The sequence below is a fragment of the Cetorhinus maximus genome, chromosome 3, assembly GCF_964194155.1.
Source record: "Cetorhinus maximus chromosome 3, sCetMax3.hap1.1, whole genome shotgun sequence".
NCBI classification, from domain to species: Eukaryota; Metazoa; Chordata; class Chondrichthyes; order Lamniformes; family Cetorhinidae; genus Cetorhinus; species Cetorhinus maximus.
In genome coordinates this window covers 145527548-145671726 of record NC_135881.1, presented here as the reverse complement: position 1 = coordinate 145671726, position 144179 = coordinate 145527548, and the positions used below count along the sequence as shown (strand labels likewise).

The 144179-nt window shown below is 46.2% G+C and overlaps 3 protein-coding genes across 4 annotated transcripts; all 3 read left to right on the top strand.

The window, feature by feature from the left end:
* Positions 1-68362: 68362 nt before the first annotated feature.
* On the top strand, positions 68363-114917 carry LOC144678955 (uncharacterized). Of its 2 annotated transcripts, none has more exons than XM_078539089.1 (2): positions 68363-68380; positions 111906-114917. In XM_078539089.1, exon 2 carries the CDS (start codon positions 113360-113362, stop codon positions 113891-113893), a length of 534 nt encoding a protein of 177 aa, XP_078395215.1. In that variant the 5' UTR covers positions 68363-68380; positions 111906-113359; the 3' UTR covers positions 113894-114917. The 2 variants fall into 2 exon arrangements, with proteins under 2 accessions (XP_078395215.1, XP_078395216.1); XM_078539090.1 differs by lacking the exon at positions 68363-68380 and adding an exon at positions 68913-69186 and having other exon boundaries at positions 112695-114917.
* LOC144673389 (ATP synthase F(0) complex subunit e, mitochondrial-like) lies at positions 85347-93821 on the top strand. Its single transcript, XM_078535257.1, has 2 exons — positions 85347-85392; positions 93348-93821. The coding sequence occupies exons 1-2, from the start codon at positions 85383-85385 to the stop codon at positions 93575-93577; spliced, it is 240 nt and encodes a 79-aa protein (XP_078391383.1). The 5' UTR covers positions 85347-85382; the 3' UTR covers positions 93578-93821.
* A 7814-nt stretch (positions 114918-122731) lies between the features above and the next one.
* On the top strand, positions 122732-132475 carry LOC144678956 (ATP synthase F(0) complex subunit e, mitochondrial-like). Its single transcript, XM_078539091.1, has 3 exons — positions 122732-122877; positions 125012-125073; positions 131648-132475. Exons 2-3 carry the CDS (start codon positions 125064-125066, stop codon positions 131875-131877), a joined length of 240 nt encoding a protein of 79 aa, XP_078395217.1. The 5' UTR covers positions 122732-122877; positions 125012-125063; the 3' UTR covers positions 131878-132475.
* The last annotated feature ends 11704 nt before the right edge of the window (positions 132476-144179 follow it).

Here is a 144179-nt window from a genome sequence, read left to right as displayed (position 1 = left end):
GTGTCAAATTTTGTTTTATAAATCACTTTGGGGTGTTTTATTACATTTAAGGTGCTATATAAATACAAATGTTCTAAGCAATGATGAAACAGTTGAATTCTTTCCAGTAAATGATCCAAAAACTGAACCTCATTACATGCAACTGAACAGTATCAATTTCATGGACTCCTGGCAGCTGGATAAACAGTTGAAAATCAGTTAAATTGCCTCCTTACCAACATCAACTTAATAACTCGTATTTCTTTCCCTGAATGCAGTCCTGAATGAGGAAGGGTTATCAACAACAGCTTGCATTTACACAGTACCTTTAAAAGAAAGAACTGTAATTTCTCGTCAACGATGAGCATTGATGTTCATTAAAGATCATCCCAAAGCACTTCACAGGAGCATTATCAAACAAAATTTGACAGAGCCACATGAGATGTTAAGGCAGGGGATCAAAAGCTTGGTCAAATAGGTAGGTTTTATGAAGTGTCTTAAAGGAAGAGAAAGAGGCAGAAATATTTAGGGAAGAAATCTCAGAGCATTGAGCCTCGGCAACTAATGACATGGCTGTCAATGGTGGAGCAATTAAAATCAGGTATGCACAAGAGTACAGAATTGGACACATCTTTTGTTTCTTGTCCCATAACCACACTCTATCCAATACCACCAACTCTTTTGACATTTAATCTCTCCTGTCTTGCACCCTATCACAGACCTTACCTTTTGTTATTTTTCCACCCTCCCTTTTCCTTGTTTAAAACCTATAACATCTCGAACTGTTACGGATAGGAGAGAGAGGCAAATCTCAACTTCTTTATTTTCTCACCATCTGTCCATAAGCAGAGGTGTCTTAATTTTTGATATAGGCAGTGACGCGTTTCCCCAAACCCTCTGTGGGGTCAATTTTTAAAGTAACTCACAGCAAACTCTCTTTAGAGTTAAATCGGAAGTATTGTTTATTCATACATTCAAACCCGGAGAATGCTCGCAACTTCATACACACACAAGCACACAATAAGTTGATAGGGGAGTTTTTGCAACTATGAATAACTTAGAGGAAAAAGCACCACAAATATAGATATCAGCTCACATCTTTGCCAGAGTCCAGAAAGTCAGAGTCTGGTGAGGATTCCTTCACACAGGACTTATAGTTCAGGTGGGTGAAGCAGGATTTGAAGAAGCCCTTTAAAGTTGATGGTGATTCAGTGAGATGCAGTTGGTATACAGAGACTTAATCTGCTCAGCAGGCAATGGCAGGAATCTTCCAGAGAAACTGGCTCCAAGGAAGCTTAGACTTGATGCAGGCTGATGGTCAGCCTGGAGTCCTGCTTTGATGTTTGCAAGCTGGAGTTTAAACAGCAGACGGAGTTGTGAGTCTAGAAATGTAACATTAAAACTTTCCAAAGGCCATAAGCTTAGGTCATGTGATGTTGCCCATTAATGTGTGAGTTGCAGGCTAACAGCAGTTTCTATGCCTATTGTCAAAATCCATTGATCACCCTAGGAGATAGATGATGGCTTCTAGCACTTCTGCAGGTATAATGAGTTCCAATGGCTCTCCCTTTGTTATAGGACCAGGCTGGTCCCTGGTAAAAACAAAAAACTACTGCGGATGCTGGAAATCCAAAACAAAAACAGAATTACCTAGAAAAATTCAGCAGGTCTGGCAGCATCGGCGGAGAAGAAAAGAGTTGACGTTTCGAGTCCTCATGACCCTTCAGCAGAACTGAGTGAAGTTAGGAGAGGGGTGAAATATAAGCTGGTTTAAGGTTGCGGTGGGGGGGAGGGGGGGGTGGAGAGAAGTTGTGGGGTGGGTGGTTGTAGGGACAAGCAAGCAGTGATAGGAGCAGATAATCAAAAGATGTTACAGACAAAGGAACAGGGAGGTGTTAAAGGTGGTGATATTATCTAAGAGAATGTGCTAATTAAGAATGGATGGCAGGACACTCAAAGTACAGCTCTAGTGGGGGTGGGGTGGAAAGACTGACAGGGTATTATAGTTATAGATTTAAAAATAATGGACATAGGTGGGAAAAGAAAAATCTATATAAATTATTGGAAAAAACAAAAGGGAGGGGGAAGAAAAGGAAATGGGGGTGGGGATGGGGGAGGGTGTTTAAGATCTAAAGTTGTTGAATTCAATATTCAGCCCCAGAAGGCTGTAAAGTGCCTAGTCGGAAGATGAGGTGCTGTTCCTCCAGTTTGCGTTGGGCTTCACTGGAACAATGCAGCAAGCCAAGGACAGACATGTGGGCAAGAGAGCAGGGTGGAGTGTTAAAATGGCAAACGACAGGGAGGTTTGGGTCTTGCAGACAGACCGCAGGTGTTCTGCAAAGCGGTCGCCCAGTTTGCGTTTGGTCTCTCCAATGTAGAGGAGACTGCATTGGGAGCAACGAATGCAGTAGACCTGTGGAAACCAATGTCTCCCAATCATGTATGCAGTAGTTTGTATTCTCCTTGGCTTAAAGCAAGAGAATGAACAGAGGCAATACAGATGAGGGCAAGCCGCTGGAATCAGCCAAAGCAGCCAAGTGAATGATCCATCTCGGCCTCCTCCTGAGGTCCTCATCGCAGATGCCAGTCTTCAGTCAATTCGATTCATGCCACATAAGTGCCAGGCAAAGACCATCTCCAACAAGAGAGAATCTAACCATCTCCCCTTGACATTCAATGCCATTACCATCACTGAAACCCCCACTATCAACATCCTGGGGTTACTCTTGAGCAGAAACTGAACTGGACCAGCGATATAAATGCTGTGGCTACAAGAACAGGCTAGAAGCTGGGAATTCTGCAATTAGTAACTCACCTCCTGTCTCCCCAAATCCTGTTCACCATCTATAGGGGACAAGTCAGGAGTGTGATGGAATATTCCCCACTTGGCTGGATAAGTGCAGCTTCAACAACACTCAAGAAGCTCGACACGATCCAGGACAAAGCAGCCCACTTGAATGATACCCCATCCACCACCTTAAACATTCACCCCCTCTACCACCGCCACACAGTGGCAGCAGTGTGTACCATCTACAAGATGCACTGCAGCAGCTCACCAAAGCTCCTCCGACAGCACCTTCCAAACCCGTGACCTCTACTGCCTAGAAGGACAAAGGCAGCAGATGCATTGGAACACTGCCAACTGCAAGTTCCCCTCCAAGGACACACATCGTCCTTACTTGGAACTATTTCACAATATCAGTGTCACTGGGTGAAAATCCTGGAACTCACTTCCTAATAGTACTATACTCCACATGGACTGAAAAGGTTCAAGGAGGTGGCTCAGTACCACCTTCTCAAGGGCAATTAGGGTTAGGAAATAAATGCTGGCCTAGCCAGCTATGTCCACATCCCGGGAAAGAATATAAAAACTAGAAGGGAGGAAGAGGGTGGCGGGGGAGAGAAGAGCTCTCAGCAGGAGGCCATGTCCTCTCAAGAGTCTTCAGGGAGCATTTCTCCTACCTGCACATTAGCGAAGGACAACATGTCAAATGCCTCTGCTTCACTAAGGAGGCCCTCACTGAAATTTGCCACCTGTTACAACCACATCTGCAACATCAGAGCAGGGCGAGGATGGCTTTGCCAATAGTTGTGCAGGTGAAAGTGATCATGAACATTTATGGTTCTTGCCCCTTCCAGGCTGTAGTAGGTATTATTTGAAACATCTCCCTGTTAAACACCCACTGCTGCACAAGGGCTGTCATTGAGACTTTCTATTCAATGAGAGTTAACTATATTTCATTCTTTCTTAGCAGAAAGAAACAGGCAAAGCGAACATAAGGCTTCACGAAGACCTTGGTTCAAGGTGCTGTTAACTGCACACACGCCGCTCTCTGGACACTGCATGTCAATTCTGAGATGTATTGCAGGGATACTACTCCCTTAACATCCAGCTGATGTGTGACCATACACTGTACCATGCAGCTCAAAGCTTGATATCTTGGCAGCAGTCATAATGTCTTCATTCTGTAGCAGGCCCCTGTGCCACCTGCACTTTGTTACATTCATTCATGGGGTGTGAACGTTGCCTTTTTGAACCACTGCAATATGTATGCTAAAGGTACTCACAGAGTGTTGCTGAGCAGGGAGTTGCAGGATCATGGACCAGCAACAGTGAAGGAACAGTTTTATTTCCAAGTCAGGATGGTGGGGACCTTGCAGGTCATGGTGTTCCCATGTACCTGCTGCCTTGGTGTTCCAGGTGATTGTGGTTGTGGGGTTTGGTAGGTGCTGTCAAAGGAGCCTTGACAAGTTGTTGCAATGCTTTTTGTGGATGGCACACACTGGAGCCATGGTGTGCCAGTGATGAAGTGAGTGAATGTTTAAGATAGTGGGTGGGCTGCCAATCAAGCCAGCTGGGCAGCTTTGTTCTGGATGGTGTTGGGCTTCTTGAGCGTTGTTGAAACTGCACTCATCCAGGCAAGTGCTTTGTAGACAGGCTTTGGGGAGTCAGGAGATGAATTACTTGCTGCAGAATTCCCAGCCTCTGACCTGCTCCAGCCACCATAACAAACCAAAGGGTGGATATTAGGTGACAAGGGCTATCTACTGACCACATGGCTCATTCAACGAAAGCCATGCTGCCCTATGAAATGTGATCAAGCAGATCATTGGGGTGCTTAAACCCTTTCATTGCCTGGATCATTTAGCAGTGCCCGACAGAATGCGTGTCACAATTTGTAGCGGTCTACTATGCTGCTCAACCTCGACATCATGAGGCCTCAGTCCTTGATACAACTATACAGTGACCAGCTGAGGAGGAGGAGGAGGAAGAAGGGAAGAGGTAACCAGCACAAACCCTTTCCTGCCAGACTGTGTGTGATCAACTCATCCAACTGCAGCACTGGTGAATGCTCAATTGCCCATTTATCAATAGTTTCTCAGTGTCCACTTATCACAATCGTTACATAAGAGCCACCACAAAACAAACATTCCAACACAAATTTATAAATCAAACAAGTGCAACCTTGACCTGCAGCAAACTGGCACCTGTTTTACCCTTGTCCCGTACCCTATCTGCAACCCATTCATGCCCACCATATAGAGATCCTGCCTCTAATCTAACCTCAAAGTACACTCTGTGTCAGCAGCTATCCTGGTGGCTGCAAGTGTGAGAGCGAGTGATGATGTTTCTTCATATTACTGTCTTCCGGCTCTTCCACCTCTTTCCCTTCCGCCACAGCCTGGCCAGGTTGCAGTTCTCGAGTATCTGAAAGGTGAAATGTGACAGAGGAAACCGAGGACAGAACAGTTAGCATAACATCTGTTGTGAAATTGTTAGAATCTATAATTGAGGATAGGGTGACTGAACATCTTAAAACATTCAGCTGATCAGAGAAAGCGAGCATGGATTTGTAAATGGGAAGTCATGCCTGGTGAAAACGATTGAATTTTTTGAAGAGGTGACTGAAGTAGTAGATGAGGAAATCTCTATGGATGTTATTTATGTGGACTTCTGAAAGAGCTGAGAGACTGTTATTTAAAATTGAAACTCAGGGAATTGAAAGCAAATTATTGACCTGCTTATGTAATTGGTTGAGCAAAAGGAGACAAAGAGCAAGTTTAATGGACATGTAGATGTGACTCATGGGCCTGAACCTTCTGATCAGCATGCGGGGGTGGGCCCCGCTCGCCGACACATAAAATGACGCGCGGTGATGTCGGGCGTGCGTCCCAACGTTACTGTGCGTCATTCAGATCTTCAGTTCGATGAGCACGCACAGGAGTCGGCTGCGCAGCCACCGATCTGTCAAAGGCCTATTGAGGCCATTTAAGTACCAATTAAAAGGATTAACAGAGCTGCCCATCCAACCTTAAGGTTGGTGGGCAGGCAAAGAGGCCAGGCAGCTTTCGCATTTCTCATGAAACCTCATCCACGGGCGAGATGAAGTTTCATGAAGGCTTTATAAATCAAATAAAAAATTTTCTTAAAATTCATTGGCATGTCCCAGCTCATGTGACAATGTCACATGAGGGGACATGTCTGAATATGTTTTTATTTTTATTTCAAATAATAATAATCAAAGTAATCTCCCTGAGGCACGGAGCTGCCTCAGGGAGATTTTTGCGTGCATGTGCAGGCCCCGAATCTCCCTCCCCCCCCGCCCGCACAGGGAGCGCTCAACGCTTCCAGGTGCACGTCACGCTGGACAGGCTTTAATTGGCCCGCCCACGTAAAATGGCGGCACGCAGCTGATCACAGGCAGCAGTCAGCTGCGCACCCGCCCATACCCACACCCGCTCAGCCCCTCCGAAGGAGAGAAAATTCTCCCGTGGTGTCCCATAAGGATCTGTGTTGGGGCCTCAGCTACTCACCCTATTTATTAATGACTTAGATGATGGGATTGAAACACTTATACCCAAAAAACAGCATTGTAAGTAGTATAGACTGAAGTATACAATTACATAGACATGATAGATGAAGTGAATGGACAAAACTGTAGCAAATGGATTTCAATGCAGGCAAATGTGAGATCATCCAATTTGGACCTAAAAAGATAGAACTGAGTACTTTCTAAATAGTGAAAAGCTAGAAACAGTGGAGCTCCAAAATGACCTCGGAGTTCAGGTGCACAAATTATTATGAACTGTCACAGAAATTAATCCAAATGATTAATGGGTACTGGCCTCTATATCTCAAGGACTAGAATACAAGGGGTTAGAAGTTATGCCTCAGTTAGCCCTCATTAGACTATACCTGGCGTATTGTAAGCTGTTCTGGGCACCAAACCTTAGGGAGGATACATTGGCATTGGAGGAGGCGCAGCGTAAATTTAATAAAATGACACCTGATTCTAAGGGCTGCGCTACAAGGAAAAATTATACAAATTAAGATTATCTTCCCTGGAATTTAGAAGGTTAAGGGATGATTTAATTGAAATTTTCCAGATATTAAGGGAAGTAGATATGTTAGATTGGCTGTGGTTATCTAGAATGATACAGGATTAAAATATGTGTCAAGAAACAAATTATAAAATTGCTGAAAAAAAGAGACATTTTGAGCTCATCAGGACACTAGCAAGAATACCAATATAGGGGGAAAACAACAATTGATACCGTATGTGGAGAACATGCTGATTGGTTGGCAAGTGGCATTGCCATGGTTTCAATTTTGGTGTGCCTTCATCACAAATCAAACGGGAAGAGGTATTAGTTGAGTTTGAACTCCTCTACTCCCAACTATCCTGCCACAGACCAGCGTCCACTGAAGATGCTGAATCCTTGAAAGTGTGCTTAGCTGATCTAGTGCAGTCATATTGCGGGATTCCAAACGACTTGTTGGGCTTTCACATGCAACACGAATGTCTTACAGCATTGCGAGGCATTAAGACCAACCCGGACATACACATCAGTAAACCTAGCAAAGGGATGGGAATAGTCATCATTAACTAGCATGGCTATATTAACAAAATGCATGGCATTCTTAATGGCAGGTCCAAATTCGTATCCATTAGACCTGCCGTTCAACATGAGCGGAGAGCCTTGCTCGAAAATAAGCTAAAAAAACACCTGCTGGACCTGTGCAAGAACAATGAGCTACCGGGTGATATATAAGACAGGATTCGTCCTCACGGTTCATTACATCCGCATATATATGGGCAGCCCAAGACACACAAAAGTGATGTCCCTCTACGTCCCATCTTAACTATGACTGGTTCTGCACAACATGAATTGGTCAAGTGGTTGGGCGAATTGTTACAAGCAGTTTTGATCAAGTTTTCCACATACACAGTGAAGGATTCCTTCACATTTGTGACGGCCATACAAGATTCGTATTTCAATAGCAATGCTGTGTCCATGTGCTCATTTGACAATGCTAGCCTATTTACCAATGTTCCACTTAAGGAAGCCATGGATATTTGCACTGCAGCATGGTGATCTCGACCCGCCACCATTGCATGAATCAGTATTCATTGAACTTTTGAACTCAACAACTCGCGCAGTTGAGTTCAGTTTTAATGACACCACATATGCCCAAATAGATGGTGGTACCATGGGATCCCCTCTAGGCCCAGTTCTCGCAAACATCTTTGTTGGGTTCCATGAGAAATGTATCTTCGATGGAATGATACCCAGCCTCCTACCCCTCGCTTATTTCCGATATCACAGTACTACAGTGTCTTTACAGTGCAGAAGGAGGCTATTCGGCCCACTGGGTCTACACTGGCTCTCCAAAAGAGCATTCCACCTAGTCCTACTCCTCTGCCTTATCCACATAACCTTGCACATTCTTTCTTTTCAGGTAGCAATCCAATTCCCTTTTGAATACCTTGATTGAAGCTGCCTCCACCACTCTTTCAGAAAGTTTGTTCCAGACTCCAACCGCCCTCTCGGTGAAAAAGATTTTCCTCACATCACATTTACTCCTTTGCCAATTATTTTGAATCGGTATCCTTTAGTTCTTGAGTGGGAATAGTTTCTCACTATTTACCCTGTTCCTACCCCTCAAAATCTTGAATATCTCTATCAAGTCTCCTCCCAGCCTTCTTTTCTCCAAGGAAAACAGTCCCAACCTCTCCAATCTATAAAAACAAAAAGCTAAAAGCTACTGCAGATGCTGGAAATCCAAAACAAAATAAAAACAGAATTACCTGGAAAAACTCAGCAAGTCTGGCAGCATCGGCGGAGAAGAAATCAGTCAACGTTTCGAGCCCTCAGGGCCCTTCAGCAGAACTGAAGCATAGTTTCAACAAGGGAGAAATATAAATTGGTTTAAGGTGGGTGGGGGGGAAGAGACACATTGAGGGTGTGGTGTGAGCAGATAATCAAAAGATGTCAGAGACAAAAGGGTCAAAGAGGTGTTGAAGGTGGTGGTCTTTGTCTGAGAAAAGTGCTAATTAAGAATGCAAGACAGGATATTCAAAGTACAGCTCTAGTGGGGGTGGGTTGGAAAGACTAAAGGTTTTAGTTTTAGATTTAAAAATAATGGAAATAGGTGGGGAAAGAAGAATCTATATAAATTATTGAAAAAAAGGCGGGTGGGGGGGGAAAAGAAACGGGGTGGGGATGGGGGGAGGGGAGTTTAAGATCTAAAGTTGTTGAATTCAATATTCAGCCCAGAAGGCTGTAAAGTGCCTAGTCGGAAGATGAGGTGCTGTTCCTCCAGTTTGCGTTGGGCTTCACTGGAACAATGCAGCAAGCCAAGGACAGACATGTGGGCAAGAGAACAGGGTGGAGTGTTAAAATGGCAAGCGACAGGGAGGTTTGGGTCTTTCTTGCGGACAGACCGCAGGTGTTCCTTTTTGAAAACCTTTTTGAACAAGGGTGTAACATTCGCTGTTCTCCAGTCCTCTAGCACCTCCCTTGTGTCTAAGGAAGGCTGAAAGATTATCACTAGTGCCTCTGCAATTTCCACTCTCACTTCCCTCAGTACCCTTGTATAGTAATTATAGTTTAGATAAACGTAGAACTGTAGCGTTAAGAATAATCCTGTGTTGTAAGATCACATGATCTGTGTAAACTAGTCAGTTTGCAGTGCGGGGAACCTCGAGGGAAGAGTTCTTCTTTAGTTATAGAGTTAGGCGCACACATGTAGTTGCTGCTGTTGTCTTGTAAATAAAGGTCAATGTTTCCACCAAGAAAAGTTTCCTAGAAAATTGACTCTATAACGCCTTGGATGCATTTCATCCGGTCCTCGTACCTTATCTATTTTAAGTAAAGAGAGCCTTTCCAACACCTCCTTCCTCTTGAATGTAAGTTCTTCTCGTGTACGCGTAACCTCCTCTCTCACCTCGGCCTGGGTAGCAGGTTTTTCCTTTGTAAAGACAGATGCAAAGTACTCATTCAACACCTTTGCTGTTTCCCCAGCCTCCACTTGCACGTCCCCTTTTTTTCATTCATTCATGGGATGTGGGCTGGGCCAGTATTTATTGCCCATCCCTGATTGCCCCTGAGAAGGTGGTGGTGAGCTGCCTTCTTGAACCGCTGCAGTCCATGTGGTGTAGGTACACCCACAGAGCTGTTAGGAAGGGATTTCCAGGATTTTGACCCAGCGACAGTGAAAGAACGGTGATATATTTCCAAGTCAGGATGGTGAATGACATGGAGAGGAATTTCCAGGTGGTGGTGTTCCCATCTATCTGCTGCCCTTGTCTTTCTAGAAGGTAGTGTTCGTGGGTTTGTAAGGTGCTGTCAAAGGAGCCCTGGTGAATTCCTGCAGTGCATTTTGTAGATGGTACACACTGCTGCTACTGTGTGTCGGTGGTGGAGGGAGTGAACGTTTGTGGATGCAGTGCCAATCAAGAGGGCTGTTTTCTCCTGGACGGTGTCTAGCTTCTTGAGTGTGGTGGGAGCTGCACTCATCCAGGAAAGTGGAGAGTGTTCCATCATGCTCCTGACTTGTGCCTTGTAGACAGGCTTGGGGAGTCAGGAGATGGGTTACTCATTACACAATTCCTAGTCTCTGACCTGCAGTTGTAGCCACAGTATTCATATGGCTAGTCCAGTTCAGTTTCTGGTCAATGGTAACCCCCAGGAAATACTCGATTTGTCCCGAATCAGTCCTACTCTTTCTTTTACCACCCTTTTATTATTTACATGCCTATAGAAGACCTTGGGATTCCCTTTTATGTTAGCTGCCAGCCTCTTTTCATGCTCTGTCCTTGCTTTTCTTATTAGTTTCTTCATTTCCCTCTGGTCCTTCTATATTCAGCCTGATTCTCCAATGTATTTTCTACCCAACATTGCACACGCACTTCTTCCTTTTCATCTTCACCTCTATCTCTCTCCTCATCCAGGGCACTCTGGATTTATTTGTCCTACCTTTCCCCTTCAAGGGAATATACCTTGACATTGCCTGCAATACTTTTTCTTTGAAGGTGGCCCATTGTTCAGCCACTGTCTTTTCTGCCAACATTTCATTCCATCTCACTTGACTCAGATACATTTGCTGTATTTAAATCCGCAGCTACATGTAACAATTTCCTTACGTGTCTATATGGGCTCCATCTTACGCTCAAATTCACCTATGAGATGGAGCAGTTAAATGAACTCCTCTTCCTTGACTTACTAGTTGATAAATCTGCCAGGGGATTCTCTACCATGGTCTACCACAAGCCTACCTTCACTGGTCAATATACGCATTGGGATTCTTACAGTTTCACATGCTATAAGATTGGTCTTATCAGCAACCTTGTAAATAGGGCCTGAGCCATTTGCTTGCCATGCAAGCTTGATGCTGAAATAGGGCCCATCAAAGGCATCCTGTAGGATAATGGCTACCCTGATCAGATCATTTCGCACTGTGTATCACGCAAACTCATGAACAGGCCTAAGGCCATCACTTTCAGCTCTGAAAAGTGCCCAGTCTAGCTCAGATTACCCTGGAAGGGTAAGGTATCTTAAAAATTTGAGCAACCGGTGAAGCTAGCTGTTTCACGCTGCTACTATGCAGTAGCAACACGAGTGGTATTCACCACTAACAGGATACTGTTGTCAAGTCAAAAAGACACTCTGCCTATCACACAAATGAGTAATGTGGTATATGAATTTCAGTGCCAATGTGATGCTAGGTATGTAGGACATACATCCCAAAGACTGGCAGATCATATTAAACAGCATATCCCAGTGGTTGTTTGCAATGGGCAGGGTACAGACCGTACCCAACCAGCCCGTGCTAGCAAAACTCAAAACACACTGTACAATATTAGATGTGATTCCGCAATTGGACAACATTTGCTAAGTAATCCTCAATGTGATAAGAATTACGCTCACAACCAATTTAAGATTGTCAGTCGGGCTCGCAATATGGTATATTTGCATGTCCTGGAAGCTACATATATTAATACACAGGGCCCTGTTCTTTGCAGATAGAAAGAACATGTACACACATTGCGCCTGTTTCAGCTGAACAAAATAAGTGATAGCCATTCACTGACTCATTCCTCAGGGCAATGTCTTAACAAATCAGGGTCAAATTGCCTGGTTTAAATTTCAAAAAAAAGTGCTTGGCAGTTAACTGTCAGTCACCATCAGTGGTGCATTCTCCATGGTAACAACACTTGCCAACCAATCAGCATTCTCTTCACATACAGTATAAATTGTTGCTTTCCCCCTTAAAATGGCATTCTTGTGCGTGTCCTGATGAACGCAATATGAAAAGCTTAGACATGTCTCTTTTTTCAGCAATATTCAAGTTCTGTACTACCAAATGACTATTTAAATTATAAAACAAGGGGCTACAAGTAAGTTTCGATAAATTTATCTAATATGAACTCCAAATATATTTTTCTCAAAAGTAAAGTTTTACAGCTGAAAATATTGGTTTTAAGGGTCCTTAGAGTATATAAGTAGCAGAGAGGTAATTCGTAGATGGGGGTAAGGAAGTTATCTCAGTCCTGAAGCATGTTTCAAAACAGCTCAGCTGCCCACAAGGCAGCAGAGGTACAGATTGAAAGTGTTCTCCTGGAACAGAGTGTATTACTTCAGTCTAGTGACTCATGCAGAGCAAACATTCAAACCGAGAAAATAGCCAGAGGAAAGGATGCAATAAAAGGTTGCCTTCATGCACAGAATTACACAACATGATCTGAGAATAAATGGCCCATAAATTCAATGGCGTTACACCCATTTTTCAGACTTGCACTTGTGTTATCCTTGTCCCATACCCTAAGTGCCTAAGCATCCAATATTTAATAATATCCAATAAACATGTTATTAGAAGTTTGCCACCCGACATATAGGACCGGGCTTCTCCATAGACGTCCAGGGTGCATTTCAAAACTATTAAATTAACAAATCAAATTATTTAAAGAAGGGTGGCAAGCTTTGACAGACCCCTTTTTGATAGTGCCCTACACCAGCACGTTTGCCAAATGATCAACGTGGCCAGCTACCCGTGGTGCTAACAGGCATAAAGGACCCTTCAATAATGCTATTTAAAGGGGTTATCCATTACTTGCATATAAACATATAAATAGTAAGACGGTAATCAAATGAAGGATGCAGCTGATTAGGGACCAAAAAGGAAATCTTGTGGAGGCAGAGGGCAAATAAAGATGTGATTACTTTGCATCTGTCCTCACTAATGTGGCAACGTGGCAGGAAAGGAGGCGGTAACAGAGAATTTGGATAGGATAAATATAAAGGGGAAGTACTTAATAGGCTGGCATTACTCAAAGTAAAAATGTCTCTGCGCCCAGATGAGATGAATCCTAGATTACTGAGGGAAGCAAGGGTGGAAGTTGCTGAGGCTCTGGACATAATCTTGCAAACCTCCTTGGCTATGGGAGTGGTGCCAGAGGACTGGAGAATTGCAAATGTAACATTCCCGTTCCAAAATTGGGAGGTGGATAACCCGGACAACAACAGCTTGGCAACAGTGGTGGGAAAACCTCTTGAGGTAATGGGCTGGAAATTCATTCACACCACTGTTTGGATGGGGGTTGTGGGGAGGTGGGTTACCATTTGCTCTCTGCTCGTGCAGGTTGGAAACAGGTCAGGCAGCATGTAAAATTTGTATACCCACTTCATCTCCATGATTGTAGGGTGTCCACCAGTGGGTTCTGTGCTGAACTGATCTCTGTAGAGCCACCAGTGACAACTGTGCACCACTGGGGACAGTGTAGCTTTCTGAAGAAACCATGTGCTTCAGGTAGCTTTCCTCTTTCAAAGGTACAGTCCCCATAAAAGAGGAGTTGGAGCAATGCATTGCAGGCTGTCGGATCATCACGTTAGAGCACTGAGGAACAAAGAGAATGTCACATCATACCAGGGAAAGAGCTCCCCACATCACTGACACCCCCATGGATGCACTGATTGGATCACTGGAGACCAGGAAGGAGCTCATGTTCCTGCCAAGGGCAGGAATCCTTCACAAATGAGCTACAGGAGAGAATGGGAACAGGTGGCAAGGGCAGTTACTGCCCAATGCCAAAAAAGGTTTGTTGATCTCACTTGGTTAGTCAAGGTGAGTGAATGCATCTGTACATCATAATTCAGACCCACCAGACCACCTACCTTTCACACTGTTCAATGAAGCGCAACTCCCATCACTCACCCAGTAGCACACCTTGGCACTCAGGACTCGCCCTTAACATCCTTATACTGCACCTCACCCCCATACACACACACACAAACGTTCCAGTAATGCCAGTCACGCACACAACTCTCCATACCTCCGCAAACTCATTCAGCTACGGCAGACACATCATCCAACCACACTGACACACAGTCACTGACATTCTGCCTTCTTTCCTGTAGGAGATGGCCCACAATAGGAGGGAGACTCAGAGGCCAGTGGATGGGCACACCTGCATCCCCTTAGTGCCCTCAAGGTGATAGTCCAAAGAATCTGTGGGACAAATGGCACAGAACCAGTGGCACCCAATACTGCTGACCTTCATGGATGTCAGTAAGTTGTTGCCTAATCACCTTCTCCATTCACTCCTCACCCTTACCCTGATAGATGATATAAAATGGAAGCTGCAGATGGAGTGATCTGCTGCTTTCCTCCCCACCTGCCCTTCCCTCAATCTTCCCCTCTCCTAATGTTTTTGTGGTTTCAGATTATCAAGAATTGTTGCCTGGCCAGCCACTGCAGCCTCATGAGGCAGGAGAGAGCAACAGCAGACCTCTGAGGATTTTACACTCACAGCCACCAGCTCAGATATTGGCACTGCGTGTACCTTAGAGGCTAATATAGAGTCCGGAACAACATGTGGTGGCACTAGGCATAAGTGGGCTGTAGCCAGGCCAGGAGGATAGGTCAGCTCATGTGCAAACTGCCAGGAGGACAAGCTCATAGATGAATTCTGCTGCATGGGAATCAGATGAGAACCTCACTCAAGTAGACTACAGGAAAATGCTGTTGACAATGCACACTGAATGCTTGTGCATTGAGAGGCCTGCCAGAAAGTCTCCAGTCACTGGCTAGGAGCATGCAAGAGTCCAGCTCTACTGTGAAACAAGGCTTCGCACAGAGCTTGGAGCTCATTCTTTCCACTGTGATCAATGGCAGCAATGCCAAACTAACCCATAATGGAGTGTCTGCTGGCCACTCACTCTGCTTCCACTGCAGCACAGGCAGAGAGAGGCCTACTGATGCAACTGTGCTGCAGCAGAATCTCAGACAGAGGTCATGAGATTTCTTGCTGCTGCCATCCAGGCACAGACAGCTGCCATTGTGGGTGCACCTCTTAGTGCTCAATCAGGGCATACAGGCTCTCACAGCAATTTTTCCTCCAGCAGACTACTAAGATTGCTGACTGTTGTCCTGTGAGCATGGCAGTGGCTTCAGGAAGCACAAACCTACTGCCGAGGGCATCCTGCAAGGCCATCTGCAGTCTCCCACAGTGAATGTCAGCAGCCTTCCAACAGCCATGTTACAACCACTGAGTGACACTGCATTGGAGCACCAGACCAAGCAAGGGTACCTGCAAGACAGGCACCAAAGGTGATTTAGTTATTTTTTTGCATTACTGGTACATTGCTGGATAAAGTTGTTAAGTGAAGGTGTTTACTCTTGGCCTTTATTGAATGATGTTGGCCAAGAGGACTTTGTGTTGGGGAGTCTGATATGGATGTACTGATGGAGAATAGTTTATTTCAGTTTATTTCAACTGAAGTGAAGCCTCACAATGCGATCCCGCTCACTCCTCCTTGCTTCCTCCTCTTCTTCCTGCTCCTTGTGAAGTGGCCTCCCAGAGGTAGTGGCTGGGCCCTTAGAATTGCCAAGTTTTGGAAAATACAGCACAACACCATGAACATGGAGACTCCCTCAGGCACAAGATCCCCCAACGATATAAGTAGCAACTTCGGCTTCAGAAGACCAACAGCTTGTTCCATGGTGTTGTGGTGTCCTCGGCTCTCATTAAAGGCCCTCTGATCTTGCATGGTGGGATGGTAGAAATGGGTCATGAACTATGTGTGGAGAGGTAGCTAGTGTTGTCCAGCAGCCATCTTCTAATGCCTCTTGCAGCTGAACGTCTTGATGTGCTTGTGCACAAACAACACATTCAGAGAATAGTATTGTGGTTTCAATATCATTCCCCGTTGATGTGGGAGGCACGCAGAGCCACATGCATGCAGTTGATATCGCCCTGCACCATCAGGAAACCTGCTATCGTGGCAGCATCTTTCATCCTGGTGTTCCCCCCACAGAGGGAAAAGGATGAAGCCTCCTCTCCTTCTGTGCACTACCTCTGTGATCTCCCTGATGCTTCTATGCACGGTGAACTGCGACATTTTAACCAAATTGCCTGCTCCTATCTGGAAGGATTCTGTAATGTTCCGTGTAAGGATTCACGGAATGTAAGAGTCCTGGTGATTTTCACGGCCACTGGGAGGGCGATCTTTGCCCTGGTTTGAGGCTCCAACTTGACATGAACAAGATGACACCATGACCATCTTTTTTGTGAATTACAGCTCACTGTTAAGTAGGAGCTGTGCACCCAGAAGATTCTTTCTGATAGGGTGTTCTATGTAAATGCCTCCTTTCCCTCCCCCTTTACAAACATTCCCCTTTCTGCCTCCTGCTATGCAGGTCCTGTTCATGCTGCAGAGCAGGTGACACTTTACTATGTAAATATGATTTCCTGCCTTCCTGTGGTCAGCAAAAACATCCAAGTTACTCCAGCAACTCACCACAGTATTTTCACAAACTTGTCTTCAGCATAAGTAAGTCAAAAACACTTCAGCTGCAACTTGTTGACTGGCTCTTTTAATAGCCCAATAGCAGGGCTCAAATTGCTTCATAATGCTTGTTTTAAGGGTAAATGACAATGATGCTGCTTGCACATGCTTCAACCAATTTTGGTATCCTGGCATTAAATCAACCCATTTAGGTCATCGACATCATGATATTGCACTTTCAGTGCCTTTGCATGCATCGAGGGACACACTCAGCTCCAGGCAGCGGGTGGCTAAAGGGATCGTCCGACCTGACTGTCTGCTCCTCTACCATGACTATGTTCGCAGCTGGGTGGCCCTGGAGAGGGAGTATGTGGTGTCCACTGGTATGCCTTCTGCAATTGGTGGGCACCCTGGGGGGCTGAGGTGCATCATCACCCCCGGAAATGACATTCTGATTAGATTTTGGAAGTTTCCTTTCATGTTTTTGTTTTAGTTACGGTGCCCCACCAGGGGCTGTCACCCCTTCTGAGATATTGATTTTTAGATTAATTTGTTGATTTTGTTCCTTAAAAGAGTCTAGGGACACACTTGAGTGTGCCATTCCACTTCACTAATACTGCAAGGGCCGGGAAGGAAGCAGCCAGCAGCATATTGCAAGCATGAAAACTGAGGGAGGCCTTTGCCGCGTTGCTAGAAGTGACGCTATGCAACTGAATTTTGTGCCCATAATTCCATTAATTGTCATTTGGAAAAGTATGGGCTAATAAATGAAATCCAGCATGGATTTGATAAAAGATATATCCTGTTTGACTAAGGTGATTGAGTTCTTTGAGGAGGTAATGGAGAAGTTTGTGTAAGAGTATAGGTACATATTTACATGATGCAAACCTATCATTTTGGAATTTCATGCTGCAGTCTATGCCCTCTCTTTATCTCACACAGCTGAGCATGGCATTAAACTATGTGAAGGACACCCCCACCACCAACACTATTTAGAGGGATCATCAACTACTTGTGGGTTGATGGTTGGATTATTTCTTCTGGTGGTCGCTGCGATTCTGCAGGTCTCAGGTGCTTTCCCATATGATCTGGCTGGTGCTGAAGTACTTTTTTGGTGGCTTAAAGACTTGTGCACAAAGTAATTGCTTCTAAACATGGGTGGCCTAATAGGGCTTCCTCTTGAAATTGAGCATGGCTCTGGGAATGAGCAGAGGACTAAGAAGAACTGCAATGAGAGGAAGGAAAAGGAGTTCTTAGCAGCAGGCCATATCTGACAAGGGTCTTTAAGATAGAATTATTTTGCCTTAATTTCAATGACAACCAAAGCTTGAGACATCTTCATTTCACTAAATGATTTCTGACTGAAGTCTTCATGGGATGTGGGCGTTACTGGCCAAGCCAGCATTTGTCCTTGAACTGTGTGGTTTGTCAAGCCATTTTAGAGAGCAGTTAAAAGTCAACCAGATTCCTGTGGGAGTCACATAAGGATGGTTGGATTATTTCTCCTGGTGGTTGCTGCGATTCTGCAGGTCTCAGGTGCTTTCCCATATGATCTGGCTGGTGCTGAAGTACTTTTTTGGTGACTTAAAGACTTGTGGACAAAGTAATTGCTTCTAAACATGGGTGGCCTAATAGGGTTTCCTATTAAGGAGACAAGGATGGTAGATTTCCTTCCCTACAGGACAATGGTGAAGTCAATGGGTTTTTAACAACAATTAATGATAGTTTCATTGTCACCATAACTGAGATTGGTTTATAATTTCAGATTTATTGGTTGAATTTTAAACTCCAGCACTGCCATGGTGGGGTTTGAAACCATGTCTCCAGAACATTACTGCTGGATTACTAGCCCAGTGACTTTACCGCTATGCCACTATCTCCCCCTAAAATCTGTTAATTGATGCAGCACAACTGCAACCTCAAAGCAGGGCATGAACTGACTGTGGCTGTGAAGGTGACTGTAGCTCCGAACATTTCTACATCTGGCTCCTTCCAGGCTGTTGCTGGAGATATAAATAACATTTTACAGTTTGAAGTGCACAGCCACAAAGAGAAACAACTTCATCTCATTCCCTCTTGGAGGACAAGCAGGCAGAGCTAGCATAAGGGTTTGCAAAAATTGTAGGCTTTTCCATGGTGTAGGATGCTGCTGACTGCATGTTATTGTGCTCGTGTCATGTGCCCGTGAATGCATGAAAACGATGGATATTCTTACTGTTTAAAGGAACATAGAATATGGACAATTTACCTTGATATAATGGATCCAGGGGTCAGGTAACCTCTTCTGTAGCTTCTGTAGAGACACAGGTCCTGGGTTTTGATGACCACTTCTCGCTATTTCAATTGATGAGATTACAAGTAACAATGCCTGTTCGACTTGCTGGCCCATGAAGATGGGATTACAAAAGAAGGCACTTCAGAGGCTATTCGTGGCTGGTATGTTGATGGGATATCAAGCATCCTCCTTTGTGTGACAGATTGCTAAACCATGAACCCATTTGTGTGGACAATAGAAACATTGATACTGGATCACATGACAGAAACTGGCTGGAGAGAGCAAATAAAAAATTAGCCTGGGATATGAAGACCAGAGGGAAGCCACCCACCATTGTTAAAGAAGTGGGACTAATTTGTCTTACCTGCAAGATTATATTCCTTCGTTATAATGGCTGGCCCACAACTTTGGCTGAAAAGCCAGAAACCCGTTATTGCTTGGAATACCATAGTGGGTTCATATTTCCTCTAGAGAACTGAAAGAGAATTTTCAGGCCTGCAACATTTCTGACAACCTTCTTTGAGAAATAGAGTAATATTGACTCCTGGGATTTTAAGGAAATTTAGGTGTGTGCTACATCTTTAGAACTCATCTTTCCTTCCGTGCGTGTTTCTGTGTGTAAAAGGAGTGAGTGTTTGTTGTGATTACATTCTGGACATTATGAAGATAAACATTTACCCTTTCATTTAATTCAAACTTATAGGAAAACCTGTTTCGTAACTTCTTAAATGTCACGAGCGCTCTAGGAGTTAAAACACTCATTCTCAAAAGAAATCACCTTGTTGCAGTCAGTTCGTGGGGGGAAAAAGGGAGGAATTATCCTACATGTCTCCCATTCTGTAACAATGCACATAACTTTTCATGCACTTAAGGTGAACTTGTTCATTTATCTGAACTGAAAGGGATTCCACTCGTTGAACAGCTGATGCGTAGCCATGGGTAGCAAGCACACTGTGCATGTCCAAGCCCAATATCCTGGCAGCATTTTTTAAATTCTGTGGCAGTCCTGTTTGCCAGCTGTATTTGAATCTCCACGGCACGGCAAAATCTGCTACTGGGTGGCTACAGATGACTACTGGACCACAAGGTCCTCCACTCATGACAGTCTAATGCATGCACCACAGGCATACAATGAGAGCCATGCTGCCATAAAGAGTAATAAAGCCATGCTACCATAAAGAGTAATAAAGCTATGCTGCCATAAAGAATCTTACAGAGTACACCATTGGTTTCCTCAGGCATTGCTTCCACTGTCTTGATCACTCTGGAGGTTCCCTGCAGTGCTCAGGTATGCTGGACTCAAGATTTGTATGGTGTGCTACATGCTACACAACCATGCCATTATGAGAATAACAACCTTTGCCACCACCAAACCAGCAAAAAGCTGAGGAGCAGGAACGCAAAGCAGGAGGAGGAGGCAGTGAATGAGGAGAAGATGGGAGAGAAGGAAGAGTAAGGGATTTTGTAACATAGATACCCCCTTACTTCCCGGGCAGTATGTGAACAAATAATCCATGAGCAAAACCGATGGTCTTAACCCGAATTCCCCAATCACCATCAGTAAAACACTCCTTAGCTTTCCTCTATCATTGACCATCATAATGTCCACTACATAAAACTAAAAGCCATCACAAAATATACTTTCCAATCCAAGTTTATCAATTAAATCATGCCATACTCCATACAAAAATAAGCTAATCATCCTTGTGCATTTTCTCACTGCCTTTTCCGTTTCCCTTTGTCTATCCCAGTGTTGCTGTGAGCTGCTATCCCAGTGGCAACAACATGGCTGTTGGAAAGCTGCTGATATTTCAATGGATAAGACTATGGTTGACCTTGATGGTCGATCTCAAGTAGCTCTGGGCCTAAAAGGCTCAGCTGCAGACTACAACTTCTTAGCATAGGATGCACCAGTTTTGGCTGGCTAGTTAACAGGCAACAGAAAGGACACTGATGGAGTGGCAGGGAAGGGAGAATGAATGTTGTCAGAGAGAGAAATGCAAGTCCATACTCCATGGAGCCATTGCTTTCTTCCTGAGCAATTCTAGCAGTTCCAATACTCTGTTGGTGAACAGACTGTTGGGCCATACTGATGTCCTAGAAACCTCTTTGAATGCTAGTAGCCAGAGCCATGATAGCAGAAATCTGAGATTGCATGGTAACAAGCTGAGATTACATGACAGTAGTCTGAACTTCCATGGGGGAACTCAGACATTGGCTGGCTACTGCCTGTGCTGCAATGGAAGCTGAGACATCAGCCATCAGATGCTGCATCAGGGTTGGCTCAACAGGTGCATTGATGGAAGTGTCCATTGTTTCTTGTTGGAAAGGATAGGCTCCAAGTTTCATGCAAATTTCTGTCCTATGCTGTTGCTTGACTCCTCCATGATTCTCAACTCTGAACATAGGCTTTCCAGCAGTCTACCCATTGCACCAAGCATTTGGGTATATAGACCCATCAGCCTTCCTCTGTGGCCAGGCCATTGAAGTCTTCATCTGAATCCTCTGAAGCTGAATTAATGTGCAACCTTGCCTTCGGGCAAGCTGGCATCTGTGCTATAATTTCTCCTTAGCACAGGCAGATCCCACCTCTCTATATGCTGTGAGATATGTGTCAGAATCTGAGCTAGACGGTGTGGCTGTAACATCGAGTGACATTGTCCCTTCATTTTCACATTCCTCTTGCTCTTCCTCCATTGCCAGGGCAGGTTCCAGTTCTTGGTATCTGCAATAAAAAAGAGATGTTGGGTCATGAGCAGAGAAGAGATTGTATAGAGTGCATGTTTCTACCACCTGCAGCTTGTAAAGCAGAAGAGATTGAGGGATCGGGGCAAAGAAGAGGATTAGGTATATGAATACCCTCGCCTCCAATTTTATTAGTCCAATGGTGGCCACAACTTAAGTAATGGCCAGCACTGTTTCATCCATGAGGGGTTAACACACACAGGCACACCTCTCCCCTATCCTGTTAGTTCCTGCTGTCTCCTGTAGTGCATCACCGTCTCCTGGAAGAAAGAGGGAAATGTGGCAGTAATTGTCGTACAAATGCCTGGGTGATGTGACTGTCATGTTGAATAGTTGCCAGCATGTGCAAGCTATGGGTGAGACTTGCAACAGTATTAAGAGTGTGAGGAGGCAGTACAGTATATGTGTGTCCTGGTTGATAGAGATTATTGGTAGTGAGTTGTGGGGTAAAGTAAATTGAGCAATTGATGGGGCTCTTGGTGCAGTTGGTAGGATACGGCACTTTTTTTATTCGTTTATGAGATGTGGGCCTCGTTGGCTAGGCCAGCATTTATCACCCATCCCTAATTGCCCTTGAGAAGATGGTGGTGTACCTTCTTCCTGAACTACTGCAGCCCATGTGTTGTAGGAACACACACAGTGCTGTTAGGAAGGGAGTTCCAGGATTTTGATCCAGCGACAGTGAAGGAATGGTGATATAGTTCCAGTCAGCTGGTGTATGACTTGGAGGGAAACTTGTAGATGGTGTTGTTCCATGCATCTGCTCCCCTTGTCCTTCTAGGTGGTAGAGGTCACGGATTTGGAAGGGGCTGTCGAAGAAGCCTTGATGAGTTGCTGCAGTACATCTTGTAGCTGGTACACACTGCTGCCACTATCTGTCAGTGTGGAGGGAGTGAATGTTGAAGGTGGTGGTTTGGATGCCAATCAAGCAGGCTGTTTTGTCCTGAGTTGTGTCAAGCTTCTCAAGTGTTGTTGAAGCTGCACTCATCCAGGCAAGCAGAGAGTGTTCCATCACACTCCTGATTTGTGCCTTGTAGATGGTGGACATGCTTTGGGGAGTCAGGTGGTGAGTTACTCTCTGCAGAATTCTCAGCCTCTGATCTGCTCTTCTTGCCACAGGATTTATATAGCTAGTCCAGTTCAGTTTCTGGTCAATGGTAACCACAGCATGTTGATAGAACTATTGAATGCCATGAGGGAAATAGTTAGATTCTCTCTTGTTGGAAATGGTCATTGTCTTACATTTGCATGGCATGAATGTTACTTGCCACTTGTCAGCCCAAGCCTAAATATTGTCCAGGTCTTGCTGCATATGGGCATAAACTGCTTCAGTATCTGAGGAGTTGCATATGGTGCTGAAGATTGTGCAATCATCAGCAAACATCCTTACTTCTGACCTAATGATGGAAGGAAGGTCACTGATGAAACAGCTGAAGATGGTTGGGCCTAGGACACTATCCTGAGGAACTCATGCAGTGATGTTCAGGACTAAGATGATTGACCTCCAACAACCACAACCATTTCTCTTTATGCTAGATATGACTCCAACCAGCAGAGAGCTTTCCCCCTGATTCGCATTGACTCTAGTTTTGCTAGGGCTCCTTGATGCCACACTCAGTCAAATGCTGCCTTGATGTCAAGGGCAGCCACTCTCACTTCACCTCTTGAGTTCAACTCTTTTGTTCATGTTTGGACCAAGCCTGTAATAAGGTCATGAGCTGAATGGCCGTGGCGGAACCCAACCTGATCATCACTGTACAGGCTATGCTGAGCAAGTGCCACTAGATAGCACTGTCGATGAAACTTTCCATCACTTTGCTGATGATCAAGAGTAGATTGATGGAACAGTAACTGGCTGGGTTGGATTTGTCCTGCTTTTTGTGGACAGGTCATACTTGGGCAATTTTCCACATTGCCGGGTAGGTGCCAGTGTTGTAACTGTACCGGAATAGCTTGGTTATGGGTGCAGCTGGTCCTGGAGCACAAGTCTTCAGTACTATTGCTGGAAGGTTGTCAGGGCCCATAGCCTTTGCAGTATTCAGTGCCTCTCAGCCATTCCTTGATATCACATGGAGTGTATCAAATTGGCTGAAGACCGGCACCTGTGTTGTTGGGGACCTCAGGAGCAAGCTGAGATGGATCATCCATTTGAAGAGGGGGCTATATTCCTGGAATTGACTTCTGCCACTATATTTCTTTCCAGTGCCCGCTGATTTTTGAACAGAGTCAATTCTTCTAGTGAAAGTGAGCAATTGGTCAGGAATATCCTTGGTACATCATTAGAAATTATCCCCTCCATATACTGCCATTCATTTAGCATTGACAAAATCAGTCAGGTTCTTCCTCAATGACAATTCATGTTCATAGCTGCCCCATGTATAAATAAGGTACGACGCCACAAATGGAGGAACAATCCATAACACTTGACCCTTAAATCAACTCCATGTATTGGGAATGCCTTTTGAGAACTAATTCGCAAATGCCTTCTGTTCAAAGGGAGAGATGGTGTAGGTGATGTAATTTGATCAAGTTTCCGAAGTGGCAACCCATTTTGTTGCCACTAAATCCAAAGTTCTTGCTGTCTCCTTGGTTCCTTGCACTCTCTTTACCATTGTTGATTCTTCCACCACACAATATTCAGATTGATTTCAACACAACCTGCAGCCATGATGCACCTCCTCTTTAAGAAGTGCAGACTATGTTTAAACAGTAGTTAATTAGCATTAATGATATTGGGCCACCTGCTGATGTATGCAGCCAATGAACAGTTCAGGGGTTGCTGGCTGCCCACAACAGTTGTAGAAAAGAGCAGGCATCCTGCTAGCATTGCAGTCAACGAGCCTGCGTTAATTGCACATTGTGATCCTTGTACCCATTTTCAGGGTTTCTCCAATTTAAACCCCATAGGCTTTTAAAACACAGGCTTTTGATCACAGCAGTGGGTTAGTGTAGGAGAGGAGATTGCTGCAATAAGAAAGACAATAGTTTGTTGTGGAACTATTAAGCCATGATTCAGGAAAAGGAATGATAGAAAGCAACAGTAAGGTGTGAAAAGATATGAGGCCTCTCATTCCTGTCTTGCCATTTGTTTAAAGAACTGAGGGTCAATAAACATTGAATAGTGTTGCAGCCAGCAGGAAGTAGGAAATATTTTAAAAGGAGCACAGTATTTGATGCAATAGAAAGACAATTGCTCTCTTCAAACTAGGTGGCATGAACAGGTTTGGAAAAGCCATTTTCATAGTTCCTGAACAAATCCTATGCACATAAGGCTGATGAGAATTGCTCCATAAGAGGTTTTAAGATTAATGTTTTGGAATAAATAAGTTAATGATCAGACGCATTGCTAAAGAGAGGCAATATAAACAAAATGGTGCAATTTTAAACGGGGTTGCAGGAAAGAGTGACCTAGGGCATATGTATGCAAATCTTTTGAATGTGGCAGAACAACTTAAGAAAGTTGATGAAAAGGCTTAGAGGGGGGAAATTAAAGCCCACATTTCTTAAATGGGAGGTGCATTGTAGCTGCAGGTGGGTTTGAATAATTCTGAATATACCAGCTAAAATACTGAAATTGTGTGTACCTTAGAGCCTGGGATAGAGGAGGGATCTGCACATGGTGATACACCGAGTACAAGTGCGTAGGGGCCAGGATGAGGGGAAACAATAGCCCGGGTGCCAGCTGGCCGAGAGTGAGGTCACACAGTAGCTCTGCTACAGTGGATTCAGGGCTTTGAAGGACCAGGTTACAGAAGAAAACTGATGGGTCTACATAACCAAATTCTTGGTGTACTGTGAAGACTGCCAGAAAGCCTGTGTTCAGTGTTGAGGATGGAGAAGGCCGGCGCCAAGTTGGCACAGGAATTTGTGCAGATCTAAGAGACCAACCTTTCCAATATGGAATAGCTGATCAACCCCATCAACATACCTATGGAACCCATCATAATGGCTGATGTCACGGTTTCCATTGCAGTACAAACAGCTTGCATCAAATGTCTGAGTGCTGCAGAGTAAGCATAGGCTGCAGCCATCATGGTACTTGATACCACTGTTCAGTTGGGCTTTCAGGGCTTTACAGCAATCCATCAATCTCCTCCCAAGCAGAACCATGGGATTGATGAATTGCCACCCCATGAAAGTAGCAGTGGCTCCATAGAGCACAGTCCTGGGCCTGAATTTTATGTACGTCGTGCGTGTGTAATTGGTAGGCCAGGGAGCAGATGCGATACCTGCTCCTGCCCGTGATCGCAACCCGAATGCAATTTTATGCTGACTGGCTAATTAAGGACCAGCCAGCGTGAAATGCATGCTGACAGTGACTCAGTGCTGCTGGCAGGGGTGGGAGTGTGGCGGACACCGGATCCAATGGGGACCCGGAGGGGGATTTAAAAACAGCACAGGCAGCTCCCTGAAGGCTGCCAGGAGTTGGTGAGGAGCCTCAGGGAACTGTTCAATAGAGACTTGAAGTTTTTTTTTAATTGGCAGGAGTTATGGCCTCAGCAGCCACTGGGCACACCAGGTGGGAGGGCAATACCAGTGGGCACTCTGCCCCCCCCCCCCCCCCCCCCCCCCCCCCCCGCCCCACTTCTCTGATAACTGTTTGCTCACTCTTGTGGAAGGAATGAGTGCCCAGCGTGAGATCCTCATGCTGCAGGATGGCAAGATGAGGCCACCCCACCAGACTGGATGGAGGTGGCTGCCCAGATGAGTGGGCATGATGTTGTGCGCTGCACATGGATCCAGTGCCGGAACAGGTTCAATTATCTTCTGCACTCTACAAGGGTGAGTACTGACTTGGCGTGGAACTGTGTTTAGATGTCTTGGAGGGTGGCTGTTCTTCATGGCGTTCAGGGCAGTGAGGTGCAGAGGGCCAAATGGCACATATCCCTGTGCTGACCAAGGCTGGGAGATGTGCCTGCTTGCCTTGGGTGTGTACAATGGTGAGGTGTGCCAATCTGATAGGAACCTCAGCCTGGGTCTCCTGGGGGTGGGGGAGGGGGTGGTGTGGGAGACTGGTATGGTGTGGCAGGTAGAGAGTGGACTAATGAATGCACTTTTATCTGTACAGGAGGAGAGAAGCCATAATGTGCCGGACCTCCTGATCCTTTCAAAGCTTGTGATGGAATGCATGGACATGGAATGCAAGCATGGAGCAAGGTCCACAGGTCAGAGAGAGGCAGGAGTCTCGGAGAAAGGTAACAGCCCAGTGGACAGGTGAGAGACTGGGGGAGTGTATAAGAGATGTAGGGTCATGGCATCCCCAATGAGATGTTCAAATCAAGAGACCCCATTGCTCGTCCAATCTCCGTGCCTCAGTGAGGTAGGTGTCCATTGTGACAAGCAACCGCCATGCATGCACAGTCACTTTACAATGATGTTATCAACTGAAATATTCTCTTCCTCCCTCAGATGCATTGTCCTCATGATGCCAGAGGACCCTCCCTTGACACCCAAGGAGGAGCCACGGACAGAAGCATCCGAGTCACATCCTCTCTCAAAACCAAGCTCCAGTGTAGACACAGGTATGTCAGTGGGAAATAGCATGTCGGTTCAGATGGTATTGCACTGTGGTGAAGGGACATCGCACTCGCAGGTGGAGGCAGAGAGCGCCCAGGGTGCCAGCAGCTGGAGGATTGCTGGAGACCAAGAGCATGCTGAGCTTGAGGTAGAAGATGAACCTCTGGAGTCATCCATCAGGCAGCAGATGCTGGATGTCCAGCTGGGTACACTTGACAATCTGGCAGAGATCCCTGAGGGCCTGCGTGCCATGGTCTCTGTCTTGGAGGGGTCCATGCGGGGCATCAGCATTGCGTTGACCTGGAGCTCCAAGTGCACACCCTCCTCTCATGGAGGGGCAGCTCCAGAAACAGAATCAGGGGTTTCTGGGATTGCGCTCGGACCTGCAAGCTCACACAATGGCAGTGACCTCAGGTGGTCAGTGTCAGTGCGAGGGATGGATGAGGCACCTAGTCACTCTGCTAGGTGCCCACCCATCAATGGTGAGCAGGGAGGTCCAAACCAACCTCGTGCTGGCAGACGAGCTGCATGGGCTGAATGGCCTACTCCTGCTCCTATTTTCTATGTTTCTATGTCGCATTTGTGGGATCCTCTCAGGGTACTCCAGATGAAGGCAGCAGTTCCTCTGCCCCTCTGCCTGTTCCTGTGGCATCTCACGAGGCATCAATGACTGAGGAGTGCCCAGCCATGGCACTGAATGCTCCCTCCCAGGCAGTGCCTGCACAGGCTCTGCTGGCCAAAGGACGGCCACCAAGGTCTTCAAGGCTGTCAGGAACTCACAGTCAGAAAGCTGCCCCTAATGCCGCTGCCAGCGAGGGGTTGGGGTCACCAAGACGCAACACTCGCAAGCGGAAGTTTAAGGCATTGTAAACACAAGAGAGGTTGTCATGGGTAACATAACTTCAGTTAATTTGCTCAAATTGTATTAACGGGGCCACCATATATAGATCTCATTATGTCATGGCCTGAATGTGCTTCATATTTTTTATAGGTGTTGGCCATGGGAGTGGCTTGTGACAAACGGGAAGGACCGCAAACTTTGTTTCAGAGATCTTGACATAAGGGCAACAGGATGGCCTGATCAGGAATGTTCAATAAGGTGGTGCCACCCTTGTCCTCACTTTCAAGCCACGCTTTGGATACCCAGCTGAAACAACGGAGAATCAAGGCCTCTCTGGTCTCCCTGCCTCCGATAAGGCTTCTCACTTCCACATCCATGTCCTCATCCTGGGTCTCCTCCAGTTCGTCCTCAGAACTATCATTTGAATCGTCCTCTACAGCCTGTGGAACTGCCTCACTGTCTTCATCCTTCAATGGGTATCCAGTTGACAAAGCCAGATTTTGCAAAGCACAGCACACAATGACAATAAGCAAGACGTGCTCTGGGGAATATTACAGTGCTCCTCCTGATTGGTCCAGGCAGCGGAACCTCATCTTGAGCAGCTCAATGGTCCTCTCAATGATTACCCTCGTACAGCCATATTGTACTTCTCCTCCGCCTCTGTCATTGGGTGTCGGATTGGTGTCGGTGAGCCACTTTTTCAGGGATATCCTTTGTCACCCAGGAGCCAACCATCCAACCGAGCTGGAGCGATGAAAGGCCTTGGCACCTGGGAGTGCCACAGGATGTACACATCATGGGAGCTGCCTGGGTACCTGGTGCAGACCTGCAATATCTGAGCATTGTGGTCGCAAACAATCTGGAACCCCTTTCTGTAGACGAAGGCACCCAGCTCACCCAGTTGGCCACTTTATGGCCTCATGCGTCCAATCTATGGCTCCCTGGATGTAGGGAACCCAGTAATTACAGCAAAGCCTCTGACTCGCTCAACCTGGCTGGCATCGTCAGTCTGGAAATGAATGAAGTTCATGGCCTGCCTATACAGTGTGTCAGTGACCAGCTTGACGCAGCTGTGGGCAGCAGATTGGGAAACGCCACATAAATCTCCCACACACCTTTGGAAAGAGCTGGAGGTGAAAATCTTCAGGACTGCTGTAACCTTAAGAGCCACTGGCATAGGGTGGCAACCTACACAGTTTGAGGCAATCTCTGGGCAATCATCTGGCATATGGAGGTCACAGTGTCCCTAGAGAGGCAGAGCCTCCTTCGGCCCTGGGCCTCAGACATGTCCAGGTAGCTAGAGCACTGCCTGTAGACTCTGGCAGCAGGATAATGGTGTCTTCTGCGGACTCTCCTGCCTTGCATTTCCTGCTGGCCCTGCAACCCCTCTAGCTGCGCCTCTCTTCCCACAAGTCGCTGCCTGTGGAAACGTGGCCGCCTCTCCCTTCTGGCCTCCTCCTCCTCTTCAGCAGAGGTCACTCCAGAAGAGTAGACAATCCCCATTTTCTGAAATACAGATGGTACAGGATAGTGCACTGAAAGGGGCACATGGCAGAAATCCTCTAAGAAAGCTTGTAAGCCAAAGGGTCCTCCGGCAAACACAGAAAATGCAATGAACTGCCTGAAAACCACCTCCAGCAACTCACACCTAAATTCCAACCTACTCAAATTACCATGGTTCTGGTCAACTTTTATTCCGCCCTGGATCAACTTTCAATTAAAAATGGGATGGCTGCCTGGCAGAGTGGCCTGTGCACTAGCTGTTAAATCACACGGGCCACGTAAAATTGCTGACAATTTAAGCCTTTTCAATGGGCTTAATTGCCCCTTTAATTGTCAATGGGCGTGCTTCCAACTCCCCCATGCGCCCGCTGACTGTAATATCATGCAATGGCACGATGATGTCGGGGCGCCTGCCCAAGCTTGGGTCCCTGGGAGCTGGCACTGCTGTCCTCTCTCAGGACTCAAATTGTTAACTTTATTTCTCGTTCCACAGCTGCTGCTAGACCTGCTCAGTATTCCCAGCATTTTCTGTTTTTCCAATAGCTTCTTTACTGCATTTGGGAAGAGATTGTAAGTAGACTGCAGGAGAAAATATTGGTTAAGCAGCTTCAATATAATAGGAAGCATGCAGGTTGACTTATATCTGCCTTTCTATGTAGTGGAGTTGGTCCTGTTGGACTGTCACAGGAAACTAGACTGAGCTTATGCACTGAAAAAGGAATGTAATTTATTTTTCAAAAACAAAACAGATCCAATTCAGGCAGATAAATATGGCTGATAGGTAAACACAGATCTACAGCCATCTGGTTGGTAGGCAACTGTTTGCATTAAGACTGACTAATGATCCAGTTAGTGCACTGCAAGATGATTCTGCTATTATTAATGTACACATTAAAGCTATTTCACTTCAGATCAGTCACATTTACAATAGTTTGAAATTGAATGAAAACATGAGCTGGGCAACAGAATTTCATGCTGTATGAGTTTCACATTTAACATAGTACTTCTGCAGTTTTGACGAGAAATATTAAAGCAACTACCCTTCACATGAGTCCGTTCAAAAAGAAGAAACTTTTTAAAAGGGTAAAAAAGCTTTGATTTACCCATAAATTCAATTTGGTTTTAGGATAAGATGGCATTACCATCAGCCCCTCTTGTAAAAAATATAGCAAGGCGATCATTAACAGTGAGATCTGTTTTTCTGAATTTCTTCAGTTTTGAATATTTTTATTTGAATAGTGAACGCTGCGAATATTTTCAGAAGCGATGAATCTGAGGTAATGGGACAGATTGACGTTGGGTGGAATTTTCCATTCTGAAGACGAAGTCCGGTGGTGGGCAGGGAAGTCGGTGTGATTCCTGCTAGGCGGCGGGGCAGGTGAACACACACAACCTTCTGCTTTTCAGCTCATTAGTTATGCATCAGCAAGGAGCATGGCGAATCTCGTGGCAGGGCAGGTAGGAAGTTGCCCGCCTGCACTTACCTCATCAGGTCGTAGGTCCTGGTGCCATATTAAAGGGGACTTGGACAGACATTCACACAATGCAGGCCAGGAGCTCCGCATTACTCCTCCAGAGTCCTTGCGGCCACAGCTCATACAGGAGAAACTCACAGATGCGAGCAACCACATCCCAGGACATATGAGGGCACCTCCAGCATTACCTCTCGTTCACCTCTAGATGTGAGAACTGCCGGCGATAAACCCATGATCGGGCCAATTCTCGCCATTGCAGTGGTCAATGTTCACCAGCCTCTTGATGTTATAGAGGCTCCACTGCATCCTGCTGCTCAGGCCCTTGCTCCTCCTGGCCCTGTGCCAACTGGCGACGGGCCCTCCTTCTCCTTATCTGGGTGAGAACCATTACCAAAAGCAGGGTTGCCTGCAGCCTGTATAATCGACACCTCAGTGGAGAATTTAAGAGATACATTAAGTGAGCATGTCCTTTACAAGGTTTCCCTCCATCTCAAAACCAGCAGGCAATTGCTAAGCCCTTCACCTGGCCTCTATCTAGACATGGCATCCCCACCCCACCCCTTCCAGGTAAAGGACACCCTGAAGGACCACAGATGGGTGTTCCTGCCATTCATACATGAATGCACATGGAGACATTGCTCTTTGATCATGGTTATGAGAGCCACGTGCAAGAAGTCTCACACAGAAAGTTTCCCGCTTGTCTCCACTAGCATCGAAACTCTATAGAGAGACCATTACCCTGGCAGCACAGAAAGACTAATCGCATGATCGCTTGTCAGGCATAACCATTCACCTAGAAAGATGGAGGTTTGGAGTTACGAGTTGGCTGCCCCCCACCAGCCCTGCCACTTGGAGGAATTCCACCTCCCTCCCTCCCTTCATCCCTGCGTCTGACTGCAGCCGATGGCAAACGGCACCAAATGAATGGCAGCTCCACACCTTGGTGGGATCTCAATGTTATGAGGCCCATGAGTCGGGAACAAACCTGCTGCAATGTGGGCTTCACCATAGACAGGAGAACACAACTGAACATCTTTGACATCCAGTTGCCTCATAATTTATAGGGTGTCCCTTTAGTAAGCAATTGTGCTGACCTTGAACTCCACCCACCTGAAAAGACCCTCCTCTCACCTCGAGGGATCTCACTGACTGACTACTGTGTGGTCAAGGTCAGTTTGGAAAAATTATGCATGTCACTTTTCAAACTCGTTCCACCATCTTGTACCCTCCCCCTGTGACGCAACAACATCTCCCCACACCAGCTTAAAGGGCCAGGCATACCAAAGATTAGCTTAGGTGCAAAGGCTGCTCCTGAAAATTGTCTTTATTTCTTCAGAATGCCGCAGTACCATCAGATTCTTTGATATAGCAGTAGAATTGCTGCTGGACTAATTAAGGTAGAGGAAGGAGGCTCTTTTTGGGTCAAGGTTTCCCAAAGTGGTGTGCTTACCCTCAGTGGAATAAGGAGACCAGAACGGTAAATCAGCATCAATTCCGTAACCTCAAACACAGCAACTCAACCTCACAACATGCCCCAATTATGCATCTTCTCATCCCATACAAAGGGGACATTTTGGAGCACCTGGGTAGCAGGCAGTATAGAAGTTGAAGAAGGATAATCAAAGAGCATATGTCCGTTTCAGGTTTGCTCTGATATTCTGCTTTTCTTCCTTGTCATCTTATTGTCCCTCACCGTACCTTAGCAATGATCTTACCCAGTTTTGCAAGTTGAAAGAAGTTAAGAAGAATGAGGGGCGATCTCATTAAAACATACTAGGTTCTGAAGGGGCTTGATAGGGTAGACACAGGGATTCTGCTGGCCATGGAGTCTAAAATATAGGGGCACAATCTCAGGATAAGGGGCCGATCATTTAAGACTGAGATGAAGAGAAATTATTTCAGTCAAAGTGTTGTGAATCTTTGAAATTCTCTACCCCAGAGGGTTACGGATGCTCCATTGCTGAATACATTTAAAGCTGGGAAGACAGATTTTTGGTTTCTCAGGAAATCTAGGGATATAGGCGTGAGAGTGGCATTCAAGCCCAAGATCAGCCATAATCATACTGAATGGTGGAGCAGGCTCGACAGGCCATATGATCAACTCCTGCTTCTATTTCTTGTGCTCTTGTGAGAAGCCAACTATCTTTTCGATGAATGCATGTGCCTGCCACCAACAATGGCCTTCCTCACACTTTGTTAAAATGCTAGAAGAGTTTACTGTTAATGACCAGCAGGTAATGCAGGGCCCTTTACAGCTGCACCCTTCCTGGAATTAATGCTTCACTCAAGAGCCCTACAAGCATCACTGTATTGCAAGCAGACATCCAGGTTTGACTATATTCCATGTCACCCAAAGGCCATTCTCACACATTTAATTCTTTCTGAAGGAGAACACTGTCCATAATTAAGAGATAGATTGACAGCAGGTGGTGTACCTGCCATGCCCCAGTTATGCATCTTCTCATCCCATACAAAGGGGACATTTTGGAGCACCTGGGTAGCAGGCAGTATAGAAGTTGAAGAAGGATAATCAAAGAGCATATGTCCGTTTCAGGTTTGCTCTGATATTCTGCTTATCTTCCTTGTCATTTTATTGTCCCTCACCGTACCTTAGCAATGAGATCATGGAACCTTCATATCAGACCTTTCACTCAAAATTACATATGAGCTCTGCTAGCCAGCGATTCATTATGTTTTCTCTTTATCTTGTCCTCTAGCAGTGATGCCAGATAAAATAGAAGAGGAAGATGTTGGTGATGGCTCCCTATAATTGACCTGTCAACTGTTGGCAGCGGGTAGACTTGATCTCTTTTGAACTATCCCAAAACTTGCCTTTCTAGGTCAAAGAACCCTGGCATGATGGATTACCTTAAAATAAACGTGTTTTAATGGCTTCCAAGGAAGTGAACATACATTTTCATGGGGAAGAATTTTGCCCTTGATGGGCAGGCGGGCCCCACCGGCTCGGTGGCGGGCAGGCAGCCGATTGCCGCCGCTGAAACGGGCCCCACTGCCATTTTGAGTGGGCGGGCCAGTTAAGGCCCGCCTAGTGGGCCGCCCGACAGGAAGCACTATGCACTTCCTTTGCAGGGTGGGAGGGATTTCCCCAACTGTCAGAGTACTGCCTCAGGGAGATCACTGACAGCTTTTGTAACTTGAAAAATAGAAAAATAAAAAAATTATTAACATGTCCCCCTCATGTGACAATGTCACACAAGATGGGACATGTTAATAAATATCAAATAAACTTTATTAAAGTTTTTTAAAACAGACATGAAACCTCATCCCGCCAGTGGATGAGGTTTCATGTTTTTTCAGAAGCCCACTGGGGCTCCTGGCCTGCGCGCCAGCCTTAAGGTTGGACGGGCAGGGCCTTTAATTGGCTTAATTATCCTGTCAATGGCCTCAATTGGCCACTGACAGGTCGGTGGGCAGACAGCTGATCGTGCCGTCCCCCCGCCTTCCTGAATATTTAAATGGGGCGGGATGACGTCGGGGGTTCCTCCCGACATCATCCCGCGTCATTTTCGCATCAGCGTGCGGTCCCCGCCCCCAACTCGCCAACGGAAAATTTCTGGCCATGATATGTCATTGCTATTTCCCCAATTATGCATCATGTTGGTGAATGCCACTAACCTGGCAACACCCACAATGCCTTCATCCTGCACCAGTCAGCCCTTCTCACCATCTTCGGGCCACCACGATGAACAAGGGTTACACCTTGTTATACCCGCTATACACCTGTTAATGGCTTCCCTCCACCACCTGACGATGCATGGACAGTGGGTTCCTGCTCTGCTGACTGCTCCTGCTTTGTTCCTGTTCTGCTGGCTGCCTGCCTCAAGCCTTTTTCTTCATCTTCATCCTCCATTGCTGGGGACCTGGAGCTTGTAAGGCCTGCGAGGCATGCAGAGGGAGAGAGAAGGACAGAGGGAGAGAAAAAGAGAGAGAGAGGAAGAGCTGCTGCTGCTGCTGTTGTTGCTGCTACTGGACAGGGAGGCCAGGAGGCCAGTACTGTGTTTAAACATCCTAGGTGTGTGTCTGGACTTTTATTTGTTCAGGTGGGGGTTGAACAAGAACTGTGTTTTGTAGGGGGAGGGCAGAAGACTTCTCTAGAGACCTGGGGGAGAAAGGGTGTGTGTGTGTGTAAAATCTTGCCACCACCCCTCCCCCCATTCCATCACTGCTTTTCGCTTCAGGCTAGGCCTAAGCCCAGGTAGCCAGTGCTGCCAGGAGAAGAGGAACAGGCCTCAATCCTGTGTGCCAGGCAGTACCGGCTGCCTGGTGAAAACGTCGCCCTCCCCCTACCGGATGATCATCTAGGACCCCACCCATACTCTATTTCCATCAAGAGACACCCACCTACACCTTACCCTTTCCCTCCTGTGCCTTCCTGTCCTTTATCCCTCTCCCTCCTCTCCTCTCTCTGCTGTTAACATCTCACAGTGGGAGGTTAATCCACCTTTCTTCCCGTCTCCCTCAGGGAGGGAGATTAACACCAATAATTCTCGGGGTGGGTGTAGCTCAGCCCCTATGGCTATGACGGGGTCACCTGTAGCCAGGCCTTCCCGGGCGAATGTGGAAGCGGTGCTGTCACCCTCAGAAAACCTCTGCGGGAGCAGCTGCTTCTGTGGCCCCTGCTGCTCCCACCGCCCTGTCAACTTTCCGCCTCCTTACTCAGGCCTTGGGGGTGAAGAGCAACACCCATCCCGAAATGACCATCAAAGTGTGTGTCAGGGATATGGCTGGGGTCGTCGGCCCCTCAGCCATAGTCGCCGCCTGAAAAATGTACGGCAAAGCCGTCTTTTTTCTGAGGTCCGAGCGGGCGGTGCACCTGGCCCTTGAAAAGGGGTTCACTGTGGGCGGGACCTTTCTGGCGGTGGACCCCCTTGAGGCCACCGCCCAGAAGCTCATTATTTCCGATCTTTGTCTCCAGTGAGCTCCTCCTCCCCCACTTCTATCAACTGGGGGAGGTCAGGTCAGGGGCTGCGCCGATCCCGCTCGGCCTCAAGGATGCGGCCCTCCGGCACGTCTACTCCTTCCGGCGCCAGGTTTTCGTCTGCCTGGCCGGGAGAGTGCGTGGAGGGGGCCTTTAATACTGAATTTGAGGGGGCTGCCTACCGGGTCTTTTGGACCGCGGATGGCATGCAGTGCCATGCCTGTAAGGAGGTGGGACACGTGAGGAAGAACTGCCCCACCTCCAAGGCCGCCAGCACTATCCAACCGGCCGCGGCTGGCACCACCGCTGCTCCTCCCGCCAACACTCCATCTCCCTCCCTGCAAGGGGAGGTGTCGCCGGCAGCCACCGCCATCTCGGCTGCCGGTGAGGCGGGGGGGAAGAGCCCCCGCACCGTAAGAAGGCGCGGAGGAAGACTCGCAACCCGGGGGCGGCCCCCGAGATTCCCCAGACCCCCCAGACCACCCAAGACCACCAGACCCCTGAAGACACCGGCTCGGGGGAAACAAAAACATCCGGCCCCGGCGTCGTGTCTGCGCGTGCTCCCGGGCCCATGTGCGCCTCAACGCCATGTGCTGGGCCTGGCGTCGTCCCTGCGCGGGTTCGCAGTTCCGGTGGAGGCACACGACCCTGAGCCGGTAAAAACAGCCAAGGGGGTAGATTTAGCCAAAACCCCAGGTGGTGGAGCGCCCAGGAGGGCTGGACGAGGCGGCAGAGGCCTCACTGATGGAGATCTCCCCAGCCCCCAGCTTACCCCGAAAGAGACGTCACCCCTCGGATGATGAGGAGGGGGACATTCCGGCTGAAGAGGTTGAATGTGTCCCCTCCCCCGGTGAAGAGGTGGTGGCGTCTCCACCCTGCAAGTCCTCGATCTGACCTCTGGGGGGACCCCAAACCCCCATTACCTCTGTCACCCCTATTCCCCCCATTACCTTGCTGCAGTCCCCTGAGCAGGGGCCCTCGGGGGTCCCTGAGGGTACCTCCCTTGAGGAGGTGCCCCACCCAAACCCATCTTATACCCCCGAGACATCATCTGGCCCGTCAGGGGACTGCAGCACCGCCTTTTTAAACCCCATAACTGGGTCACTGGGTGGCGGTGGCGAGGAAGGCCTCCCTGCTCCCTCCCAACCTTCAGCACCGGGCATCACTGCTTTGGGTCCGGTGCTTTTTCCGGACTCACCGGATGACCCGGTGTCTGGGGGGGAGCGGGGCTCTGCGCCGCCCTCTGACCCCAATCCCCAAGAGGAGATCAGTCAGGACCCCTCTGGCCTTGATCCTGGGGGTGGGATCGAGGTGGAGGTGGAGCCGACTGGCAGCTCCGAACCAGCCCCCGTACTCAATATGGGGGAGGGGCTGGAAGCTGGAGGCGATGACCTGGAGCAGGGTGCTGTTTCAGTGGTGAGCACCGGGGACGACGTAGAGTTGTTGTCAGGTGAGGTGCTGGATCCCCTGGTGCCCCCAGCTGACTCTCCCCTCATCCCTGTCCAGGAGCTCCAGGATTTTTTAGTAATCACGGTCGCCGAGACAGAGTCCAGTTGGCCATGGACCAGTGGTATTCTTTTCCGCTGGTGTTCTGGTCCACTCACGAGGCCCTAAAGTCCCTTGAGTTGGACAGGAACGCCCGGCGGAGGGTCCATACATTTCTCGCTGGGTTCCTGAAGGAGAGGAAGGATTAAGATAAAAAATCCTCTCCTTCTTTTATTTCAGGTGTTGGTCGCACATACTTCTGACAATGAAGACTACCATAGCCAGCCTCAACATCTGCGGCAGCAGGGACGCACAGCGCAGGTTCCAGAACTCCTCAGTCCTCCGGAACGGGAAGTATGCGGTGTGCTTCCTGCAGGAAACCCATACCGTTACGGGAGACAAAGCTACGTGGCTCCTGGAGTGGTGAGGGGGGATCTACATGAATCACCTAGCCTCCAATTCTGGCAGGGTGGCTATCTTGTTGGCCCTACATTTTCAGCCGGAGATCTTGGGGGTCAAGGAGTTGGTGCCAGGCCGGTTACTGTGCGCCTGGGGGGCGCGGCGCTTCACTTTGTGAATGTGTGCACTCCCCTGGGCGTGTAGCAGCAAGCAAGCTTCTGTGAGGAAGTGTCCATTCATCTCGGCTCCATCGACGTGGGCGAGTGCATCATCCTCAGGGGGGTTTTCAACTGTACCCTCAAGGCCTAGGACTGTCAAGGTGCCCAGCACCGCTCGCTCGGCATGAGTGAGTTGCGGGACCTGGTCGGGTCCTTCGACTTGGTGGACGTCTGGCGAAATCTCCATCCCGACTCCAGTATTTTTACTTTCGTGTCACCTGGAGTCGGACCATCCAGACTCGACCGCCTCTACATTTCCAAAGTGTTCGTGTCCTGCGTTCCATCGGCTTCTGTGCGATGGGTGCTGTGCACGGACCACCATCTGGTGTGGGTGGAGCTCACTCCATTCTGCGGGGTCCGCGTACTGGCACTTTAACAACCTGCTGCTGGAGGACGAGCGGTTCCTGGACTCGTTTCATCGTTTCTGGGCCAGCTGGAGAAGGAAGCGGGGAGGCTTCCCCTCCTTGAGGCTATGGTGGGACGTGGGCAAGACTCACGTTCGCGTTTTCTGTCAGGAGTACGCGAGGGGGTCGACAAAGAGGCTGAAATCCAGGGTCGAGGAGTTGGAGAAGTAGGTGCTCGACCTGGAGGCGCGTCTCTGTCAGCCCGAGGCGGACCCGGCCCTGCGGCTGGTGTACGAGGAGAAGAAGGGTGCGCTGCGGGACCTGCAACTCGTCGGGTCCCGGGTCGCGTTCGTGAGGTCGCAGATCCGGTTCCTCCGGGACCTGGACTACGGCTCCCCCTTCTTCTACTCACTGGAAAAAAAGGCACGGGGTCCGTCAGCAGCTCCTTACGCTGCTGGCCGACAACGGATCCCTTGCCTCAGATCCAGAGGGCATCAGGGTCATTTTTGCCAGAACTTACTATACTGCCCTGTTCGCTCCGGATCCGTCCAGCGAGGATGCTCGCAGAGTTTTGTGGGAGGACCTGCCACAGGTCGGCCTGGAGGACGCCAGAAAGCTTGACTCCCCTATAAGTCTGGGGGAGCTGACAGGCGCTCTCAACGGTCTCTCCAGGGGCAAATCCCCAGGACTAGACGGGCTGACCGTGGAGTTCTTCAGAGCATCCTGGGACGTCCTGGGGAATGACTACACAGGGGTCCTGGGGGAGAGTATCGCAACCGGGGAGATGCCCCTTTCATGGCACAGGGCGGTCATTGCCCTGCTGCCTAAGAAGGGGGATCTCTGCCTCCTTAAAAACTGGCGCCCGGTCTCCCTCCTCAGCACGGATTATAAAATTTTTGCCAGGGCCATGTCTTCTCATCTTGGCACCGTGCTGGACCACATGATCCAACCTGACCAGTTCTACACTGTCCTGGGCCGCACCATATTTGATAACATCCACCTGATCCGGGACATCATCCCCTTTTCCTAGAGGACTGGTCTGTCGAGCACCTTCCTGTCTCTTGACCAGGAGAAGGCGTTTGACAGGGTGGATCACGAATACTTGTTCCAGACTCTGTGAGCATTTGGGTTCAGGACGTATTTTGTCACACGGATCCGACTTCTGTTCGCTGCCACAGAGTGTCTAGTTAAGGTTAACGGGTCCCTGACGGCGCCCCTTCGCTTTGGGAGAGGAGTGCATCAGGGCTGCCCCCTGTCTGGCCAATTGTATTCTATCTGCGTGAAGCCTTTCCTGCACTTCTTGCAGAGGAGGTTGTTGGGGTTGGTTCTGCACGGGCCGGGCATCGGGGTGGTCCTCTTGGCTTACGAATTGGCAGGAGCTGGAGGCCAAAGTCACCACTCGCCTGCGGCGCTGGATAGGACTGCTCCAAGTGCTGTCTTATGGGGGTCGAGTTCTGGTCATAAACCAGCTGATTGTCACCATGTTGTGGTACCGGCCGGTCACTTTGACCCCTCCCCCAGACTTTGTCACGAAAATCCAGAGAATGCTTATCGACTTCTTCTGGGACAAAAGACTGCACTGGGTCGATGCTGAGGTTCTGAGTCTCCCGCGTAGGGAGAGTTGTCAGGCGCTGGTGTGCCTGTGCACCCAGGTGGTGACCTTCCGCCTTCAGGCCCTGCAGCGATACCTTTACATAGACCCTCCTCCGAGATGGTGTGCCCTAGCGACGTATTTCTTCCGCCAGGTGCACAGCCTGAATTATGATGTGCAGCTCCTGTTTATAGACCTGAGGGGCCTTCGTGGCTCCTTGCAGGTGTTGCCTGTCTTTTACCAGGACCTGATCAAAGTCTGGAACATGGTCGCCTCGCGACACAGCTCTCCTCCATCAGGAGTAGCAGCTATCGTCAGAGAGCCGCTGTTCAGGAATCTGCCCCTCTGTCCTTTTGAGTGGCTGGTGGAGAGGAGAGCTCTGGCTGCCGGGGTGACCAGGATCAGGGTCGTGCTGGGTGGCGGAGGAGTGGGCTAGATGCTTCCACAGGAGTTGGCGCATCGCACATCCGTGGACGTCCAACTTGTGGGCAATGCCATTCAAGACCTTAGGACAGCCGTGCTCGGACCCGAAGTCATACTGGACCTCGGGGTGGCGCAGGTGCACGGTGGTCTTCCGTCTGAGCGCGCCCCTGTTCAGACAGAATTCCACATTGGCCCCAAGCCCCAAACCCTTCCTCGGGAGTAATCCACTTTGGTAGGAAAAATGAAAATGAAGAATATTTTTTGAATCGTTAGAGACTGTGAAATCTTTGTATTCAGAGGGACCTGTGCGTCCTTGCACATGAATCACAGAAAATTAACATGCAGGTATAGCAAGCTATTAGGCAAATTGTATGCTAGCTTTTCTTACCAAGAAATTAGGAAATAAGAGTCAAGAAATCTTACTCCAATTGTACAGGGCATTGTTGAGGCCACACTGGAGTACTGTGTACAGTTTTTATCTCCTTGTCCTAGAGGAGTGCAAGAAAGATTCATTAGACTGGTTTCTGGGGTGAGTGGTTTGTCCTGTGAGGAGAGGTTGAGTCAAGGCCTTTATTCCCTGGAGTTTAGAAGAATGAGAAATGATCTACTTGAAACATACAACACTCTTCAGGGACTTGACAGGGTAGATGCTGAGAAAATGTTTCCCCAGGCTGAGAAATCTAGAACATGGGGGTGACAATCTCAGAATAATGGATTAGCCATTTAAGATTGAAAAATGTCTTCATCCAAAGAGTTGTGAATCTTTGGAATTCTTTATCCGAGAGAGCTGTAAATGCTAAGATATGGAGTATATTCAAGATAGCAGTCAATAGATTTTTGAATATTAAGGAAATTAAGGGATAGGGGGATAATGCGGGAAGGTGCAATTGAGGTAGATCGGCCATGACCTTATTGAATGCTGGAGCAGACTCGAAGGGTCAACTGGCGTACTCCAGCTCCTATTTCTTAGGTTATGTGTGGTGCATTAAGCAGCATGAGAGGTTGTTGGTGCGATGGGTAGGAGATGTCAGATGAACATGCATTCACTGACCATGATCATCCATGTGAGATCATTGGCTTTCTTGCAGTATTTTTGTCAGGTCCTCGGAGCAAGACTCTGGGAATTGCCCTCCCTGGGTCAATAGTTATCTTTTTAGACCCCCATCACGTCCTCTCTTTCACAAAGATATCTTGCCGCAGACAAAGTGCACAGTTTAGCTATGTCTCCTCCAGGGAGTCTGGGAAAGGCGGGAGCTGCTCTTATCCAGGGATGGGGAACCTGTCCAATCAGGATTCATCTGCAATATTGTTCATTGAATGCCTCTCTATTTGCCCAATAGCCCCCAAACCAGTGGAAAACATTACACTGCAGAATCAGAAATAATCAAAGCAGTGAGCTACTGTATTCATCACAATCCAACTGACTTATAAATCTCAATGTATCAGAACCAAAATATTTGCTTCAATGTTTGCAATTAACTTCGATTTTTGAAAAGCAAGGATTCTAACTATAAATCAAGTCTTATAAATTGTGTACAAAATATGTTTCTGTAGTTTGTATTAAAAATGTTTAAAATAATTTCTTGGTTAGTTCTAGCTGTATTTATAATTGTAATGATTTATTGAAAACAAACCTTGAGATTTTCTATCCCCATGAGCGAGATTGAAACGTGTGGCTGAACAACAGGTTTTAAGCATCTTACAGCTCATTTGATTCAAGTGTGGCAAACACAGCGAGCAGTTTAAAAGCCCCGATAGTAGTTGGCAAAATGGATAATTAATCTCTGATGGAACCTGCACTCCCAGGCTACCCTATCGCACCAACAACAGCACTGATCCAGTAATGTAATATTGGCAACAAAATCCATGTCGAACAAATACTCTGCCAGTTTAGCTGTTGCTTTATTGAATTAACTCCAGCTATGCCGGTGATCTGTTAACTAACCATTTTCATTTGTCACAGTGGAAAACTATTGAGCCTTTCTCTAAAAGTTCATTAAACTATACTTAATGGACCCTAACCTCTAATAGCAAATTATAGCAAAATGAATTCTGAATTTGTTTCCTTTTTCCAGCAGAAAATACAACGATCCAGAAAAGTAACAAAATTGGCAATTCCAGCTCTCAATTCCTGGTCTGGGGAATTTTTAACATTCATTTCCTGGATTGTACCCCATGTTCCATTCCTTGGATAATATGGACTGACATGGATGATGTTAAGATCCTTGAGATGCTCATGGGCGGTGACCTCTTGGGGTGAGGCACTACTGTAGCTCCTCAGATGCTCCAGGGCAGTCTAGTCCAACTGGCTTTAAGGCACCATGGTACACGTTAATTGACGGAGTGGCATGGGAGCAGAAATGCTATTATATCGAGAGGTCAATGCTTACCTGTTCCATAGCACCACCATCACTCCCCTGGGGTTGCAGTTCATTACTTCCCTGATCTGAAGGAGAGCAGGAGATAAGTTATGCCTTGGAGGCCCTACTTATATGATCTACTAATGTACCCATCTGGTGCATTAGGCCCTCCAAGGTGGAACAGATGTTGGAGCCTAGAGCCTGGGTGACAGCCATCTGAGCTTCCTTCAAAGCAGTTGGAGGTGGTTTAAGGTGCCTTCTCAGGAGGGCTGCCCCACTTCAAGTCGTCTTCTTCAAGAGCTTCTCGAACAAGGTCTTATTGCTGAGAAGGACCAGGAGCAATACAGAAAGGGAAAAGAGTTAGGGTGCCATTGATTGGCTGAACAGTAGTAGCATATGAAAGGCTTGAACATGCTGGTTGAAGTTTGGAAGCTCGCTAAAGGTTCAATAGCCTATTTTTTATTATTATTCATTCATGGGATGTCAGTGTCACTGGCTAGGCCAGCATTTATTAGCCATCCCTAGTTGCCTTTGAGAAGGTGGTGCTGAGCTGCCTTCTTGAACCGCTGCAGTCCATGTGGTGTAGGTACAACCACCGTGCTGTTAGGGATGAAGTTCCAGGATTTTGACCCAGCAACAGTGAAGGAATGGCAATATATTTCCAAGTCAGGATGGTAAGTGGCTTGGAGAGGAACTTCCAGGTAGTGGTATTCCCACGTGCCCGCTGCCCTTGTCCTTCTAGATGGTAGTGGTCATGGGTTTTGGAGGTGCTGTCTAAGGAGCCTCAGTGAGTTCCTGCACTGCATCTTGTAGATGGTACACACTGCTGCCACTGTGCGTTGGTGGCGGAGAGAGTGAATGTTTTTGGATGGAGTGCCAATCAAGTGGGCTGCTTTGAGTTGAGCGTTGTTAGAGCTGCACTTGTCTGGGCAAGTGGAGAGTATTTCATCACACTCCTGACTTGTACCTTGTAGATCGTGGACAGGCTTTGGGGAATCATGAGGTTACTCGCCGTAGGATTCGTAGCCTCTGACCTGCTCTTGTAGCCACAGCATTTATATGGCTAGTTCAGTTCAGTTTTTGATCAATGGTAACCCCCAGAATGTTGATAGTGAGGGATTCAGTGATGGTAATGCCATTGAACATCAAGGGGCGATTGTTAGATTCTCTCTTGTTGGAGATGGTCATTGCCTAGCACTTGTGTGGCGCGAATGCTCCTTGCCATTTGTCAGCCCAAACCTGGGTATTGTCCAGATCTTGTTGCATCTGGACATGGACTGCCTCAGTACCTGAGGAGTCGTGAATGGTGCTGAACGTTGTGCAATCATATAATCTATGAAGAGATACAAGTAAAAAGCAGTCACCATGCTCAGAAAGAAGCTGCCTGCCTTGCCATCTCCAATGCTGCTAGCTCTTGGTGTCCCACATATTTCCTGTGCTTCTTGTTCCATCTGGATGAGGACCACAATGCCAGGTGCTTTGTCTAATTCACTCGTGGGAAGCAGGCGTCACTGGCAAAACAAGCAATTGTTGCCTCTCCCTAACTGCCTTTGAGAAGATGGTGACATGCTGCCTTCTAGAAGTGCTGCAGTACATCTGGTGTAGGTACACACACAGTGCTGTTAGGAAGAAAGTTCCAGGATGTTGATCCAGTGACAGTGAAAGAATGGCAATATAGTTCCATGTCTGGATGGTGTGTGACTTGGAGGAAACCTGCAGATTCTGGTGTTCCTATGTGCCTAATGCCCTGTCCTTCTAGGTGGTTGTGGGTTTGTAAGGTGCTGTCGAAGGAGCATTAACAAGACTCAGCAGTACACCTTGTACATGGTACACATGACTGCCACCATGTTAGTGGTGGAAGAAGTGAATATTTAACGAGATATATGGGCTGCCAGTCAAGCTGCCCTTTTTGTCTTGAATGGCATCAAGCTTCTAGAGTGTTGTCAGAACTGCACTCGTTCAGGCTATTAGAGAGTATTCCACCACAGTCCTGACTTTTTGCCTTGCAGATGGTGAACAGGCTTTGGGGAGTCAGGAGATAAGTTACTTGCCACAGAATTCCCAGCCTCTGACCTGCTCTTGCAATCACAATATTTATGTGGCTCTTCCAGTTATGTTTCTGGCCAATGATAACCCCTAGACTGTTGATAGTAGGGGGATTCTGCAAAGGTAATTCCATTAAATGTCAAAGGGAGATGGTTTGATTCTCTCTTGTTGGAAATGGTCATTGCCTGGTACTTGTCTGGTGCCCATGGCCAGAATTTTCAGGATGGCAGGGACTCAGCGGGGAACACATCCCCACCAAATCCAATAGCCCCAATGTCATTTCATGCACTAATGAGTGTTGACTGGAAGAAGACGGAACTTCCACCCATCACCAGAAGGAGGTCCCGTCTTGGAGAGCTGCCAACCAATCAGATTGGCCAGCAGCTCTCCAGTCATTCCGGGAACAGCGCTGCAGTGGCTGGAAGGGGTACTGCAGCTAGCTGCTTGGAACTGGTGCCAGGAACCGGAGGAGAAGTAAGTGGCAGGAGTCAAGGGTGGTGGTAGGGAAGGCCTGGGGGTCACTGGGTTGGGGGTGGGGTGGCCCCGGGGGGTGCGGCGATCGGGGTCTCGTGGGAAAGGTCAGAGGGAGGGAGGTCCGGAGGATATGGGGCCCTAAGGCAAGTATGCCCCCAGTCAGATGAGGGCTTCTGATAGAGGCACCGCCCCCATCCCTTCCCGCCCAAGATCGAACTTTGTCCAATTTCGAGTTTCCCCCCGACCTATTGTCCTCCTGCCAGCCTAAAAATTGAGGTTAGGTGGGAAGAGGCCTTTAAGAGGCCAGTAAGTAGCCACTTAGTGACCTTAATTGGAGCAAGGACGGGCTTCCTGTCCGAGGCCCTGCCTGCCCCACCGTAAAAGCACAACCAGGTCGAGGCGAGTGGGATCCCGGAGGGAATCCCATCCATGCAGTTTCACAGTCCCATCCTCCCACCTCACAACTTGCTGGGTAGGCAGCGGAGGGGGGGTGGGGGCTGTAAAATTCTGGCCCATGTTTCCTGCCACCTATCAGCTCAAGCTTGAATGTTGTCCAAGTCTTGCTGCATGTGGGCATGGAACTGTTTCATTATCTGAGGAGATGCAAATGAAACTGAACATTATGCAATCATCAGTATATATTCCCACTTCTGCTCTTATGATGGAGGGGAGGCCATTGATGAAGTAGCTGAAGATGGTTGGGCCTAGGACATTGCCCTGAGGAACTCATGCATGTCCTGGGCTGAGATGATTGGCCTGCTGCAATCAAAACCATCTTTGTTTGTGCTATGTATGACACCAACCAGTGGAGAACTTGCCCCTCATTCCCATCGACTTCAATGTTACTGGGTTTCCTTGATGCTGTACTCTATCAAATGCTGCCTTAATGTCAATGGCCATCACTCTTACCTCATCTCTGAAATTCAGTTCTTTTCTCCATGTTTAGATCAAAGCTATACTGAAATCTAGAGCTGAGGGATCCTGGTGGCAGCAAATGGCAGATCAGTGTGTGTTAGGTATGAAAATGAGAGGTGGCATATTGTACCATTGTGATTGGTGATGAGTGACATGATACACGGGCGATAATTGTTCTGAATACTGGAGAAGGGAGGAGAGGGCCTGCAGCTGAATTGCATGCAGGAGCTGTGGAAAGGGGGAACTGTATACATCTTGGCTGAACTTGTCAAGTCATTAAACCGCTTCCTGTTCTGGACCCAGGTTTTTGATGTGATGCACCTAAACTCACATCATCTGCAAACTCCATCAAGGTTTATTTAGTGAGAATGTTGGGCATCTTCTTCCCACTTTTTGGGAAAAAGCACATCCCTCCAAACTCTGGCCTCTGTCAACAACATCTTCTTGGAGCCATCTGAAACTGTGGGTGCAACCTTTCCCCTCATTCCAGCCATCTTGAATATTCAGCAGTACCAAAATCACAACAGGATGCAATGTTTAAATTCAATGAATACAACCTCCATTTAAGAGATACATTCATCCTTTAAATATGCTGCCTCAAGACTCCCACTGGAAATTATGGAAAAAAAGGTGGGCAAGTGGACTGCTGCTGCTGCAATTGGCTAACTAGCCAACCAATGATATTATACTGAAGCCCAGCCATTAAAATTGGTTGGGCCTTGTTGTCTTTGATCTCTCAGACTTTGCAATATTATTTCCTAATCTCCACTCCCATTTGTGATTTTTGCTAATTTTTATATTTGCTGACCAGGCTCTTCTTTATCCTTCTCCTCACATTGCCAACTTCCAGCCATTTCTGAAAACAGCTTTGCTTCCTCTCTTGTAAACTTTTCTTCTTGTATACAAAGTGTGGTGATGAAATCCTGTAATCTCCACAAGCAGCAGCAAACAGCTGTTAGCCTATAAACACATATTTTAAATTCCCTGATGATTTCAGTCGATGTTCTGGGCCTATTATTTGAAATATAACACGGCCGTTATAAATGCAGGCTGTCACCCTGCTATTACAACTTCATTTTCTTTTCAATAATTTTAGATGATTAAATATTTAGCACAATAGTTTCATTAATTATTTGAAGGTGAGCACAAGCATTAATGTAATTTGATTCCCCTAATTGAGCAGTATTCTTTGTTCATTACCCTTACATAAAAGCATATAGTTTCAATTAAACATTTTGACAAGGCCAGCATTTGTTGCCCATCCCTAATTGCCCTTGAGAAGGTGGCGGTAAGCTATTTTCTTGAACCGCTGCAGTCTATCTGGTGCAGGTACATCCACAGTGTTGAGTGATGTTAGGTAGGGAGTTCCAGGATTTTGATCCTGCGACAGTGGAGTAGCAAGTAATAATTTACAATAATTTAATTGAAAGACAACCAAAACCCAACAATATATAATAGCTTCTGCTATTATATCATTAGGGCACAGCAGAAGAGAAATAATTATGGTCAAAGCAAAGATAATTTAATGCATAAAAAGCAAAAAATTCGATTGACCCGAAAATGGCTCATAGTGATTATGGCGCATGATTAAACTGTAACCATTTAAATTAATGCAGACACCACACAAACACTGTGCTGCCTGCTCATTTAAATAATAGTGGCATAAGCTCAGTGTTGATCATGCTGCTGAGTGGCTATATGCCTCAGCAAGTGGCCCACGTTTGCGCAAAACCAGGATCACTTAAGGCTAGCCTGCACTAAAAGCTGGACTGCACTTCTTAAAGGGGAGGTGCATTCTGGCACCAACAGGTACTGGAAGTGGCAAATGAAAAGTCTGTGACCCACAGAAGAATAGATGGCACAGCATGGCAGAGTGCAGGCTCCTAGATTTTCCAGTGCAGCACTTGAGACCCTGGTGCAGGAAATGGCCAGGAGAGAGGTTCTCCTCCCACAGGGTGTCAGAAGCCATCCAGACAGGCCCATGGAAAGGAATAGAAGCAGAATCATGGAAATCAATGCAAAGAGTCTCATCCCGAGGACCTGGATACAGTGCCGAAAGAAGTTCAAATACTTTTAAAAGTGGCCAAGGTCAGTGAAGCCATCTCCATATAGCTCAATGCACCATTCCCCATCGTTCATCTGGCAAGATTATCAAGCATAATTTGTACTTCCAATTCATACGTGCACCTCACCCTCACACATTTAGCCCTGTTGCTAACCTCACACCCTCATCTCACAACTGCCAGCCATTCAACCAAGACAGTCATGTCACCCAAACACGTTGCACCACTCTCAAGACACACTTCAATCTATCTTGCAGGACAAGGTGGCAGCCAGAGGCAGCAGCAGCTAAATAGCAGAGGACAGGCACAGCTGCATGTTCTCAATCCCATGGAGGAAACGGTGATTGCCACTGTTGCAGCTTCCGTCACTGAGACTGTTGCCAGTGATGACACATTTCATTTGCTACTCATCCCACCCTCTCTTCTGATATGCATGTTGCTGATGGTGACAAAACGCACCTCTTACTTTCCCTCCCATCCCCTCACCACAACAGTACCCTTGTGCCTTTCCCTTTTCGGCTACACAAGAACTGACACCTAGACGGGCAGTAGTGCAAGAAAGGCCAAAAGGAGCAGGACATTGATCACAAAGAAATACAGTCATTCGATCTCACAATCACAGTCACCAGTTCAGACACTTGCATTACATGTACTTTAGAGGGTAGCATAAAGGCAGGATTTGCATGTGGTGAGTCACTGGGCATGAGGAAGCTGCCAAGCCATGAGGAAAAGTGCCAATTTCAGAGGGTGAACTTGCAGTGAATTTTGGTACAGAGGACTTAGATGGGGACTTTGATGGGCAGTGTACAGAAAAAGGCTGATGGTCATGCACATAGAAGTGCTTGGTACATTGGCAGGCCTGCCACAGTCAAAAAACATAGAGGAATACATGGAGGCATTACATAGAGCTTAGAGCCCCTCCTTTTTTAAATATTTTTTTTAATGGGATGTTGGCATCACAGGCAAGGCCAGCATTTATGCCAATCCCTAATTGCCCTTGAACCGAGTTGCTCACCAGGCCATTTCAGAGGCAGTTAAGAGTCAACCACATTTCTGTGTGTCTGGCGTCACATGTAGGCCAGACCAAGTAAGAATGGCAGATTTCCTTCCCTAAAGGGTATTAATGAACCAGATGGGTTTTTATGACAATCTAAAATGGTTTCATGGTCACTATTACTGAGACAAGCTTCCAATTCCAGATTTATTAATTGAATTTATACACTACAAACTACCATCATGGGATTTGAACCCATGTCCCCAGATTGTTAGCCTGGGCCTCTGAATTAGTAGTCTAGTGATATCGCCACTACACTACCTACTGTCTTTCCCATCCTTCCCAGTATGCAAATGGTGGCCAATTCCAAGAGAACACTTGTAGGACCATCCGTATTGAGATGTCTTGGCTTCGTTACAGCTCAAGCAAAAGCCACCCAACATCTGTGTGCCACTCTGCCAGTGCGCCTGCTTCTCCACGGCCAGGCCAGACTGATGACAACCATGCCAAGACGGTGCAGTGCAAAGCCAGCCCTTCTAGGCCCAGAGCTGCTCGATGTGCCCCGCAAGGCCATCTGCAGTCACCACCGCCAAAAGTCAGCAACCTTTCACCAGCCCCATTGTAGCCATTGGGATGACACTGCATAAGAGCACTAGGAAAGAAAAGGCAGCCACAAGACAGGTGTTAAGGAAATGCACAAGGGAATATTGGATGTTTTGTTGGATAAAGTTGTTATGGAATGGCTGTTTTGTGGTGACTTTTATTCCAGGATTGTGACCAAGGGGAACAGATGGACCGTAACGTGTGGAATTGTTGTTCAATGGGGATCTGGGGTTTTGCTCATGAAAACCGGAGTCAAATGACGCACTCATGAACAGCCCAGAGAATGTGGATATGCCGACTATCTCCTCTCTTTCTCCTCCACCACTTTCTCCAACTCTCTTTCCTCCATGTGAAGTACTTTCCAAATACCTGGTGGCAAGCGTTATGTCATCATGATGGCCGGGTTGTATAAGATTCTTAATTTATTCTTTCACAGGATGTGGGCATCGCCAGTTAGGCCAGCATTTATTGCCCATCCATAGTTGCCCTTGAGAAGGTGGTGGTGAACCACCTTCTTCAACTGCTGCAGTCCATGTGATGTAGACACACCCACAGTGCTGTTAGGAAGTTAAATTCCTTTGTTTAGACTTCATAGTGGTTTGATACAGCTGTTAGGCCAATTCAGAGGGCATTTAAGAGTCAACCACATTGCTCTAGGTCTGGAATCATGTGCAGGCCAGACCAGGTAAGAACAATAGATTTTCTTCTCTAAAGGACATAGGATGCAGCAGACCAACATGAATTGGGACAACTGCTAGAGCGAGCAGAGGAGCATTCCTCCTGAGTGATCGAGGCAATGAAGCTTTGCTTCAGCACCCCAGTTGTCTGTTTGATAATGCTTCCCATGGTAGCATGGTACTCATTGTTTGCATGTTGGCCATGTGTGTTTGGAATGCAGACTCTAACCATGGGCCGGATGTAGAGCTGATAGCCCTTATCGCCCATAGCCAACCTCTGGTTGAGTGCTGTGGCTGAAAGTCTGAGGGGACAGAAAACTGGCAAGCAAGCAACATGACTGAGGTGGCAGCCAATCACCAGCATGATGTGCTGAATGTGATCGCATATCAACTCCACATTCAGTGAGTGGCAAACTTTTAGGTTGCGGTACAACTCAGTGCTGAAGGCACCCTGCAGTGTGGGGAATTCTTTCATCCTGCAGCACCTCTTCCTGCGGACTTCATCAACTGTACGCAACTCTTCAAAACATCTAGCACTCCCTCAAACTCAATAAGAGTCAGTAGCAAATAATCAGCACCTAACCTTAAGGTTGTTAACGACCTTTTAGATAGCCTTGGTTGGGGGGTGGGGGGTACAGGGGTACAGGGTATCTGCAGGTGAGTGAGGTGAAGAGAGAGTGTTAAGTAGAGCAGCGAGGTTCAAAATAGCAGCTCTGGTATCAAAGCAGTGTTATACTGACTGACATCACAACCTGTTTACTCTGCACACTTCCTCTGTATGCTTCTAAAGCCTACACTAATGCCCTTATCAAAACATGAGGAGCAAGCATGCCAAAATGCCAAAACTGCTAGAGCTATGGTGTCAGTTTTGCAGCCAGTGTGTTACAGGATTATAGAGTGGTTATAGCACAGAAGGAGGCCATTTGGCCCTGTGTTTGCTGGATCTCTGAAACTGCAGTTCGCCGAGTGCCACTCCCTCACCATTTCCCTGTAGCCATGCAAATTTTTCCTTTTCAGATAATGATCCAATTCCCGTTTGAAGGCTTCGATTGAATCTGTCTTCACCACACTCTCAGGCAGTGCATTCCAGATTCAATGCAAAAAGGTTTTCCTCATGTTGCCATTGTTTCTTTTACCAATCACCTTAAATCGGTGCCCTCTGGTTCCCGATCTTTCCACTAATGGGAATGGTTTATCCCTATCTACCCTGTCAGGACCCCTCATGATTTCAAATACCTCTATCAAATCTCCTCTCAATCTTTTTTCCAAGGAGATTGTCCCAGTTTCTCCAATCTATCTGTGCAACCGACGTTCCTCATCCCTGGAAACATTCTCATGAATCTTTTCTACGCTCTCGCTAATGCCTTCACATCCTTCCTAAAGTGTGGTGCCCAGAAGTGAATGTAATACTTCAGTTGAGGCCAAACCAATGGTTTGTAGATATTTATCATAACTTCCTTGCTTTTGACTCCCTCCTCTCCTTGATCCAAGTACTGATTCCTCAGCCCCAATAATAAGTCGGTGCCACATTTGGAGTGGGCGCCCAATTGCAATATTGGTCTGGAAACCTGGAACAACTTCCAGCACATCTGTCTGCGGCACCTTAACCTAATTAGAATAGAACTTCCATGTTTGGTGTCAAATGCATGGTGTGTCATGCAAAGCTGCATGACACAATATCAACTGAGGTATTTAAAGGGTCAATCCAAAGATGGAATTTGGAGGAGTTGTGAGCCTCAGAATGGATTCAGGATGCTCAAGGACTGTGCCTTTATTTATCACTTGATGTGCTGATGGTGGCATGAGAGAGATATCCTTCCCCAGCAATGGCAGAATAAAATCTGCTGCAAAAAGGAGTTGTGACTGGAGGTGACTGAGAAGGCCAACACCAGGAGCATTGTACCAGGCTCTTGGCTTTAATTCAGGAAGCATTTTAATGGCCTAACAAGTTCAGCAAAGGTAAGTACAGTTGCACATTTACCTACATCCAGATGTGAACATCATCCCCTCACTCTGCCTTGTGAGGCTTATGCCATCACATCTCTCCTCACACCCATACTACATCATATCTCTCCTCACACCCATACTCCATCACGTCTCCCCTCACACGCATACTCCATCACATCTACCCTCACACCCATACTCCATCGCATCGCTCCTCACACCCATACTCCATCACGTCTCCCCTCACACGCATACTCCATCACATCTACCCTCACACCCATACTCCATCGCATCTCTCCTCACACCTATACTCCATCGCATTGCTCCTCACACCCATACTCCATCGCATCGCTCCTCACACCCATACTCCATCACATCTCTCCTCACACCCATACTCCATCACATCTCCCCTCACACCCACACTCCATCGCATCGCTCCTCACACCCATACTCCATCACATCTCTCCTCACACCCATACTCCATCGCATCGCTCCTCACACCCATACTCCATCACATCTCCCCTCACACCCACACTCCATCGCATCGCTCCTCACACCCATACTCCATCACATCTCCCCTCACACCCACACTCCATCACATCTCCCCTCACACCCACACTCCATCACATCTCCCCTCACACCCATACTCCATCACATCTCCCCTCACACCCACACTCCATCACATCTCTCCTCACACCCATACTCCATCACATCTCTCCTCATACCCATACTCCATCACATCTCTCTTCACACCCATACTCCACCACATCTCTCCTCATACCCATACTCCATCACATCTCTCTTCACACCCATACTCCATCACATCTCTCCTCACACCCATACTCCATCACATCTCCCCTCACACCCATACTCCATCACATCTCTCCTCACACCCATGCTCCATCACATCTCTCCTCACACCCATACTCCATCACATCTCTCCTCACACCCATGCTCCATCACATCTCTCCTCATACACATACTCCATCACATCTCTCCTCACACCCATACTCCATCACATCTACCCTCACACCCATACTCCATCACATCTACCCTCACACCCATACTCCATCACATCTCTCCTCACACCCATACTCCATCACATCTCTCCTCACACCCATATACCTTGCAAGCACATTCATTACTTTTCCTATGTACTTCCTTAAATCTCTATCTATCCAACCACTACTGCAACTCACCCTGATCCTTTTGTAATTTGATGCCATTCCCTGATATTTATTCCCACCAAATGCACTACACATGCCATTACACTCATTCAAAGATCTGGACTGTCTCCTGTTGCAGAAGAAGAGTGCAGAACATGAGAGAGAGAGAGAGGGAGAGAGAGAGAGAGAGATCCAGAGGTGGTCCTCCATGTATTTTCTAGTAAACAATTGTAAAGGAAGAAGCATTAGAGATGAATGGTGTTTCAGCGTCTGTGACCATTGGATCTGGGGAGACAAAGACCTCATAACTACCTGGTGACTCAAATAATTAACCAACATGCCATACAAAACTCAAGTCTTGTTACTTGATTTTAGCAGAAGGTGAAATTTGAGCATCTTCATCATATAAATTCATATTTTATCAATACTAATTAATATCTTTTTTTCTCCAGTAGTGTCTTCATGCATATAGCCAGAGTTTTGACGCCATAGACAAAAAACCCTCAGAGCAGCTGATTCCTCCTGAGGGTAAACATCAAACTCAGTAACTAAAGAAGAACTCTCCCCTAGAGGTTTCCCACGCTGCTAACTCATTGGTTTACACAGGTCATGTGATCTTACAATACTGGATTATTCTTAAGCCTACAGTCTCATGTTTCTCAAAACTATAATTACTACAATACTGTACCTTGGAGGCCCCATGATGAAAAGAATAATCATTAAGAGGCCACAGAAATCTGTAGCACATAGGTAGGCCTTTCATCCACACTCCATGATTGCAGAGAGAATGGGTGGATTGATATGACAGGGCATTACGAGGATAGCTTTTTCCATGGGTAGAATGGCTAACTTCACAAAACATCAGTTGCAGCAACCAAATGAAAGACTTGCTATCCAGACTCTCTATGTCAGCATGTCTGGTGCTTCAAATTGGATAGTGCCAGAGTGAAGGGCAACTGTCCCATGAGAGGGATGTTGGCAAAAGTGGATATTGAAATGGGAATGATGCTTAAAGTGCTCCCACATCTGGCCCATTGGCCCCCTGACCTCAGTCAGTACTCAAATGCCACCTCCTCTACCAATGCCTGTGTCTGCCCCTGCGCATGTGCAGGTGGGGCAGACTTTTCTGGGCTCTCATGGGCTCCAGAACAGAGAAGTCATCAGCCAAAAGCATCTCAACAGTCAGAGTAGCAATCTGAGCAGCCTGCCTCTACCTCTGCTCAAGCCACAGATGTTGCACCATCATCTACATCTAATGTTGGGGTGGTGAAAGAGGGGGGCATGGGGGGGTGAAGGAGACGGAATGGGATGAAGAAGGATGGGGAGATGGGGCACACGCAACTCCTTCCACCCACCCCGGTCAACAACTTAAGAACTAAAGTCAATGATTACCCTTCATCAGAACGATGAAGGGTCATTGAGCTGAAATGTTGGATGGGTTTTTTCCAGTCCCGCCCCCTGCTGGAATCATCACCGGTGGGCCAAGAAATTTGATGGAAAATGTTGCCTGACCTGCTGACTGTTTTTAACATTTTCTGTTTTTATTAAAGGATATGAAAACCTCAGGTCTACTTTGCACCTCATGGGCAGCATTATCCCCCCGTCGAGGGTGTTGTGTGGGAGTGGGCGCAGGCAGGCGGGTTCCAGGCCGCCATTTTACATGGGTGGGCCAATTAAGGTCTGCCCAGCGTGATGTCCGCTTGGAAGCGCTGAGCACTCCCTGTGCAGGTGGGGGGTTGGATTCCCTGAGCTCTTTCACGCATGCGCATAGATCTCCCTGAGGCAAAGTGCCACCTCAGAGAGATCGGTTGAAGTTATAAAAATTTTTTAAAGGCTGGAAAAAATTTTCCTGATGGGTCCTCTCATGTGACACTGTCACATGAGCTGGGACATGTCCATTACTTTTATTTTAAAATATTCTGAAAATTTTAAATCCCTCATGAAATCTCGTCCCGCCCGTGAATGAGGTTTCATGCTTTTTCTGAAGGCTGCCTGGGCTCTTCAACTGCCCACCAACCTTAAGGTTGGACAGGCAGGTCCATTCATCATTTCAATTATGTTTTCAATGGCCTTAATAGGCTGTTGACAGGCCGGTGGGTGCGCAGCCAACTCAGCTGCGCACCCACCAAACTGAAAACCTAAATGACGCGGAGAGACGGCGAGACGCACGCCCGACGTCACCCCACGTCATTTTATGCGTCAGTGAGCGGGCCCCACCTCCGCTCACCGACCGGAGAAAGCTGCCCCATGTATTTGTGTATGTAACAAGGTTTATTAAAACCCATATTATGATCATATGATCTCTAGGCTGAAGCAACACCCAATTGGATAAGAATCTACATAAAATGGACACTATAAAGAAAGCGTGTTTGCTTCAAACAAGTCCTTGTTAAAGGTTTTTGTGTACTTCTTAGCTACTCACTTTTGTTTTATGGTTTTGGTTTTATTGTGGTTTTGAATGAAGGATGTTGGGGGGAACCCTTGCAGCCTCCTTGAATGATTATTAAAGCTGTAATTAGGGTTGCCAACTGCGATTAAATGTACTCCTGGAGGTTTCATCACATGACTTTCCCCATGCTCCAGCCATTAATCAGCCAACATATCCATGCTTGTGACACACTGCCTTCCTACGCCAATTCAAAAACAAATTAATTACCTAATTGGATGATGCTTTGCCGTCAGCCAAAGAGCCTTTTTCTCCAATTTTCAGTATTTTTATATCTGGTAAAGAGAAATGTTCAAAGAAAATGACAAAAAAATCTTTTAATGTCCCGATGATTTTTCGCAGCACTGTCCTGCCCATTGATCTTCAATTCCTGGAGACTCCAGGTCAATCCTGGAGGATTGGCAACCCTAGCTGTAATACAACTGCTATCTGTACCTGTTTCTATCACAGAAACTGATAGTTAACTCATTTGCATGCATCAATGAGGATCCCTGTTGGCATACCTCTCTATTTCCAAGTTCTAAAGGAAGAGTACCATCATGGAAGGCACGATAGACAGGTGCATTTGCAGTTGAGATGCACCATTCGAACTTGTCAGTCCACCGTCACTCACATGTACAGAACCAGACCTTCATGTTTGAACCAGTCCAAAAACAGCTGCCTGTGCAGGCTGAGATTTCCAAAGGACTCCGTAAACAGACTACACACATTTCTGCAGCAAGACATGAGAAAGTGCTCCAGCACAGGATTTTCACTGTCACTAACTGACGAGGGACAACTTTCTGAACTTTTACAGGTACACTTCTTCAAAACAAACTTGGGATATCTATTTTACATCTCCCAGCCTTCAGAGCACACCTGCATCAAGTAGGTCACATCAACAGAGCTTGTAAGCTATTTTAAGAAAGTCTTTGAAAATGTTTGTGAAGGACATTTCTTGGCAGGCTGAGAGGCCAGGACAAAACTTGCACAACATCAGCTCTGTGATAGCAGGTTACTTGGCTATCTTGAGATTTTTGGGAGAGCAGGTTTTGTAGATTTTGTTGTCAAAATTGGTGGCTGCAAAGCTCGGTTCCATAGCAGCTGTAGGTTGGGTATTAGGGTGCCTGTTTAGGTGAAAAATGAGGCTGCAACATTCCCGACCACTTCCAGCATGGCCTATGGTCGCTACATGCACGTGTTGGAAGTATGCAGAGTAGAGAAATCAGGAAGTCAATCAATGTCTAATGCTAATTTAACACACAAATTACGACTGAGGTCTCAACACTCTAGTTAACACTCTCTCATAAACATGCACAACTGAACATGAGTTCAGCTGTGCAAGGAATGCCCACTCCACTAGCACTATTTGATTTGATCCCTCCAACTTGCAGGTTAGTTACTTATTACCATCTATTGCGGAGTTTGTGGAAGTAATGGGTTGTTAAGAAGAGTTCAGAAAAGCTAGTAAAATCTACAAGGTGTTGCTGCACATTGGGAAAGCCTTGATTGTTACCAAAATGAGTAGACCGCTTGTTCCTCATCATGGAGGTTTTAGTTGGAGTCCCCCTGGAATGCAACATCAGATGGATATGGAGCAGGGGCAGCAAAGAGGACAAGCTGTTTGTAGAGAGAAGGAAAGGTGGGTTCTCATCAAGAAGTCTCACCAACCAGGGTCTTCGAAGATCACTTCTGCCTTCTGCACCGAAGCCACAAACAATGTGTTCGGCAGTTGTGATTCACCAAGGAGGTAGTCAGCTCTTGGAAGCTGACCTGCAGTCACAGAATAGGATGAGGACGACACTGCCCGTAACCATCAAGGCAACCGTGATCCTGAATTATTTTGCCAGTGGATCCTTCCAGGCCAGAATAGGTGACATAACAAAGATCTTGCAGCTTGTGAGAAACATCACTGCATCAGGGAGGTCTCAGCAAAGTGATGGAAGGTGTTGACAGTGCTATCAAGTGATACTTACAAAGAAATAAACTGCTCACCAAGGCACAGTTTGGATCCTGCAAGGGCCAATCAGCTACTAACCTCATTATAGCCTTGGTTCAAACATGGATGAAAGAGCTGACCTCAAGAAGGGAGATGAGAACAACAGCATTTGACCCAGTGTGGAATCAAGGAGCCTAAGCAAAATTGAAGTCAATGGGAGTTATTGATTGGATTCATACCTAGCACAAAGAGAGATGGTTGTGGTGGTTGGAGATCAATCATTTCAGCCCAGGACTTTGCTGCAGGAGTACCTCAGTAGTGAGCTAGGTACAACCATCTTCATCTGCTTCATCGATGATCTTCCCTCCATCATAAGATTAGAAGTGTGGATGCTGTTATGACATAGGCAATGGTAAATGCTGAATTGTTCAAATCCCAAAGGGAAACTTGAAACAACTGCCACAACTTGTTTTGCAGTTCGTATAAATTTTGAGATGCGTGCCTTGAATTCAGTAGTAATAAGCCCACCAAGTCTTATAGGTTTTACGAAACTAGGTTAAACATTTATTAATAAGAAATGTTTTTTAAATACATACATAGATCTACAAATTACTACCATGATAACTTCTAAATCCCCCAATCAATTTAACTCCCAGTTACACTTTTGTTAAGGCAACAGTAAGACACATAGATTTTAAAAGACCCAGGCAAAGAAACATGATACATCTGAACAAGTCGAATTCAAAGTGAGTTTTCTTAACTGCAGTTCTTTGAAAATAACAGCTTGAAGCATAAATGCTGAAGACTTTTCACACTTGTAAGATCTTAAAATGCCTACCATTACACACAACCTTCACTCCTTTATACATTTTTTCCCCTTTGGATGCAAGTTCCCATTATTTCACTATGTCTTTGGACTTTGTCTTCCTGATAATAAAAATTTCTCATAGCACTAAGTTTTACCAGTAATCTTTGGGAAAAATAAACACACTGTTTCTAAACTTCACCTGGCTAGATGACACATTTCATCCCTTCTTTGAAAACAATCTAGTCTGGTTTATTTAAAAATGCAAATGTCCTTTTACCTTACATTCTAAACTTCCCTCATGTTTACCATGTTTACATCAAAGCCTTCAGACCAGTTACCTTTAATCCAATTAAGTCTCTCTCGCTCACACACATAGACACATCCGACTACTACTCTATTTTACAATAAATTCCAATAACATTATGAGAATTATTATATCTTCCTGACAGTGTTCACTGATGAGTGCACAGCGTTCAATACCATTTGTGATTCCTCAAGATCCGGACAGCATTCAGACTTGGGCTGATAGGTGGCAATTAAAATTCATGCTACACAAGTGCCAGACAATGACCATCTCCTATAAGAGAGAATCTCACCATCTCTCCTTGACATTCAACAGCTTTACCATCACTGAATCCTCCACTATCAACATCCTGGGCTACTGTTGATTGGAAATTAACTGGCCCAGCACTATAAATACTGTGGCTACAACAGCAGGTAAAAGGCTGGGAATTATGTGGTAAATAATTCACTTCCTGTCTCCCTAAAGCCTGTCCACCATCTACAGGGCTCAAGTCAGGAGTGTGTTGGAATACTCTCCCCTTGTGTGCTTGAGTACAGCTCCAACACTCAAGAAACTCAACACTATCAAGGACAAAGCAGCCTTCTTAATCAGCACTCCACCCACCACCTTAAACATTCACTCCCTCTGCCACCAATGCACAGTGGCAACAGTGTGTACCATCTACAAGATGCACTGCAGCAACTTACCAAGGCTCCTTCAACAGCACCTTCCAAACCCACAATCTCTATCACTTGGAAGCATAAGGGCAGCAGACACATGGGAACACCACCACCTGAAAGTTCCCCTCCAAGCCACTCACCATTCTGACTTGGAAATATATCACTGTTCCTTCACTGTCGCTGGGTCAAAATCCTGGAACTCCCTCCCTAACAGCACTGTGGGTGTCCCAACACCACATGGACTGCAGCAGTTCAAGAAGGCAGGTCAGCACCACCTTCTCAAAGACAATTAGGGATGGGCAGTAAATGTTGGCCCAGCCAGTGATACTAACATCCCATGAACGAATAAAAAAAAGCCTGCTGACTTTCAATGGGAGAGACTGCAGATGGCCTTGGAGGATGACCTTGAGCAGCTCTGGGCCTTGAAGACTCAGACTCAAACTGCACCACTGACATAGGTTGCTGAAGCCACAGGAATCAATGCACAGTTCAGCCATTGTGACCTCTGCTGGGGGTCCTTTTAACTCGAAATCCTTTCTTTGACGGATGTGGGTCGTATCTTGGCTTGGACTCTCTAATTGGTTGGGAAACCTGGGAGTGGAATGTAAATTTCATGGCTGAGTTAAAAGCTACTGCAAAGCCCGCTGACAGGACAAATAGGTTTCCAACATACTACAGTGCTCCCTGCTGTTTGCAGGTCTATTTACATAAATTCCACCGCAGGTGGCAGTTCTTGAGTATCTGAAAGCATAAATGCACAAGTGAAGGTTTGGGGTGAGGCAAAGTGGAGTTGGGGGTCTGGTGGGAGTGCGGGGGGTGGGGCGGGGGGAGGGGGGGAGGGTGCAGGGATGAGTATGATGAAGCAAGAGGTACATGACTATACTGTCTGCAATTTGTACATCATAACAGATTACAGAATGAGGGCAAAGTGAGATTTGAGAAAACAGATTAGGCAGGAACATACCATCACTCTCAATGACTTCAGTAATATTGCTGGCCACAGCCTCTGTGTCTGCTGCTCAAATTATTCTGAACACACCATCTCTTCCACAGAGGTCAGCACATGCCACCACGCTTGCCCCCCACCCCACCAAAGAGCTGCTGCTGCCTCCAGTTAGGGACCACTTTGTCGTTTAAAAAAGTGAGACCAGGTAAGTGTGTCAGGGAGTGTGCTGCAATGTTTTTGGATGATGTGCCTGTTACAGTTGAATTTCTGGCAGTGTGTACAAGCTGTGCAAGATGTGAGTTTGCAGCTTCCAGCAATGGTCAGTGTCTGAAGATAAGGTGAAGCACAACAATGGGCAGAATTTTCCCAGCTTTGCACTAAGTGCAGTAGTGGGGCCGGTAAAATGAGGTTTTACCTGTCGGCCACGATGGCAGGTTTTCAAGCCGTATCATCCCAAACCCACCTCATTATTTATGCACTCCCAGGAAACCCGCTGTTTCCATGGCGGGTGGGCTCTTATTCGCCTGTTGGCCATCACCCCGCTGCAGCGTCACGTCGGTCGCCATGTTTAAAGTCCAGCTGCAAGCACACTGCTCATTGCTTCCAGCTCACTGCCGCATGGATGATATGGCCAGCAAAGGAAAAAGGACTGCAGCCCCCCGCTTCAACGATGGGTCCCTCAAGCGACTGCTGAATGCCATGGAGGCCGGTCAGGATGTCCTTCCTCCTGCTCTAGCCACAGGCTAGGCAGCAACATGACCAATCCGGCTTGGGAGGCGGTGGCAGTGGTGGTCAGCGCCAACGCCCTTCAAAAGAGGACAGCCACCCAGTGCTGCAAGAGGATGAATGATCTCCTCAGTTCTGCCAGGGTAAGTCACTCTTTTCATCACTCTCAGTGCACACACTCACACATCCACAGGGCCCTCACTCACTGCCAGTTCAAGGGATATCACCATTCACTTTCTCACACTCACCGTCTTTGTCCTAATCTTGTCTATGGGACAACTCACCACCCATACATGTCAGGCATACTTATCATCTGATCATCTGGCTAGGCAGGCATCTTGCTTACTCTTTCTCCATCTCTATCTATGCAGGACAAGCTGGTACACAACAAGAGAGAGAGATCACAGACCGATGGCGGAATGCCTGAAATCAAGATTCTCACTGACTCTGAAAACAGAGCCATCCAGCTGGCTGGCCACGTTCTGGACCGGTCCTGTGCCAACGGTGAGATCGGCGCTGCTCTACCAAGTGAGGATCCAGCAGTGCAACATCCATCAGACAACCATGCCGTGAGTGATGTGTCCTCTTTCACAGGCCACTGCCATGCACTAATTATCTCCCCTTGCTTTCGCAGCCACATTTGCCAGACAGCTGACAGAATCCATGACCCAGGGCCTCCAATCAAGCCCCGAACAATTTCTGGTGATGAATCTGGAGGCACCCTCCCTGAAGTCCCATCACAACACTCACCAACACCCTCCACCAGCGCAGAGACACACACCTCGGTGGGACCTAGCTTTACAGTAACCATGGGATCACAATCTGGTGAGCACATCATGCTCTCTGATCCACAGCAGGCGGCGGCAGGGACCTGCCAGGTCCCCAGCACTCAGAGGACTTCTGGAGGCCAAAACTTTGCTGAGTCTGAGTCAGATGACGAGCCTGTGGACTTGGTCATGTCACAGTCACTGGAGCTGCAAAGGCAAGCGCGGGAACAACAGGAAGGGATGTCTGCTGCTCTCCTCAGATTGCAAGGCATGACGGAGTCTGTCACTCTGTGCTCTGTGATGCATGCCAATGCACCGAGGTCAACACTGGTAGGATGGCGGCCGCCATGGAGACTTTGGTCCAGGACTTCGATCCTACACTGCTGCGCGGGCTCAACTCCATCGCTGATGCCATAGTTGGCCTCCAACAGTGTGAATGCGAGAGGGGTGCCAGTCAGCTCAATCTCACTCCAGCTACCCCTGCTCCTCAAGGAGTCAGCCAGGGGCCCCCAGGCATCCAAAGGGAGGATCAGCAGGTGCACACCATCCATCCAGGTGACTCTGAGAGTGTCTGGCCCATCTGACTCCCCTCTTCCTGTGACCTCTGCAGCTCCAGCTACACAGGCCAAGGAGGGTGTCACTGCCACACAGCAGGACCCTGAAAGCAGGCGGGGCCCTCCAAGTCTCGGCGCTCCAGAGGATGCCTGCTAAAGTCATGGCAGACAGGGCGTTGTGGTCAGCAGGCTGCCTCCACTCTGCTGTGGGTGTCCAGTGAGTGCCAAGATGTAGCGGCAGGGTTAGGAAAGTTACGGAGAATTAATTGCACAGCCTGGGCACGGGGGTTAATCACTTGTACATACTGTTCACAATTGTCAATAAACTCCCAAGAATATCTCCCTACTTGTGGGTTCTTGTTCTGATGAGCAATGTTCTTGTCACTCAGATGTGAAACCTTTCTACACAAGATAAAGGCAGGTATCTCAGTCCAGGGCCTCTTCCCTGTGCCCTGTGCAGCCTTCAGACCAAAGTGATGGTCCAGACTCACACTCCCTGGACACATTACTGATGCCTGCACCTTAGCAGTGCTTGTCATTGCTGCCAGAATGTAGTGGGCAGGCATCACAGAATTCCATCATTCTCTCTGTGTGCTCTCAGCACCTTTAAAGTGGGGTTGGCCCCCATCTCTTCAGCATCTGTGACCACTGATGCTGTGCTGCAGCTCCTGAAGGGCTCAGGTGCTGAAGGTGGACAAAGGATCAGATGCTTCTAAAGTTTAATGGCTGCATCTCTATGATATGACCATGATCACAGAGCGCAAGCGAGCTGCCCTCGGCCAGACTGGAGTCAGACGTTCTCAAAGGTTATGTGAAGTTCTATGGAGTGTCCTCACTGCATGTTGTCATCATCCTCCTGCAATCGAGCGACTATTAGGGTCTCCACTGCATCTCCATGGCAGGAGCATTCTCACAGAGGGTATTCATGCTGCCATAAGCCAGACTGGAGTGAAACATTCACAAATGCAATGTGAAGATCAATGGGGTCACAATGAATATCGACATCATCCTCCACAAATCTAGCAGCTATGAGGGCCTCCTGAGCGCACCCGCCTCGTCTAGCCAGTGCGAGGGCCTCATCCCCGTCATCATCGCCTCTGAGGACCTCCTCAGCCCCTCATCCCCGTCGGCATCCTCCTCATCGGAGGAGATATGCAGCTCCTCCATCTCCTCCTCAGCCAGCTCCTCCCCCGTTGCAGCACCAGGTTGTAAAGGGCACAGCAGACGACGACGATACATGACACCCTCTGCAGGCTATATTGCAGGGCTCCACCAGACCAGTCCATGCACTGGAACATCATCCTCAGCATCCCGATGGTCTGCTCTACCAAGTTGCGAGCTGCAGCATGAGCCTCATTATAACTTCGCTCTGCTGCAGTCTGAGGCCGCCACACGGGTGTCATCAGCCACGGCCTCTGTGGGTAGCCCTTGTCCATGAGGAGCCATCCCTGCAGCTTCTGTGGATCCTGGAAGACCCCAGGGATCTGTGACCGACTGAGTATGTAGGCGTCGTGCACACTCCCTGGAAGCCATGTGCACACCTGCAGGATGCGTTTGTGGTGATCACATACCAGCTGCACGCTCAGTGAGTGGAATCCCTTGTGGTTGATGAAGTCCACCTTGTGGAGCGACGGAGACCTGAGCACCACATGGGTGCAGTCAATTGCACCCTGCACCTGTGGGAATCCCAAGATCCGGGATAATCCAATGGCCCTTGCATTCTGGCTGTCCCAGACCCGGGTGAAATGCACAAAGCTGTGTGTTCTTGAGAAGGTGGCATCTGTGACCTCATGGATGCATTTGTGGGTGGCAGCTTGTGAAATCCTGCAGAGATCACCTGTGGAGCCCAGAAAGGAACCATTGGCATAGAAATTGAGCGCCGCGGTCACTTTCACTGCCACTGGTAGTGGATGCCCTCCATGTCCCCTTGGCATCAAGTCCTGCAGTAAGTAGCAGATGTGAGTGACCAGGTTCTTAGACATGCGCATTCATCGGCAACACTGGTTCTCGGTTATCTGCAGGAATGACAGGTGGCATCTATAGACCCTGGGTGTCACTAGACGCTGACCACACGGCTCCCTGTCGTTCCTAGGCAGCGTGTGCGGGAGCCCCTGCTGCCAGTTCTTCCTGAGGTTGTTGCTCCTGCCTTTGCGTGGCCAGTGCCTCAGTCACTCTCTCCTCTGCCTTCTCTGCTCTCTGTAGGCCACCAGGCATACAGCTAGGTCACCAGGATCCATGATCTTGATGCGGTCCTCCTGCAGCATGAAAGAGAGAGAGATGTGGTTAGCATGGCTGTACTTAGCACCTTTCCTAGCCCTGTGTGACGGCCCCTTAATGCTTCCCGAAGAGTGCTGGTCACCCCTCAGGCGGTAATAGATGAGTGCGCTGCATGGCTGCCCTGTCAGCCTGCGACATGGGGGAGACAGATCCTAACTGGGATGCTGAGATTGCTGGTCACAGATGCTGAAGAGTTGGGGCCAGCCCAAGGTGCTGAGAGCACACAGAGAGAATGACAGAACTCTGTGATGACTGCCCACAACATTCTGATGACAATGACAAGCACCATCGAGATGCAAGCAATGGTAATGTTTCCAGGGCGTGTGAGGCAGGACCTTCACTTTGGTCTGAAGGCCACAAAAAGCACAGGGAAGAGGCCCTGGACTGAGACACCTGCCTTTATCTTGTGCAGAAAGGTTTCACATCTGAGTGAACACTGCTCATCAGAACAAAGAACCATAGGCAGGGAGACATTCTTGGGAGTTTATTTACAATAGTGAACATTATGTACAGGTGATTAACACCCATGCCCAGGCTGGGCAACAACATCTTCTCAGCCTTCCTAACCCTCAGTGGGGGTCTCCCTACATGGGAGTCCTCCCCCTTTCCATTGGGGACCTGGGGTGGAGGGTGTTGCATGCAGCAGTCCCATACAATCACAGGCTGTGTCGGTTCACAGACTCCCAAGATGCCTATGTCTTTTGCCCCCTTGTGGAGTCTGTGGACCATGTATATGTTAATTGCTGTAGGCTGCACCCCCTTTTCAGTTATCTGAAAAACCTTTTATTGTTGTTCTGTTTGCTCTTCAGCCCCACGCTCCTGATCTATGGGCACCTGGTGCGGAGGGGGGCCGGGAGGGAGGAGGACCTCCGCGTGAACCTGCTCTTGGGCCTGGCCAAGTTGTCCATTAACAGGGTCCAGGCAGCAGGCAATCGAGGGGGTCGTCCCACCCAACTGTCTGCCCCTTTTCCGTGGCTATGTTGATGGCTGGGTGTCCCTGGAGAGGGAGCACACGGTGTCTGCCGGCACTGTCAAGGCCTTCTGTGCTCAGTGGGCACCACGGAGACTTGGGTGCTTTATAGACACCATTAATCACATTTTGATTTGATGTTGGTAAGTTTCCTTTGCATTCTGTCTTTTGTTTTTGCAGCTTCCCTTTAAGGGGCTGCTTTTACTTTGTCCCTGATTTTGTTAATTTAGTTAACTGGTTGTGGCCCGAGAAAGTTACATCTTCTTAACTTTCCCAACCCTGTCTTGGTGCTCACTGAACATCCACAGTGGAGGGGCAGGCAGCCTGCTGACTGCTACACCCTATCTGTGATGACCTTGGCGAGCGTCCTCTGATGGGTTGTGACCTGGAGGGTCCTGGCCTGCTTGTGGGGTCCTGCTGTGTGGCAGTGGCACCCTTCTGGAGCTGGAGCTCCTGAGGTCATAGGAAGAGGGCATTCGAATAGGCTGGAAACTCCCTAAGTCACCTGGATGGATGGCCCTGGGGAGTATACCTGCTGATCCTCCTCCCAATGGATGCCCATGGGCCCCTGGCTGACTCCTTGAGGAGAAGGGATGGCTGGAGTGAGATCGAGCTTCCCCACACCCGTCTCGTTTATACACTGTTGGAGGCCAACTATGGTGTCATCAATGGAGTTCAACCCGCGCAGTACTGCAGGAGCGATGTCCTGGACCAAGGTCCCCATGGCGGCCACCATCCTATCAGTGTTGACCTCAGTGCGTTGGCCTGAAGGCAGGTGGACGTCATCGTGCCTTGCAATCTGAGGAGTGCAGCGGACATCCCTTCCTGATGTTCCCAGACTTGCTTTTGCAGCTCCAGTAACTGTGATATGACCGAATACAGAGGCTCGTTACCTGACTCGGACTCCAGCAGTCCTCCAAGTGCCAGGGACCTAGGAAGTCCCTGCCTCCACCTGCTGTGGATCAGATAGCGCAATGTGCTCCCCAGATTATGATCCCAAGGCTACTCTAAAGCTAGGTCCCACTGAGGTGTCTGTCTCTGCACTGGTGGAGGGTGTGGGTAAGCGCTGTGACGGGACTTCAGGGAGAGTTTCAGCAGATTTCTCATTCATCCTTTTTCTGCCCTGGGTGGCTGTCCTCTTTTGCAGGCCATTGGTGCTGACCACCACTGCCACCACCTCCCAAGCCAGATTGGTGATACCGTTGCCCCTCCTGTGACCAGAGTAGGGGTAGAGGACATCATAGCCGGCCTCCACGCTGTCCAAAAGGCACTGAGGGGACGCATCACTAAACCTGGGGGCTGCAGTCTTTTTGCCTTTGGGGTCCATCCTGTCTTCCCTGCAGCAGTCATGGGTTGGAAGCACTGAGAGGTGTGCGCACGGCTGCACTTTAAATATCGCACTCGGCGTGATGAAGCGGTGAGGTGATGCCATGGTGGGCGAATGAGAGCGCACCCACCATGGAAACGGCGTGTTTCCCAGGAATGCATAATTAGTGCGGCGGGTTTGGGACGATATGGCGTGAGAAGCCACCATTGCAGCCGACAGGTAAAACGTCGTTTTCACTGTCCGCTACCTCACTTAGTCCAAGACTGAACACCGTAGTTGTAAAGGCAAAATACTGCAGATGCTGGAAATCTGAAATAAAAACAGAAAATGCTGGACATACTCGGAAGGTCAGGCAGCATCTGAGGAGAGAAAAACAAAGTTAACCTTTCAGATCTGTGATCTTCCATTAGAACTCTGCACAGTGGTTACAAAATTGGGCTGTGTAGCACTGATGGTGCTGATGCTAAGAAATCTGAACCTGCAAAAATGTTAGCTGGGGTGCTTCTGGATACTTCCAGCCTGCCCTGTGCAGTGCACCCTGACTGCAAGGATGCTACCATGGGAATTCCCTGCACTATGCTAGAAGCATGCAGATTGTGTTGTAATATGTGCCTGCATGGCACTGTAATGTAAAGATGCTCGGCAGAGTAAGGGTTAACATGGGACTGGAGAATAGCACCACCCATGATATGAATTATAGGGTCACTTGGTAATAGAGTAGAGAGATCAGTCTGGAAGCAACCTACCTGCATGGAACAGCACCATGCATGACAGTAACCTGTGATCTGTAAATAGTTAAAGGTTAACAATAAAGTATTCATGTTTAAATATACAAGTCCCAAGATCTCATTAATGAGCCACAACAGCCGATACCATAGTACAACACGGCTGGCAATGGTGGCCACTTCTCAAGGGTATCACATCAGTGGTGATATGAAAGTTGGCATTTTAAACGGTGAACTCAGGACAGGATCCCTAGGTATGAAAAACTAAAAGCAGCTGAATCTGGACTAGAGACACATGTACCTATGAAGAAAACTTGAAGAAATAGTTGAAGAAGCTTCGCTACTTAGAAGTTGAGGAATCCAGCAGTCTGAGTGGAAGTCCATTGCAAGACTCCTGAGTGATGCAGGGTGAAAAAAGAAAAAAACCTGGTCAGATCACAAAGAAGGGTGAGAAACACTACAAAAAACTTGCAAGACCCTGAGTGATGCTGAGTTAAGTCACTTAGTTAGATCACAAGACAGTGAGCAAAACTACAGAAATTGCCAGGCCCCGAGTGATGCAGAGTCAAAAGATCTGGTTCGTTCACAAGATGGTGAGCAAAAATGACAAAAAAGAAGCTGTACCTACATTTTAGAATAAATGGCAGTCCCACAGCTCAACATACCCATACAGAAGCTGGAAGACAGCTGCAAGTTTAAAAAGCCTGTGAAAGGAAGGGCAGGCAGAGCAGAGGAAGAAACTGCTGCAGTTTTGAAGAGTTTTTTTTAAATCTCCCACAATCGTGAGGGAGCCCTTTTCAGTCAGAAGAAAGTAATGATTTTTAGTGAAGAAAAAATAAAGAATTGCTGCTGCTCTCAAGAATTTAAATAAAAACAGCACTGAGAGTTTTAAAAAAAGGCCTGCAGAGTTTGGAAAAGGAATCCCTTTTCTTTTGGGTCCCCAGTTTCAAAAGTTTAAAAAATTTAGAAAAAGAAGGCCCACAATCACCGGGGAGCCCACCATAACCTGGAAAAGTGCCTGGAAACTCACAGCAAAGAAAACTGACAGCTGCAGACAGCTTGAAGTGAAAAAAAAAATAGTTACTGTACTGACAATCTTAAAGGAACAATGACATTTAAAGTTGTAACTACAAGAAAAAACAAACAGCCATGGGCAGAAAATTAGAAAAACCAGATGTATTTTGCATAAGGAAATGGATACACCAGACACAAGAGTGGTCTAGCAAACCCCCAATAAAGTACTAAAGGCAACAAAAGACCCCAGAGAGAAGGCAACAAGAGATCCCAGAGCTAGGCCAACTCCTAATAGAGCAGCGAGGGCAACAAGGGACCCCAGAGAGAGTGCTACTCCCACTAAAGTCCCAAAGGCAACAAGAGACCTCAAAGGGGGGGCAACAAAAGACCCCAGGGCAAGAGAGCCAAAACACCCCAGAATGAGGTAGACAGAGACCCCAGAGCGAGGGAGCCAATTTCCAGATAAACCAAAAGATGGTTGCTGACCGTGCAAATGCAATGAGATGCAAGAGCTGAAGAATTTAACACAAAAGAAAGAAATGGCTGAGAAACAGCTGAAAGGCTCAAAAATAGAGTTTCTTGAAAATGCTGACACAGTACCCAAACTGTAACAGCAGATGGCAGATGGCTGTGAATGAAGGAACGCTATCTGAGGTAACTCAAAAGAAGCAAAGCGTGCAAAAAGTAAATGAAGCTGTTCTGCAGGAAAATGTTTGCTGCAGAAGTGAACTGGAAGATATGAGTGCAAGCTCAAGCTAAGTCAACAAGGTGATGCACTGATACCCGGTGTGAATTGGCATGAGGTCAACAAGAAAATAAACAATTGAAAGAACAGTCGATTGTACTTCACGATTAAATGCAAAAACAATGCGTGATCATTCAGCAACATGAAGAAATGAAGACCTTCTTAAACAACAGAATAGAAGCACAGCAGAAGAAACTCAGGGAAACTTTGCTGAATTACAGGAAAACTCAAGTTGAAGCAAGCGAGCTTTGCAAAGAAAAGGAAAACCTGTTGACAGACATTCACATGCTACAAAAATCCCTCAGGTCAAAGTTTATTCCTCTGGAACATTCTGAAGAGAAGCAAAATGAATTTAACGTCCCTCTGAACAAACTGAAGAACCAGTTGGCAGAGCAGATTCGGCAATGTTCAATATTCCAGGAGGAAGCCAAAAGCAACAGGAAACAGACTAAAGAGCTGAGGAAGCAGTTGAATGGAAAAGAGGAGGCATTGAACGGAAAAGCTGTAGAACTTTCCAAGGTGCGAGCGGATAATGAAGCCATGCATAGCACAATTACAGAACTGAAACAAGTTCAGACTTTGCTGGAGACAGGCCTGGCCAACAGTGAAACCAAAATGATGGACGAGGACAAAGTTCTGTTGTAGACAGAGAAAGAAAAGACAGAAATGAGATCAGGAAATTTAATCTGACACTGAAGCCCAAGACACTTGCTGCCCAAGTTGGTGGTAAACTCTAAACTCTTCTAAAAAGTGCCTGGATCTGCACCTTAAGTGCCGTAATTTGCAGGGCTATGGGCCGGGTGCAGGAAGGTGGGATTAGAAAGGGCACCTGGGTATCCTCAGGCTGGCATGGACAAGATGGGCCGAATGGCCTCCCTCTGTGCTTTAACTTTTCTATGGTTCTAAGAAAAAGCTGAACTGAATGAAAGGATTCCTAAGTTTGCAAAAACGATTTGAAAATAAAACAGCAAACAAATGTTTGCCTGAAATTGTGAAACAAGTGGAAATGAAGGTTCCATTTACAAAACCTATATGTCCAGCAAGAACATGGAAGATACCACAGAAAATGAAAATTTGAGTCCACTCTAGGAATGAACATTCCCTGGAGAAGAAATGAGTCAAACCCACAGTTTCAGAAAAAAGCAGACGGGTTCTCAATAAAGAGAAACGCAACTCAAACGAGCGCAAAAAACAAATTAAATGAGGGTAGTCAAGTACCAAAAACATAGAGTACTGCCACCATTGCTCCAAACGTGGCAGACCGAGATATGGAAGAACTGTCACGCCTCAGGGCTGTCTAAATTTGTAAAGTCAGAGACTTGCAGTGGGGGCGAAGGGATAGCAAGTAAAGATTGTATTGTAATACTCCATTGGAAGGGAGGAAAGTTTTCTTTGGAGAAGAAAGAGGGAAGTTACAGTATTTACCTGCATGTCACTGTAATGTAAAGGTGCTCGACAGAGAAAGGGTCAATGTGGGACAGGATAATGGCACCGCCCACGGTATGATGTATAGGGCTACATGGTAATAGACTCAAAGAGAAAAGTCTAGAGAGAACAGTCTAGAAAGGAGTATCTAGAAGCAGCCTACCTGCATGGAACAGCACCATGCATGACAGTAACCTGGGATCTGTAAATAGTTAAAGGTTAACAATAAAGGGCTCATGTTTAAATATATGTCTCAAGATTTCATCATTGATACACCTAAAGAACGCATTTTAAAACAGCTTGGGCAGGTCATGACATCAAACAGCCTCTGTTACTGATTTGGTGCATTTGGTTGCTTAAGGGGCCAGGGCAAGCCATTAGGTACTTTTGACTTTCTTTTGCTGGTGCAGGGTTAGTGGAAGAATTGTGTTATTGCAAACTTTATGGATTTATGAGTGAGTGGTGTTGAGGAGGTCAGTGGAGTTGGAAGGTGTATCAGGAGAAAGCATGTTTCAATACTGGATGCAGCATATCTTAGCCTGCAGCATAACTTGGAATGGGGCACAGGCAGCAGAAAGAGGAAGTACGCACAGAGAAGAGGAAGAGGCCATTAATAGAAGTCCCTACCCATCAAGGGTCTTTGGGGAGCACTTCTCCGACCTCCACTTCAGTGAGGAATAGTGCTTGATGCTTCTGTATTTCACCACGGAGCTGGTGACTGATCATAAAATCATAACTCTCAACAAAGAGATATTCCATTGAGAAAGACTTCATGAGAAGGATGAACTGTCCATGGCTAATGAAGGAAATTAACGTTGGGACATAGGAACATAGGACTAGGAGTAAGCCTTTTGGCTCTTTAAGCCTGCTACGCCATTCAGTAAGATTATGGCTGATCTGGTTGTGGTCTCAGCTCTACTTTCCTGTCTGAGCCCCTTAACCTTTGACTCTCTTGCCTAACAAAAATCTGTCTAACTCAGTCTTGAATAAATTTAAAGACTCAGCCTCCAGTATTTTCTGGGGAAGAGAATTCCACTCACCAACAGCACTTTGGGAGAGAAAAAAAATCTCTTTATTTCTGTCTTAAAAGGTAGACTTCTTGTTTTTAAACCATGTCCCCTAGTTTTAGTCCCCCCCACAAGATGAACCATCCTCCAAGTACCCTCCCTATCAAGACTCCTCAGGATTTTTTATGCTTCAATAAGATCACCTCTCATTCTTCTAAACTCCAATGGGTATAGGCATAACCCGTTCAAACTTTCTTCATAAGATGAGTCCTTCATCCCCGGAAATAGACTCATGAACCTTCTCCGAACTGCTTCTAAAGCAATTATATCTTTTTTTAGATAAGGGGACCAAAACTGTATACAGTGCTCCAGACGTGGTCTCACCAAGGCCCTGTACAGGTACAGTAAAACCTTCCTACATTTATGTCCCGTTCCTCTTGCAATAAATGCCAACATTCCATTTGCCTTCCTGAGCACTTGCTGTAATTCTATGCTAACTTTATGTGATTCATGTACCAGAACACCTCTGCGCGAGTTCTGCTTCTTTCTCAATTTAAATAGTATACTGCTTTTCTATTCTTCCTGTCAAAATGAGGAACCATTCTGGGACCAGTGTTCTGGTGAATTGGATAACTAGGGCGGTAGAGACAGCTTTAAGCTAAATGGGGGGAAGGGATCAGGAGATATAGTATAGTAAAGGGAAACAACAAGTAGAGCAAGGCAGAAATTTGGGTAATGAGTACGAGAGTGTGACAGGAAGGGACAGAAGATACTATCGTAAGAGTGCACAAGTAGATAAAATGGAAAGTGGTTAAAAAAAACTGAGTTTAAGGCCCTGTATCTGAAAGCATGTAGCATTTATAACAAAAGAGATGAATTGTTAGCACAGATAGAGACAAACATGTATGACCTGATAGGAACTACAGAGACATGGTTGAAAGGTGACCAAGGCTAGGACCTGAATGTTGAAGGGTATTTGACATATTGGAATGGCAGGAAGCTGGGAAAAGGTGGTGGGGTAGCTGTGTTGATTAAGGATGGCATTAGTTCAGTACTGAAAGATGACTTTAGCTTAAAAGAACAAGATGTAGAATCAGTTTGGGTAGCGATAAGAAATAGTAAAGCTAAGAGGTCACTTGTGGGAGTAGTTTATGGGCCCCCTAACAGTAGTTACACATTAGGACAGCAACATACAGAAAGAAATAAATGGGGTGGGTAAGAAATGGAACCGCAATAATCATGAGTAACTTTAATCTACAGGTAGATTGGGAAAATCAGATTTGCAAAGGTAGCCTGGAAAAATGAGTTCAAAGAGTGTTTTAAGAACAGTTTCTTAGAGCAGTATGTTCTAGAACCAACCAGGGAGCAGACTATCCTAGACTTGGTAGTGTACAATGAGACAGGATTAATCAATAACCCCATGGTCAAGGAGCCTCTAGGTGTCAGCAATCACAACATAATAGAATTTCTTGAGGAATCGAAACGTCAACTCTTTTCTTCTCCGCCGATGCTGCCAGACCTGCTGAGTTTTTCCAGGTAATTCTGTTTTTGTCATAGAATTTCACGTTCAGTTTGAAATAGGAGAGGTTTGGGACCATGACTAGTGTCTTAAACCTAAATGAAGGTAACTGTGAGAGTATGAAGGCAGAGCTGGCTAAAATGAACTGGGAAACTAGGTTAATCTGCAAAGATTGGTGGTAGGTCAGAGGATTAGACAGAATTAAAGAACCAACAAAGAATAACTAAAAAGGTAATAAAGAGGCTGAAAGCAGAGTATGAGAGAAAGCTAGCTAGTAATATCAAAACAGATAGTAAAAGTTTCTATAAGTATTTGAATAGGAAAAGAGGAACTAAAGCTAATGTTGGTCCTCTAGAGTGAGTCCGGGAAATTGACAATGGAAAACGAAGAAATAGCAGAGGCATAAAACAGGTATTTTGCGTCTGCCTTCATGGTAGAGGACTTGGAAAATTTCCCAAAGGTAATTGGAAATCAAGAGGTGATAGGGAGGGATGGACTTCATGCTATCACCATCCCCAGGGAAAGGGTACTCAGAAAACTATTAGACCTAAAGGCTGACAAATCCCCAGGAGTGGATAGCTTGAATCCTAGGGTCTTAAAAGAAGTGGTGGCACAGATAGCAGATTGTAGTAACAAGATGTATTGTCCCTCCCTCCTGTCAATTACTTATCATGTGATGTGATTATGGGGGCTTCAAACAACAAGCTTATTGCATGGCTAATCTTGTGGGCATGGCTTCCGACAGAGAGATCGCGTCTAGTGTGTAAGCACCTCTTCATGCCTCCGAAATAAAGTTTAGCCTTTTCTTCACCAAACCTGCTGCTCCATCAACTTATTACATAGATGCATTGGTTATAATCTTCCAAAATTCCTTAGATGGCATCCAATTGAAATAAAAGCTGTACAAAGCAGCGAAGATTAATGATAGGCCAGGAGATTGGGAAAATGTTAAGCAAACAAAGGATTACAAAAAAAATAATAGAGGTAGGAGTTAGAATGTGATAGTGCACTAGCAAAAAATATAAAACAAACAATAAGAGGCTTCATGTCCATAACAAAAGGAGAATAACTAAAGTAAATATTGGTCCCTTAGAGGATGAGACTGGTAAATTAATAATGGCCAACAAGGAAATGACAGAGACTTTTGAACAAGCATTTTGTATCTGTCTTCATGGTAGAAGACAATAAAAGTATCCGAATAATAGTAGAAAAGGGAGTGAGGAATTTAAAACAATCAATATCACTAGAGAATAAGTACTAGGAAAACTAATAATACAAAGGCTGACAAGTCCCCTGAACCTGATGGCCTGCATCCTAAGGTCTTATAAGGTGTGGCTGACGAGATAGCGGAGGCATGTTTGTAATCTTCCAAAATTCCTTAGATTCTGGAAAGGTCTCAGTGGATTGATAAACCATGGGCGGAATCATCCCAAATTTGCACTAAATGCGGTAGCGGGCGGGTAAAACAACACTTTACCCGTCGGCTGCAATGGCAGCTTTTCACACTGTATCGTCCACAACCCACTGTATTAGTTAAGTATTACCAGGGAACGCACCATTTCGATGGTGAGCAGGCTCTCATTTGCCTGCCACCCCATCACCTCGCCACTTTATCACGCTGGCCACCATTTTTAAAGTGCAGACACGTGCACTCAGTGCTTCCAGTCCATGGCTACTGCAGGGAAGATGTCCACGAAAGGCAAAAAGACTGGAGCCCCCAGGTTTAGTGACACGTTGCTGGAACATCTTTTGGACGCTGTGGAGGCCGGCCGCGATGTCCTCTACCCCAGCTCTGGCTGCAGGATGGGCAGCAGTGTGACCAACCAGGCTTGGGAGGTGGTGGAGTGGTGATCAGTACCAATGCTGCACAGAAGATGTTGCATCCAATGCAGATAGAGGATGAATGATCTCATCCATGCAGCCAGGATGTGGCAACCATTTCATCACTCTAAACTCACACACTCAAGCCTCTTCCCTTACCAAGGCCACTTCTCCCCCTTCCCCAAGCAAGACCTAGCCCTGCAGCCATTGAAAAGCCACTCACATATGGCTGATCTGATAGGTAGACACCTACCCATGAGCCCCCCTAAAAATGATGTGGTGCTGTCTGTGAAGCCTGGCGATGATTGTGAGTGCTGACCGAAGCAAGGTAGGCAAACAAACCTTGAAGTTCTGAGTGAAGAGCAGCCCAGTTGCATGTTGCTTGTGTGCTGTTGTGAAACACGTCGGCGAATTTTCCTGCTGATGTGGGTGGATGATCCAGCAGGGGGGACAATTCTGGAGGGCTGGCCTAATAATGATATGCAGATGAGGTTCCTGACGTCCAATGGTGGGAAACACAGTCCACCATCAGCGGACTGAGTGGACAATCGCAAACTGGTTTCACGCTGTCATGAAACCAATCGCGCCATATTGTCCGCTCACACCACCAAACACACCCAACCCCAGCGGGCACGGAAAATCCCAGCCCATATATTCAAGAAAGGAAGGAGACAGAAAGGAGGAAACTATAGGCCAGCTAGTCTAACATCTATCATTGGGAAAGTGCTGGAATCCCGTTATTAAGGAAGTAACAGCAGGACATTTAGAAAATCATAATACAATCAAGCAGAGTCAACATGGTTTTATGAAAGAAAAATTGTGTTTGACAAATTGATTGGCATTCTTTGAGGATGTAAGAAGCAGGGTGGATAAAGAGGAGCTGATAGATGTAGTGTATTTGGATTTCCAAAAGACATTAGGCGAGTTACTATATAAAGGCAAAAGAGCTCATGGTGTTGGAGGTAATATATTTCTATGGATAGAGGGTTGGCTAACTAACAGGAAACAGATAATTGGGATAAATGGGTCATTTTCAGGTCAGCAAACTGTAATTAGTGGAGTTCCACAGGGCTCAGTGCTGGGTCCTCAAGTATTTACAATCTATATTAAGAACCTGGATGAAGGGACAGAGCGTATTGTAGTGAAATTTGCTGAATGATACAAGGATAGATAGGACAGCAAGTTTCGAGGAGGACAGAGAGGGATTGCAATGGGATATAAATAGGTTAAATGAGTGGGCAAGGGCAAACATTGGCAGCTGGAGTGATAATGTGGGAAAATGTGAGGTTATCCAATTTGGTGAGAAGAATAGACAATGAAAACATTTAAATGGAAAGAGACTACAAAATGCTGCTGTACAGGGGAATCTGGGTGTCTTTGTACATGAATCATAAAAGGTTAGCATGCAGGATCAGTAAGTAATTAGGAAAGGCACATAGAATGTTGGCCTTTCTTGCAAGGGAAATGGAGTACAAAGTAGGGAAGTCTTGTTACAACTGTATAGGGTATTGGTGAGACCAAACCTAGAGCACTGCACACAGTTTTGGCCTCCTTATTTAAGGAAGGGTTTGCTTGTATTAGAGACGGATCAGAGAATGTTCACTAGGTAAATTCCTGGGATGAAGGGATTGTCTTTTGACAAGGGGTTGAGCAGGTTGGGCCATATTCATTGGAGCTCAGAAGAATGAGAGATGGTCCCATTGAAACATGTAAGATTCTGAGGGCGCTTGACAGTGTGGACGCTGAAAGGATGTTTGCTCTCGTGGGGGAATCTAGAACAAGAGTTTCAGAATAAGGAGTCTCCCATTTAAGATGGAGATGCGGAGGAATTTCTTCTCTCAGGGGGTAGTTATTCTTTGGGGTTCTCTTCCACTGAGATCAGTGAAGGTCAGGTTACTGAATACATTCAAGGCTGAGTTAAACAAATTTTTGATCTGCAAGAGAATCAAGGATTATGGCAGCCGGCAGGAAAGTGGAGTTGAGGCCACGATCAGATCAGGCATGCTCTTATCGAAAAACAGGGCACATTTCAGGGACCAAATGGCCTACTCCTGCTCCTATTTCTAATGTTCTTAAGTTCTTAACCTGCAGTCACACAGCAGCACAAGGATGGTGCTGCCAATGGCCACCTAGATTGCAGTGGCTCTTCATTTCTATGCCAGAAGATCCTTCCGAGCATGAGCAGGAGAAATTAGCAACGTCTCACAATTCACTGCATATTGTTGCATCAAGAATTCGACAGAAGCCCTGTACAGAAAAAAAGGGGACTTAATTTTCTTCTCACTTACCAGAAAGAAGCAGGAGGAGAGAGGACGTGGTTTTGTCAGGCTAGCGGGATTCCCATTGGTGCAGGATGCAATCAACTGCACGCATGTGGCTCTGAGGCCCCAAAGGTTAATGGGCAGACGGTCCACAAACACAAGGGCTACCATCCAGTCAGTATGTCACCATGTCCAGAAAATCTTCTCAGTGAAAGTTTGCTATCCTGGCAGCAGCAACGCACATTCATCCTGGGGTAATCAGCCTTATCCGCCATCTGTGGCCCACTACGAGAAACAAGAGACTGGTTGCTGGGTAACAAGGGACACTCACTACACCTGGCTCCCCCACCACCTGCTGCCCAACCATGCATAAACATTGCACCTACAATGAGAGCCATGCAGCAACTAGGGATGTCGTGGAGTGAACTATTGGCTTACTGAACCCATTGGCAGAATTTTGTGCCTGTCGGGCGGGCCATGCGGGAGTGGTTGCGGGCGGGCGCGGACCCGATTGCCGCCTGCGATCGGATCCACACCACCATTTTACACGGGCAGGCCAATTAATGCCCACCCAGCGTGAAACGTGGCTCCTGAGGACAGCAGGAGTGGACGGGCGGCAGAGGGACTGCAATGACCACCAGGTCCAGTGGCAACCCGGCGGCCTGTTTAAAAGTCCTCCTGCAGCCTTGCAAAGGCTGTCAAACATGACCTGCCGAAGGGCTCCCCACAGCACTGCCGGTGAGCAGGCCAGGAAGGAGGACAGGGCAGGGGGCCACTGTGCCCCTCGTTCTCAGGCAATTGCCTTGCTGCCCTCCTCGAGGAGATGGGAGGTCCTCGTTCCAAGTGACAGGAGGAGGAGGCCCCCCACATGACCAGACCTGCCTGGATGGAGGTGGCAGAGGTGGTGAGCACCCGCGACATGGTGCAGCGCACCTGGATCCAGTGCAGCAAGTGCTTTAATGATCTTTTGCGCTCTGGAAGGGTGAGTACCATGTTGCCATTGGTCAGTGAACCATCAGGTAGGCTTTCCCCCTGGCCGCACCCCACCACCACCCCCCCAACTCTGAGTGCAGTTACTGCATTGAATCATTGACGCCATGTGTCCTTCACTGGGTGGGCCAGCAGACATTGGCCATGCCAAGGTCAACCTGAGAGGGTGTTGGTGAGATGGGTTGTGCACCCGCAGCATGCGGTACTGTGACACTCACAGTACTGTTTTGGGGTCAGCCTGGAGGATCTGCACCTAGGCGTTGTGCTGTAACTGAAAAGCATGTCAAAGTCAGGGTGCTGACATGCTGGGAGGGGAGCTTCCAGGTGGCACGGCACTGATCCATCTACTTCTCTTTGCATTCCATGTGCTTGCGCCTCCTTGCTTTGCCAGATTGGACCGTGTGGTGCCGAATGTGATGTAGGCAGCATTTGGCCAAGGGGTTGGGGGGACAGGCCTGGCATCTTTGTATGAATGTGCGGCAGCTGTGGGGTGAGGCGGCACTGGAGCCCTTCAATGTTCCACTCTGATTGGGGTGGGTCAGCAGCGAAGAGATTCCAGGTACAAGTAGCACTAATCAATGCTCTTCTCTCCTTTTCAGGAGAAGAATGCTCATAGTGCCACTGAGCGGTTGAGGACTGGCGGAGGGCCGGCCCATCTGGCCATCATTTCCAGGGTTGAGCAGGAGGCCCTCGATCTGGAGAGGCGCCATGCGCCCAGGTGCACCAGTGTCGGTTAAGGCTGGGGTACCACGGGCAGGTATGTTTGCCCAGCACTGAGGTCACCATTAGTGTCCCAACAGCCATGGTACTGCTGAATGTTCAGTGAGTGAAGTTTGCAACATGGTTTGACCATTGCTTATGGAACGATGAGCGTATAATGATCCAGGGGACAAGGATGCACATTGACATTGTCTCCACATTAACTAATCAAATGTCCTTATTCTTCCTTTCAGCATCAGCAGATCAGGGCTGGGAGGAGGAGGCACAGGAGCCAATTCTCACATCTGAGGGCCCTGAAGTCTCTGAGCCACCAGCATCACACCATCTCTGCCAGGCAGGCACCAGCACAGATACTGGCACCTCGGTGGGAAATAGGATTTTGGCTAGTGTCCCAGGGCACAGCGGTGAGGGCACTTCACAATTGTTGGAGGAACTGGCGGAAACAGAAAGTGCCCATGGCGCCAGCAGTCAGAGGACTGCAGGGAACCAGGCACATGCTCAGTCGATGGCTGATATTGTGCCTCTGCAGCCATCCATGAGGCAACAAACGCTGGAAGTCTAGCAAGCTGTGCGGGAAGATCTGGCAGAGATACATGAGGCTTTGCTTGGCTTGGTCTCCGTGGTGGAGGAGTCCACACGGACCCTTGCAATTGCAATGAGCCTCATGGCCAAGCGCCATGCTTCCTCCATGGAGAGAGTGGCGACTCTCATGGAGAGGCTCCTCCAGAAGACCAATCAGGGCTTTCTGGGGATGCGTGTGGACCAGCAAGCCCTCACACCGGCAATGACTTCAGCTGGTCAGTGCCAGTGTGGAAGATGGTCTGGGCACCAAGTATCCCAGCTCAGTGTCCATCCATCTACGGTAAGCAACGAGGTCCAAAGTGACCTCATGTTGGTGCAGCAGCTGCCTGTCGTCTCCGCCGGCTCCTCTCAGGGCGCTCAGGATGAGGGCAGCAGCTCCTCCACCCCTCTGCCAGTGACCATTGCATCTGATGAGGCTGCAATGACTGGGGAGGTGCCAGCTCTGGAACTGGCAGCTCCATCCCAGGCGGGGCCAGCACAGGCTCCACGGGCCAGAGGACGATCGCCAAGGTCATCGAGGATAGCACAGTGAGCAGGTTGTCTCAGATGCCAGTGCCAGCGAGGGGACAGCACCTAGACGTAGCACTGGAAAGCGTAAATTTAAGGCACCTTAGGCACACCACAGGTTTCTCACTGGTGCTTTTGTGTTACCCCGCAATGAGGTTATGATTAGCTGGTGTGTTCCTTAACACCTTTGTCATTTTGTTTACCTAAGATCATTTTGTTATATCATTAAATTTAGACATGTGACCATGGCTGAGGGTGTTTCTTTTCCTCTTCAGGGGGATGGTTACCCATGATGTTATGAGTGAGTTGTGTCACATTGAGCTTTATTGACTTGGCCCCTAGTTAATATTCCTATCCAGGCAGATGTAGCACTCAGGTATTGAGATTGGAGCCTGCAGCACAGGCTTTTGTTGGAGGTCCATCTATGGTGTTCTAGCTGAAGGTTCATTGGATTAAAGCTTCCCAGGTGTCCCTACCTCCCTGGAGTATGGCCAGGTCAGCGTCCACCCCCCCAGCATTTCCCTGTGCATGCTCACCCTCAGAATCACTGCTTGACACATCGTGTGCAGCTGCAGCAACTGTGTCAACATCTCCTTCGTCCACAGCGTCGCCCCTTTCCAGCACAAGATTGTGGAGAGCGCAGCATGCAGCCACTATCACTGACACACGATCTGGGGGATACTGGAGTGCGCCCCCTGAACGGTCCAGGCATCGGAAGCGTATCCTGAGTAGATCAATGGTTCTCTCCACCACAGCCCGTGTGGAGGCTTGGCTCCTATTGTACTGCTACTCAGCCTCTCTTCTTGGATGGCGGAGAGTCGTCATGAATCACCTTCTGAGGGGATAGCCCTTGTCACCCAGAAGCCATCCATCCAGCTGGGCTGGAGCACTGAAGAGCCCCGGCACCTGGGAATGTCTGAGGATGTATGCGTCGTGGGAGCTGCCTGGGTACTTTGCACAGACTTGCAGCATCTGCAGCTCATGATCACACACTATCTGCATGTTCATGGAGTGGAAGCCCTTCCTGTTGACAAAGGAACCGGGCTCACCTGCTGGCACCTTGATGGCCACATGTGTACAGTCTGTAGCACCCTGGACACGGGGGAAGCCTGCAATTGCCGCGAAGCCTCTAGCTCGCTCTGTCTGGCTGGCCTGGTCCCAGTGGTAGTGAGTGAAGGTCGATGCATGCCTGAAGAGAGCGTCTGTCACCTGCTTGACACAAGTGTGGACAGCTGATTGGGAGACACTGCAAAGATCACCCACTGAGCCCTGGAAAGAGCCAGAGGCATAGAAGTTAAGGACAGCTGTGACCTTTAGAGCCACTGGCATGGGGTGCCCACCCACACAGTTTGCGGAGATCTCAGGGCCTATCATCTAACAGATAGAGTTGACTGTCTTCCTTGAAAGACGGAGCCTCCTTTGGCACTGTACTTCAGACATATTGAGGTAGCTGCTTCGCCGTTTGTATATCCTGGCAGCAGGATAGTGGCGTCTTCTTCGGCCCCTTACGCCTTGGACTTCCTGTTGGCCCTGCACCCCTTGTGCCTGCCCCTCTCCTCCCAAAGGTGGCTCCCCCGGAGGCTGAATGTGCACTCCTGGCCTCCTCCCCCTTCTGGCCCTCCCTTCCTCCTCAGAGGAGGTGCCTCCAGTGGAGAGCACAATTCCCATTCCCAGGCTAAGGGAAGGCTTCCTGAAACCTGTAGGCCCCAAAAAGGATCTTCACTGAAGAGTGCTGACCTGATGGTTGTGAGTCCTGTCCAAGCAATGGTATGAGTTTTTAAGTATTTCTGCTCACACAGGCAAGCATCGCTAGCTTTCAAAAAGAAATATCTGACTGAGCACATTCGTGACTCCACTGAGCCCTCTTCTCCCACCTGTGGATGAGGTTTATACAAATGTGGAAAAACTCAGCAGGTCTGACAGGATCTGCGGAGAGGAATACAGTTAACGTTTCGAGTCCATATGACTGTTCATCAGTTCAGTTCTGATGAAGAGTCATACAGACTCGAAACGTTAACTGTATTCCACCCGGCAGATGCTGTCAGACCTGCTGAGCTTTTCCAGCTATTTTTGTTTTTGTTTCAGATTTCCAGCATCCGCAGTATTTTGGTTTTATATTTATACAAATGTGTCCTACCTGCCTGGCCGTTGCACCCATGCAACGACCTGAAGATCACACGGGTCCCAAAGAATCGCCATCAATTGGTGCCTCAAGGGCCTTAAGTGGCCTGTTAATTAATGGCGGGTGCACATCGGAGATCATTGCGCGCCCGCCCACCGAAATATCACGATGGCGCACGGTGACGTTAGGACACTCGCCCGACGTCACCGCACATCATTTTACGCGTTGGCGTGCGGGGCATCTCCCCGCACGCCAATGGAAAAATTCTGCCCTAATGTTCTGTTACCCACTTTTGTTACTCTTACCTCATGAGAGCACTTGGGAGAAACAATAGGTTAGGATCTGAAGTACACTAATCACAGTGTCACCAAAGGGAAGCATTGTGATGTAAGGGACGCTCAAGCATACACACGCACGCACACACACACTTGTGCATGTGGATACACAGCTTTTTGTGGGAATTAAAATTTTGTTGCAAAAAAAATTCTATTGCATTTAGAGATTGCTTTTGCTATGGTGTTGGATAATGGTTTTGCAGAGGAAACTAATAGAATCTATGGGGAGTTTTACACGTAAATAAATACAATTGGCAACGTAAGTTAGTGTATATTTGGACATGGCATTGTGAAGATGTGGCAATAACTTTTGAGATTTTCGGTGGAATTTATGAGAAGGTTCCATCTGGCAGAGCCTGACATACAGCAGGTTCTCTAACTTACTGTTCATGATCTTCTAGATGTGGCTGATTGTCCATCATGCCTTGTTGCATGATAAAATTGAGCATAAGGCATAGAGTGATGATGCAGTATTGTGCTGAACCAAGGCCCCATATCTATCATGTGCAGTTGAAGTGCTTTTTTAGGATGTCTGTGGTGTGTTATATTATAATATTTCTGGCTACAACTCATCTTACAGTGTTCTAATGATATACGCAGCAATGCAACAATTTGAGAGGTGTCATGACTCATAGCTCCAGAAGGCAACCTTGGTTGATTCCTGGCTGGAATTTTATTACCTCTGAGAGGTGGATTTGCAGGCATGGAGGCTGTTTATTTGAGTGCCCTGACAGTGGTGGCATGCCCAGCACCTACCTGTCCTGTGCCCATCCTCCACACGCCCACGCTGCAATTTTACCAGTGGTGGGCAAATCCTCGGGTGGCCCACTTGCCCATGTGCCAATTGAGACCCTTAAGTGGCCAATTATTGACCACCTAAGGGCCTCTGCCGACCACTGCTGGAATTCTACCCGCAGTGGGGGAAGCCGGCACCAAGTGACCACCAGATGAAACTGGACAGGCCTCCTTTTCAGGCCCACTGGACTCATCAGAGGGCCCCCTCGCAATATTATTCTCCATCCCAGGTTTCCCATCCTCCACCCCAACATCATGATTCCAGCCCTCCCACCCCCCGCCCCCTCACTGGGGCCTGCCAACCTGGCCCAGGCAAGACCCTGGACTTACCTTTAAATTTGGCTCCATTGCTGCATGCCCCCTTCTCGGACTGCTTGCAATCCCAGCAGTGGCCACTGGTCCCAGTGGTACTGCTGGGACAAGAGAGCTGCCAGCCGTTTGATTAGCTGGCAGCTCTCAAAAGGCGGGACTTTTTCCCTGATGGGGATGGAAGGTCATTGAATTGCTGCAGGGCGAGCCAGTCAAGCGGAGGTAGGGCTCACCACCAACTTTTATGTCGGCAGATGGGGACTCCGCCCCAGTGTTAAATTCGGCCCCCTAAGTCTGACTCAAATGAATTCTCTCGAGATAAAAACCTTGCAATTGCTGCTGGAAACATATGCAAAGACTTGCGTTATTTTATACTAATTGTTGCAAAACTTAAGTTTGCATGCTCAGGCACAGTCAGCCATTGTGGTTGTGATGATGGTGGAGTTGTGGGCATGGGTTTGTAAAACCAAATAGATGCCATTAATTCTGGGGATACCATCATCTGGAAAAACAGTTTAGCCTTCTTGCTCTTGGTTTTCTGTGCGGAAAAAGAATAAATGATTTGTTCTTGCAAACAACACATTGGTCACCTGCTTTACACACCTGTGCACTGCTGACTGATGTCTCCTGTGACATCCTGTAAGGAACTTGAGATGCAAACATTCAGAGCTGTGTTGACCTTCATAGTCATTGACAATGTCCTGTATGCGGTAAAGTCTGGTTGATGCACAACTCAATCACAGTACATGAAAAGAAATCTAGAGAATGCAGCTTTGTCAATAAATGCAAGCTGTGGGGGGCGGGGAGTTGTGGGGTAACAGCATGTAGGTCTCCCTCTGGTATAGTCCCTATTATTTCAAATAATATAAATACAAATGAATTACCGTCGGTCTGTGATGCTGGGAAGTCCACATTGACAATTTAACTTATACCAACCAATATGATCTGACAAAACATTTGACACAAATGCAACCTATCAAGGATCTCTATAAATTAAATAGCCCCTACCACGTACAAGAGGCTTATGCTGCAGATTTAAGAGCCTTTGATAAAAAAAATGACTGTACAACTTTTAACTCTTATGGAAAAAATATAGCAGCCCACTTTATGTGGGCGTAATGAAGGCACATACAATTCCCACCATGAAACATGGAATTTTATGCATGCTTTATAATATATTAAATTGACTTCTAATATTTTTGCCAGGAACTTCCCACTCATCAAGAAGTAGTGATGATGTGTATTTTGGACAGAGGTGATGTATTTTGGTGAGTGTGATACTGCCTTATTTCCAACCACCCATCCCCACTCCCACTTTACAGTACCATCAGAAAATTTGCCCTTACGTCTTCCACACAAAGCAATTTTTAAAAGATTGATAGTTATTTCTTTCTGTGGCACAAAAGCCATGTTATAAAAAGGATGTTGAGGCACTGGAAAGGGTGAAGAGAAAACTTACAGAGATGATATCAGAAATATATAGGTATGCATTTCAGCAAATGAGAACAGGTTGGTCTCTTTCCACTTGGAAAAAAAGAAGGCAGAGGGATAACCTAATAGAGGTCATTAAAATTATGAAATGTTTTGATAAAGTGGATACTGTAGTATAAGGTTCTGGTACAGACAGGGTTAATGTGGGACTGAGTATAGTACAGTCTACACAATGATGTAAGAAGGCACATGACCCAGACCTAGGGTCAGTGTGGTACTGAACATGGACACGTTAAGACCCAGACATGGAGATAGCTCCTTGCCTGTTTGGCATATATGTATATAGTTACAAGTTGTTAATAAAGATTTGCTGTTAACATGCAGAAGATGATGAGGATTTCCTTAATAGACACGTTCTTTAACAAACGCCATCCCAACATGGTGGCAACTTGGGATCAAAAATCTTCAACCTCACAAAAATGCGAAAAGACTAAGAAAAAGAAAACCTACTATGGAAATTCTGACCTGAAAGAAGTTCCCAACTGAAGCTGAGTTTGCTGAGAAAATTCTCCAGAAAAAGCTCCAGACAAAAGAGCCTGGTAGCTGATGACACAGATCTTATTGCAGTAGAAGATTCCATAGAATATCCCTTGGAAGCCCAGTTTCAGCGCACAGAGTTCAGAGCCTGCAAGGGTGAGCTAAATCTTTTTAAGTTCCAGGCTGCAGATAGTCCTGAGAATCCTTTTTACCAACCCAGAGTCAGAAGCGCCTTTTGAATAAAACCCATCATTAATTTCGATCCCTGACTCGGAGCCTCAAAACATGGCCTCCAAGTTCAAAAAAGAAAAGACACTATTAATTAAATTATTCAGCCTCTCGGGAACAACGCGACTATCCAATTTGTAAAACAGCAAGCCTGATTTAATTTTGAATGTCTTGCTGTTCACAACAGTAAATTGTTGAATGAAATAAATCGGCAGACAGGCGACGCACACATCGATTGTTAAAAATGTTTCTTCCAGAGGTGCATCGCCACTATTTTGCGGAGCCTGCCAAAACCGGCAAGCGGGGGAAATCCTTTGTACTGCAGTGAATGACAATGCCATCTTGAAAGCCTGTAGGCTCTTAAAGCTGTACCCACACTTTAAACATCTTTAACATGGATCACAATTCCACATTTCCAACTCAACTCAACTCACTTAAGGCCCAGACCAGTCGCAAAATTGGGATCTTTGGAGGAAAAGAATTTTAAGTGACAACATTACTCCAGAATTCAGCAAAAAGACTGCAGACCCAAAAGCAAAAGATAATCTAACCCTAGACAAGAAAATCCAGCTAGTTAGACTGTTTGAGCTATGTGGGCAACACAGGACCATTCTAAGGGAAGAGAATAAAACATGGGGCAGAGGCTAACCCTCAGTCCAGTTTAACAGGTCGAAAAGACACAGGGACAATCCATCTCAGGGAACGCAATTCCTGAGCAGCCCAGCAGAGCAACCTTGTCAGTGCTGTGGTGTGAAGCACCTTCACAGGAGAGTCCTGTAAGTACAGCTCAATGCTTCCACTACAACAGACAGGGGCACTTTGGTAAACTGTGCAAGTCAAAACCCCAGCACTGCACAGATATCCCAAAGGTAATCCACGAGGTTAAGACCAAAAACCCAGAAGATACACAACCGTGCTTCATGGATAAGATCAAAGATTATGGTTCTTCATTTTGGAATGCTGACATCCTGACATCTGACAAATTTTAAATTAGATTCAAGTACCAGCACAACAGCCTTGTCAGACAAGGAACTATAGCTCAAAGACCTCTGCCTTCAGCAACAGGCACTTCACTTCATGCAGCAGGAGGAGTCCGTTTTCCAGCCAAGGGCACCCTGCAGGTGACTCTGAGATATAAGGACAAAACAATCCAAATAACCCTCTTCATTGTCCACAACCAGGACTACTCTCTAATAAGCCGCAACACCTGTATCGAACTCAACCCCCTGCAATGGATTGATGAGGTCGACTGACAAGGGCCAGGCCCGAATACAGATGAGAGTTCGCGAAGCTCTTCAAAGGGCCAGGTTGCCTCAAAAATGCGTACAGGGTTATGCTCAGGGATGACGCTAAAGCAGTGTGCCATTTCACTCCACAAAATGTCTCCTATCCTCTCATGAAGGAAGTACAGCAGCAGCTGAATGAGATGGTGCACAATTCCCCAGTCAAACAATCTACTGCATGGTGCTCTGGGATGGCCCCAGTCCAAAATATGAATTTGTCCCTCCACATCTGCATCGAGCTGACCCAGCTTAACAAGGCCGTATCCAGGGAGGTCCATCCCATGTCCTCAGGACAAGAGCCTAACTAAGCTCTCCAGGAGCATGGCGTTTTCCAAATTAGATGTCAACAGCAGTTTCTGGCAGCTTCCCCTTGATGAGGACTCCCAGCTCCTAACCACATTTATTATCCTCTTTGGCAAATTTTGCTTCAACCATCTGCCCTTTGGGATCATGTCAGCGCAAGAGATATTCCAACTCATGATGTCTGACATCTTGCAGGGTCTTCAGGGGGTCGTTTGCCACATGGACAATGTCTTGGTTCACAGGGTCACAGTGGAAGATCATGACGAAGGCTCACAGCAGCCTTGAAGTGACAGCAGGAAGCAGGGCTGACACTGAATGACAAATGTGAATTTCCTGAGACCTCTGGCCACACGGCCAACAACAAAGGCATCACAGCGGACTCACAAAAACCCAATGTGATCACTGACTTCCACACTCCTTCCTCTGTCCATGACCCCCAGTATCTCCTAGGGATAGTGAACCAGATGGCAAAGTTTTTACCTAACTTGGCACAGGTCACAGAACCATTGAGACATCTGCTCAAGAAAGATCAAACTTGGTGCTGGGATTCCCAGCAAGAGCAAGCATTTGCTCACATCAAGGCGATGCTGCTGTCCACTGACATTTTGGCCCACTACGACCTGGCCTTGCCCACAATCATAGAAGCCGATGCTTCATCCACAGGCCTTGGGGTGGTCTTCTTTCAGGAGCAATTGGATGGTGATTGTCAACCTGTCTACTATGCTTCCAGAGGGCTGTTGGACATGGAGACAATATCTGCTGCCATCGAGAAGGACGTTCTTGTAGTTACATGGGCACGTGAGAAGTTTTCTGACTACATCATTGGATTCAAGGTCACAATCAAGATGGACTATAAACCACTGGTCTCCTTATTGAATAAGAAGGAGCTCGCAAAAATGCCTCCTAGGATCCAAAGGTTTTGCCTATGCCTCATGAGATTCACCTTTGAGACTGTCTATGCCCAAGTAAAAAGGACCAGATGATTGCAGACACACTTTAAAGGGCCACCATGGGCCTCCCTACAAAATAGGATGTCAACTTCCTCCAGAGCAAAATACTGCGGATGCTGGAAATCTGAAATAAAAACAGAAAATGCTGGAAAAACTCAGCAGGCCAGGCAGCATCTTTGGAGAGAGTAACAGATTTAAAATTTCAAGTCCGAATCACTCTTCTTATGGACTTGAAACGTTAATTCTGTTTCTCTCTCCACGGATGTTGCCAGAACTGCTGAGTTTTTCCAGCATTTTCTGTTTTTATGTCAACTTTGTCACAGAGCCTGAGGTCTACTCCCAAGACACTACCAGGCACCTGCCAGCAACCACAACCAGGGTCCAACAGATCCACCAGAAGCAACTCCGTGGTGAAGAGTGCGCCCGCATCTGCACCTACTGCCAACAAGGGTTGCCTCAACAGAGGCTAAATGGAGGTGCAGCTAAAACATGGTTCGTGCAGCAGAACCACTTTATAGATGACCTCCTGATCTATGACGAACAGCTGGTCATCCCAGCCTCCCTGCGGGCAGGTGTCCTTCAAAAGATACAGCAGGGTCATCTGGGCATCACTAAGTGCAGGGCATAGCCCCAATGCCGTCTGGTGGTCGGGCATCTCCAAAACAATAGAAGAAACCATCGCAAATTGTCAGCTTTGTGTGTTGCATTGCCAGGACCAAAGGGAGCAACTCATTCACAAGCAATCCCCCAGCAGGCCTTGGGAAAGGCTGGGCGCAGACCTACTTGTCTACAATGGCAAATCCTTCCTGATGGTGTGGACTATTTCTCCAGATGGTTGGAGGTAAAACAACTTTATACACCCACCACAGAGATGGTCATCAAAGCGCTAAAAGAGATGTTTGCAAGTCATGGCATCCAGGATGGACTCATATCTGATAACGGCCCACAATTCTCTTATGAACGCTTCGCATGCATTGCAGCCATAGCCAGCTTTCACCAATACACCAGCTCCTTAAAAACAAAAAGCTACTGCGGATGCTGGAAATCCAAAACAAAAACAGAATTACCTGGAAAAACTCAGCAGGCCTGGCAGCATCGGTGGAGAAGAAAAGAGCTGATGTTTCGGGTCCACATGACCCTTCAGCAGAACTGAAGTATAGTTAGGAGAGGGGTGAAATATAAGCTGGTTTAAGGTGGGGGGAGAGAGAAGTTGAGGGTGGGGTGGTTGTGGGGACAAGCAAGCAGTGATAGGAGCAGATAATCAAAAGATGTCACAGACAAAAGGATCAAAGAGGTGTTGAAGGTGGTGATATTATCTAAGAAAAGTGCTAATTAAGAATGGATGGCAGGACACTCAAGGTACAGCTCTAGTGGAGGTGGGGTGGAAAGACCAACAAGGTATTAGTTGTAGATTTAAAAATAATGGAAATAGGTGGGAAAAGAAGAATCTATATAAATTACTGAAAAAAAAACAAAAGGGAGGGGGAAGAAACGGGGTGGGGATGGGGGGAGGGGGAGTTTAAGATCTAAAGTTGTTGAATTCAATATTCAGCCCGGAAGGCTGTAAAGTGCCTAGTCGGAAGATGAGGTGCTGTTCCTCCAGTTTGCGTTGGGCTTCACTGGAACAATGCAGCAAGCCCAGGACAGACATGTGGGCAAGAGAGCAGGGTGGAGTGTTAAAATGGCAAGCGACAGGGAGGTTTGGGTCTTTCTTGCGGACAGACTGCAGGTGTTCTGAAAAGGGGTCGCCCAGTTTGCGTTTGGTCTCTCCAATGTAGAGGAGACCGCATTGGGAGCAACGAATGCAGTAGACTAAGTTAGGGGAAATGCAAGTGAAATGCTGCTTCACTTGAAAGGAGTGTTTGGGCCCTTGGACGGTGAGGAGAGAGGAAGTGAAGGGGCAGGTGTTGGATCTTCTGCGTGGGCATGGGGAGGTGCCATAGGTGGGGTTGAGGAGTAGGGGGTGATGGAGGAGTGGACCAGGGTGTCCCGGAGGGAACGATCCCTACGGAATGCCGCCAGGGGGGGTGAAGGGAAGATGTGTTTGGTGGTGGCATCATGCTGGAGTTGGCGGAAATGGCGGAGGATGATCCTTTGAATGCGGAGGCTGGTGGGGTGATAAGTGAGGACAAGGGGGACCCTATCATGTTTCTGGGAGGGAGGAGAAGGCGTGAGGGCGGATGCGCGGGATATGGGCCGGACACGGTTGGGGGCCCTGTCAACGACCGTGGGTGGAAAACCTCGGTTAAGGAAAAAGGAGGTGGCTGGTGGGGTGATAAGTGAGGACAAGGGGCTCCTTAAGATAGTGGAAGCGGAACAAGGGGTCCATATGGTGAAAGCTCTCTTGAAGAAAAACAAGGGCTTCTTCACCTCACTGCTCACTTACAGGTCCACTCTCAAACAATGCGGCCTGTCTCCATCAGAGCCCCTGATGAGCAGGAAACTTTACACCCAACTTCCAACCCTGATGTAAAACTCAGCCAGGATTGGTAGCTTAGGCCTACCAAGAAATCCAAGCAAAAGAACAGTCATACAGACAGAAGCAAGTTTCTGCCTGTAACAGAAGGCACTGCACTAGACACTTGCCACAGCTGCAAAGGGGTGACAAGATCTGGATCCCTGACCTCGGGAGACAAGGAAAGGTGCTCCGACGGAATGAGGACCAACCCCGGTCCTACCAGATTGGCATGGCCGAGGGCACAGTCTGACAAAACAGGAGTCTCTGACCTCTCCCTAGACCGGCACCTCCTAATGCACAGTGGAGGACTATTAATGATGATACCCAAATGCCATTCTAATCTCCAAGCAAACAGCAAGAACCAGAACCAACAGAGCCTACCTCCCCTCCGACAGAACAGAAAACGTAATGTGGGATGGTTACAAGGCCTCTAGACCGCCGGAATCTCTAACTTCAAGGACTTGACAGGGGTAGATGAGGTGGTGAGAATGTTATAACAATGTTAATATAGTAATAGCAATAATGTTGGAATAGCATTAAGGCAGTAACAACAAGGTAAATGCATAAAACTAATAACAATGTAAGACATTTAGTAAATTAGTGTAACTCCATATCCATGGGATAAAGACTTTGGAGGTGTGATATAAGGGACTGGCACATACAGGATTAATGTGGGACTGAGTACAGAACCATCCACACAGTGATGTAGACAGACACATGACCCAGACTAAGCATCAGTGTGATGTTGAACAGGGACATGTTAAGACCTAGGCATAGAGATGGCAACTTGCATGTACCATTTATTGTACATCATTACAAGTAGTTAATAGAGATTTGCTGTTTAGATACAGAAGACTGCAAATACTTCTTTAACAGACACGTTCTGTAACCAATACCATCCCAACAGATACAAAGAGAATGTTTCCACCTGTGGGGAAGGGCACAACTAGCGGTCATCAATTTACGATAGTCACCAAGAAATCCAATAGGCAATTCAGAAAAAACTCCTTTACTCAAAGAGTGGTGAGAATGCAGAATTGCTATCACAGGGACTGGTTGAAGCGAATAATATAGATGTATTTAAGGGGAGACCAGATATGTTTGTGAGGAAGAAGGGAATAGAGGGTTACAAACTCAGATGAGGAAAGATTGGACGAGACTCAAGTGAAGCATAAACCTCGGTATAGTAGAGTTGGGCCAAAAGGCCTATTTCTGTGCCATATATCCTATGCAATCCTATTTAATCCTATGTTCAAGCAATGGGAAGCAGAGAGAAAAAAATCACAGAGCACTCTGTAGCTGTTTCCAATCAGGCTCCAATTGTTAGTATTCATAAGCAGACAAATGAAGTCATTTTTCCCTTTTATTAAGCACTGCTGTCTAGGTTTGACGGGATTACTTTCTGAGGGTAATTGTATAAGTTCATGCGGCTGGCAGGGAATGTTGCCTGCTGACTGGACAATTCAGAAATTCAAGCATGCTCTACTCATGACTTTTTCACTATAGTACATCCTTTTTGTTGGAAAGCAACTGTATTTATTGGAGCAAATAGAGAGGACAATAGAAAACTTTTGTCCCCAGTACCCCTGCATGGGAAATTAATCAGTCTCCTCTCTGATCTACTTGAGTGCCTGAGGTTCATAGCTGTAAAATCATATATGCTAATACAGTGGGTAACATTTCTTTGACTGCACTGCATGAATTGCACTTCATGACCTTCTGTCTTTCTAGCTGACTTTCAAAACACAGTATAGATAAACTAGGAGAGACGGAGAGCTGGCATAGTAAGATCACAAGCTGTAAGTAGTTCAGCAAAAGTTGGTGTTAGCCACCAGCAAGAACTTGGGATAGATCAGGGCTAGCTGTATATGGGAACCAAAGTCAGTCATAGCCTCATTAAAATGCTATGAATAGAAAGTAGAAACTGATATTTCAGCTAATGGCTGGGATAATGAACATTTCACAAGGACCATTGACTGTGAAGGATGGCATATGTCTCCAGTGTAAAAACATGCCCCTTTTTGTTGCTACAGCTGCACTAATAACGGCCGCCAACGTTCCTCCGGTGCAGGTGTCGCCTTTCATCAAGATGGCTAGGTATTCCGCATTGCTGCTTGGTATCATCTACAGGAAGAAGCGATACAATTATCTAAAGCCTATTGCTGAAAAGGAGAGGAGAACTGAGGCTGAAGAAAAAAAGAAACGAGAGGAGCTTGAGCACATTGCGAAACTGTTGCGGAAGCCAATGAAGCCACTATTTTGAAATAATTACCATTAAAAACAGGTGAAGAGTCAGTATGCTGTCCTCTTGGTTTGCTAGTATGGAATTGTCAGGTGTATCTATTCAGCACACATTTTTTGTGTGCTTTCCCAATGAGCGAAAAAAAAAACAGCCCTAGCAGTCAAAGAAGTGATATCAGAGGGTCAGAAAATTGAAACCTGTACAAGCACGGACATTGTGTTCATGATATTTCTTTAATTGGATAATTGAGTTTGGGGTAAAAGCCAATGATTGGTTAACAAGGTTCAATAGTTTTTTAACTACAGCAACTTATGAGGAAGGGGTCCCAACTAACAATCCAGTTAGGAGAATTCAGAGAGAATGCAGGTGATACCCAGAGGATGAGCCAGGGTCCATAGCAACAGGTGCAGACACAGAGAGTCATGACTTTATCCAAGGCATAATGAAGGTAATGTAAGGCTCAATTGTACTCTGGAAACTGCTGCTCAAATACTGACTGTATTAAGTCTAACGGATGCTTAAATAAAATTATAATTGTTACCAATATGGAGTCAGATTTGAACCATTGAACAGCCATTCCAACTGACTCCAAAAAAAACACTTCTTACACCCCTTTATGCAGCTAAAAATTGCTTTCCTACCGATATTGTGCCAGGCAGCTTTGCCAACATGGCCTGTATGAATCCAGAGGTTGTGCCAAATGGACATGCATATCGAATTATGCATTCATTCTGCCTTCATTTGAATAAATTCCTGAAGGCATGGTCTCATTTCTTAAGTATTGTTCCAGATATGTTGGCAGGTAGTCACCACCCTTCAGCTTGATTGACTCAACTTGTGATGATGACTTATTAGAATCATTCTGCTTTCTTTCTTTTTTCCACTCTGTTTCTTCTCCGGCTCATGTTCCCACAATGACAATTGAACTGTACAAGTCCTGTTATGGATCAAACAGATGTACAGGGCAAAATTACTTTTAACATAGTAAATAGTGGAATACTGTTTTTCCTTGTAATTAGCAACCTGCCAACAAAATCATGTGAATGTGCAATTGAAAACATGCTGTTATTGGGTTGTGAGTTTTGTTAACTGGGAAGAAAACTATGTGGGTCTGAACACCTTCGAGCTTTCCTTCTGAAAACAGAATGTGGTGGGCCAGGACATCTATCTGCCAATATCGCGTCAAACTGGCCTTGTCCCAAACCTGTGGACACTGTCATTAACACTTCCTGGAAATCTACCCTATGGGGGTGAGGAATATTGGAGTAGAGCCATGCTATTCTGTTGGGTGTCTAACTATTGTTGGGTGTCTAGCCATTGGACAACAAGATGCTTACCAACCTTAAAATACCTGCTAATTTTCAAATTTAATTTTTTAAGCAGCAGTTGCTTATTCAGGGATCAATTGCTGTTAGGAGAGCAGCAACTTCCATCAGATTGTTTCCATTATGCTGGTATGGCACTTTCCATGCAATAGGGGATGATGTGGAACTGTCAGAACAGACGTGGGTGGGCTTTTCTTGTAACCACTTCATCGCATCAGAATTTCTTCTCATTGAGGAAAATGGCCCGACATTCCGGAGATGTGGATTCTGCAGTCCACCATCTCCAATCTCCAACCTCCAACCTCCCCACTGCTCTCCCTAACCAAATGACATCCTCCCACTTCTTAGCCCTAGGAATTTTAAGCACAGCTATTTCCTATGTCTCATTAAAAAGCAAGTTTGTCTTTAATCTACTTGTTTGTTTGTTGAAAATCAGAACAAAGTAGGGCAAAAATGCATCCTAGCTGAATTGTTTGGGCATTATTTAAACTCCCATCCTGAATGTTGAATATCTACAATTTTCCTCATTCTTATAGCAGCTTCCAGTATTGGATTTTCTGTTCATCTTTTGCACATGAAAGATATATATACTGAAAAAGTGTAAAACTGTTGAGATAAAATCTGTTTACCCTATTCACTATTCCAGCCAGGCATGAGTAAGATACAGAAACTCAGTGGGAGGTTGTCCAAATAGCAGATAATATCACACTGGGAGGGCTGTGAAATTAGCAGCTCCAAAATTAGAGAATAAATTGGGCAGAGGATGCACATGGACAGAATAATGGCAGATAACATTTAATGGAGACAAGGGTAAACTGATAGGAAAAATAGACAAAGCCCATACTCCATGAGTGGTGTTGAAACTGTCAAAGATGGAGCTGAAAGAGGAGCTTTCGGGTGGGATTTTCCTTCTAGGGATGAGAAACAGAACTGTTTCCAGGTCCTGATCCCACCCCTGGGGGAAACAGACCCCAGATTTTCAATGGGACATTCCTTTAATCGGACTGGAGTTGGATTTGGAAGGGGTGGGAAAGGAGTTGGAACTGTTCAAGTGGGGCTAGGGTGAGATAAACTTTGGCAGTCATTACTGTGGTTGTCATTTCAATGTGTTACTTACGGTTTGAAAGAAGTCACAAGAGAACAAGAGATTTGGAACCAAGGGCAGGGCAGCCCCTCGATTCACAGGTCAAGACCTGGAGGTCCTCTTCAAGGCTGTGAGGGAGAGGAGGGAGCTCCTCTCCTGGAGGGTGGCAAGAAGTGGCCGCCCTCAGAGACCAAGTAGGCCTGGATGGAGAAAGGAGACACAGGCCTGGATTTTTGCTCCCGAGGCAGATGCACATAGTTAGGAAATCTCTCCCCGCCTAACCCAATGGCCCTTTATAGCACCTGTGCCAAATTAGTGCCAACCTATGACCCTCCAGACACTCCCATGGCACCTAATAGCCCATATGCTAATTTAGTGCCAACTCATGCCAACCCATGCACCCCACCCACCATCCTTTGCCCTTACATCCTCCAAGCCAACTCACCCTGTATCCACCAGGTGCAGATATCAGGAGCCATGCTGAGATGAAATGAAATAAAGTTCTATATATCTATTACAGACTTCTCCATGTAAGAAACACTCTCATTCATGAAAGGCCATTCAATATATTTAAATTCCCTCTAGTACTTAATCCTTTATCAAAACAAACATTTGTAATCATAACACCACTTAAAAGACAGCTAATCCTTTAACTTCTTGAGGCTGTCAATGAAATTGTAAACCTACAGCACCACCCCCACCACTGTGATAATGATAGGTTGTGGAATGCAGTCAAGCAGTAATAATGTACAGTGGTAGTACTTAGGGTTATGTCAGCAAACAGCTACTGCAAGAACATATCTTTTTCAACTCAGACACAGGCAGGCTGTTTTTTTTACAATTTTAAAGGACAGGATATTAAAATAACTTGACAGCTTGACAATTTCACAGACATTATCCACCCTTTATGAGCATTTGTTACTCAGCACTGAGGTCAAATGGGCCTGTTGAGTTCAGCTTTCCCTTGTGTGATTCATGTCCCAGCCCCATTCCCCTACTGGTGAAAATAGGATCTATTTTCCAGTGGTTTCCAGTGCCATTTTGGAAACACCACAGAGTCTCCACAACTAGGCCACAGTCAGCAAATGGAATGTGGTGTGCAGAAACTATTACACTGTTGGAAGAGATTCAATGACCTAATTTGCTCAGGTAAAATGAGTGAATGCTAGGCCCTCAGTTCAGGTCTCTGAGTATTCACACTCTATTAGACATACACAATCTATTTACTACTGTATAGTAGGAAGCACCACAACCAATTTAAACACAACAAGCTCTCATAGCTCTCAGATAATCTGTTCTTGTGATGTTAATTGGGGAATGAATGTTGGCCAGCACACCAGGATTACTTGCCGTTTGTCTTCAAATAGTGCCATAGGATCTGTTAAATTACTCTGAGATGGTCTTGGTTTAACATCTCATTCAAAAGACAACAGATGGAATTTTTCAGGCCCGCCAGCACCAGGAAGCTTAATTTGGTATGAAGCCAAAAGTCAGTTTCCCGACAGCAGGATGAACTTTTGCAATTATGTTCTCGGGACTTAAAAAGAGGGTTAAACACAGGTCTAGCTTTCCAACTGACGATGTCGGGAAGTCCTTTTGCATGCATTAGCATGTCATGCATACTCATTAAAAGTCCACCTCGCCAAATTAGACACCCCCTCCAAATTAAGTTCCCTGCCAGCAAGAACTTAGAATGTTCACATTCATGACTGCACATAAATGTGCACTGACTGGTAAAGTAGACTTCTTCCATGATTAATAGTGAGTTACCGCTGCCTTGTCCTCTTTGCAGAGTGTCTGTAAATGCCAGCCTATGCATGAGGCTGGGTGGTAGCAGTGCTAGTTGCATGGAGGGTGACCAAGGAAGGGAGGAAGGGTCAGCAAGTAAGCGTAGAGCAGTGGCCACGCAAAAGTGGAAGGCATAGTGCAAGCTGTCCAGGTGCCTTTAAATATAGTGCGTGGACCTTCGCCCCCACGAGGTAATGGCGGGTACAATGACTTCCTGCCTGCCCCTGCCTTGAATCAGTGAGCTCTTCGAGGATGCATATGTAATGAGCTGACTAGCACAAGATCACATGTGGTCAGCCATCCTGCCCCTTAACAGAAATCACTCTCACTTCCATGTCCACCACCACACTTAAACTCCAGAACAGATAATTCCACCCCACACCTCCAACAATACAACAGCACTGAGCTGGAGTGTCAGCCTAAATGTTTGAGCTCTGGAGTGGGAATTGTATCTATATCCTTCTGAATTCAAGGCAAGAGTGCTAATAACTTAGCTACAACTGGCACATTGTTTAATCAACCACTTCAAAGGTTGCAGACATGGTAAAAAGAGAGGCGGGGGGGATAATTTACCTTTGTCTCAGACACATATAATGTCATTTGTGACTTCATTAAGAGTTGTTTCCATACTACAGCAGGGAGGAAATCAGATTGGAGTGTTTCAAACATGGGAGTTCTAGGAAATGTGGGCATGAATTTGGGAGGCGATGACACATTCCAGGACTTTAAAGAGGAAAGGGAATCTGGAGGTGGGGTGAGACACCTAAAATAACATGATCAATAAATAAACACATTGAATATAAAACAATTTTTTTTAAATTTAAAACCCCATGAATTTTAAAAATAAATTAATTGACTTTCATCTTTAAACATCTCCAACAACTCCCACCACACTGGCCTTCCCACTCTCAGAGGCCTTGGAGTTTGGCTTCTATTCTGTTGCTGGAGTTTGTATTCGTCAGTTGGGCATTGAGATCTGATGTACTTAAGGCATCTATTAAAGCATAGCTGAATGCTCCTAGGGGAAATTTAGATTATAAAAAAAAACATGCGAACCTGAATTTAAATCCCAGTTAAACAGTTCAGTCTGAGTCCAATGTTAAATTGTGCATGGGTTTGGAACTGAAGCTGTATTTTTCCACGAGATATTTTTTAACCTCTTATCTTTCACGCACCAAAGGCAGTAGGACAAACAACAATTTGAAATTAATGGGAGCTGGAATCAAGGCTGATCAAAGGAGTAAGTGAGTGACAAAGCATAAACGAAAGTTTCAGCAGCAGACATACCGAGATAGGGACAGGGCCAGGCAGTGGTTCAAAAAGTCAAATAGGCCACCCTTATGATGGAGTTGGTATTAGGTTAGAAACTCAGTTTTGAGTTGAACAGGTTGCTGATTAGACTTGTTCAGTCTGAAATAGTGGCTAGAGAGGGGGATGGTAGCTCGGGCATGGAGTTTGTGGCAGAGACTATGGATGACAGCTTTTGTCTTTCCAACGCTCAATTGGCAACAGACAAGGGGTGGATAGAGATAGTGCAGAGCAAGTATTAAAGGAATTGTTCAGGACACTGGCCTTTGTTTTTGATGATGGCCCCAATGGGCTGCATATCATTAAGGAGAGGATCAAGGTGAATCATTGGCAGGACTTCTGAGGTGACAGGGGAAAAAGAAACTATTGCTACAGAAGTTCAGGCAGTGATTAGATGGGTGGTTTCTAATGCTGCCTGTTGATTTCTGGTGATTGGTTGAGATTTAGTGGACTGACTGCGGGCTGGTGAATTGGTGTGCATTAAAGATCTGCATGTTTCAGCAACTTACTACATAAACATTGGGACATTAGGGGAGCAAGTTTTGTATGCTTTGTTGTCTGCTATGGTTTTATACTTCATGAAATATTTGTACGCATAAAAATATTGACTTCAAATGTTGGAAAACGCATCAAATAAAGTGTTAAAGATCTAAATTTTCCTCAACCTCTCCTAAGGAAAGAAACTATGATCTACTATTTATCCTCTTCTAAAATAACGGCTAGCCCCCACTCCTCCCGGTTGAGTAAAGGAGAGAAACTTTCTGCAGCCCGCAGATGAGCAAGACTGAGGAAAATGTTTGAAGGTATCCAAATTTCAATCCCGTAACTGAGTGCAATGGTACCTTGTGCATGGAAACCACCATCTCAGTGGGTACTGATAATCACCATTGATTGTGGTTCTGTTGCATTTAGATGTCTGTCACCAGCCCCAGCTTTTGCTCGTTTACTCAGTTACTGTGCTGTTGCTTTCTGGCAGCAACTCCTCACAGGTTGTCGCTGTTAGCATCACATCCACCACTGTTCAACCTCTGGTCTCTGCCAAAATTCTTTGGAGTCTCTCATTAAAGCTTCCATGCTCTAGATGGATAAATACTTGCATTGCTATTGTCTAGCTCCAGCTCTTGGAGGACTATCATCCACTAAGTACCACCAGTAGCACACTTAAGTCCTTGTCCAGCTCCGTGTGGCTGTCAAACAGCTGCAGGTTTGAATACAACAATCTCTTCTGTAGACTCCAAATGAACAATGCCTTTGACAGATGTTGCATTGTTTAAAAGGCATTACGGCCACATTGTGCAGTTTTCAAGAAATAACAAGTTCCTAGGACAATTATAAACAACATGCTTCAAGAACTCTGCCATAGCAGCCATTTATTGGGAAATGTGTGCTGCTGTAGATGTTGTTAACCATGTGTGTCTCAATGTGTTTTGTTGATTACTTTAAACCCGCAAATACAATGGAATTTGTTAATACTCACCATGTCGCTTATAATAAGAGGGAATACAGGCAGCAATGAGGTCAATAGGAGGCACATTAAATCTAGTTTTAGGAAATATATTGCACCCTATAACAGATTTCTGCTCACTCCAGAAAATTCATGGCGATCAGGGTTTCCCCAAAATCTCCTTCAACAAGTTGCCATAATCCAAATCTAACTCTACGCTAACATCAACCTTAACCCTAACCTTAAGCTCATGGCTTGCTTTGACCAATAGTAACCATCAGTCATATGGCAAGATTTGAAATTTAAAGCGGATTTAATGCAGTAAAATGTTTCCAGGTGTTTCATAGGAGTGCTATCAAACATAATTCGACTTTAAGCCACATAAGAAAATATTAGAAGATGACCAAACATTTTGGGCGGAATCATCCCAGATTTGCACTAAGTGCGGTAGCAACGTTTTACCCTCAGTCGCAATGTTGGGTTTTCATACAGTGTCATCTCAAACCCGCTGCATTACTTAGATATTCCCGGAAAACATGCCATTTCGATGGTAGGGGGGCTCTCATTCGCCCGCCATGCCATCACCATGCCGTTTCATCATGCCAGGCACCATATTTAAAGTCCAGCCGCGCGCACACATCTCAGTGCTTCCAGCCCGTGACTACTGCAGGGAAGATGTCCACGAAAGGCAAAAAGACTGCAGCCCCCAGGTTTAATGACGAGTCACTGGAATGCCATTTGGACATCCTGGAGGCCCACCATGATGTCATCTACCCCCACTTTGGCCGCAGGATGGGCAGTGGCATCACAAATCCAGCATGGCAGGCAGTGGCAGTGGTGGTCAGTGCCAATCGTGCACAGAAGAGGTTGGCCATCCAATGCATATAGAGGATGAATGATCCCATCCATGCAGCCAGGGTATGGCAACCATCTTATCACTCTAAACTCACACACTCAAGCCCATCACACATTCACTGGCATCTCACTCACTGCCAGCTCAAGGGACATCACCACCCATTCTCACACACATACCCTCACATGTCCATCTGGTCTCATCTCTCTGGAGACTGCCTCCTAAGCCCTCACCATCTTGAGGCCACTTGTACAGATCAACATGTGCTCCAACACACACCCTGGGATACCCTCCTTCCCCACTACAGCTCTCATCCTGCAGCCCCTTACCTTGCCTGAGGCCATTTCTCCCCCTTCCCCAAGCAAGGCCTTACCCTGCAGCCATTGAAAAGCCACCCACATATGGCTCACCTGGTAGCTAGAGACACACCCACAAGCCCCCTAAAGGTGATGTGGTGCTGTCTATGAAGCCTGGGGCTGACGACTGCGGCTGCTGACCGAAGCAAGGTAGGCAAACAAACCTTGAAGTCCCAAGCGAAGTGCAGCCCACCAGGTGCACATTGCTTATGTGCTGATGTGAAACGCATCAGTGTGTTTTCTTGCCAATGTGGGCGGACGATCCAGCGGGGGTAGATGAGTCCGGTGGGGCGGCCTTATAATAATATGTCTTACAATTAAATTCCTGATGTCCAATAGCAGGAAACGCAGCCATTGGCAGGCTAAGTGGACAATCACAAACTGGTTTCACGCTGTTGTGAAACGATCGTGCCACATTGTCCGCTCACGCCACCGAACACACCCAATGCCGGCAGGTACAGAAAATCCCGGCCTTGGTCAACGAGGTAGGTTTTAAAGATTGTCTTAAAAGAAGACAGAAATGTCGAGAGCTAGGGAGGTTTAGGGAGCGAATTCCAGAGCTTAGGGCCTCATCAGCTGGAGGCATGGATGCCAATGCAGGGGTGAAGGAAATTGAAGATGTACATGAGGCCAGAAATGGAGGAGTGCAGAGTTCTTTCAAGGACAGAAGGCTGATGGTTACACAGATATGGAGGAGAGAAGCAGGAGAGATTTGAATACAAGAGTGGGAATTTTAAAGTTGTAGTGTTTCTGGACTGGGAGTCCTGCTATCATGGTTGTGGGTCTTAGCTGGGGTCCTTCATGATCTTGCCTTTTAGATACTGCTGGAAGCAAAGCTATTGGTAAACTTAACCTTTTATTGAACATAATATTATCTATGCACAATAGAGACTTAATACGAGGCTCTACATAGAACTGTCTTTCTCCATGCTCAGTTATCATGTTATCTTACATTGCAGATGATGTAGACTATATATTTACATATTTAACATGAACCCTTTATACTACAGGAATCAATGTAGGTTAGTGAGCATCAGAGTGCTGGGTGAACGGGACTTGGTATGAGTCAGGATACGGACAGCAGTGCTTTGGATAAGTTGTAGTTTACAGAGGAAGGGAGACAGGAGGCCAGCCAGAAGAGCATTGAAATAATTATCCAGAGCTAACAAAAGCATGGATTGAAGTTTCAACAGTTGATGGCAGTGGCGGAGACAGGCAATATTGCAGAGGTGAAAGTCGGCATACTTGAGGGTTTTTTATTCTTTCAAAGGACATGGGCGTTGCTGGCCAGGCCAGCATTTTTATCGTCCATCCCTAATTGCCCTTAGATGATGATGGTGAGCCGCCTTCTTGAACCACCGCAGTCCATATGGTGTAGGTCCACCCACAGTGCTGTTAGGGAGGGAGTTCCAGGATTATGACCCAGCAACAGTGAAGAAACAACAATATATTTCCAAGTCAGGATGGTGAGTGGCTTGGAGGGGAATTTCCAGGCGGTGGTGTTCCCAAGCGTCTGCTGCCCTTGTCCTTCTAGGTGGTAGAGGTCATGGGTTTGGAAGGTGCTGTTGAAGGAGCCTTGGTGAGTTGCTACAGTGCATCTTGTAGATGGTACACACTGCTGCTACTGTGTGTCGGTGTGGAGGGAGTGGATCTTGGAGGTGGTGAGTGGGGTGCCAATCAAGTGGGCTGCTTTGTCCTGGATGGTGTTAAGGGTGGGGAGAAAATGGTGTCAGAAGTTCAGATCAGGCTCAGGTAGGATTTGGTTCAGCCACAGGAAATGGCCAGGGAAGAGAATGGAATTGATGACTAGGGAACGAGGTTTGTGGTGACATCCAAGGCTTTGCTTTTCCCAGTTCTTAATTGGAGGAAATCCATGCTCATCCAATACTGGATATCAAATAATCAATGTGACAAACCACTTGCGATGATGTCAAGAGGTGGTGAGGTAAAACTGGGTGTTTTCAGCATATGTGTTGAACATGATGCTGAGGGGCAGCATGTCGATGAGAAACAGGAAGGAACCAATGATAGATCCTTCGGGGACTCCAGTGGTAGCAGTGTGGCAGTGGAAAGAAAAGCCAGTGCAAGTGATTCTCTGGCTGTGGCTACATAGCAAGAATAGAACCAGGTGAGAGCAGTCCCATTCAGTTGGACAACAGAAGAGGATGGTATGATAGGCAGTGTGAAAGGCAGACAGATCAAGAGGAATGACGAGGAAAGTGAACCATGATCACAATTACATATAATACCATTTGTGATTTTGATAAAGGCTGTTTCAGTGCTGTGGTAGGGGTGGAAACCTGACTAGTGAAGCTCAAACATGGAGTTTTGTGAGAGTTATCAATTGATTTGGATGGTGACGGTGTGTTGAAGAACTTTGGAGATGGAAGCATGTTGGGAGGTGAGGCATTAGTTTGCAAGGATAGAGGAGCCAAGGGCATTTCTTAAAGGGACTAATGATGGCAGATTTGAAAGTGGACTTTACCAGTAATATCAACTAGCATGGGGGCCTGAAAGGGAAGTTCAATGGTCAGCAGTTTAATGGGAATGGCATCAGGAGAGCAAGAGCTGGGTTTTATGGACATGACCTTGGAGAGAGCATTGAGGATGGAGTTTGAATCATATCTTTCAGGATAATATTTTCTTTTAAAATTTGGAAAGTCATTGTATTATTTGGACACTTTTAAAAAGCTTATAAATTCACCTTTGGGCTGGGAGAAAGCATGTCTTTTCCAAGAAATCATTTGATGGGGGAGAGCTGTTTGCTTGTTTGCACTGCAATTATTTTAAATAATGGGAAAAAAACTGGTTTAAAGACAAAGGCTAATGATTTACTGGAAATCACATGACAGAGATGGGCTTTAAGTTTTGAATTTGTCTTTTGAACTCAGTTGGGACTGAACTAAGAAGGGGAACAGCTGCCCAGCTCACACTCTCTTTGCCTTGATTGAAAGCGTCTGAATGTTAGTATCCAGCTAAGGATCCTCATCTCAATGGAATTTCTCTGTATTTGGAAGCCCGAGAAGCTGAGACAAGAAGGATTGATCCGGCTCTATACACCTCCACGCCAAATCTCCATTGGGGAGAAGCTCCATGCCTCTACTGGGACTAGTGATCTGTCTTCACACAAAGGAACCCCAGATCAACAATGTTAAAATCCTGCGAACTTTATACTTTATTTGTATAAAGTCTACTCTTCAACCGCAGATCTCTGCAGATACCCTTATCTGATTGTCCTTTGTGTGTTAGACGTTATTGCAACTTGTTTTAAGAAAGAAGTTTTGTTTTACAATAAATCAATTATTCTGAGTTTATTGAAAGAAGCCTGTTAAAGTCTATTTTATTCTGGGTCTATCAGTAATGGAGGTAGATAATTGGTCATTTTGCAGGATGAATTAAACTTTTAAACAAATGGTGCAACCTGTGGAGTAGTGGGGCTAGATAAATTGCATAATGCTCCCATCCCAGTCATAACAACGGATATAGGAGGAACTAGAGGAAGATGCAAGATTAGGGTTAAGGCAAGGTGACCCCAACTTTAGCTCAGTACTGAAGCTTAGCTGAACACTAACCTCCACCCCAAACAGAGCTCTCAGCCCAATCCTAACCCTAAGGTAAAACCATAGTCATCAGTCCAATTCTAGCCCCTAAAGCAATCCATTGTCACGGACAGAATGTAGTGTTTTGTATGGAAAGATGTATGTATTTTCTTATCCTTGGATTAAATAATAAAGAAGGTTATTTATTCTCACATATCTCAAATTAAAGCACCATTATATACTCAGTCTCATGTACACACACACACACACAGATTGAATACAGATAAAGATACTGCAATTTTAAGGATTACAATGAATTCAGTCTCTGATTTACAATTTCTGGTCTCCCACATAGTAGGCCCCGTGGTGATTTTTTAAATGGATTTGATGATGTAGAGTTGAAGTGAGGGTTTTGCAAAGAAAAGCATTCACAATAGGTTGCCAGGTTTCCTATAGTCAAATATCTAGGAGGTTGGTTCACAGGTGAACTTTGAAACTGCAGCAGGTTAAGTACTTAGGTTGCTTGATGACGTGCAGCTAATTTCAGAGTCTGGTACTCAGACCGGCTAATGACTGATGGTTCTTAAAAGGCATGGATGGCACAGCCTTTCTCTGCAGCAGTTGTTTTGTCAGTGTCCTTCTACAGTCTGTCTAGGTCTGTTCTGGGTCTTCGGATAATAAAATATCAGAAGCCAGTTTCAGCCACCTGGTAACAACTATGGTCCACCCAGATTGGTTTAAAGCTAAAAAGCCATTGATATATAGTAGGAGGTAGATGGTGGTCTTTCACACGTAACTGGTGCATAACTGGTCTCATCAGCCTTCCTTTGTTGAATTACAAACCTAGAGACATAGACTCTATGTCAGGAGAGCAAGAGACTCTATGAGTTCACTGACTCGGCCTTTTGAGTAAGTTTTGAACAGCGGCAGGTATGAATTCCACAGATAACAGTTGTCTTGGTATGCCCATTCCAAGGGGAGTCCCCAACCAATAGTTATTCAGTTCTGAACTTTTTGCAAGCTTAGTAGTTGGTGTTGAATAAGCAAAGGTCATCTGATTCCTTGGGAGCCATCTTAATAGTTCATCACTGTCCATTTTGAACAAATAAAAGGCAGTTCCAGCAGCTTTCACATGAGCTCAGTCCATGTGTAAAATTATTGATATGACATGCATTTACTGGGCATGACACCATAGTGCAATTCTAATCCTAACCCATAAAGATTTTGTTCAAAAACAGATGTTAGTGACAAGGAAAATGGCTGGTTGAGCAGTTGCAAGGCTGTTGGGAACAGTAACAAGATTGTTGGGTTAGACAGCAAAAAGTCAGATAAATTTTGTGGCAGCATTGAGACAGCAGAGAAAACCCTGAAAAAAATTAAAATGTAAAATAACCTGTACTTTTAAGAGAAAATCAGTGGACAGTGGGCTGAGTGCACCCAGCAGTGAATATGAAGAACCAGGAATAAAGCAAGGACACATTTTCTCAATCTCACAAAATTCAACAGTCAATGTAAAAATGCAATCATGGAAAGTTCATGAGAAAATCTAAGAACTAATTCTATCATATTCAACCAGGAAACTGAGTGCAAACCTGAAAGTTTGGTGAGTGGGGGAGCTTAAAGTGTTAATTTTGTTATGAAATTTTGTTCTTAAAATCTAATCTAGTCTGTAGTTAGCAGTAACTGGGAAGTACTGTATAAGTAGACTAAGTTTATTTCTTTCTTGCAGCTCAGACAAGGTAAACACACTCTGCCATGAGAACTGAGCAGTTAATTAGGCAATTGGTTGAATCTTGTTTTTCTACCCTCAGTTCAGTTGGCTATAAATTCAGGGTTCTTTAGTGCAGCTTTGGCAAACAAGAGCAGCTGAGGAAACTGAGTGCAAACCTGAGAATTTGGTGAGTGAGGGAAGAGGAGGAGGAGGAGAACGAGGATGAGGGCAAGGAAGATGAGGAAGAGAAGGATGAGGAGTATGATGAGGAGGAGGAGGTGGACGACAAGGATGAGGACGACGAGGACGAGGATGAGGAGGAGGATGACGAGGATGAGGACAACGAGGACGAGGAGGAGGAGGGGAGGAGGAGGAGGGGAGGAGGAGGGGAGGATGAGGGGGAAGGGGAGGAGGAGGGGGAGGGGGAGGAGGAGGAGGAGGAGGAGGAGGAGGACAAGGACGAGGACGAGGACGAGGATGAGAATGAGGACGAGGGCGAGGATGATGAGGAGAAGGAGGAGGAGGATGCTGAGGAGGAGGATGTGGATGACGAGGATGAGGACAACAAGGACGAGGACAAGGAGGTGGAGGGCGAGGAGGAGGAGGGGAGGAGGAGGGGGAAGAGGAGGGGGAGGGGGAGGGGAGGAGGAGGACGAGGAGGAAGAGGAGGAGGAAGAGGACGAGGACAAGTAGGAGGAGGTTTTCTTTTGCATTTCTACCTTTCTCACGCCATAGGAACTACTCTACTATGAGGCGGGGAGGAGGAGGAGAGGAGGAGGAGGAGGGGAGGAGGAGGAGGAGGAGGAGGAGGGGAGGAGGAGGAGGGGAGGGGGAAGGGAGGGGGAGGAGGGGGAGGGGAGGAGGAGGGGAGGAGGAGGGGATGAGAGGAGGGGGAGGAGGAGGGGAGGAGGGGGAGGAGGATGAGGGGGAGGAGGGGAGAGGGAGGAGGAGGGGGAGGAGGGGAGGAGGAGGGGGAGGAGGAGGTGGAGGAGGGGAGGAGGGGGAGGAGGGGGAGGGGGAGGGGAGGTGGAGGTGGAGGAGGAGGGGAGGAGGAGGGGAGGAGTGGAAGGAGGAGGGGTGGGAGGAAGGGGAGGAGGGGTGGGAGGAGGGGAGGAGGGGTGGGGGGGGGCAGGAGGAGGACGAGGACAAGGAGGAGGAGGTTTTCTTTTGCATTTCTACCTTTCTCACCCCATAGGAACTACTCTACTATAGGGAAAGAAACTCGTTGTTTGGTGAGTTTCTGGTAAGTGGTTGAGGTCTATTCTATTCCTAAGGTTTAAAATTGTATATAAATTGATGGTAAAGTTAATAAAATATATAAAAAAGCAAAATAAATAAGTGAATAGTATAATTAAATAATTAAAACACATTAAGGAAGGCAGGACAGGTGTTGTGTCCAGACTGTAGCATGTGGGAGCTCCTGGATACCATTGTGATACGTCTGCAGTTAGTCTTTGAGGCTCGAGGAAATTTGGCGCAGAGTCATTGAGCTGGAAGCTGAGCTGCAGACTCTGTGACACATTAGGGAGGGGGAAAGTTACCTGGATGCTTTGTACCAGGAGGCAGTCACACCATTTAGGATAGGGTCTTTTGATTTGATCAGTGGTAAGGGACAGAAGGGCATGACTGCAAGTGAGGCAGGCAAGGAGACCCAGAGGGCAGGAGTGCCAGCCTCTGCAATCATACAATAGGTTTGAGGTTCTCTCAGCTTGTTTGGATGAGAACGGGGGCTACAGGGTCGATGAGAAAACTGATCATGGCACTGTAGTACAGGAAGCCATTCAAGTAGGGAGAGCAAAAATGAATGTAATGGTAGTAGGGAACAGTATAGTGAGGGGGATTGACACTATTCTCTGAAGCAAAGAGCTTTGTTGCCTGCCTGGTGCCAGGGCTCAGGACATCTGCTCAGGACTGGAGAGGGACTTGCAGTGGAAGGAGGAGGGGCCTGTTGCCGTGGTCCATGTAGGTAGCAGTGACATACGTAAAACTAGGAAAGAGGTTATGGGTAGAGAGTATGGGGAGCTAGGCACCAAATTAAAAAGCAGAACCTCAAAGGTTATCATTTCTGGATTATTACCTGAGGCGCATGCAAATTGGCATAGGGTACATAAAATTTGGGAGATGAATACGGTGCTCAAAGACTGGTGCGGGAGAAGTGGGTTCCAGTTTGTGGGGAATTGGCACCAATACTGGGGAAATTGGGGCTGAACTGTTGGGACGGTCGACACCTGACAGCAGCAGACATTTAAGGGGGTTATTTCAGAATACTCAGAATAAGTATATTCTTACTATAAAGAAAAGTTCTAAAGGGGGGACCCAGCATCCGTGGTTAACTAAAGAAGTTAGGGAAAGAATCAAGCTTAAGGAAACAGTGTATAACTGCACAAAAATGAGAGTGGCAGGTCAAATGATTGGTCAGAATATAAAGAATGGCAGAGAATGACTCAAAGGTTAATCAGGAGAAAGAAATTAGTGTATGAGAGGAAGCTAGCTAAAAACGTAAAAACAGATAGCACGAGCTTCTACAGGTATTTAAAAAGGAAAAGAGTAAGTAGAGTGTTGATCCTCTGGAGAGTGAGAATGGGGAGTTAATAGTAGATAACAAGGAAATGGTGGTTGAAATGAACAAACATTTTGATTCTGTCTTCACTATAGGGGATACAAAAAGCATTCCAGTAATAGCTGTAAATCAGGAGGTGGAGGGGAGAGAGGAACTTGGTGAAATTACAATCAGTAGGAAAGTGGTACTGAGCAAACTGATGGAGCTGTGGGCTGACAAGTCTCAGGGTCCAGATGGACTTCAGCCTAGGATCTTAAAAGAGGTGGCTAATTAGGTAGTAGATGTGGTGGTGTTAATTTTCCAAAATTCCCTTGATTTTGCAAAGGTTCCATCAGACTGGAAAGTAGCAAATATAACCCCTCTGTTCAAGAAGGGAGGGAGACAGAAAATGTCTGTCGTGGGCAAGGTGTTAGAATCAATCATTAAAGAAGTTATAGCTGGGCACTTAGAAAAACTCAAGGTAATCAGGGAGAGTCCACATGGTTTTATGCAAGGGAAATCATGTCTAACCAATTTATTGGATTTCTTTGACAGTGTAACATGCACTTTGGATAAAGGGGAGCCTGTAGATGTACTACACTTGGATTTCCGGCAGGCATTTAGTAAGGTGCCACATCATTAATTATTTTGGAAAATAAAAGCTCATGGTGTAGGGGGTAACACCACTGTGGGCATTGACCTGATATTGACAAGCAATCACTTTTGGTGAAAGTTCAAACTGTATTATGAAATGCAATTAGAATAAATAAATCACCTAAAAATTGGCACTATTTTGGAAACTGTGATGGAGGAAAGATTTTTTCCATTGTAGTTTCCCAAGCAATCTGCGAAGTGCCTTCAATGCGGGTGAAATGCTTCACGTCTAAAAGTGAGGCAATATTGCAAATGTTTCTAAACATTTAGAAATTGCATTTATTTCAGAACATGCTGTTTGAGAATATGTCAATCAGGATGGGTTGATATAATGCAGATCTGCGTGCAAAAATCATGCGTTGTTTCCGCTAAAATGAATGCGATGATGTACTGTAAAGGAGGAGTGGAGAAAAAAAATCCAGACTTGCTCAAGATCTCAGCACTTGCCCGGGCTCCTTATTTCACCCAACCCTGTCCGGAATTACGCATGCGCAACGCCAGATCCGAGCGGCTCCCGACGGAGGAGGAAGAGAACTGCGCTTGCCCAGCTCCAATTCCAAGTGCCTCGTCGAAGGAGGGGCGCGCACGCGCGCGTTTGACAGCAGCAAGCGGGCGAAGAGTTTAAAAATGTGTGCGCATGCGCAATAGGGCCCGGGGCTCAGGGGAGGCGCCATATTGTTAAAGTCCAGCGTTAGTTTTTTTGTAGAGAAACCGGTCTTGGCTTTTAGTTTATATATTTAAGAAAAGTAGTTTAAAGAAAAAAACAAGTCAAGTAAGAAAAAAAATCTCGTGTATCTATCACAGCCCAGGTCCGGTGAATTGTAAGGTAATTCGTGGTTTTTGAAGAGATTTCGTCGGTTTGTGAGTGTGTGGAGAGAGAGAGAGCGATCACCATTTAATGGATCCGAGGGTGGCTTGGATTCAGCCGGAACAGAAGGGACCCGCTAATGTCTTGTGGATGCAGATCTGGGAAACCTCTCAAAGAATCCGAAGCAATTCAAGTCACCATCATCTGCTACACCTGAACTCGCCAGCACTGGACAGCAAGCCGAGCAACAGCAGCAATCTCAACCTCACCAGCAACTCCGGCCCCGCCGCCCCCCTAAGCAGCAGCCCGGCCTCGGGGGCCGGAGCCGGACACAGAACAGGCCCTTCGGCCGCCGGCCCCGAGATGGGGATGGGGCCCGGCTCGGCCTCGGGGAACGGGGATGTTCGCAGGGGACTGCAAAAATCATCTTCGGCCTCGTCATCTTCATCCTCGTCCCCTTCCCCCGAATCTGGCACCGGCAGCTCTTCATCGTCTTCGTGCTGCTCTTCCTCTAAATCTGTCAATCTAGAGAGATCAGCCTGGAAGCAACTTACCTGCATGGAACAGCACCATGCATGACAGTAACCTGTGATCTGTAAATAGTTAAAGGTTAACAATAAAGGGTTCATGTTTAAATATACAAGTCCCAAGATCTCATCAATGAGCCACAACAGCCGAAACCATAGTACAACATGGTTGGCAATGGTGGCCACTTCTCAAGGGTATCACATCAGTGGTGATATGAAAGTTGGCATTTTAAACGATGAACCCAGAACAGGATCCCTAGGTATGAAAAACTAAAAGCAGCTGAAGCTGGACTAGAGACACATGCACCTATGAAGAAAACTTGAAGAAATAGTTGAAGAAGCTTTGCTACTTAGAAGTTGAGGAATCCAGCAGACTGAGTGGAAGTCCATTGCAAGACTCCCGAGTGACGCAGGGTGAAAAAAGAAAAAAAACCTGGTCAGATCACAAAGAAGGGTGAGCAACACTACAAAAACTTGCAAGACCCTGAGTGATGCTGAGTTAAGACACTTAGTTAGATCACAAGACAGTGTGCAAAACTACAGAAATTGCCAGGCCCCGAGTGATGCAGAGTCAAAAGACCTGGTTCGTTCACAAGATGGTGAGCAAAAATGACAAAAAATATGTACCTACGCTATAGAATAAATGGCAGTCCCACAGCTCAACATACCCATACAGAAGCTGGAAGACAGCTGCAAGTTTAAAAAACCTGTGAAAGGAAGGGCAGGCAGAGCAGAGGAAGAAACTGCTGCAGTTTTGAAGAGTTTTTTTAACTGTCCCACAATCGTGAGGGAACCCTTTTCAGTCAGAAGAAAGTAATGATTTTTAGTGAAGAAAAAATAAAGAATTGCTGCTGCTCTCAAGAATTTAAATAAAAACAGCACTGAGAGTTTTAAAAAAAGGCCTGCAGAGTTTGGAAAAGGAATCCCTTTTGGGTCCCCAGTTTTAAAAGTTTAAAAAATTTAGAAAAAGAAGGCCCACAATCACCGGGGAGCCCACCATAACCTGGAAAAGTGCCTGGAAACTCACAGCAAAGAAAACTGACAGCTGCAGACAGCTTGAAGTGGAAAAATAAATAGTTACTGCACTGACAATCTTAAAGTTGTAACTACAAGAAAAAACAAACAGCTCTGGGCAGAAAATTAGAAAAACCAGAGACATTTTGCATAAGGAATTGGATACACCAGACACAAGAGTGATCTAGCACACCCCAAATAAAGTCCCAAAGGCAACAAGAGATCCCAGAGTTAGGCCAACTCCTAATAGAGCACGGAGGGCAACAAGGGACCCAAGAGAGAGGGCAACTCCTAATAGAGCACCGAGGGCAACAAGGGACCCCAGAGAGAGTGCTACTCCCACTAAAGTCCCAAAGGCAACAAGAGACCTCAAAGTGGGGGCAACAAAAGACCCCAGGGCAAGAGAGCCAAAACACCCCAGAATGAGGTAGACAGAGACCCCAGAGCGAGGGAGCCAATTTTCAGATAAACCACAAGATGGTTGCTGACCGTGCAAGTGCAATGAGATGCAAGGGCTGAAGAATTTAACGCAAAAGAAAGAAATGGCTGAGAAACAGCTGAAAGGCTCAAAAATAGAGTTTCTTGAAAATGCTGACACAGTACCCAAACTGTAGCAGCAGATGGCTGTGAATGAAGGAACGCTATCTGAGGTAACTCAAAAGAAGCAAAGCGTGCAAAAAGTAAATGAAGCTGTTCTGCAGGAAAATGTTTGCTGCAGAGGTGAACTGGAAGATATAAGTGCAAGCTTCAAGCTAAGTCAACAAGGTGATGCACTGATACCTGGTGTGAATTGGCATGACGTCAACAAGAAAATAAACAGTTGAAAGAACAGTCGATTGTACTTCATGATTAAATGCAAAAAGAATGCGTGATCATTCAGCAACATGAAGAAATGAAGACCTTCTTAAACAACAGAATAGAAGCACAGCAGAAGAAACTCAGGGAAACTTTGCTGAATTACAGGAAAACTCAAGTTGAAGCAAGCGAGCTTTGCAAAGAAAAGGAAAACCTGTTGACAGACATTCACATGCTACAAAAATCCCTCAGGTCAAAGTTTATTCCTCTGGAACATTCTGAAGAGAAGCAAAATGAATTTAACGTCCCTCTGAACAAACTGAAGAACCAGTTGGCAGAGCAGATTCGGCAATGTTCAATATTCCAGGAGGAAGCCAAAAGCAACAGGAAACAGACTAAAGAGCTGAGGAAGCAGTTGAATGGAAAAGAGGAGGCATTGAACGGAAAAGCTGTAGAACTTTCCAAGGTGCGAGCGGATAATGAAGCCATGCATAGCACAATTACAGAACTGAAACAAGTTCAGACTTTGCTGGAGACAGGCCTGGCCAACAGTGAAACCAAAATGATGGACAAGGACAAAGTTCTGTTGTAGACAGAGAAAGAAAAGACAGAAACGAGATCAGAAAATCTAAATCTGACACTGAAGCCCAAGACACTAGCTGCCCAAGTTGGTGGTAAACTCTAAACTATTTTAAAAAGTACCTGGATCTGCACCTTAAGTGCTATAATTTGCAAGGCTATGGGCCGGGTGTAGGAAGGTGGGATTAGAAAGGGCACCTGGGTGTCCTCAGGCTGGCATAGACAAGATGGGCCGAATGGCCTCCCTCTGTGCTTTAACTTTTCTATGGTTCTAAGAAAAAGCTGAACTGAATGAAAGGATTCCTAAGTTTGCAAAAACGGTTTGAAAATAAAACAGCAAACAAATGTTTGCCTGAAATTGTGAAACAAGTGGAAATGAAGGTTCCATTTACAAAACATATACGTCCAGCAAGAACATGGAAGATGCCACAGAAAATGAAAATTTGAGTCCACTCTAGGAATGAACATTCCCTGGAGAAGAAATGAGTCAAACCCACAGTTTCAGAAAAAAGCAGACGGGTTCTCAATAAAGAGAAACGCAACTCAAACGAGCGCAAAAAACAAATTAAATGAGGGTAGTCAAGTACCAAAAACATAGTACTGCCACCATTGCTCCAAACGTGGCAGACCGAGATATGGAAGAACTGTCACGCCTCAGGGCTGTCTAAATTTGTAAAGTCAGAGACTTGCAGTGGGGGCGAAGGGATAGCAAGTAAAGATTGTATTGTAATACTCCATTGGAAGGGAGGAAAGCTTTCTTTGGAGAAGAAAGAGGGAAGTTACAGTATTTACCTGCATGTCATTGTAATGTAAAGGTGCTCGGCAGAGCAAGGGTCAATGTGGGACAGGATAATGGCACTGCCCACGGTATGATGTATAGGGCTACATGGTAATAGACTCAAAGAGAAAAGTCTAGAGAGAACAGTCTAGAAAGGAGACTTTAGAAGCAGCCTACCTGCATGGAACAGCACCATGCATGACAGTGACCTGGGATCTGTAAATAGTTAAAGGTTAACAATAAAGAGTTCATGTTTAAATATATGTCTCAAGATTTCATCATTGATACACCTAAAGAACGCATTTTAAAACAAATTGGGCAGGTCATGGCATCAAACACCCTATAATACTGATTTGGTGCATTTGATTGCTTAAGGAACCAGGGCTAGCCATGCAACCTTCAGTGAGGTACTTTTGACTTGCTTTTGCTGGTGCAGGGTAGTGGAAGAATTGTGTTATTGCAAACTTTATGGATTTATGAGTGAGTGGTGTTGAGGAGGTCAGAGGAGTTGGAAGGTGTATCAGGAGAAAGCATGTTTCAATACTGGATGCAGCATATCTTAGTCTGCAGCATGACTTGGAATGGGGCACAGGCAGCAGAAAGAGGAAGTATGCACAGAGGGAAGAGGAAGAGGCTATTAATAGAAGTCCCTACCCATCAAGGGTCTTTGGGGAGCACTTCTTCGACCTCCACTTCAGTTAGGAATAGTGCTTGATGCTTCTGTATTTCACCACGGAGCTGGTGACTTATCATAAAATCATAACTCTCAACAAAGAGATATTCCATAGAGAAAGACTTCATGAGAAGGATGAACTGTCCATGGCTAATGAAGGAAATTAACGTTGGGACATAGGAACATAGGACTAGGAGTAAGCCTTTTGGCTCTTTAAGCCTGCTACGCCATTCAATAAGATCATGGCTGATCTGGTTGTGGTCTCAGCTCTACTTTCCTGTCTGAGCCCCTTAACCTTTGACTCTCTTGCCTAACAAAAATCTGCCTAACACAGTCTTGAATAAATTTAAAGACTCAGCCTCCAGTATTTTCTGGGGAAGAGAATTCCACTCACCAACAGCACTTTGGGAGAGAAAAAAAATCTCTTTATTGCTGTCTTAAGAGGGAGACTTTTTTTTAAACCATGTCCCCTAGTTTTAGTCCCCCCCACAAGATTAAGCATCCTCCGAGTATCCTCCCTATCAAGACTCCTCAGGATTTTTTATGCTTCAATAAGATCACCTCTCATTCTTCTAAACTCCAATGGGTATAGGCATAACCCGTTCAAACTTTCTTCATAAGATGAGTCCTTCATCCCCGGAAATAGACTAATGAACCTTCTCCGAACTGCTTCTAAAGCAATTATATCTTTTTTTAGATAAGGGGACCAAAACTGTATACAGTGCTCCAGACGTGGTCTCACCAAGGCCCTGTACAGGTACAGTAAAACCTTCCTACATTTATGTCCTGTTCCTCTTGCAATAAATGCCAACATTCCATTTGCCTTCCTGAGCACTTGCTGTAATTCTATGCTAACTTTATGTGATTCATGTACCAGAACACCTCTGCGCGAGTTCTGCTTCTTTCTCAATTTAAATAGTATACTGCTTTTCTATTCTTCCTGTCAAAATGAGGAACCATTCTGGGACCAGTGTTCTGGTGAATTGGATAACTAGGGCGGTAGAGACAGCTTTAAGCTAAATGGGGGGAAGGGATCAGGAGATATAGTATAGTAAAGGGAAACAACAAGTATAGCAAAGCAGAAATTTGGGTAATGAGTGACAGGAAGGGACAGAAGATACTATCGTAAGAGCGCACAAGTAGATAAAATGGAAAGTGGTTAAAAAAAACTGAGTTTAAGGCCCTGTATCTGAAAGCATGTAGCATTTATAACAAAAGAGATGAATTGTTAGCACAGATAGAGACAAACATGTATGACCTGATAGGAACTACAGAGACATGGTTGAAAGGTGACCAAGGCTAGGACCTGAATGTTGAAGGGTATTTGACATATTGGAATGGCAGGAAGCTGGGAAAAGGTGGTGGGGTAGCTGTGTTGATTAAGGATGGCATTAGTTCAGTACTGAAAGATGACTAGCTTAAAAGAACAAGATGTAGAATCAGTTTGGATAGCGATAAGAAATAGTAAAGCTAAGAGGTCACTTGTGGGAGTAGTTTATGGGCCCCCTAACATTAGTTACACATTAGGACAGCAACATACAGAAAGAAATAAATGGGGTGGGTAAGAAATTGAACCGCAATAATCATGGGTAACTTTAATCTACAGGTAGATTGGGAAAATCAGATTTGCAAAGGTAGCCTGGAAAAATGAGTTCAAAGAGTGTTTTAAGAACAGTTTCTTAGAGCAGTATGTTCTAGAACCAACCAGGGAGCAGACTATCCTAGACTTGGTAGTGTACAATGAGACAGGATTAATCAATAACCCCATGGTTAAGGAGCCTCTTGGTGACAGCAATCACAACATAATAGAATTTCTTGAGGAATCGAAACGTCAACTCTTTTCTTCTCCGCCGATGCTGCCAGACCTGCTGAGTTTTTCCAGGTAATTCTGTTTTTGTCATAGAATTTCATGTTCAGTTTGAAATAGGAGAGGTTTGGGACCATGACTAGTGTTTTAAACCTAAATGAAGGTAACTGAGAGTATGAAGGCAGAGCTGGCTAAAGTGAACTGGGAAACTTGGTTAATCTGCAAAGATTGGTGGTAGGTCAGAGGATTAGACAGAATTAAAGAACCAACAAAGAATAACTAAAAAGGTAATAAAGAGGCTGAAAGCAGAGTATGAGAGAAAGCTAGCTAGTAATATCAAAACAGATAGTAAAAGTTTCTATAAGTATTTGAATAGGAAAAGAGGAACTAAAGCTAATGTTGGTCCTCTAGAGTGAGTCCGGGAAATTGACAATGGAAAACGAAGAAATAGCAGAGGCATAAAACAGGTATTTTGCGTCTGCCTTCATGGTAGAGGACTTGGAAAATTTCCCAAAGGTAATTGGAAATCAAGAGGTGATAGGGAGGGATGGACTTCATGCTATCACCATCCCCAGGGAAAGGGTACTCAGAAAACTATTAGACCTAAAGGCTGACAAATCCCCAGGAGTAGATAGCTTGAATCCTAGGGTCTTAAAAGAAGTGGTGGCACAGATAGCAGATTGTAGTAACAAGATGTATTGTCCCTCCCTCCTGTCAATTACTTATCATGTGATGTGATTATGGGGGCTTCAAACAACAAGCTTATTGCGTGGGTAATCCTGTGGGCTTGGCTTCCGACAGAGAGATCGCGTCTAGTGTGTAAGCACCTCTTCATGCCTCCGAAATAAAGTTTAGCCTTTTCTTCACCAAACCTGCTGCTCCATCAACTTATTACATAGATGCATTGGTTATAATCTTCCAAAATTCCTTAGATGGCATCCAATTGAAATAAAAGCTGTACAAAGCAGCGAAGATTAATGATAGGCCAGGAGATTGGGAAAATGTTGAGCAAACAAAGGATTACTAAAAAAATAATAGAGGTAGAAGTTAGAATGTGATAGTGCACTAGCAAAAAATATAAAACAAACAATAAGAGGCTTCATGTCCATCATAAAAGGAGAATAACTAAAGTAAATATTGGTCCCTTAGAGGATGAGACTGGTAAATTAATAATGGCCAACAAGGAAATGGCAGAGACTTTTGAACAAGCATTTTGTATCTGTCTTCATGGTAGAAGACAATAAAAGCATCCGAATAATAGTAGAAAAGGGAGTGAGGAATTTAAAACAATCAATATCACTAGAGAATAAGTACTAGGAAAACTAATAGTACAAAGGCTGACAAGTCCCCTGAACCTGATGGCCTGCATCCTAAGGTCTTATAAGGTGTGGCTGACGAGATAGCGGAGGCATGTTTGTAATCTTCCAAAATTCCTTAGATTCTGGAAAGGTCTCAGTGGATTGATAAACCATGGGCGGAATCATCCCAAATTTGCACTAAATGCGGTAGCGGGCGGGTAAAACAACACTTTACCCGTCGGCTGCAATGGCAGCTTTTCACACTGTATCGTCCACAGCCCACCGTATTAGTTAAGTATTACCAGGGAACGCACCATTTCGATGGTGAGCAGGCTCTCATTTGCCTGCCACCCCATCACCTCGCCACTTTATCACGCTGGCCACCATTTTTAAAGTGCAGACACGTGCACTCAGTGCTTCCAGTCCATGGCTACTGCAGGGAAGATGTCCACGAAAGGCAAAAAGACTGGAGCCCCCAAGTTTAGTGACACGTTGCTGGAACACATTTTGGACGCTGTGGGGGCCGGCCGCGATGTCCTCCACCCCAGCTCTGGCTGCAGGATGGGCAGCAGTGTGACCAACCAGGCTTGGGAGAGGATGGAGTGGTGATCAGTACCAATGCTGCACAGAAGATGTTGGCCATCCAATGCAGATAGAGGATGAATGATCTCATCCGTGCAGCCAGGATGTGGCAACCATTTCATCACTCTAAACTCACACACTCAAGCCCATCATACATCCACTAGCTTTTCACTCACTGCCAGTCATGGGACATCACCACCCACTGTCTCACCCTCACATGTCCATCTGGCCTCATCTCCTCTGGAGACTGCCTCCTCAGCCCTCACCATCTTGAGGCTACTTGCACAGATAAACATGTGCCCCCACATACACCCTGGGTTACCCTCCTTCCCCAGTACAGCCCCTGTCCTGCAGCCTCTTCCCTTACCAAGGCCACTTCTCCCCCTTCCCCAAGCAAGACCTAGCCCTGCAGCCATTGAAAAGCCACTCACATTTGGCTAATATGGTAGGTAGACACCTCACCATGAGCCCCCCTAAAAGTGATGTGGTGCTGTCTGTGAAGCCTGGCGATGATTGTGAGTGCTTACCGGAGCAAGGTAGGCAAACAAACCTTAAAGTTCTGAGTGAAGAGCAGCCCAGTTGCATGTTGCTTGTGTGCTGTTGTGAAACACGTTGGCGAATTTTCCTGCTGACGTGGGTGGATGATCCTGCAGGGGGGACGATTCTGGTGGGCTGGCCTAATAACAATATGCAGAAGAGGTTCCTGACGTCCAATGGTGGGAATCACAGTCCACCATCAGCGGACAATCGCAAACTGATTTCACGCTGTCGTGAAACCAATCGCGCCATATTGTCCGCTCACACCACCAAACACACCCAACCCCAGCGGGCACGGAAAATCCCAGCCCATATATTCAAGAAAGGAAGGAGACAGAAAGGAGGAAACTATAGGCCAGTTAGTCTAACATCTATCATTGGGAAAGTGCTGGAATCCCGTTATTAAGGAAGTAGCAGCAGGACATTTAGAAAATCATAATACAATCAAGCAGAGTCAACATGGTTTTATGAAAGAAAAATTGTGTTTGACAAATTGATTGGCATTCTTTGAGGATGTAAGAAGCAGGGTGGATAAAGAGGAGCTGATAGATGTAGTGTATTTGGATTTCCAAAAGACATTAGGCGAGTTACAATATAAAAGGCAGAAGAGCTCATGGTGTTGGAGGTAATATATTTCCATTGATAGAGGGTTGGCTAACAAACAGGAAACAGACAATTGGATAAATGGGTCATTTTCAGGTCAGCAAACTAATTAGTGGAGTTCCACAGGGTTCAGTGCTGGGCCCTCAAGTATTTACAATCTATATTAACCTGGATGAAGGAGTGTAGCGTATTGTAGTGAAATTTGCTGAATGATACAAGGATAGATAGGACAGCAAGTTTCGAGGAGGACAGAGAGGAATTGCAATGGCATATAAATAGGTTAAATGAGTGGGCAAGGGCAAACATTGGCAGATGGAGTGTTAATGTGGGAAAATGTGAGGCTATCCAATTTGGTGAGAAGAATAGAAAATGAAAACATTTAAATGGAAAGAGACTACAAAATGCTGCTGTACAGGGGAATCTGGGTGTCTTTGTACATGAATCATAAAAGGTTAGCATGCAGGATCAGTAAGTAATTAGGAAAGGCACATGGAATGTTGGCCTTTCTTGCAAGGGAAATGGAGTACAAAGTAGGGAAGTCTTGTTACAACTGTATAGGGTATTGGTGAGACCAAACCTAGAGCACTGCGCACAGTTTTGGCCTCCTTATTTAAGGAAGGGTTTGCTTGTATTAGAGACAGATCAGAGAAGGTTCACTAGGTAAATCCCTGGGATGAAGGGATTGTCTTTTGACAAGGGGTTGAGCAGGTTGGGCCAGGCCACGATCAGATCAGGCACGCTCTTATCGAAAAACAGGGCACATTTCAGGGACCAAATGGCCTACTCCTGCTCCTTATTCTAATGTTCTTAAGTTCTTAACCTGCAGTCACACAGCAGGACAAGGATGACGCTGCCAATGGCCACCTAGATTGCAGTGGCTCTTCATTTCTATGCCAGAAGATCCTTCCGAGCATGAGCAGGAGAAATTAGCAACGTCTCACAATTCACTGCATATTGTTGCATCAAGAATTCGACAGAAGCCCTGTACAGAAAAAAAGGGGACTTAATTTTCTTCTCACTTACCAGAAAGAAGCAGGAGGAGAGAGGACGTGGTTTTGTCAGGCTAGCGGGATTCCCATTGGTGCAGGATGCAATCAACTGCACGCATGTGGCTCTGAGGCCCCAAAGGTTAATGGGCAGACGGTCCACAAACACAAGGGCTACCATCCAGTCAGTATGTCACCATGTCCAGAAAATCTTCTCAGTGAAAGTTTGCTATCCTGGCAGCAGCAACGCACATTCATCCTGGGGTAATCAGCCTTATCCGCCATCTGTGGCCCACTATGAGAAACGAGAGACTGGTTGCTGGGTAACAAGGGACACTCACTACACCTGGCTCCCACACCGCTCCCCCACCACCTGCTGCCCAACCATGCATAAACATTGCACCTACAATGAGAGCCATGCAGCAACTAGGGATGTCGTGGAGTGAACTATTGGCTTACTGAACCCATGGGCAGAATTTTGTGCCTGTCGGGCGGGCCATGCGGGAGTGGTTGCGGGCGGGCGCGGACCCGATTGCCGCCTGCGATCGGATCCACACCACCATTTTACACGGGCAGGCCAATTAATGCCCACCCAGCGTGAAGCGCAGCTCCCAAAGACAGCAGGAGTGGGCGGGCGGCAGCGGGACTACAATGACCACCAGGTCCAGTGGCGACCTGGCGGCCTGTTTAAAAGTCCTCCTGCAGCCTTGCAAAGGCTGTCAAACATGGCCAGCACTGCCGGTGAGCAGGCCAGGAAGCAGGGCAGGGGGCCAAAGTGCTCCTCGTTTCTCAGGCGATTGCCTTGCTGCCCTCCTTGAGGAGATGGGAGGTCCTCGTTCCGAGGGACGGGAGGAGGAGGCCCCCCACATGACCAGATGTGCCTGGACGCAGGTGGTGAGCACCCGCGACATGGTGCAGCGCCCCTGGATCCAGTGCAGCAAGCGCTTTAATGATCTTTTGCGCTCTGGAAGGGTGAGTACCATGTTGCCATTGGTCAGTGAACCATCAGGTAGGCTTTCCCCCTGGCCGCACCCCACCACCACCCCCCCAACTCTGAGTGCAGTTACTGTATTGAATCATTGACGCCATGTGTCCTTCACTGGGTGGGCCAGCAGACATTGGCCATGCCAAGGTCAACCTGAGAGGGTGTTGGTGAGATGGGTTCTGCACCCGCAGCATGCGGTACTGTGACACCCACAGTACTGTTTTGGGGTCAGCCTGGAGGATCTGCACCTAGGCATCGTGCTGTAACTGCAAAACATGTCAAAGTCAGGGTGCTGACATGCTGGGAGGGGAGCTACCAGGTGGCACGGCACTGATCCATCTTCCCTTTGCGTTCCATGTGCTTGCGCCTCCTTGCTTTGCAAGATTGGACCATGTGGTGCCGAATGTGATGTAGGCAGCATTTGGCCAAGGGGTTGGGGGGACAGGCCTGCCATCTTTGTCTGAATGTGCAGCAGCTGTGGGGTGAGGGGGCACTGGAGCCCTTCAATGTTCCACTCTGGTTGGGGTGGGTCAGCAGCGAAGAGATTCCAGGTACAAGTAGCACTAATCAATGCTCTTCTCTCCTATTCAGGAGAAGAATGCTCATCGTGCCAGTGAGCGGTTGAGGACTGGCGGAGGGCCGGCCCATCTGGCCATCACTTCCAGGGTCGAGCAGGAGGCACTCGATCTGGAGAGGTGCCATGCGCCCAGGTGCACCAGTGTCGGTAAGGCTGGGGTACCACGGGCAGGTATGTTTGCCCAGCACTGAGGTCACCATTAGTGTCCCAACAGCCATGGTACTGCTGAATGTTCAGTGAGTGAAGTTTGCAACATGGTTTGACCATTGCTTATGGAAGGATGAGCGTATAATGATCCAGGGGACAGGGATGGACATTGACATTGTCTCCACATTAACTAATCAAGTGAACTTGTTCTTCCTTTCAGCATCAGCAGATCAGGGCTGGGAGGAGGAGGCACAGGAGCCAATTCTCACATCTGAGGGCCCTGAAGTCTCTGAACCACCAGCATCACACCATCTCTGCCAGGCAGGCACCAGCACAGATACTGGCACCTCGGTGGGAAATAGAATTTTGGCTAGTGTCCCAGGCACAGCGGTGAGGGCATTTCACAATTGCTGGAGGAACTGGCGGAAACAGAAAGCGCCCATGGCGCCAGCAGTCAGAGGACTGCAGGAAACCAGGCACATGCTCAGTCGATGGCTGATATTGTGCCTCTGCAGCCATCCATGAGGCAGCAAATGCTGGAAGTCTAACAGGAAGGGAAGGCCTGGCGGAGATACATGAGGCTTTGCTTGGCTTGGTCTCCATGGTGGAGGAGTCCATACGGACTCTCGCAATTGCAATGAGCCTCATGGCCAAGCGCCATGCTTCCTCCATGGAGAGAGTGGCGACTCTCGTGGAGAGGGTCCTCCAGCAGACCAATCAGGGCTTCCTGGGGATGCGTGTGGACAAGCAAGCCCTCACACTGGCAATGACCTCAGCTGGTCAGTGCCAGTGTGGAAGATGGTCTTGGCACCAAGTATCCCAGCTCAGTGTCCATCCATCTATGGTGAGCAACGAGGTCCAAAGTGACCTCATGTTGGCGCAGCAGCTGCCTGTCGTCTCCGCGGCCTCCTCTCAGGGCGCTCAGGATGAGGGCAGCAGCTCCTCCACCCCTCTGCCAGTGACCGTTGCATCTGATGAGGCTGCGACGACTGGGGAGGTGCCAGCTGTGGAACTGGCCGCTCCATCCCAGGCGGGGCCAGCACAGGCTCCACGGGCCAGAGGACGATCGCCAAGGTCATCAAGGCCAACAGGACAGCACAGTGAGCAGGCTGTCTCCGATGCCAGTGCCAGCGAGGGGACAGCACCTAGATGTAACACCGGAAAGCATAAATTTAAGGCACCTTAGGCACACCACGGGTTTCTCACTGGTGCTTTTGTGTTACCCCGCAATGAGGTCATGATTAGCTGGTGTGTTCTTTAACACCTTTGTCATTTTGTTTACTTAAGATCATTTTGTTATATCATTAAATTTAGACATGTGACCATGGCTGAGGGTGTTTCTTTTCCTCTTCAGGGGGATGGTTACCCATGATGTTATGAGTGAGTTGTGTCACATTGAGCTTTATTGACTTGGCCCTTAGTTAATATTCCTATCCAGGCAGATGTAGCACTCAGGTATTGAGTTTGGAGCCTGCAGCACAGGCTTTTGCTGGAGGTCCATCTATGGTGTTCTAGCTGAAGGTTCATTGGATTAAAGCTTCCCAGGTGTCCCTACCTCCCTGGAGTATGGCCGGGTCAGCGTCCACCCCCCCAGCATTTCCCTGTGCATGCTCACCCTCAGAATCACTGCTTGACATATCGTGTGCAGCTGCAGCAACTGTGTCTGGTTGATGCACAACTCAATCACATTACATGAAAAGAAATCTAGAGAATACAGCTTTGTCAATAAATGCAAGCTGTGGGGGGTGGGGGGGGGAGGGGTGGGGGTAACAGCATGTAGTTACCCTCTGGTATAGTCCCTCTTATTTCAAATAACATAAATACAAATGGATTACCGTCGGTCTGTGATGCTGGGAAGTCCACAGTGACAATTTAACTTATACCAACCAATATGCTCTGACAAAACATTTGACACAAATGCAACCTATCAAGGATCTCTATAAATTAAATAGCCCCTACCACGTACAAGAGGCTTATGCTGCAGATTTAAGAGCCTTTGATTAAAAAAAATGACTGTACAACTTTTAACTCTTATGGAAAAAATATAGCAGCCCACTTTATGTGGGCGTAATGAAGGCACATACAATTCTCACCATGAAACATGGGATTTTATACATGCTTTATAATATATTAAATTGACTTCTAATATTTTTGGCAGGAACTTCCCACTCAACAAGAAGTAGTGATGATGTGTATTTTGGACAGAGGTAATGTATTTTGGTGAGTGTGATACTGCCTTACTTCCAACCACCCATCCCCACTCCCACTTTACAATACCATCAGAAAATTTGCCCTTATGTCTTCCACTTTACAGTACCATCAGAAAATTTGCCCTTACGTCTTCCACACAAAGCAATTTTTAAAAGATTGATAGTTATTTCTTTCTGTGGCACAAAAGTCATGTTATAAAAAGGATGTTGAGGCACTGGAAAGGGTGAAGAGAAAACTTACAGAGATGATATCAGAAATATATAGGTATGCATTTCAGCAAATGAGAACAGGTTGGTCTCTTTTCACTTGGAAAAAAAGAAGGCAGAGGGATAACCTAATAGAGGTCATTAAAATTATGAAATGTTTTGATAAAGTGGATACTGTAGTATAAGGTTCTGGTACAGACAGGGTTAATGTGGGACTGAGTACAGTACAGTCTACACAATGATGTAAGAAGGCACATGACCCAGACCTAGGGTCAGTGTGGTACTGAACATGGACACGTTAAGACCCAGACATGGAGATAGCTCCTTGCCTGTTTGGCATATATGTATATAGTTACAAGTTGTTAATAAAGATTTGCTGTTAACATACAGAAGACTATGAGGATTTCCTTAATAGACACGTTCTTTAACCAACGCCATCCCAACATGGTGGCAACTTGGGATCAAAAATCTTCAACCTCACAAAAATGCGAAAAGACTAAGAAAAAGAAAACCTACTATGGAAATTCTGACCTGAAAGAAGCTCCCAACTGAAGCTGAGTTTGCTGAGAAAATTCTCCAGAAAAAGCTCCAGACAAAAGAGCCTGGTAGCTGATGACACAGATCTTATTGCAGTGGAAGATTCCATAGAATATCCCTTGGAAGCCCAGTTTCAGCGCACAGAGTTCAGAGCCTGCAAGGGTGAGCTAAATCTTTTTAAGTTCCAGGCTGCAGATAGTCCTGAGAATCCTTTTTACCAACCCAGAGTCAGAAGCGCCTTTTGAATAAAACCCATCATTAATTCCGATCCCTGACTCGGAGCCTCAAAACATGGCCTCCAAGTTCGATAAAGAAAATACACTATTAATTAAATTATTCAGCCTCTCGGGAACAACGCGACTATCCAATTTGTAAAACAGCAAGCCTGATTTAATTTTGAATGTCTTGCTGTTCACAACAGTAAATTGTTCAATGAAATAAATCGGCAGATAGGCGACGCACACATCGATTGTTAAAAATGTTTCTTCCAGAGGTGCATCGCCACTATTTTGCGGAGCCTGCCAAAACCGGCAAGCGGGGGAAATCCTTTGTACTGCAGTGAATGACAATGCCATCTTGAAAGCCTGTAGGTTCTTAAAGCTGTACCCTCACTTTAAACATCTTTAACATGGATCACAATTCCACATTTCCAACTCAACTCAACTCACTTAAGGCCCAGACCAGCCGCAAAATTGGGATCTTTGGAGGAAAAGAGTTTTAAGTGACAACATTACTCCAGAATTCAGCAAAAAGACTGCAGACCCGAAAGCAAAAGATAATCTAACCCTGGACAAGAAAATCCAGCTAGTTAGACTGTTTGAGCTATGTGGGCAACACAGGACCATTCTGAGGGAAGAGAATACAACATGGGGCAGAGGCTAACCCTCAGTCCAGCTTAACAGGTTGAAAAGACACAGGGACAATCCATCTCAGGGAACGCAATTCCTGAGCAGCCCAGCAGAGCAACCTTGTCAGTGCTGTGGTGTGAAGCACCTTCACAGGAGAGTCCTGTGAGTACAGCTCAATGCTTCCACTACAACAGACAGGGGCACTTTGGTAAACTGTGCAAGTCAAAACCCTAGCACTGCACAGATATCCCAAAGGTAACCCATGAGGTTAAGACCAAAAACCCAGAAGATACACAACCGTGCTTCATGGGTAAGGTCAAAGATAATGGTTCTTCATTTTGGAATGCTGACATCTGACAAATTTTAAATTAGATTCAAGTACCAGCACAACAGCCTTGTCAGACAAGGAACTATGGCTCAAAGACCTCTGCCTTCAGCAACAGACACTTCACTTCATGCAGCAGGAGGAGTCCGCTTTCCAGTCAAGGGCACCCTGCAGGTGACTCTGAGATATAAGGACAAAACAATCCAAATAACCCTCTTCATTGTCCACAACCAGGACTACTCTCTAATAAGCCGCAACGCCTGTATCGAACTCAACCCCCTGCAATGGATTGATGAGGTCGACTGACAAGGGCCTGGCCCGAATACAGATGAGAGTTCGCGAAGCTCTTCAAAGGGCCAGGTTGCCTCAAAAATGCGTACAGGGTTATGCTCAGAGATGACGCTAAACCAGTATGCCATTTCACTCCACAAAATGTCTCCTATCCTCTCATGAAGGAAGTACAGCAGCAGCTGAATGAGATGGTGCACAATTCCCCAGTCAAACAATCTACTGCATGGTGCTCTGGGATGGCCCCAGTCCAAAATACGAATTTGTCCCGCCACATCTGCATCGAGCTGACCCAGCTTAACAAGGCCGTATCCAGGGAGGTCCATCCCATGTCCTCAGGACAAGAGCCTAATTAAGCTCTCCAGGAGTATGGCGTTTTCCAAATTAGATGCTAACAGCAGTTTCTGGCAGCTTCCCCTTGATGAGGACTCCCAGCTCCTAACCACATTTATTACCCTCTTTGGCAAATTTTGCTTCAACCATCTGCCCTTTGGGATCATGTCAGCGCAAGAGATATTCCAACGCATGATGTCTGACATCTTGCAGGGTCTTCAGGGGGTCGTTTGCCACATTGACAATGTCTTGGTTCACAGGGTCACAGTGGAAGATCATGATGAAGGCTCACAGCAGCCTTGAAGTGACAGCAGGAAGCAGGGCTGACACTGAATGACTAATGTGAATTTCCCGAGACCTCTGGCCACAAGGCCAACAACAAAGGCATCACAGCGGACTCACAAAAACCCAATGTGATCACTGACTTCCACACATCTGCTCAAGAAAGATCAAACTTGGTGCTGGGATTCCCAGCAAGAGCAAGCATTTGCTCACATCAAGGCGATGCTGCTGTCCACTGACATTTTGGCCCACTACGACCTGGCCCTGCCCACAATCATAGTAGCCGATGCTTCAACCACAGGTATTGGGGTGGTCTTCTTTCAGGAGCAATTGGATGGTGATTGTCAACCTGTCTACTATGCTTCCAGAGGGCTGTTGGACATGGAGACAATATCTGCTGCCATCGAGAAGGACGTTCTTGTAGTTACATGGGCACGTGAGAAGTTTTCTGACTATATCATTGGATTCAAGGTCACAATCAAGATGGGCTATAAACCACTGGTCTCCTTATTGAATAAGAAGGAGCTCGCAAAAATGCCTCCTAGGATCCAAAGGTTTTGCCTATGCCTCATGAGATTCACCTTTGAGACTGTCTATGCCCTAGGAAAAAGGACCAGATGATTGCAGGCACACTTTAAAGGGCCACCATGAGCCTCCCTACAAAATAGGATGTCAACTTCCAAAGCAAAATACTGCGGATGCTGGAAATCTGAAATAAAAACAGAAAATGCTGGAAAAACTCAGCATGCCAGGCAGCATCTTTGGAGAGAGTAACAGAGTTAACATTTCAAGTCCGAATTACTCTTCTAATGGACTTGAAACGTTAATTCTGTTTCTCTCTCCACAGATGCTGCCAGAACTGCTGAGTTTTTCCAGCAGTTTCTGTTTTTATGTCAACTTTGTCACAGAGCCTGAGGTCTACTCCCAAGGCACTACCAGGCACCTGCCAGCAACCACAACCAGGGTCCAACAGATCCACCAGAAGCAACTCCGTGGTGAAGAGTACACTCGCATCTGCACCTACTGCCAACAAGGGTTGCCTCAACAGAGGCTAAATGGAAGTGCAGCTAAAACATGGTTCGTACAGCAGAACCACTTTATAGATGACCTCCTGATCTATGACGAACAGCTGGTCATCCCAGCCTCCCTGCGGGCAGGTGTCCTTCAAAAGATACAGCAGGGTCATCTGGGCATCACTAAGTGCAGGGCATAGCCCCAATGCCGTCTGGTGGTCGGGCATCTCCAAAACAATAGAAGAAACCATCGCAAATGTGTCAGCATTGTGTGTTGCATTGGCAGGACCAAAGGGAGCAGCTCATTCACAAGCAATCCCCCAGCAGGCCTTGGGAGAGGCTGGGCGCAGACCTACTTGTCTACAATGGCAAATCCTTTCTGATGGTGTGAACTACTGCTCCAGATGGTTGGAGGTAAAACAACTTTATACACCCACCACAGAGATGGTCATCAAAGCGCTAAAAGGGATGTTTGCAAGTCATGGCATCCAGGATGGACTCATATCTGATAACGGCCCACAATTCTCTTTTGAACGCTTCACACACATCGCAGCCATAGCCAGCTTTCACCAATACACCAGCTCCTTAAGATAGTGGAAGCGGAACAAGGGGTCCATATGGTGAAAGCTCTCTTGAAGAAAAACAAGGGCTTCTTCACCTCTCTGCTCACTTACAGGTCCACTCTCAAACAATGCGGCCTGTCTCCATCAGAGCCCCTGATGAGCAGGAAACTTTACACCCAACTTCCAACCCTGATGTAAAACTCAGCCAGGATTGGTAGCTTAGGCCTACCAAGACATCCAAGCAAAAGAACAGTCATACAGACAGAAGCAAGCTTCTGCCTGTAACAGAAGGCACTGCACCAGACACTTGCCACAGCTGCAAAAGGGTGAAAAAATCTGGATCCCTGACGTCGGGAGACAAGGAAAGGTGCTCCGACGGAATGAGGACCAACCCCGGTCCTACCAGATTGGCATGGCCGAGGGCACAGTCTGACAAAACAGGAGTCTCTGACCTCTCCCTAGACTGGCACCTCCTAACGCACAGTGGAGGACTGTTAATGATGATACCCAAATGCCAGTCTAATCTCCAAGCAAACAGCAAGAACCAGAACCAACAGAGCCTACCTCCCCTCCGACAGAACAGAAAACGTAATGTGGGATGGTTACAAGGCCTCTAGACCGCCTGAATCTCTAACTTCAAGGACTTGACAGGGATAGATGAGGTGGTGAGAATGTTGTAACAATGTTAATATAGTAATAGCAATAATGTTGGAATAGCATTAAGGCAGTAACAACAAGGTAAATGCATAAAACTAATAACAATGTAAGACATTTAGTAAATTAGTGTAACTCCATATCCATAGGATAAAGACTTTGGAGGTGTGATATAAGGGACTGGCACATAAAGGGTTAATGTGGGACTGAGTACAGAACCATCCACACAGTGATGTAGACAGACACATGACCCAGACCAAGCATCGGTGTGATGTTGAACAGGGACATGTTAAGACCTAGGCATAGAGATGGCAACTTGCATGTACCATTTATTGTACATCGTTACAAGTAGTTAATAGAGATTTGCTGTTTAGATACAGAAGACTGCAAAGACTTCTTTAACAGACACGTTCTGTAACCAATACCATCCCAACAGATACAAAGAGAATGTTTCCACCTGTGGGGAAGGGCACAACTAGCGGTCATCAATTTACGATAGTCACCAAGAAATCCAATAGGCAATTCAGAAAAAACTCCTTTACCCAAAGAGTGGTGAGAATGCAGAATTGCTACCACAGGGACTGGTTGAAGCGAATAATATAGATGTATTTAAGGGGAGACCAGATATGTTTGTGAGGAAGAAGGGAATAGAGGGTTACAAACTCAGATGAGGAAAGATTGGACGAGACTCAAGTGAAGCATAAACCTTGGTATAGTAGAGTTGGGCCAAAAGGCCTATTCCTGTGCCATATATCCTATGCAATTCTATTTAATCCTATGTTCAAGCATTGGAAAGCAGAGAAAAAAAAATCACAGAGCACTCTGTAGCTGTTTCCAATCAGGCTCCAATTGTTAGTATTCATAAGCAGACAAATGAAGTCATTTTTCCCTTTTATTAAGCACTGCTGTCTAGGTTTGACGGGATTACTTTCTGAGGGTAATTGTATAAGTTCATGCGGCTGGCAGGGAATGTTGCCTGCTGACTGGACAATTCAGAAATTCAAGCATGCTCTACTCATGACTTTTTCACTATAGTACATCCTTTTTGTTGGAAAGCAACTGTATTTATTGGAGCAGATAGAGAGGACGATAGAAAACATTTGTCCCCAGTACCCCTGCATGGGAAATTTATCAGTCTCCTCTCTGATCTACTTGAGTGCCTGAGGTTCATAGCTGTAAAATCATATATGCTAATACAGTGGGTAACATTTCTTTGACTGCACTGCATGAATTGCACTTCATGACCTTCTGTCTTTCTAGCTGACTTTCAAAACACAGTATAGACAAACTAGGAGAGACGGAGAGCTGGCATAGTAAGATCACAAGCTGTAAGTAGTTCAGCAAAAGTTGGTGTTAGCCACCAGCAAGAACTTGGGATAGATCAGGGCTAGCTGTATATGGGAACCAAAGTCAGTCATAGCCTCATTAAAATGCTATGAATAGAAAGTAGAAACTGATATTTCACAAGGAGCATTGACTGTGAAGGATGGCATATGTCTCCAGTGTAAAAACATGCCCCTTTTTGTTGCTACAGCTGCACTAATAACGGCCGCCAACGTTCCTCCGGTGCAGGTGTCGCCTTTCATCAAGATGGCTAGGTATTCCGCATTGCTGCTTGGTATCATCTACAGGAAGAAGCGATACAATTATCTAAAGCCTATTGCTGAAAAGGAGAGGAGAACTGAGGCTGAAGAAAAAATGAAACGAGAGGAGCTTGAGCGCAGTGCGAAACTGTTGCGGAAGCCAATGAAGCCACTATTTTGAAATAATTACCATTAAAAACAGGTGAAGAGTCAGTATGCTGTCCTCTTGGTTTGCTAGTATGGAATTGTCAGGTGTATCTATTCAGCACACATTTTTTGTGTGCTTTCCCAAAGAGTGAAAAAAAAAACAGCCCTAGCAATCAAAGAAGTGATATCAGAGGGTCAGAAAATTGAAACCTGTACAAGCACGGACATTGTGTTCATGGTATTTCTTTAATTGGATAATTGAGTTTGGGGTAAAAGCCAATGATTGGTTAACTAGGTTCAATAGTTTTTGAACTACAGCAAGTTATGAGGAAGGGGTCCCAACTAACAATCCAGCTAGGAGACTTCAGAGAGAATTCAGGAGATACCCAGAGGATGAGCCAGGGTCCATAGCAACAGGTGCAGACACAGAGAGTCATGACTTTATCCAGGGCATAATGAAGGTAATGTAAGGCTCAATTGTACCATGGAAACTGCTGCTCAAATACTGACTGTATTAAGTCTTACGGATGCTTAAACAAAATTATAATTGTTACCAATATGGAGTCAGCTTTGAACCATTGAACAGCCATTCCAACTGACTCCAAAAAGAACACTTCTTACACCCCTTTATGCAGCTAAAAATTGCTTTCCTACCGATATTGTGCCAGGCAGCATTGCCAACATGGCCTGTATGAATCCAGAGGTTGTGCCAAATGGACATGCATATCGAATTATGCATTCATTCTGCCTTCATTTGAATAAATTCCTGAAGGCATGGTCTCATTTCTTAAGTATTGTTCCAGATATGTTGGCAGGTAGTCACCACCCTTCAGCTTGATTGACTCAACTTGTGATGATGACTTACTAGAATCATTCTGCTTTCTTTCTTTTTTCCACTCTGTTTCTTCTCCGGCTCATGTTCCCACAATGACAATTGAACTGTACAAGTCCTGTTATGGATCAAACAGATGTACAGGGCAAAATTACTTTTAACAAAGTAAATAGTGGAATACTGTTTTTCCTTGTAATTAGCAACCTGCCAACAAAATCATGTGAATGTGCAATTGAAAACATGCTGTTATTGGGTTGTGATTTTTGTTAACTGGGAAGAAAACTATGTGGGTCTGAACACCTTCGAGCTTTCCTTCTGAAAACAGAATGTGGTGGGCCAGGACATCTATCATCCAATATCGCGTCAAACTGGCCTTGTCCCAAACCTGTGGACAGTGTCATTAACACTTCCTGGAAATCTATCCTATGGGGGTGAGGAATATTAGAGTCGAGCCATGCTATTCTGTTGGGTGTCTAGCTATTGTTGGGTGTCTAGCCATTGGACAACAAGATACTTACCAACCTTAAAATACCTGCCAATTTTCAAATTTATTTTTTTTAAGCAACAGTTGCTTATTCTGGGATCAATTGCTGTTAGGAGAGCAGCAACTTCCATCAGATTGTTTCCATTATGCTGGTATGGCACTTTCCATGCAATAGGGGATGATGTGGAACTGTCAGAACAGACATGGGTGGGCTTTTCTTGTAACCACTTCATCGCATCAGAATTTCTTCTCATTGAGGAAAATGGCCCGACATTCCAGAGATGTGGATTCTGCAGCCCACCATCTCCAATCTCCAACCTCCCCACTGCTCTCCCTGACCAAATGACATCCTCCCACTTCTTAGCCCTAGGAATTTTAAGCACAGCTATTTCCTATGTCTCATTAAAAAGCAAGTTTGTCTTTAATCTACTTGTTTGTTTGTTGAAAATCAGAACAAAGTAGGGCAAAAATGCATCCTAGCTGAATTGTTTGGGCATTATTTAAACTCCCATCCTGAATGCTGAATATCTACAATTTTCCTCATTCTTATAGCAGCTTCCAGTATTGGATTTTCTGTTCATCTTTTGCACATGAAAGATATAAATATTGAAAAAGTGTAAAACTGTTGAGATAAAATCTGTTTACCCTTTTCACTATTCCAGCCAGGCATGAATAAGATACAGAAACTCAGTGGGAGGTTGTCCGATTAGCAGATAATGTCAAACTGGGAGGGCTGTGAAATTAGCAGCTCCAAAATTAGAGAATAAATTGGACAGAGGAGGCACATGGACAGAATAATGGCAGATAACATTTAATGGAGACAAGGGTAAACTGATAGGAAAAATAGACAAAGCCCATACTCCATGAGTGGTGTTGAAACAGTCAAAGATGGAGCTGAAAGAGGGGCTTTCGGGTGGGATTTTCCTTCCAGGGATGAGAAACAGAACTGTTTCCAGGTCCTGATCCCATCCCTGGGGCAAACAGACCCCAGATTTTCAAGGGGACATTCCTTTAATTGCCCTGGAGTTGGATTTGGAAGGGGTGGGAAAGGAGTTGGGACTGTTCAAGTGGGGCTAGGCTGAGATAAACTTTGGTTGTCATTACTGTGGTTTCCATTTCATTGTGTTACTTACGGTTTGAAAGAAGTCACAAGAGAACAAGAGATTTGGAACCAAGGGCAGGGCAGCCCTCGATTCACAGGTCAAGACCTGGAGATTCTCTTCAAGGCTGTGAGGGAGAGGAGGGAGGCAAGAAGTGGCCGCCCTCACAGACCAAGTAGGCCTGAATGGAGAAAGGAGACACAGGCCTGGATTTTTGCTCCCGAGGCAGATGCGCATAGTTGGGAAATCTCTCCCCGCCTAACCCAGTGGCCCTTTATAGCACCTGTGCCAAATTAGTGCCAACCTATGATCCTCCAGCCACCCCCATAGCCCCTAATAGCCCATATGCTAATTTAGTGCCAACTCATGCCAACCCATGCACCCCACCCACCATCCTTTGCCCTTACATCCTCCAAGCCAACTCACCCTGTATCCACCAGGTGCAGATATCAGGAGCCATGCTGAGATGAAATGAAATAAAGTTCTAAATATCTATTATAGACTTCTCCATATAAAAAATATTCTCATTCATGAAAGTCCATTCAATACATTTAAATCCCCTCTAGTACTTAATCCTTTATCAAAACAAACATTTGTATTCATAACACCACTTAAAAGACAGCTAATCCTTTAACTTCTTGGGGCTGTCAATGAAATTGTAAACCTACAGCACCACCCCCACCACTGTGATAATAATAGGTTGTGGAACGCAGTCAAGCAGTAATAATGTACAGTGATAGTACTTAGAGTTATGTCAACAAACAGCTACTGCAAGAACATATCTTTTTCAACTCAGACACAGGCAGGCTGTTTTTTTTACAATTTTAAAGGACACGGTATTAAAATAACTTGGCAGCTTGACAATTTCACAGACATTATCCACCCTTTATGAGCATTTGTTACTCAGCACTGAGGTCAAATGGGCCTGTTGAGTTCAGCTTTCCCTTGTGTGATTCATGTCCCAGCCCCATTCCCCTACTGGTGAAAATAGGATCTATTTTCCAGTGGTTTCCAGTGCCATTTTGGAAACACCACAGAGTCTCCACAACTAGGCCACAGTCAGCAAATGGAATGTGGTGTGCAGAAACTATTCCACTGTAGGAAGAGATTCAATGACCTAATTTGCTCAGGTAAAATGAGTGAATGCTAGGCCCTCAGTTCAGGTCTCTGAGTATTCACTCTCTATTAGACATACACAATCTATTTACTACTGTATAGTAGGAAGCACCACAACCAATTTAAACACAACAAGCTCTCATAGCTCTCAGATAATCTGTTCTTGTGATGTTAATTGGGGAATGAATGTTGGCCAGCACACCAGAATTACTTGCCGTTTGTCTTCAAATAGTGCCATAGGATCTGTTACCTTACTCTGAGAGGGTCTTGGTTTAACATCTCATTCAAAAGACAACAGATGGAATTTTTCAGGCCCGCCAGCACCAGGAAGCTTAATTTGGTATGAAGCCAAAAGTCAGTTTCCCGACAGCAGGATGAACTTTTGCAATTATGTTCTCGGGACTTAAAAAGAGGGTTAAACACAGGTCTAGCTTTCCAACTGACGATGTCGGGAAGTCCTTTTGCATGCATTAGCATGTCATGCATACTCATTAAAAGTCCACCTCGCCAAATTAGACACCCCCTCCAAATTAAGTTCCCTGCCAGCAAGAACTTAGAATGTTCACATTCATGACTGCACATAAATGTGCACTGACTGGTAAAGTAGACTTCTTCCATGATTAATAGTGAGTTACCGCTGCCTTGTCCTCTTTGCAGAGTGTCTGTAAATGCCAGCCTATGCATGAGGCTGGGTGGTAGCAGTGCTAGTTGCATGGAGGGTGACCAAGGAAGGGAGGAAGGGTCAGCAAGTAAGCGTAGAGCAGTGGCCACGCAAAAGTGGAAGGCATAGTGCAAGCTGTCCAGGTGCCTTTAAATATAGTGTGTGGACCTTCGTCCCCATGAGGTAATGGCGGGTACAATGACTTCCTGCCTGCCCCTGCCTTGAATCAGTGAGCTCCTCGAGGATGCATATGTAATGAGCTGACTAGCACAAGATCACGTGTGGTCAGCCATCCTGCCCCTTAACAGAAATCACTCTCACTTCCATGTCCACCACCACACTTAAACTCCAGAACAGATAATTCCACCCCACACCTCCAACAATACAACAGCACTGAGCTGGAGTGTCAGCCTAAATGTTTGAGCTCTGGAGTGGGAATTGTATCTATATCCTTCTGAATTCAAGGCAAGAGTGCTATCAACTTAGCTACAACTGGCACATTGTTTAATCAACCAAGTCAAAGGTTGCAGACATGGTAAAAAGACAGGCGGCGGGGTGGGATAGTTTACCTTTGTCTCAGTCACATATAATGTCATTTGTGACTTCATTAAGAGTTGTTTCCATACTACAGCAGGGAGGAAATCAGATTGGAGTGTTTCAAACATGGGAGTTCTAGGAAATGTGGGCATGAATTTGGGAGGCGATGACACATTCCAGGATTTTAGAGAGGAAAGGGAATCTGGAGGTGGGGTGAGACACCTAAAATAACATGATCAATAAATAAACACACTGAATATAAAACAATTTTTAAAAAATTTAAAAACCCACGAATTTTAGAAATAAATTAATTGACTTTCATCTTTAAACATCTCCAACAACTCCCACCACATTGGCCTTCCCACTCTCAGAGGCCTAGTAGTTTGGCTTCTATTCTGTTGCTGGAGTTTGTATTCGTCAGTTGGGCATTGAGATTTGATGTACTTAAGGCATCTGTTAAAGCATAGCTGAATGCTCCTAGGGGAAATTTAGATTATAAAAAAAAACATGCGAACCTGAATTTAAATCCCAGTTAAACAGTTCAGTCTGAGTCCAATGTTAAATTGTGCTTGGGTTTGGAACTGAAGCTGTATTTTTCCACGAGATATTTTTTAACCTCTTATCTTTCACGCACCAAAGGCAGTAGGACAAACAACAATTTGAAGTTTATGGAAGCTGGAATCAAGGCTGATCAAAGGAGTAAGTGAGTGACAAAGCATAAACGAAAGTTTCAGCAGCAGACATACCGAGATAGGGACAGGGCCAGGCAGTGGTTCAAAAAGTCAAATAGGCCACCCTTATGATGGAGTTGGTATTAGGTTAGAAACTCAGTTTTGAGTTGAACAGGTTGCTGATTAGACTTGTTCAGTCTGAAATAGTGGCTAGAGAGGGGGATGGTAGCTCGGGCATGGAGTTTGTGGCAGAGACTATGGATGACAGCTTTTGTCTTTCCAACGCTCAATTGGCAACAGACAAGGGGTGGATAGAGATAGTGCAGAGCAAGTATTAAAGGAATTGTTCAGGACACTGGCCTTTGTTTTTGATGATGGCCCCAATGGGCTGCATATCATTAAGGAGAGGATCAAGGTGAATCATTGGCAGGACTTCTGAGGTGACAGGGGAAAAAGAAACTATTGCTACAGAAGTTCAGGCAGTGATTAGATGGGTGGTTTCTAATGCTGCCTGTTGATTTCTGGTGATTGGTTGAGATTTAGTGGACTGACTGCGGGCTGGTGAATTGGTGTGCATTAAAGATCTGCATGTTTCAGCAACTTACTACATAAACATTGGGACATTAGGGGAGCAAGTTTTGTATGCTTTGTTGTCTGCTATGGTTTTATACTTCATGAAATATTTGTACGCATAAAAATATTGACTTCAAATGTTGGAAAACGCATCAAATAAAGTGTTAAAGATCTAAATTTTCCTCAACCTCTCCTAAGGAAAGAAACTATGATCTACTATTTATCCTCTTCTAAAATAACGGCTAGCCCCCACTCCTCCCGGTTGAGTAAAGGAGAGAAACTTTCTGCAGCCCGCAGATGAGCAAGACTGAGGAAAATGTTTGAAGGTATCCAAATTTCAATCCCGTAACTGAGTGCAATGGTACCTTGTGCATGGAAACCACCATCTCAGTGGGTACTGATAATCACCATTGATTGTGGTTCTGTTGCATTTAGATGTCTGTCACCAGCCCCAGCTTTTGCTCGTTTACTCAGTTACTGTGCTGTTGCTTTCTGGCAGCAACTCCTCACAGGTTGTCGCTGTTAGCATCACATCCACCACTGTTCAACCTCTGGTCTCTGCCAAAATTCTTTGGAGTCTCTCATTAAAGCTTCCATGCTCTAGATGGATAAATACTTGCATTGCTATTGTCTAGCTCCAGCTCTTGGAGGACTATCATCCACTAAGTACCACCAGTAGCACACTTAAGTCCTTGTCCAGCTCCGTGTGGCTGTCAAACAGCTGCAGGTTTGAATACAACAATCTCTTCTGTAGACTCCAAATGAACAATGCCTTTGACAGATGTTGCATTGTTTAAAAGGCATTACGGCCACATTGTGCAGTTTTCAAGAAATAACAAGTTCCTAGGACAATTATAAACAACATGCTTCAAGAACTCTGCCATAGCAGCCATTTATTGGGAAATGTGTGCTGCTGTAGATGTTGTTAACCATGTGTGTCTCAATGTGTTTAGTTGATTACTTTAAACCCGCAAATACAATGGAATTTGTTAATACTCACCATGTCGCTTATAATAAGAGGGAATACAGGCAGCAATGAGGTCAATAGGAGGCACATTAAATCTAGTTTTAGGAAATATATTGCACCCTATAACAGATTTCTGCTCACTCCAGAAAATTCATGGCGATCAGGGTTTCCCCAAAATCTCCTTCAACAAGTTGCCATAATCCAAATCTAACTCTACGCTAACATCAACCTTAACCCTAACCTTAAGCTCATGGCTTGCTTTGACCAATAGTAACCATCAGTCATATGGCAAGATTTGAAATTTAAAGCGGATTTAATGCAGTAAAATGTTTCCAGGTGTTTCATAGGAGTGCTATCAAACATAATTCGACTTTAAGCCACATAAGAAAATATTAGAAGATGACCAAACATTTTGGGCGGAATCATCCCAGATTTGCACTAAGTGCGGTAGCAACGTTTTACCCTCAGTCGCAATGTTGGGTTTTCATACAGTGTCATCTCAAACCCGCTGCATTACTTAGATATTCCCGGAAAACATGCCATTTCGATGGTAGGGGGGCTCTCATTCGCCCGCCATGCCATCACCATGCTGTTTCATCATGCCAGGCACCATATTTAAAGTCCAGCCGCGCGCACACATCTCAGTGCTTCCAGCCCGTGACTACTGCAGGGAAGATGTCCACGAAAGGCAAAAAGACTGCAGCCCCCAGGTTTAATGACGAGTCACTGGAATGCCATTTGGACATCCTGGAGGCCCACCATGATGTCATCTACCCCCACTTTGGCCGCAGGATGGGCAGTGGCATCACAAATCCAGCATGGCAGGCAGTGGCAGTGGTGGTCAGTGCCAATCGTGCACAGAAGAGGTTGGCCATCCAATGCATATAGAGGATGAATGATCCCATCCATGCAGCCAGGGTATGGCAACCATCTTATCACTCTAAACTCACACACTCAAGCCCATCACACATTCACTGGCATCTCACTCACTGCCAGCTCAAGGGACATCACCACCCATTCTCACACACATACCCTCACATGTCCATCTGGTCTCATCTCTCTGGAGACTGCCTCCTAAGCCCTCACCATCTTGAGGCCACTTGTACAGATCAACATGTGCTCCAACACACACCCTGGGATACCCTCCTTCCCCACTACAGCTCTCATCCTGCAGCCCCTTACCTTGCCTGAGGCCATTTCTCCCCCTTCCCCAAGCAAGGCCTTACCCTGCAGCCATTGAAAAGCCACCCACATATGGCTCACCTGGTAGCTAGAGACACACCCACAAGCCCCCTAAAGGTGATGTGGTGCTGTCTATGAAGCCTGGGGCTGACGACTGCGGCTGCTGACCGAAGCAAGGTAGGCAAACAAACCTTGAAGTCCCAAGCGAAGTGCAGCCCACCAGGTGCACATTGCTTATGTGCTGATGTGAAACGCATCAGTGTGTTTTCTTGCCAATGTGGGCGGACGATCCAGCGGGGGTAGATGAGTCCGGTGGGGCGGCCTTATAATAATATGTCTTACAATTAAATTCCTGATGTCCAATAGCAGGAAACGCAGCCATTGGCAGGCTAAGTGGACAATCACAAACTGGTTTCACGCTGTTGTGAAACGATCGTGCCACATTGTCCGCTCACGCCACCGAACACACCCAATGCCGGCAGGTACAGAAAATCCCGGCCTTGGTCAACGAGGTAGGTTTTAAAGATTGTCTTAAAAGAAGACAGAAATGTCGAGAGCTAGGGAGGTTTAGGGAGCGAATTCCAGAGCTTAGGGCCTCATCAGCTGGAGGCATGGATGCCAATGCAGGGGTGAAGGAAATTGAAGATGTACATGAGGCCAGAAATGGAGGAGTGCAGAGTTCTTTCAAGGACAGAAGGCTGATGGTTACACAGATATGGAGGAGAGAAGCAGGAGAGATTTGAATACAAGAGTGGGAATTTTAAAGTTGTAGTGTTTCTGGACTGGGAGTCCTGCTATCATGGTTGTGGGTCTTAGCTGGGGTCCTTCATGATCTTGCCTTTTAGATACTGCTGGAAGCAAAGCTATTGGTAAACTTAACCTTTTATTGAACATAATAGTCTCTATGCACAATAGAGACTTAACACGAGGCTCTACATAGAACTATCTTTCTCTGTTATCATGTTATCTTACATTACAGATGATGTAGACTATATATTTACATATTTAACATGAACCCTTTATACTACAGGAATCAATGTAGGTCAGTGAGCATCAGAGTGCTGGGTGAACGGGACTTGATATGAGTCAGGATACGGACAGCAGTGCTTTGGATGAGTTGTAGTTTACAGAGGAAGGGAGACAGGAGGCCAGCCAGAAGAGCATTGAAATAATTATCCAGAGCTAACAAAAGCATGGATTGAAGTTTCAACAGTTGATGGCAGTGGCGGAGACAGGCAATATTGCAGAGGTGAAAGTCAGCATACTTGAGGGTTTTTTATTCTTTCAAAGGACGTGGGGGTTGCTGGCCAGGCCAGCATTTTTATCGTCCATCCCTAATTGCCCTTAGATGGTGATGGTGAGCCGCCTTCTTGAACCACCGCAGTCCATATGGTGTAGGTCCACCCACAGTGTTGTTAGGGAGGGAGTTCCAGGATTATGACCCAGCAACAGTGAAGAAACAACAATATATTTCCAAGTCAGGATGGTGAGTGGCTTGGAGGGGAATTTCCAGGCGGTGGTGTTCCCAAGCATCTGCTGCCCTTGTCCTTCTAGGTGGTAGAGGTCATGGGTTTGGAAGGTGCTGTTGAAGGAGCCTTGGTGAGTTGCTACAGTGCATCTTGTAGATGGTACACACTGCTGCTACTGTGTGTCGGTGTGGAGGGAGTGGATCTTGGAGGTGGTGAGTGGGGTGCCAATCAAGTGGGCTGCTTTGTCCTGGATGGTGTTAAGGGTGGGGAGAAAATGGTGTCAGAAGTTCAGATCAGGCTCAGGTAGGATTTGGTTCAGCCACAGGAAATGGCCAGGGAAGAGAATGGAATTGATGACTAGGGAACGAGGTTTGTGGTGACGTCCAAGGCTTTGCTTTTCCCAGTTCTTAATTGGAGGAAATCCATGCTCATCCAATACTGGATATCAAATAATCAATGTGACAAACCACTTGCGATGATGTCAAGAGGTGGTGAGGTAAAACTGGGTGTTTTCAGCATATGTGTTGAACATGATGCTGAGGGGCAGCATGTAGATGAGAAACAGGAAGGAACCAATGATAGATCCTTCGGGGACTCCATTGGTAGCAATGTGGCAGTGGGAAGAAAAGCCAGTGCAAGTGATTCTCTGGCTGTGGCTACATAGCAAGAATAGAACCAGGTGAGAGCAGTCCCATTCAGTTGGACAACAGAAGAGGATGGTAAGATAGGCAGTGTGAAAGGCAGACAGATCAAGAGGAATGACGAGGAAAGTGAACCATGATCACAATTACATATAATACCATTTGTGATTTTGATAAAGGCTGTTTCAGTGCTGTGGTAGGGATGGAAACCTGACTAGTGAAGCTCAAACATGGAGTTGTGTGAGAGTTATCAATTGATTTGGATGGTGACGGTGTGTTGAAGAACTTTGGAGATGGAAGCATGTTGGGAGGTGAGGCATTAGTTTACAAGGATAGAGGAGCCAAGGGCATTTCTTAAGGGGAGTAATGATGGCAGATTTGAAAGTGGACTTTACCAGTAATATCAACTAGCATGGGGGCCTGAAAGGGAAGTTCAATGGTCAGCAGTTTAATGGGAATGGCGTCAGGAGAGCAAGAGCTGGGTTTTATGGACATGACCTTGGAGAGAGCATTGAGGATGGAGTTTGAATCATATCTTTCAGGATAATATTTTCTTTTAAAATTTGGAAAGTCATTGCTTTATTTGGACACTTACAAAAAGCTTATAAATTCATCTTTGGGCTGGGAGAAAGCATGTCTTTTCCAAGAAATCATTTGACGGGGGAGAGCTGTTTGCTTGTTTGCACTGCAATTATTTTAAATAATGGGAAAAAAACTGGTTTAAAGACAAAGGCTAATGATTTACTGGAAATCACATGACAGAGATGGGCTTTAAGTTTTGAATTTGTCTTTTGAACTCAGTTGGGACTGAACTAAGAAGGGGAACAGCTGCCCAGCTCACACTCTCTTTGCCTTGCCTGAAAGTGTGTGATTATCAGTATCCAGCTAAGGATCCTCATCTCAATGGAACTTCTCTGTATTTGGAAGCCCGAGAAGCTGAGACAAGAAGGATTGATCCGGCTCTATATACCTCCACACCAAATCTCCATTGGGGAGAAGCTCCATGCCTCTACTGGGACTAGCGATCTGTCTTCACACGAAGGAACTCCAGAACAACAATGTTAAAATCCTGCGAACTTTATACTTTATTTATATAAAGTCTACTCTTCAACCGCAGATCTCTGCAGCTAACCTTATCTGTTTGTCCTTTGTGTGTTAAACAGTTATTGCAACTTGTTTTAAGAAAGAAGTTTTGTTTTACAATAAATCAATTATTCTGAGTTTATTGAAAGAAGCCTGTTAAAGTCTCTTTTATTCTGGGTCTATCAGTAATGAAGGTAGATAATTGGTCATTTTGCAGAATGAATTAAACTTTTAAACAAATGGTGCAACCTGTGGAGTAGTGGGGCTAGATAAATTGCACAATCCTCCCATCGCAGTCATAACAACGGATATAGGAGGAACTAGAGGAAGATGCAAGATTAGGGTTAAGGCAAGGTGACCCCAACTTTAGCTTAGTACTGAAGCTTAGCTGAACACTAACCTCCACCCCAAACAGAGCTCTCAGCCCAATCCTAACCCTAAGGAAAAACCATAGTCATCAGTCCAATTCTAGCCCGTAAAGCAATCTAACCCATTGTCACGGACAGAATGTAGTGTTTTGTATGGAAATATGTATGTATTTTCTTATCCTTGGATTAAATAATAAAGAAGGTTATTTATTCTCACATATCTCAAATTAAAGCACCATTATATACTCAGTCTTATGTACACACACACACACAGATTGAATACAAATAAAGATACTGCACTTTTAGAGATTACAGTTAATTCAGTCTCTGATTTACAATTTCTGGTCTCCCACTCCCTGTGGTGGTTTCTTTAATGGATTTGATGATGTAGAGTTGAAGTGAGGGTTTTGCAAAGAAAAGCATTCACAATAAATAGGTTGCCAGGTTTCCTATAGTCAAATATCTAGGAGGCTGTTTCACAGGTGAACTTTGAAACTGCAGCAGGTTAAGTACTTAGGTTGCTTGATGATGTGCAGCTAATTTCAGAGTCTGGTAATCAGACCGGCTAATGACTGATGGTTCTTATAAGGCATGGATGGCACAGCCTTTCTCTGCAGCAGTTGTTTTGTCAGTGTCCTTCTACAGTCTGTCT

What these genes read in the sequence shown, in the direction of transcription:
- LOC144678955 (XM_078539089.1), top strand. Translation starts at nt 113,360, where the DNA reads ATGCAAAAAGAATGCGTGATCATTCAGCAACATGAAGAAATGAAGACC.